At 36.3% G+C, this 113,729-nt stretch overlaps 6 protein-coding genes and 1 long non-coding RNA gene across 11 annotated transcripts; 5 read left to right on the top strand and 2 right to left on the bottom strand.

Moving 5' to 3' along the window:
- Positions 1-7,365: 7,365 nt before the first annotated feature.
- On the top strand, positions 7,366-10,287 carry LOC126823813 (uncharacterized). Its single transcript, XR_008788516.1, has 4 exons — positions 7,366-7,438; positions 7,916-8,075; positions 8,308-8,472; positions 10,012-10,287. It is a non-coding gene; the product is annotated as an uncharacterized LOC126823813 (long non-coding RNA).
- A 5,624-nt stretch (positions 10,288-15,911) lies between these two features.
- LOC126823803 (uncharacterized) lies at positions 15,912-21,575 on the top strand. Its single transcript, XM_050552823.2, has 2 exons — positions 15,912-16,345; positions 18,329-21,575. The coding sequence occupies exons 1-2, from the start codon at positions 16,308-16,310 to the stop codon at positions 19,206-19,208; spliced, it is 918 nt and encodes a 305-aa protein (XP_050408780.1). The 5' UTR covers positions 15,912-16,307; the 3' UTR covers positions 19,209-21,575.
- A 1,575-nt stretch (positions 21,576-23,150) lies between these two features.
- Positions 23,151-32,982, top strand: LOC126824412 (putative ankyrin repeat protein RF_0381). Its single transcript, XM_056101711.1, has 3 exons — positions 23,151-23,474; positions 24,584-24,722; positions 26,983-32,982. Exons 2-3 carry the CDS (start codon positions 24,652-24,654, stop codon positions 29,840-29,842), a joined length of 2,931 nt encoding a protein of 976 aa, XP_055957686.1. The 5' UTR covers positions 23,151-23,474; positions 24,584-24,651; the 3' UTR covers positions 29,843-32,982.
- Positions 32,983-36,077: 3,095 nt separating this feature from the next.
- Positions 36,078-40,278, top strand: LOC130010523 (transient receptor potential channel pyrexia-like). The gene is made up of 2 exons (XM_056101909.1): positions 36,078-36,268; positions 37,154-40,278. The coding sequence occupies exon 2, from the start codon at positions 38,230-38,232 to the stop codon at positions 40,015-40,017; it is 1,788 nt and encodes a 595-aa protein (XP_055957884.1). The 5' UTR covers positions 36,078-36,268; positions 37,154-38,229; the 3' UTR covers positions 40,018-40,278.
- A 4,263-nt stretch (positions 40,279-44,541) lies between these two features.
- Positions 44,542-51,910, top strand: LOC130013258 (uncharacterized). Of its 2 annotated transcripts, XR_008788643.1 has the most exons (3): positions 44,542-44,956; positions 46,665-50,901; positions 51,099-51,910. XR_008788643.1 is itself a non-coding variant. In XM_056102070.1 (2 exons), exons 1-2 carry the CDS (start codon positions 44,886-44,888, stop codon positions 49,573-49,575), a joined length of 2,982 nt encoding a protein of 993 aa, XP_055958045.1. In that variant the 5' UTR covers positions 44,542-44,885; the 3' UTR covers positions 49,576-51,910. The 2 variants fall into 2 exon arrangements, 1 of the variants encoding a protein (XP_055958045.1); XM_056102070.1 differs by having other exon boundaries at positions 46,665-51,910.
- Positions 51,911-54,656: 2,746 nt separating this feature from the next.
- Positions 54,657-86,419, bottom strand: LOC126823789 (harmonin). 4 transcript variants are annotated; one of them, XM_050552775.1, is made up of 18 exons: positions 86,317-86,419; positions 75,528-75,595; positions 74,321-74,404; positions 73,643-73,770; positions 71,939-72,012; positions 71,576-71,770; positions 70,597-70,694; positions 68,126-68,270; positions 67,525-67,581; positions 65,694-65,791; positions 61,874-61,962; positions 60,962-61,143; positions 60,445-60,591; positions 58,835-58,888; positions 58,128-58,230; positions 57,105-57,214; positions 56,674-56,729; positions 54,657-55,906 (listed from the first exon to the last, which is right to left on the bottom strand). In XM_050552775.1, the coding sequence occupies exons 1-18, from the start codon at positions 86,350-86,352 to the stop codon at positions 55,894-55,896; spliced, it is 1,737 nt and encodes a 578-aa protein (XP_050408732.1). In that variant the 5' UTR covers positions 86,353-86,419; the 3' UTR covers positions 54,657-55,893. The 4 variants fall into 4 exon arrangements, with proteins under 4 accessions (XP_050408732.1, XP_050408731.1, XP_050408733.1 ...); XM_050552774.2 differs by lacking the exon at positions 86,317-86,419 and adding an exon at positions 82,808-82,923; XM_050552776.2 differs by lacking the exons at positions 60,445-60,591; positions 86,317-86,419 and adding an exon at positions 82,808-82,919.
- Positions 86,420-87,068: 649 nt separating this feature from the next.
- LOC130013102 (vacuolar protein sorting-associated protein 18 homolog) lies at positions 87,069-102,939 on the bottom strand. The gene is made up of 15 exons (XM_056101623.1): positions 102,931-102,939; positions 102,565-102,700; positions 101,347-101,499; positions 100,232-100,325; positions 99,654-99,730; positions 98,800-98,955; positions 98,306-98,446; positions 97,955-98,086; positions 97,082-97,166; positions 94,904-95,031; positions 94,103-94,224; positions 92,322-92,439; positions 90,844-90,972; positions 90,502-90,560; positions 87,069-88,753 (listed from the first exon to the last, which is right to left on the bottom strand). The coding sequence occupies exons 2-15, from the start codon at positions 102,592-102,594 to the stop codon at positions 88,690-88,692; spliced, it is 1,488 nt and encodes a 495-aa protein (XP_055957598.1). The 5' UTR covers positions 102,595-102,700; positions 102,931-102,939; the 3' UTR covers positions 87,069-88,689.
- Between the last annotated feature and the right edge of the window lie 10,790 nt (positions 102,940-113,729).

The raw sequence follows: 113,729 nt of genomic DNA, 5'->3' as shown, positions 1-113,729 counted from the left end.
TAAAATGAACATTTTGACGTATTCTGACCTCCATAATATACAAGTGAAAACTGCTAGTGCAGTACGTAACAGAACCAGAGCACAAGGAAAGCATTATAAACAATATTGGACATCGTCAATATTATGGCAAGTTATTGGTACGGGAAATGTTGGAGTGTCACTAAACCAGATTGCGCGACATTCCTCGGCTGTTAGTCGATTATTGCGACAACATCAACATACCAATGACGTAAAAGACCGTCAACGTTCTTGTAGACCTCACAGTACGTCGTTCAGAAAAGATGCACCTCTTTTGAGACTCGCGCAACGTACGCCATCCTTTCATATGACTGGAAACCTGCAATTGTAACAGGTAATCTCAGTGGTACCAAAGAGAGACCCTGGACAGGGTTCTAGTGTCCCACTTTAACAATCAGCCTCTTCTCATACCGTTGTTGACTTTCTGTGTCAGGGGGGCGCTGCTAATTTTTACTCCTAGCCAGAAGCCTATATCTGAATCGACCAGTGCGGAATCTTGACGATTTGAATTAGGCACTACGCCAAGAATGGAACAGACTAACGCACTCACCTGTTACCATAATGAGTGTGAATTAATGAAATGGGGTTACTGCACCCACTGGGCTAATGAATAGTGTGTTATGAGGGAAATTTTGTACGGACAGCGGCGCTGTCTACTCTTATTTCTTTTACGTGCACCATGGTGTACATGGGGCCTCGTTGTTTTCCACCCGAACCACTAAACACTGTCCTTGTCAGGCCCTCCGCCCTGCACCCACTGACAAGGGAAACTACGCTGGAAAATTCAGGGGAACTTTCTTGCGGGATCGAACCAGCACCACGTGAGCCACCGCCTTACTCACTGAGTCACCGCCCCCCTCTCCTTCCAACGTGATTTAATATATAAAATATATCAATACTTGAAAAGTATTAATTGATATTTAATAAAATACAAATTTTAACAAAAATATCTCGCTCAGATTATATTTTTTGCCCGTGTAATTACATGCATATAAGGAAGAATATTACCAGTTAGGATTATGACGTGCAATCCGCTCCATATACCGCTAGATCACCAAGGTCTCAATAACCAAATTCGTATTTAAAGGTTCGATCTATTTCTCAAGGCCACCTGCAGATTCGTCATAGGTCACAGGATGTATCACGAACTAATTTTTCATCATCCTAGGTCAGTGCTTATGTGGAGACTTAACCTCTCCCCCAAACAGTGGCGGCGCCAGCCGTCGGTGATTGGAGGGGCAAAGTCCAAGGTTAAGGGGGCAAAGGCACGAGCTTCAACTAGGGGTAGGGGGCCTACCCCCAGAAAATTTTGAAAAACAGGTTGCCGGAAATGCAGCCTGGCAGTATATCAGGCACTGATCGATGAGGTAAAGTGTCAAACGAACGGACTTGCGAATCACGACGAAGCCCACTCACGAGCGTCAAAGTAGGGAGTCCTCCCCCAGAAAATTTTGAAAAATAGACTGCCGGAAATGCTGTCTTTCAGTATTCTGTCAGACACCGATCGTCGAGATAAATAGATCTGCCCACATACCGTTCGTCGCCTGATCACTAGTTTATCCGACTAGAGAACAAAATGTCAAACGAAGGGACTTGCGAACCTCAACGAATTCCCCTTGTGAGCGCCAAAGTAAAGAGTCCATTGGGGACCTCGGCAAGAAAATTTTGAAAAATAGACTGTCGGAAATGCTCTACAACATGTAAGTTTATGACTGAGTGGGGATGTGGGATTTATTCACCGTAGAAGGTATTGATTACCGAAACGTATCACAAATACTTTTTTTTATTTTCTAAAATTATTGGGGGGGCAAACAGAGGGCAGACCGCCACTGTCCCCAAATTCTTAAACCTAGCCCAAGACGTAGCCATTCGGCCATCCAACCCCCCTTAAATAGATAGCCTCCTTTTATTATGTCTTTGTTCTTGGTGATAATCGATCGTGAGAAGGCTGGTTCGGGGGAGATTCCCACTTTGGCAATTGGTGCGGATCAGAAAAATATTTCATTTTCCACAATTAGATGAATTGTGTCTATATTATTTACAATTATTTTCAAATCAGCTGATCCATTTCGTTTGATGTATGTGCCTCGAAAGTGTTGGATAGTTTGTAGGAAAACTAAAATGCACATGGCTGTCGAGATATATTTAATCAGAAACATCAAGGGTAAAAGAATTATTGTTGGGATTTGATTTATTGATAACTACAAATTAAAGCATCTGCTTGGAAATTTTTCGTCGGATCTCTGTGCTAGTCACATCATTCACTTAACGAGCAACCCCTTTGGGTGGGATTAGGTCAACCCAAACGAGAGAGAGAGAGAGAGGGGGAGGTCATTTCCGGACTAACATAGGGTATTAGTGGAATGAAACCTTGTCATTGACTCAATGAACCAGTATAAATCCGTCCTGCTTGGCGGGTGGGTGGGGGGGGGGATCAATCTATAGAAAATGATGGTGTGTGAAAGCCAAACTGATGGATAATCTAAAGAAAACTCCTGTTGTGGGGGCTAATCCAAATAAATTGCCGAGGGCAACATATATAAAATCATTGGGACCATAGAAACTTTAATATTATTATAAATATATAAATAGACGGGAACATGAAATCGTTACAAAATCGTGCTGTGACGGCTAATCTACAGAAAAATCCCGCTGGGGATTAATCTGAGCAAAATGTTTATTTATTTCGTCACTTTTCACTTTATGTGTGTGTGCGGGTAGATGGAGAGATATAATTTCTGTTTGTCAAGTACCGAGAACAAATTGCAAAAGAATTTCTTTCACCGGAATATGGTAAAGGGATGTCTAAAGGACTCCCAACTCAAAATTGTCCGCTGAAACCCTATAGCGTTTTTCATAATTAGCATAAATCCAAGATGGCCGCCAATTGGACTTTCTGGCCTCCATATCTTGGAAACGACTCGTTTTAGAGCAATAAATGTATTATCATTAAATACAAAAGTGATACCAACGAATCGGAAAAAGAGGTTATCACGACTCCTGCAGGTCATGGTGTGACATCATGACGACATTGTGACGTAATGACGTCACACTGACGTTATTTTGACATCAAAACACTTAGTCCGGCATAACTATGGCTGAACCTGGAAGTTGTGCACAAAGATTTTTTTATGATTGATTTTAGTAGCCTACGGTGCCCTCTTTAAAAATCTGCCGGTTGAATCTGGGTCACCTTTGAGCGTTTTGAGAAATTCAAGATGGCGTCCAAGACGGCCTCCATTTCAAATAATCCCCCATAACTCCCATAGTATTTATTCTAGGACGATAATTTTGGTGTCTAAACGTATGTTACTCGGGTCAAGGAATACACTGAAATTATTCATTATGTAGTGGAGGCCGTCTTGGACGCCATCTTGAATTTCGCAAAAACGCTCAAGGGTAACCGGAGTTCACCCGGCAGATTCTGAAAGAGGACACCATAGGCTACTAAATTCAATCCTAAGAAAAACTTTATAGACAATTTCCAGATTCACTCTAAATATTGAGCTTTGACCGGACTAACTGCTTTGATACCGAATAAGCTGGTTTGACGTGAGAACTGGTTTGTTTTTGTAACACTGACTGACAGGACGGAATCCAATCTGGTGAGTGAAATTCTATCACTGAATCAGGCCCCGAGTTCACAAAGCATTCTCAGACTTATGTTGAGAATCTGATACATTAAAACAACATGCGCATTAGGAGTGACCGAAATGTCCAACTGGTGAAGCTGAGCAGCCTAACTGATTACATTCGATCCCTTGGTGGTGAGCTTGACAACATCGCCACCATTATTTAGGTTATTGTCGCAAATTATGCATGTGTCCATGGCAAAATATGGCTCTTTTCATAAAATTAGCAAAAAAGTTTCAAATATCTGGGGAAAACCCAGACTGGATTGCAAGCCAATCACCAGAGCTTAACAACATCCCCACTATTATTTAGTTATTGCCGCCAATTATGCACGTATCCATGGCGAAATACAACCCTTTTCACATAATTAGCAAAAAAAAAATTCAAATATCTGGGGAAAACCCAGACTGGATTCCAAGCCAATCACAATAGCTTGACAACATCCCCACCATTATTTAGGTTATTGCCACAAATTATGCACGTATCCATGGCGAAATACGACTCTTTTCACAAAATGGCGAAATACGACTCTTTTCACAAACTTAGCAAAAGAAAGTTTCAAAATATGGGGAAAACCCAGATTGGATTCCAGTCAGTGTCACAAAAACAAACTAGGTCACAGCCCGCTTATTCTGAGTTCTCTAAGACATCAGAACTCAAAATCATACTCAAAATCGGCCAAGGCAAAATAACACGATTAACAGAATTAAATTTGGCGTTCTTCAGGAATTAAATTCTTTCAAAGGTGGAAGGATAAATAATTCTTTTTAAATTCCTCAAACACAGAGTGGTTATGCAAGCGAAATGTGTCGAAAAATCGAATTTGACAAATTTTATATCAATGAAAAAAATGTATTTGTCATTTGGTGGCGGGCATTTATTTCAAAATAACTGCCAAATTTGGTAATATAATACCATTTTAAAAAAAATGGAAAAAAAGAAAAAAAAGGAAACAACATTAATTTGGTAATAAAAGGGCAGCGATAATCTCAAAAATTTAATTTCTAGAATTCCTGATGATAGAAATTCAAAATGGCCGGAAAAATGAAATCCAAAATGGTGGAATTTTAATCAATTGTCATTTCTTTCCGTTGGGTATGACTTGTAATATGTGGTATAATATGTAACAGGCATTGCCTGAGTAGAGCGAAGCTGATTATTGTTAAATATAAAACCTTCATAATTAATTTTCTCAAGTGATACAAAAAATGTTAAATAATTTAGTTTTTATTGAGATCTAAATTTTATACATTAATTTTGTTTTTAAAATTAGAACAAAAAAAAGTGTGAGAATTATTTTCATTGACGTAAAAAATATGTGACGTCATTGATTAGACGGAAATAGTTCTATGAGGCGCGTAATCTCGCTTGGGCGAGATTTGGTGGATAGAATCATTGACGTCATATATAGAGACCGCTCACGCCATTGACGTCATTATATAGAAAGACCGCTCACGCCTTATGATTGGTCAGGGCCGCCATGACACACAGCGCGAGATTTCCCTTCAGGGCAGAAGCCGCGAAAACCAATAAACAATCGGCAAACTGATGGTGAACGTACATCAATTTTTGGAGGAATTAGGGTCCTATCGACAAGCCCAACATATTAATTTATTTAATTGAAACCGTAGCTTTATTTTTGTATAGTTTTTTGGGGAATTATAAAGCGTTAAGCATTTTTTCCATAGGGAAATACAGACCGATACAGTGATGATAGGTCTTGTAAAAAGTATTTTTAAAATAAACCAATAATTTAATATTGAAAAATAAAATTCATTGCTTTAAAAACTTGCGCTCTAAAAGGCTGTGTCCTGCGATTTACAAAAATGTTTAGTTTGGAATTTTAGAGTCGGTAGTTTTTGTTTAAATCGTATTTTGAAACTGCCACGCCCATATTTTTATGTTGAAAATTTGGTAGGCCTACCGATATTTTTTTTTTTGTAAACTAATTGAGATAGCTATTGGAACTTCTGCAACAACTTTCATAAGTATATGAAATAATTATAAACATGAAGATCGTATTTTTTACTTCATTATTTATATTTTTAAAAAGTATGTCAACACAGATGTTGTAGAAGAAAAAACTTGGAAGTTTTTGGGTCCAATTATGGAATTTTTTTTTTTTGTCAAAATTATACTTTAGATAGCTGCTGGAAATTGTGTCACAACTTTCCTAAGTATATGAAATAATTAAAAACACGAAGGTCGTATTTTTTACTTCACTTTATATATTTTAAAAATTACGCAAACTGGCAGGTATAGTGGGGGGGGGGTGAAATTTCCACGCCCATTTTTTTATGTTCGAAATTTTTGTACCAATATTTTATTCTATTCTATAGCTACATTCTTAAGCATATAAAATAATTATAAACATGTAGGTCATTTTATTTACTTCATTATTAAAAATTTTATACTTAAACCTGATAGTTCATTTAAAAATTTCTCATTTGCCCCTTGACTCAGTTATACTCAGACAAGAAATTTGGTATGATTTATCAAAATAGACAAAAAGTAATTAGTAGATGGCACACTTGACATTTTTTAATTGCTTATTTACCTTTTTATAAGGATCAACCATTTTCGCCATGTATCAAAGTTCTCACTTGATGAGAATAAAAGTTGTTGAACTCCAATAATCCAATTGCTCATCATCGAACTTAGTCAAGGTATTGGTGTGATGATAAACGCCAAGTTTCATCGGTCATTATTATAAGGTCCGCGTTTTACCAAACTAATAAGCGTTTAAGTCACTAAGTGGTTGTGTTGGTCTTTCGTATTTTGGGACGACCGCGGTTTTGAGGATCGAGAAGCTAAATGTCAGAGATTCGAATTTCGGCTCGAGTCAAGCACTATTCTCAGTTGTCGGGTTAGGCCTATTAAGGAAAGGGTGTAGCCTACAGTGTACAGCCATTCGCACTTAATGATTGTGCACACCAGAGGTCCATTGGCAGTTAGACGTAAGAAAAAAATATAATTCAGGGTAAATTCTCCCTACCCTCACGCAACCACGTTCTTTCTGGAACTCATCTCATATGAAGGGTACACGATGTTGTCCGGATAGTTTCACGTAGTAGGATTGCTCCGAATCCAAATCTTTCCAAAATTGTGTCTTTTTCGTGCCGATTTTCAAATCCGAAACCAGATAGGCCTATGGGAAGCGTGGAATCTGAGTGTTGGCAGGCATACATTCTGCTAATTCAAAATTCTGGTTAAAAATAGAACGTGGCGATCTAGGGTTTAATCACACCCGGATCCGTAAAACCGTTTGCTTGTGACTGAATCAGGAAAGAGATTCTGGGCGTGGAAACATGTCTTCAATGTATCTGTCTGTGCTGTTTTTATGCGCTGTTAAAGCATTTGAAGTTATTTTCAGTGAAATTAAAAATGTATTAGAAGTAACGATAAATGAACTGCCATTAACATCATAGCCCCAGGTGATATTTAAAATAATTTTAAAGGAACTTAATCTCCATTCTTTGGAACTTGAAGTGAAAGTGGACGAAAATGGGCTACAAATCACGTATAAATTTAAGATTTACATTCATTTTTAAAAAACTTATATTGAAATATATGGTCAGTTTTGTTCGTTGAAATATCCGGGCAGTCCAGATTGACTAGCAGACGCTCCCGTCTGGTTAGTCCAGTCTAAATCGGAGATTTGACTCACGTTTATCCTCCTTACAGCGCCGTATTGCAAATGGCACTCTAGGGTATAGTCCTCGTCGGTTCATTTTAAAATTGTTTATTGTGTCTTTAATATTGGATATTATCATCGCCTATTTTCACAGTAAGATAACAACATCAATATTGATTGGAATGGACCAATATATAGTGTTTGAAATGTCAGAGACTCTGGATAACATTGAGTTTACTGGCTTAGCATCCGATCTGCTGCTGGACGTTCATTCATGATTAAGTCAAAAAAATGGATAATGGAGACTATGTTTTTTTTTATTGTACCGACTTTAGTAATGATGATCTAGGCTAGGCCCAAAAATTCAATCGCTAAATTCTCATTTCAGAGTGGATCAATTTGACTGAAATTTTCAGCAAATTCCCTTTACATTATCTAGTTTTTAACCATTATAGTTAGAACTGCCATCTATTTATCTAATCTCCCATAATGTATCTTTAATAAGATATCTGAAAAGAAGTCATCTTCCTTATACAAAGTATTTTTTGAAGCAAACAGCTGAAAACGTGACAATGGGGTTTTGATCTTAAGAGTTATGCAGATATTCAAAAAATTTACTATTTATTACAGGAACTAAATGGTGCGGCACTGGTGATGTTGCCAAAGATGATAATGATTTAGGAACTAATGCGGTCACCGATGCTTGTTGCCGCACACACGATAAATGTAAACCTGATATTGGAGGGTTTGGAAGCAAGGGGATCTTCATAAATGTTCTACCTTGGACAAGGTTAAACTTGTATTTACTGGTTATTGTTGTTTATTACAAAATTAACGTACAATACATAATACATAGTGTTGTGGACAGGTTGATTAAATTATTTTACATATGAAGAGACTGGTTATCACAAACGTGTTTATTGTATAGGTTATTTTGTACTGTATAATGACTAATTATTACAATTGTTATTATTTTGTAAGGTATAATGACTGATTATGATAATATTGTGTTTATTTTGTAGACTGCACTGTGATTGTGATAATGCTTTTCATAGCTGTTTGAAAAGTGCAAGAAACACTAACGATGCCGAGAAAATTGTCGCAGACATATCAGGTTTCGCGTATTTTCACGTTACCAACACTCGATGCTTCAAAGAACATTCTTATAAAATATGTACAAGTCTGGGGTGAGTTATCAAATTTTATACAGTCATCATTGTAACAAAAATACCCTGTACGACACCATTTTCAAGGGCTTCTACTTTTAATCTGGTCGTTGTGTATGCATGTACTAATATTTCTTAAAGGCCCAATATGGGAGACTGGCTGTACGCAAATGTAAACTTTCAAATCATACACAATCAACCTATAGGCATACCAAAATGCATTTTGATCATCTAAAATTCACATTATTTTCTGCTGAATCTAAATCATTATCAAGGATTTAATGGCGGTTGCACTCGTTGGGGGATCTCTGTCTTTTTGGCAATAGATAGCTTAGTATAGGGTGGTATCGGCTTTTTTGACAATAAATAGCTCAGTAGGAGGGTCTCGGCCTTTTTACATGATCCTTTTAGTTTCGATCATTCCAGCTTATATTGGCTCTGCTTTGAGATAACAAATTTTAGTCTGGGGCTATTGCGTGGTTATTGCCAGTTCGCGTAGAGGTACCAATCAAATTAAAACATTTCGTTTCGTTGCGTTTTATATTGCTGAAATTTCCTTTATTTGTATATTATGCAAGGACAAAATGTTTGCACAAGAAATACATGAAATGAAATAAAATAGGGTTTAACATCCAACTTTTCTCAGTAGCGGATTATCAGTGAGGCTGATGAGGCTGCAGCCTCAGGCCCAAAGATTTTGTAAAAAAAGTTTTTTTTAGACTTGTCTGATACGATTAAAAACGCATAGACAATGAATGTTAGGGGGGTGGGTTTAGGCCCAACGGGAATCAATATAGGCCCTGACCCGAAATTAATTAGGCCCACGCCATTTTAAATAGGCCCTATTGTTTGGAGATATAAAGTTACATTACGTTTTTAATGTTAGCAACTACCTTGGCTCTAACTTTAAAAACTAAATAGGCCCTCCAGCAAATGTCGCCTCAGACCTTGGTGGAGCTTAATCCGCCACTGACTTTTCTGCTTGACCCGTTCTTCCATCTCAGGTTCTCAGTCCCCCAACATTGAAAATCCATAGGACCGCTCTCGGCTAACATCGATATCGAACCCCGGATATCCGTGTTAGCGAGCAAGCGACTTACCCATTGGGCCACTGAATCAGAAATGAAATGAAATCGGGTTTAGCGTCCTATTATTCTGCACCCACTAGGCCAGTGAAGACCGCCATACGTCATACAGTGTGTTATGATGGAAATGTTGCCTCGACAGCGGCGCTACGGCCTACTCTTGTATAAAATTCCAACTGCCAAGGGATCTTTTACGTGCACGCCAATGTGTACGAGGGAACTCGGGTTTTCGTCCTATCCCAACGAATAGACAGCTGTCCTTGCCAGGCCCCCCGTCCTGCACCACTGACAAGGGGAAACCACAACGGAAAATCCCGAAGAACTTTCTTGGCCAACACCGGGATCGAACCCTTGACCGCCAGTTGATTGAGCCAGCGACTTACCCACTGCGCCACAGAATCAGACTAACTCGGCTTAATTTCAACTTTTCACTTCTTTATGCAACATAACTAAATGATGGATTTTCTATTTTCAGATGGTTTAAGTGTAATGGATATACAACATTTAACACCTACAAGTGGCATAAAAATAAATCATATTAAAGAGGAGACCCCCCCCCCCCCTACCCAAACAAAAGAAACTAAATACTGAAATAGAAAACTCTTTATTATAGCCACGTACGACAAGCCATATCGTTTACATATATTTCAATATTCAAAAATGTGCAATGTTTTAATATAAAGCCCGTTAATTTTGTGTAATTGAGCACACATGAGTTTAAAGGGATCGTCATGAAGGTCATCCTGTACGAAAAATATCAGTCAATAAATAATGTAAACTTAAATCATTTTTTTCAATATGAAAGTATTTTTCATTGCATATGATCTTACACGTCTAATCATATTTTGGGGGGGTTTATAGGGACAAAATGAAATGAAATGAAATGGAATGGGGTTTAACATCCTACTGTTCTGCTCTTAATGGGCTAATGAAGACAGACATGCAGTGTGCTTTGAAGGCAATTTTGTCAGGATAGCGGTGTTATGGTCTACTCTTATTTCGAATTCCAACTGTCAAGGGTTCTTTTACGTGCACTCCAATGTGTACGCTTGGCCTCGACATTTCGTCCCATCCAAACAACTATACGTTGCCAGGCCCTACACAATAAAAAAAAGTGGGCTTACCGAAACGGTATTGCTCCAAAAATATTATGCAAAACCCCGACGTAAGTTATGGTCATCCTAGATCCAGGGTGCTGCCGAATATATTATGCTTTCAAGAGGAATTTATTACGTAAATAGATATAATATGCGTAAGTAAAATGAACATTTTGACGTATTCTGACCTCCATAATATACAAGTGAAAACTGCTAGTGCAGCACGTAACAGAACCATAGCGCAAGGAAAGCATTATAAACAATATTGGACATCGTCAATATCATGGCAAGTTATTGGTACGAGAAATGTTGGGGTGTCACTAAACCAGTTTGCACGACATTCCTCGGCTGTTAGTCGATTATTGCGACAGCATCAACATCAACCAATGACGTAAAGGACCGTCAACGTTCTTTTAGACCTCACAGTACGTCGTTCAGAAAAGATGCACCTCTTTTGAGACTCGCGCGACGTACGCCATCCTTTCATATGACTGGAAGCTTCCAATTGTAACAGGTATAATCTCAGTGGTACCAAAGAGAGATCCTCACAGGGTTCTAGTGCCCCACTTTTTTTCCTAGCCAGAAGCCGAGATCTGAATCGACCAGTGCGGGATCTTGACGATTTGAATTAGGCACTACGCCAAGAATGGAAAAGACTAACGCACTCACCTGTTACCATAATGAGTATGAATTAATGAAATGGGGTTTCTGCACCCCGACTGGGCTAATGAATAGTGTGTTATGAGGGAAATTTTGTACGGACAGTGGCGCTGTCTACTCTTATTTCTTTAACGTGCGGGATCGAACAAGCACCAAGTGAGCCACCGCCTTACTCACTGAGTCACCGCCCCTCCCCCTCCTTCCAACGAGAAATTATCTGTCGCAATTACCGCCTAACATTTGTGATTTAATATAAAAAATATAGCAATACATGAAAAGTATTAATTGACATTTAATAAAATACAAATTTTAACAAAGATATCTCGCACAGATTATATTTTTGGCCCGCGTAATTACATGCATAGAAGTAGGAATATTACCAGTTAGGATTATGACGTGCAATCCGCTCCATATACCGCTAGATCACCAAGGTCTCAATAACCAATTTTCTTCGTATTCACTTTTTTTTTAATTGTCTGTATTTTTGTGTTTTCCTGAGTATGATGTCCTGTACGTGTATTTGTTTTTTTGTAAATTTTGTGTGGTGCAGTCACCCTGCACTTACTATTAAGGGTTAGATCTATTTCTCAAGGCCACCTGCAGATTCGTCATAGCTCACAGGGCCCTTATTCACGAAAACTTAAACTAAGATACAATCGAAATTTTAAGAAATACTGCAATTCGATTGGCTGACCAATATGCAAATTGGATATATGCAAATTGATTTTACTGGTCAGCCAATCGAATTGCAGTATTTCTTAAAATTTCGATTGTATCTTAGTTTAAGTTTTCGTAAATAAGGGCCCTGGATGTATCACGAACTAATTTTTCATCATCCTAGGTCAGTGCCTATGTGGAGACTTAACCTCTCCCCCAAATTCTTAAACCTAACCCAAGACGTAGCCCTAACCCACAATCCTCGGCAACAATCACGCGCTCTAACCCTGTTTACATCACGTAATTATGCATTTGGACTTGTCAAATAGATCGAACCATGGCGTTATAATGTATTATTCAGAAGGAGCGCGTGGTCTAGTTATTTTATATACGAGTTATTTATAAATTGTGTGGAAAACCCATAGAGCTATATATAGAAACTAGAGTCCGCACTGATCACGTGACAGCGTGCCTATATGGGGCCTTGTCCGCCATGTTAGTTCCGGGGAGTTGACGCTGACGACCATTAGATTTTTTAAATCGTGTTTTAGAATCAATATGCCAGAAAGTTGCTGCTGTTTTGGCTGCTCAAACACCCGAAAAAAGGGTAGTGGAATAGCGTTTCATAGGTTAGATTGATTTATCAACAACTGTAGGCCTAACTATCAAAAATCGGTCCATTCTTCTACTCTTCTCTAGTTCTAGCACTCACTGCACTGGGTTAGGGTCAAGCAAGCTCAGTTGCCAATGTAAACGTCAATAACAATCGAGTCATTTTAAAATAAAAGAAACCCTTTAGACTAAATCTTTATAAGAAACTTAAGATATATAATAAATTTTCATGTCATAAATATTTTTGTAAACACAAACAAGTTCAGCTGAACAAGCGAAAACAAAAAATTTAATGAATTAATGAATGAAATGGGGTTTAACGTCCTACCACCGGGATAATGTAGACGGTCATACGCCATACAGTGTGCTATAAGTATAAGGGAAATTTTTCCCGGACGGCAATTGAATTCCAACTGGCAAGGGTTCTTTTACACGGGACCTCGGTTTTTCGTCCCATCCGAACGAGACGCTGTCTCTGCAAGGCTCCCCGAATCAACCTCACACAACTACTTTACTAGGCCCTGGGCGCCTACCCCCCCCCCCCACACACACACACACAATTTGACACGTTTATCACCTTTTTAAAAAATATATATTATTAAATTATACAGCCACCATATCTTCTAACTCTTATGAACCTACAGTAACAATTGTTGTTTTTTTCACCTAGGAGGTGTTTTGTTTTTTTTTCTAATCACTCTAGGCCTAAGTGAAGTAAACTTTATGACCGTCTCTCAAAGTCTGGATCGAAGTTCCAGTCCATCATTCACTGTCCCTCTACCTCTCCTCTGCAGTAAATAAATATCAATGCAAGCACCCACCAGGGCTTAAAATATTATTTTCTTAAATTACAGATTTCCACTAAAAAACAAGGAGCTTCTAAACTTCAAGTTCCAAGTACACACCATGTACAAAAGAAGACTACATGTGGGGTAGGTTTATTTTTATTTTGAGAAAAAAACACCTAATATTACCGTAGCATCCTATTTTTATCCTTGATACCAGTGGCGTGGTAGTGGCCGTGGAGGGGCGGGGGACTGATAAATATAATTTCGCCTGTTTTTTTCTTGTCAGTGGTGCAGGACGGAGGAAGGATCTGACAAGCAACAATGTCTAGTCATTCGCATGGGACAAAAACAAATTCCCGCACAGCACACTGCAGCATGGCGTATGCCCGTTTTCATTAGGCCGGTTGGTGCAGAACAGAAGGACGTTAAAACCCATTTTATTTCGCTCCATAAAGCATACTTCTACAGATAGCTAAGGATAGAACTGTAACCGCAAAACTGTAACAATGTTGATTTTATTTCGTTAAAAAGGAAAGCATACTTCTACAGATAGCTAAGGATAGAACTGTAACCGCAAAACTGTAACAATGTTGATGGAAACCAAAAGTAAACTTGAACACAAAAGAAAAGAATTGAAATCAGTTAAACAGAAAGTAAAGAGAAGAGAACAGAAGATCAGCCATCTTTTAAACGAAATTAAAAACAACCAATTAATAACTTCTACAGAATTTGATTTATTGAACTTAAACTTTGGTGAAAAGGCATTTCAGCTATTTGAACATGAACTTTATAGCAAAAGATGTCAGTAAACATGGTCTACGCTACTCAGAGGAATTGAAAAAATGTGCAGTAACTCTACATTTTTAAAGCCCCCAAGCATATGAGTTTGTTAGACAGTACCTTCACTTACCACATTCTGCTACAATTGGGAAATGGAGTTCCAGTTTAAATTGTGAGCCTGGATTCTTAACAGAAGTTGTACTGCACTTGAAACAGATGATAGAGAAGAGGCTAGAATTAAAGTATTGCACGGTCATGTTTGATGGTATGGCGCTGAAGAAAGAGACAGTCTATGACCCAAAGTCTGGAAAATATTCAGGATTTGTGGACTGTGGGAATTTTCAACCATCCAGTAGCGACAGTTTAGCAACAGAGGCACTTGTTTTTATGGTAGTTGGTTTGTCCGGACACTGGAAATTTCCTGTTGCTTACTTTTTGACTGACTATTTGACTGGGAACACACAGAAAGACATACTTAAACAGTTAATAATTATTTTAACAGAAAACGGTTTGGTTGTTAAATCTGTGGTCTGTGATGGTTCCTATGCCAATCAAATGACAGCCAGTCTAATAGGATGTTCACTTCAGACCGAAAACTTACAACACTACTTTCCACATCCATCTGATGCCACTGATAGAATCCATTATATTTTCGATGCCTGTCATTTAATCAAACTTGTGAGAAACAGCTTTGCTTCATCTCGGGAATTCTTTCATGAAAACGAAGAAATTTCCTGGAAATATTTAGAAAGACTTAATGAAATCCAACAGAGAGACAATTTGAACATTGCTAATAAGTTAATTAACAAATAAATAAATATAAATACAACATTTTCTGCAGGCTGTTTTTAGTTTCTCTTCCCTTTTCATTTCCATAAATTTCTAAAAATAATTAACAAATAAATAAATACCGTTAAATAGAAATACAACATTTTACGTATAGGCTATTAATTTTTCTTCACTTTTCATTCCCTAATTTCCTAAAATAAACTAATTAACAAATAAATAAAAATACCGGTACATATAATTTGCGGGCTATTGATTTCTGTTCACTTTTATTGTTAAAAAAAAACCCCATTCATTTCTCTACACTCTTTATTAATTAGTTCCATAAATTTCTAAAACAATTTAACAAATTTACTGTATAGCTATACATATTGTGGACAATGCACTAATTTAAAAGATCAATATTTTAATACAAATTAAAAGAAAAAGCGAAGGTAAAGTATTAGTAATAGTAGACGTAGAGACTCTGCGGTCGAGATGCCTGAGATGTCAAATTAAATTGTTCTATAACCTTTACGTGGAAAGAGGGGCCCGGAGATAAGTCGGTCCATGGATCTTTATTATTATTTTTATCAAAAAATAAATATTTGGGTGAGATAATTTAAAAAATTAATATTTGTGCACGTTTTAAAATAGTTTGACACAGATTGATTGATGCGATAACATAGTGAACATCCGGGTATTTACGTTCATACTCCCGGAACTAACATGGCGGCCGTCGCTCCATCCCGGCACAAACCTTTAACGTTGTGGTCCAATCTGTTTCACAGAGAATTACGAGTCTCGTATAATATCTCTGTCATAGATGACTGCCTTAACACGTGCTGTCACAGCACGCGGTGTGAATCATTGGCTGAATGGCGCGTGCATTGTTTACATACGACATAACTGCTTCGGAGAGAATGCTGCATTTTAGTCAATTTAATACCCATTTACACTAAATCGGAAATAATTTTTACCTACAAATACGTCAGATGCCTTTATTTATTTTTCCAATATATACAAAAAATGTTTTAGAATTTAATTTGTCGCAGGAAAAAAGTTAATATTTCTAGCTCATAAAGCCGCATCAATGTCATCCTTATCAGTGATTGTCGCGGCCAAGCAAATATTCACTGCGGATCAGTGCCAAGCAAATATTCACTGCGGATCAGTGTGGTTGTGGTCATGGGGGTCACGTGATCAGTGCGGACTCGAGTTTCTATATATAACTCTATGGGAAAACCCAATAGAACAAGCATGCGCCGTGGAGCATACTTTATCATTAAAAATCCCTCACAGATAAACGGTTGTAAAATACTACGAACTCTTTTTGACATTTTCTAGGAAAATGTTTTTTTTAGATTAGAAAGATATCTTGCATTACACAGACTGTACTTAAGAAACACACAATGGCCGATGTACCACTAAACCGCGTTGAAAGGAGACAGTAAGTACATATTATCATTGTAAACATGGACGGGAAATCTTCCGGTACTATTTCAGTAACGTACCTCTACCAGTTCCCATGATCATAGAGACTTGAAATTTTCAGGGGGTATTCATGGGGCCTAGCCATGACCTCACACCAAATTTCAGCCGAATCTGTCAATAACTTTTTATTTTACTGTAGTTTAGCTTATACGAGAGAAAGTTTATCCGATTTTGACGCCATTTTGTTTGTTGGCTATTTAGACTCGAATAACAAGACAGGGTTAGGGTTAGGGCTAGCCCTGTCTACATCTTGAGACTATGACGAAATCTACAGGTCCTAGCCCTTGCCCTAACCCTTATCCTAACCCACAATCCACATATGACGTCATTCGAGCCTAAATAGTCAACAAACAAAATGGCGTCGAAATCGGATAAACTTATCTCTTATAGAAGCTAAACTAAGGTAAAATAAAAAGTTATTCACCGATTCGGCTGAAATTTGGGGTGGGTTTTCAGTGCAATAACAACAAGCATGTTGAGCAGGTGTCAATGTTTCAAGTCATTTATAGCACGCTTCATTCGTTAACAGATGTTAACTCATGAAAGCTGTGCTGTAAATATAACTTAGATCAGACAGGTATAGAGTTCACACGTGTGTGGGAGCTTATGCGGCGGTGATGGTTATTCCGATTGATCGTTGATACGTCTGTTCAAATATATCATCGTTACACCCTAATGACGGGTGAGTTCGAATTTAGTGACAATCGGACCGAAACAGCCCGACAAAATGGCCGATCCTTGTACGCAAATAGAGTAAAAGTATGTAATACCAAGGTTGTCGACCCTCTTAGAGGTCACAATTTTTATTCGATTTTGATGAAACTATATGTTTATATCCCAAAGATCTCGGTTCCTGTCCATATTCGCGCGTAGTACATCCCCGAGGCAAAAAATTCCCAGCGGGACCTAGACATAAATGGTTTGTGATCGTGGTTTTGATCCCTGGAGATAGGTAGCGCCTTCCCAAACTCGTGGGTTTCCTCTGTTTATTCAGGTTTTACCCCACAGGAAAGGCCCTGCGCGTGCGCTAATCATATATATTCAAATAAGGCCACTTGTCTGCGATATCACCTTCGGTGGAAGCGGACGTTAACCACTGATAGATGGAGAATAATAAGAATAAGAAGAATTATTGGTAATCCTCAAACCTTATGTCAAACTTGAATCCAAGCTGGGTGGTTATCTACCGTTGATGTTTTGATTTCCTAATATAATGAAATGTTAAATAATCTTTTGAGTAAGCCTACAGTACATTTTTACTTGAATTTAGCCGAGATAGATATTGTTTTACATTAAGCCGTGATAGTTATGTTTATATTAAGCCGTGATAGATATTGCCTGAAAAATACTTAATGATGATCAGCGACATTAAATTCAGTGACGGAGATTACTAAAAGTAAGATCTTGGCAGAGGCGGATCCAGGAATTTTTGCAGGAGGGGGTTTACCAGGTTCATGAGAAAATGTATCCCCCCCCCACCCCCCCTTGGCTTGAAATGTTTTGAGAAATACATGGTCTCTATCGTCATTTTGGCGTATATACATACACATTGATCTTTTTAAACAGAGGAATCCAACATCCTGTTTGACGTCAATTTTTATTATGAATTAATACGATGACATTGTGATTCAGTTTTATTGATGCAAAGCATTAATTGTGATATCACATATGTCTATATCATGATCTCGCGCTTTGAGTGCCTATCCAGTCGCACCATCTGACGATACAGGATAAAGCAAAATTATGACACTTTTCTCATAAAAAATGTTGTTTTACAAAAAAATTTATGTGGCTGAGCAGGGGGGAGGGTTGGACCCTTGAAACATGAGTAGGGCAGTTGTAGGTTAAAGTATTAGTCTTAGACATTCCAGTCTCTCAATAAACTAGTTGACAGAGGGATTTCCAATATCGTAGTTTCTCTTTTAATTTATTTTAACAGGCTCATTGAAAGAATCAGACAACATGAGGCAGATTTTGTTTTGTTTGTTAATCAGCGACAGAACACCATCAGGTTATTACTGGAAGTGGCTGATGAGTTAGATACAAGCAAATGGAGGGTCAGGATCAGCAGACTTGCTGGGTCATCTGGTGGAATATTATCTGGTGTTTTAACTGTTGTTGGATTGGTAACCTTACCTGTAGGTGGGGTTGGTGCTGGCTTTTTGGCTGCAGGAGGGGTTGTGGGCGGTCTTGCCGCGGCCACAGGTGCCGGGGCTAACATAGGTGACGCTGTTGTAAGTGGAAAAAGAAAAAAGCAATGCAACCAAGTGCTTGAGGCAGATAATCAAGCTGTCTTGCATTATCAAAACTGTCTTGACGATATACGATTATTCATCAGAGGGGTGTTGCCTATCGGCACTGTTGTTGTGCAGTTAGTGCGATTGGTTGACGTGCTATTGGATGCTTCCGGTGCCACAGTTAGGGCAGTTGGGGCTGCTGTTGATGCCGTTCCTATTGTTGGGGCTGTTTTTAACCTGATCACACTCCCTCTGGACATTGGCACCTTAATTTCCAACTCAATAGATATCCATAGAGCAACTCCCCATCAGATATCAGTAAGGATAAGAGAAATAGCACAGCAATTGGATGCTCAGCTTAGAGATCTACAGCTAAGACATGACGATGAAAGGGAAGAACTTGAAAATGTTCTTCTTGAGAGACTTGCTCCACGCCCAAGAAGAATTTCAAGAAGGGAAATGTTATTTTACGTATGTGTAATTGTTGTGTTTAGTATTATAAATCTGGTTATATTCATGTGCCGAAGATCTGATGGTCCCCTGCTTTTGACCTATGATTTACCGATGCTCCCATTCGATTGAAATTGGAGGGGGGGGGGGCGTTTGAATTCTGATTTATTTCCGGTCTAACAAAATATCATAATAACACCTTGATAAACAAAATGTGGACAGACCAATAAAAGTGTATATTTGGAGATGCATAATGTAAGTATTAGATAAGGAGCTGGCAGATCTCGCTTAGCATTGGTACCGTTGTGGACACTCTACATGCTAAAGTTATTATCTAATTGACTTTAAATTTAGGATTTATGCTCAGTGTTTACGGCCATGAGGCGAAGAAGCCTGTTGATTTTCAAAGATTTCTGATAATTACTGCCATACTTATAGTCCTTGATTACTTTGAATTCTTTAGAGGCTAAAGTTGATATCCGATTTACTTGAAATTTATGCATAGTGTTTATTGTCATGCGACGAAGAGGCCTATTGATTTTCAACAGTTTCCGATAATTACTGTCAGATTTATGGCCCTTGGTCACTTTGAAAAATCTTGTGGCCACTCTAGAGGCTATAAATTTATACACAGTGTTTATGGTTATGAGGTGAAGAATCCTATTGCATTTCTACGATTTCCAACAATTATTGCCAGCGTTATGACCTTTGATCACTTGGGAAATCTTGTGGAGGTGCTAGAGGTTAAACTTAATATAAATTTATTCTCAGTGTTTAAAGTCATGGGGCAAACAACCAAAAGAAATTCTAATGATTTCTAATAATTACTTATTGGATTGTTACTCGTAATCAGATTTTACTTTATTAAAACGTCTTCATTACTGACATAAGAAAAAAATATGCTTGGCAACCTATCTTTAAATTAAATTATTAATTGACTATCTTGTTTCAATCCATTGAAAATCACAAACATCCGATAGTCTAGAGGGTTTATTATGGTCTTGTCTTGTTAATAAGTGTCTACTAATTAATTTATATAATATTTGAGGCCAAAAGAAAGATCTGCAATAGGTAGATTTAGCTCTTACATAATGCATCTTTAACTTGAGAGAACCAGATGGAAATCCCTTCAAAGTTCCTATATTAGTGGACACTACCACAATGTAGATATCCAACAATGAATGCAGCGGAAAGACAACAGGCCTCATTTGAAGACTTTTCATGGCTGACAAATCGATGTATTTAGTTTCTTTTAGTAACTACCCGGGTTAATGAAATTATGTACAGCGTATTTACAATGATTAATGGCGTAATATATTGTTGCTTCTATTCACATGAAATAAATGTTAGACAAGTATTGTTTTTATAGTATAAGGACTTTTGAATGTTTATATCTTTTAGGCTTGTTACTTCCTTAAAGTCCAGCGTTTTCTCGGATATTGTTGGCAATGTTTACATTTATCAATGATCAAAATCAATTAAACTGTTAGTTTATCTAATATAATAATCAAAATTTACTCAAATGTTAGTTTATCTAATATGTCTATAAAACACCAGCGGTTAATAGGGGATCAACATGTTATTGATCTTATGTCCACTACACCTCGAGACTGGTAGACGGTGTCTTGTTAGGTATTATGGTATGGTATACCCACAGAATACTACATGCAGAGGCGTAGCCGTGAAATATATATTGGGGGGGGGGGGGGGTCCGCAACCCTAACCCCTAACCCTATTTTAAAACCCCCCAGAAATATAAACAAACACCATGTGGCCATGCTGTCTACACAACTCGTTTGCTGATTGGCCCACCGCGTGCAAAGTATTATGGTTACGTGGCTGGCTGAGCGGGCGATAAATATTTGGTTTAGGCGATAATGTTTTTGGGTACCTACATGCGATTCACTCTGATAAGTGGCAGAAAAAAATTAACTAGACACAATTTTATGGAACACAGTTACTTTTCACTTCACACATGTTTCAAGGATGATTCTCTCTGTGTTTTATTTTAGCAATGTAAACCATATTGGGATATGTACCGGTTATATACAGATAGAATCTTAACTAACACTAATAATTGTTGTAAATAAATAGGAGTTAGGGTCTACTATGTAAATATTTGGGGGGGTCCAAGTATATTCAGACCCCCCCTCCCCAGAAAAAAAATGTGTGTGTGTGTGTGTGTGTATATATATATATATATATATATATATATATATATACGTGTTTAGGGATTTGGTGACCGTGTAAAAAGTGAAACTGGATTCGGGTCTTTAACAAATGCATTCAGTAATGTAGGCTTAGTACATGATAACCTTTTAATAATCAATTTTGTTTATATGGGTCTTCAATATATAATTTCACTTTATTAATTTATGTATTTACTTTATTATTATTAAAGATTAACTCAGTCCATTAATTAACTATACATAGTTTAATTTATATTATATATATTTACTTTATTATTATTAAAGATTACCTAAGTTAATCTTGTGATCTTTCTTTGTTTATCTTGGACATCCAAAACTATGCATATTAAGTACTCATACTGAATTGATAAGAATTTATAGCCCTTTTTTGTGGGGATGATCTCAGGGACGCGCGGACCAGTGATGGGTTAACATGAAATATACTGTTTAAATTAGTTGTTCTATATATCCCTGGGATGCACATAAATTCATGCGGTTCACAGATGACTAATTTTATACAAAAAGAGATATATTAGTCAGTGTTCTTTAAAATACATGTAAGCGAATATGTAGGTCGTATATATTTAAATAGATAGCCTCTTTTTATTATATTATTATGTCTTTGTTCTCGGTGATAATCGATCGTGAGAAGGCTGGTTCGAGGGAGATTCACACTTTGGCAATTGGTGCCGATCAGAAAAATATTTCTTTTTCCATGATTAGATGAATTGTGTCTATATTATTTACATTTATTTTCAAATCAACTGCGCCATTTCGGTGATGTATGTGCCTCGAAAGTGTTGGATAGTTTGCAGGAAAACTAAAGTGCACATGACTGTCGAGATATATTTAATCAGATACATCAAGGGAAAACGAATTCTTGTTAGGGTTCGATTTATTGATACCCAGAAGATAAAGCATCTGCTTGGAAATTTTTCGGAACTCTGTGCTAGTCACATCATTCACTTAAGAGAAATCCCTTTGGGTGGGATTAGGTCAACTCAAACGAGAGAGAGAGAGAGAGAGAGAGAGAGAGAGAGAGACTAGGTCATTTCCGGACTTATGAAACCTTGTCATTGACTCAATGAACCAGTATAAATCAGTCCTGCTTGGGAGGTGGGGTCAATCTATAGAAAATGATGGTGTGGGGACCAATCTTAAGAAAAATCTTGCTGTGAAAGTCAAGCTGAACAAAACTCCCGATGTGATGGATAATCTAAAGAAAACTCCTGTTTGCCGAGGGCAATCTGTATAAAATCATTGGGACCATAGAAACATTAATATTATTATAAATATATAAATAGACGGGGCCATGCAATCGTTACAAAATCGTGCTGTGAGGGCTAATCTACAGAAAAATCCCGCTGGGGATTAATCTGAGCAAAATCCCTGCCGTGAGACTTAACCCCAAGAAAATCCCCTTGGGCCAATCTGAATAAAAAAAAAGAAAAAAAAATCCTGCTGTGAGAGCAAATCTAAGATATTAATATGGTGCGTGTATTTGGGTATGTGTGGGTGTTTGTGGGGGGGGGGGGGCTGTATAGAAAAATTAAAACACTGAATGTTTATTTTTCACTTTAGGCATGTGTGTGTGTGTGTGTGTGTGTGTGTGTGGGGGGGGGGGGGGTGATGGCGTTATGGGTAAAAATCAGGATGTCAAAGGTAGCAGGAAAATGAGTTATACCTACATGTAAATGTAGTAGTCTATGTAGTCTGGATCCAGTTGTTCAAATTATTTCCCTTGATATTTCAAGGTGAAGGCTGACAGCTGTCACCCATTCTGCACTGGTGGCTAAAATCCATGTCAGATATTTGGGTCTGCTAAAGAGTGTTCACATTAACTGGCTAAATCTATTTGTTAAGGCCAGCTCAAATTTTGTCAAGGTCGCTGTGACGTAAATAAGATTATGGCACGTGATTGTTGGCGAGATTGTAGGTTAGGGTAAGGGTACGCATTGGGGCTAGGTCCAGGGTTAGGTTTAAGAATTTGGGGGAGAGGGTTAGGGTTGAGATTAGCGCTAGCGCTGTGTACATCTCGTGACCTATGACGAAAAATTGAGCTGACTTAGCACTAATCGCCTATTTTATTCTCAAATGTTGATAACGCATCGGACTATAATATTCGTAGAATATTTTTCTGGATGAAAAAGACTAATTCCCAGCTTGTTGTATAAGTGACAAGGAGGAGTGGGGTCGCCTATCCAACCTCGTGAGTTTTCTCCGGTTTTCCCAAACTGCCTACTAGTAATTTAATGGATTACATTTGTAATGTTTTCGTTTACCGACCGAATGCATGCAAATAGGGTATACATAACTTAAGGTCGGATTTATAAGGAGGCAAGTGCGCCAACCCCACCATGACCAGGGCCTGAAGGGCGCCACAAGCTTCTTTATTAAGTTTTTAATAATGAAATGAAATGAAATGGGGTTTAACGTCCTACTGTTTTGCTCCTAAACTGGGCTAATGAAGACGGGCATACGCCATACAGTGTGCTACGAGGGAAATTTTGCCCGAGCAGTGGCACTATCGCCTACTCTTATATCGAATTCCAACTGCCAAGGGATCTTTTACGTGCATTCCAATGTATTCACGGGACCTCGGTTTTTCGTCCCATCCGAACGACTAGACAGACGTTAAACCCCATTTCTCTCTAGCTCTCCTTGTCAGGCCCTTCCATCCTGCATCACTGACAAGGGGGAACCACGCCGGAAAATCTGGATGAACTTTCTCGGCCAATGCAGGGATCGAACACCCGACCTCCAGGCTAGCGAGCCAGCGTCTTACCCACTTAGCCACGTGATGAAATGATTTTAAAGTTCGTTTTATTATTAATTTTTATCAAACTCTATGAAGGGCGTCAGAAAATAGACATATATATTCAGTAATTTATATCACGTTTAGCTATATTACAAGCTGACAAATGTAAACAAAGTTAGCCTTACAGTTAATAAAATTGAGGAAAATAAAATCAAACCACTTTTCCGGAACATGGCTGATGTTCCTGGAACAAATGCGGTTTAATCATTCAATATAATTCCCTTTTTATTTGTCATGTAATTTAATTTCTATTCTGTTGGACCCCCGAACTTGATAACGACCCCTCCCCTCCGTTGCCGGTCTAAATTTGGTCCTTATATAATATGAGTCTATTGGAGTGAGTGTGTGTGTGTGTGGGGGGGTATATTGGGGATTGATATGTATTCTGTGTATAGTTTGGGATCTACTGAGTGTCATTGTGAACCGTCTGAATTGGGTGAATTACAACGTCCTCTCTACATGGCTGGATTTGTCTCATGATTTTCTCCATATTATTGTAGGTTGTTATATCACGGTACATATCACTGTTACGGTGAAATATAGAAATAAGTCTACACTTTGTGCAAAAATGGATGGTGTTGAGATGGTTGATGACGAAGAGGTCGGAGATTCTAGGGCTATTGAAGATAAATATAACAGGTAAAAAAATATCTAATCTTGATAATTGACTTTTTTAATTTTTGGAGTATCTTATCTCCCCCCCCCCCCTTGAAAGTGATCTAATTCCCCTCGGGACAACCACGGTTATAATGTATTGAATCGGTAATTGGATTTTAAATTTGATCATGATTATAATTAGTAGAAGTAAACTGGGGCTGCATTTTCAGTAGCTAAGTCTCTAACTCAGTATCATGCAAAGTCTTCGACATTGAAAACACGAATTATTTACCGATTTAAATCAACATTGATGTTGTGACCTTGGCGGAAAAGATGGGCTTCTGGTAACTAATAAACAAAATAAACATTTTACCATTAGTACACGTCTCGTGTACCATAATGTGTTTCAGCGCCATTTGTAACAGGTAACTCGAAGGACGAGGCTAGATATCTTATTCTTATCTGGAGAGAATGCGCAATAAATACTATCGGCGTAGACTGGAATAACCAGACGCTAGATGTTGCCATTCGATTGAGACCTCTGGCGTATTTTGCCGAACATACCCAATTTGAAATTAGAGTAAAAATGGGAACAATTGAATGTAAATAGTGTATATGGGCCTATACATTCATATTATTATATGCGTTGCCTCCCATTTGTGTCAATTTCTAGGTCCCAAATTGGCCAAATATTAGTGAGTTAGCTCCTTTAACACTGCTGTCCCGGGGATTGTATGGTTATATACAAAGCTTCCAATTACTTACAAGTGAACATTTGTGTTCATTTAAAGATACATTAGTTAAGAGTTTTATATAAAGAGATGGCCATTCTTGCTATAATAATTCAAAAATAGATGATAAAAAAAGAAAATGTTGAAAAAAATCAGTCAAATTACTTTGTTCTGAACGGAATTGTCACTGTTGGAAGTTTGGTCTAGAATTAGAAATATGCATTAATTGTCTCTGCACCGTCTATGAGAATTGGGGATCGTTTAATTGACAGACGATAACTCCACCTACATATTCTCGATAATCAAGTAATTTCGCTTGGCAGGCCTTTCATCACTAGTTTTTAGCATATGCTTGATGCCATCTCCAAAATTTATTGTCCCCCGCCTTTCGAAGAAAGCAGGGGACTATTAAAATGGGTTCGTCCGTCTGTCTGTCCGTCTGTCTGTCTGTCTGTCCGTCTGTCTGTCCGTCACACTTTTTGGGACACAATAACTCTCTTCCTAATTGAGCTAGAATGTTCAAACTTGGTGTATGTGTTTATTAGGTCAATGCCTTGATGGAGTTCGAAGATGAGCATTTTCCGCTTAGGGTAAGCAGAGATAAGCAATTTGATTGGTTGATGCTTTGGGACACGATAACTCTCTTCCTAATTGGGCTAGAATGTTCAAACTTGGTGTATGTGTTGATTAGGTCAATGCCTTGATGGAGTTCGAAGATGAGCATTTTCCGCTTAGGGTAAGCAGAGATAAGCAATTTGATTGGTTGATGCTTTGGGACACGATAACTTTTAATTGAGCTAGAATGTTCAAACTTGGTGTATGTGTTTATTAGGTCAATGCCTTGATGGAGTTCGAAGATGAGCATTTTCCGCTTAGGGTAAGCAGAGATAAGCAATTTGATTGGTTGATACTTTGGGGCACGATAACTCTCTTCCTAATTGAGCTAGAATGTTCAAACTTGGTGTATGTGTTGATTAGGTCAATGCCTTGATGGAGTTCGAAGATGAGCATTTTCCGCTTAGGGTAAGCAGAGATAAGCAATTTGATTGGTTGATGCTTTGGGACACGATAACTTTAGTTCTAATTAAGTGAGATTGATGAAACTTGGTGTATAGATTTATTATATGAATACCTTAACTAAGTTCGATAATGAACATTTTTTGCTGAGGGTAAGCAGAGTGATAAGCAATTTGATTGGTAGAAACTTTGGAACACAATAACTCTCCTTCTAATTGAGGTAGAATGTTCAAACTTGGCATAGGTGTCTATTAGGTGAATGTTTAAACTTGATGTATATGTAGATGTTCATTAGGTGAATGTCTTGACTGAGTTCAATAATTAACATTTCGAGCTGAAGCTAAGCAGAGCTAATCGATTTCATTTGTCGATGGTTTGGGACAAGATAATCTTGATTCTATCTGATAGAGAGTGATGAAACTTAGTGAAAAAAATAAATGTGCGATTAATTAATATGTGTCATCTATTTATTTTGCAATTTCGGCAGGGGACATCAGCCTCACTGTTGGCTTGTTTGGTATTATTTAATAGGTGTCCTTGTTAAAATATTTCAGGTTAGAAAAAATCTTATATAGCAGACAAGGAGCTGAAATTAGTAAGAAGATTTCTGAATTTTGTCTGGATGAAGTGAAGCAACTTTGTAAATTAGCTCTAAAAAGAAAATCATTGAAAAAATTGAAACTTGTCTTTTCAAGAAGATGTGTTCTCTCTTGTGACTATGAACTAGATTTAGCAGCTAACCGAGAATTAATATCAAGTGCTATAGAATCCGATTTCGTCGAGGGTCTCGTTTATTTATATGATCGTGGATTAGTTTTAGATTCAGACGGATGTAAAAAATACAGTCATAGATTAAAATCAGAACGATGGAGTGCCCTGGCTGAGGCTGTTCAGAATATCAAGTATAAAGCAACGGAATATATTTTATCTATTCCTACTGTAATTAGTACAGAAACATCCCGTGAAATATTGGCTACTGCAATCACCCGAAAGGACATCCGAATTGTAAAATTACTTGTAAGGAACTCTGAAGTACAAAGTCATATTACTACTGAAAGTATACCTCTCATACCTTTATGCTTTTGTGACAATGAGGAATACGGCACAGTTGTGGACGAAGAGACAAGACTTGAATTGATTAAAGTATTAGTAGATGCAGGGTCATCTTTAGATTTATGCAACAAACACGGTCAAACACCTTTAATGTTAGCTGTTGTGAATGGAATGTTCACAATATTTAATTATCTACTAGATAACCGAGCCGATGCCAATTGTGTTGATCGGAAAAGACAAAATGTTCTTCATTACTTGATATTATCAGATCCAGATACATCCTCCAATATAGAACGATTAATCAATATTGAATCCAATTTCAATTATGAACAATTTTATGAGTCCAATTATAAATATTTTCAAATATCATATATTCATTTCGCTGTAGAATACGGAAAGTTTAAACTGGCAACTCATTTAATGAAATCTCGTCACGTGGATGTCAGTTTGAAGGATGATAGGTATAATAACCTTCTACACCTTGTAGCACAGCATAACAGCGATCAAAGTGTTGAGTTTGCCCAATCACTTATTGAGAAAGGAATAGATGTAGACCATCGCGATAATGCGGGAAAGACACCGCTACACACAGCATGTGCATATAATAACATTAATATAACCAGGATGTTATTGGAAGCACGGTCCGATGTGAACGTAAAAGACTGTTATGGGACCAGTGTTTTAATGATTGCTGTTGGACACCAGAACATGGAGCTAGTGGAGCTTCTACTAACATATGGTGCTGATGTAAATGGAACTAATGTTTTACTGAAAGCTGCTCAATATCGCAATATGAAATTAGTAAAACTTCTTACTAAATACGGTGCTGATGTAAATTTTATAGATTCACGAGGCGAAAATGTATGTCTAAATTGTTTTTATAAACAAAACGAAGTAAGCCGAATATCAAGTTTTGTCTTCATCAAATTATTTATTGATCTGGGCTTTGATATTGATAGAGTGAACTATGAGAATGGAATCCTGTACGCAGCTGCCCGCACCAATGAATTACTCTCATTTCAGCTTTTATTAAACTCAATTACAAAACTGGATCGAGTTGATGACATGGGTGAAAATATATTTCATATTCTATCCAAGGTGAAGGGTTTCTCCTATTCTAAAGTAGTATCATTGTTTGAGAAGGAGAACCTTAAAAAACAGAAAAACAAAACTGGAAACACTCCTCTAATGCTAGCCTCTTTTCTATTAAACACGGGCTATTTGGACGTGTCCACAACAAATGGAAGAAGTGACGTTGTTATACAAAACAAATACGGTCATACTGCTCTTCATATGTGTATGTTAGGCTTCATTATGTCAACGGCTAAGCTGGGAAGCGGGGGTGAAAATCGTCTAAAGTTCAGAAAATGTGTTAAATCCCTTCTTAATGCCGGAACTAATGTTAATATTCAAGATAATAATGGTGTTACACCTTTAATGATGGCTGCAATGATAGAAGATAAAATTATTATAAAATACTGTATGAAGTTTGGGGCGGATATAACAATTTTAGATTATAAATATGAAATGTCTGCTTTGCAGTATCTTAGTTTCAAGTCGAGCTGTGTCTGTCTTCCGGAACTACTATCTAAAGATCGCAATGCTCTAGTAAATTTACCGGGAAAAGATGGTAACACTTTGATTCAAAGAGCTCTGCTGTTTCCATTATTTTGGGATCCTAAAGAATCAGTGGATATCATCTGTTATTTACTTGCTGTAAACTGTAACCTACAACACCTTCAGTCAGTTTCTACTGAACGTAATTATTTCACGGAAGATATCGACCTTGATGACTTCAACTTCAATGAAAGAGATCGATTAAGGAAGTTGCTATATCTGAGTGGGGCACCTGAAGAAGAGATCGTCTTGTCCTTGAATTTCGAAAAAGAAGATGAAGTTGATGACGATATCACAGATAACAGACTTCATTCTCGTCACCGGGAGCAGTTTAAATTATTTTGCAATAACATTTCACTTCAGTCGCGATGCCGGAGGGTCATCCGTCAGATTGTTGGTTCCAGACTTCACATCTTTATTGTTGCTTCCAACATACCACATTTACTTTACAAATTCCTGTTTCTTGAAGATGGTAGCGGAGGGGAGGTAGACATTACTTTGAACCACAAATATTTTGTTACTCGTGAAGATCAGATTGAAGATAGGGGTGGTGAATATGATGAGGAGGAGGGTAATGATGATGACAGTCCTAATGTTGTTGATTTCGATGATAGGGGTGGTGAATATGATGATGAGGACGATGGTAGTGATGATTATACCACTGTTAATTGCGATGACGCTTCTTTGAGTTCAATCAAATCAATGTACGGCCATGTAAAGTATATTAATGTTCAAAATAACTGACCTGTATGTGTTTAGGAATAGGATATATTAAACCATGTTCTACGATTTGTGAAGTTTATTAAGTGCTGGAGAATACCATGAAAATATACTGATCAGAATATAACAATGATTTTATTTTATACTGATTTGGGTTTTGCATATTGATTTTAAAAGAGTGCCTTCGTATATGTTGTTGTTATGTATGAGAATTTAGATTTGAGAGAGAGAAAGAGAGAGAGAGACTAACATATAGTTCAATTTTATTTCAATAATTCGCTAGCGCGTAGGGGTCTGTAGCAGTGACATTGTGTAATATTTTGGACAATAAATCAACATAAATATATATCTCAAATTAAATTTCCAACTTTCACTTCACAAATTGATGAAGATTATGATTTAAAAAAACAAGCCAACAGTGAGGCTGATGTCCTCCGGCGAAATCCCAAAATAGATTGATGACACATTTTAATTAATTGCAAATTTATTAATTAAAAAGTATCGAACAATCAAATTTAAGTATTTGGGGAGAGAGAGAGAGTTTAACGTCGACTCGACACAATCTAGGCCATTTCAGGACCAACATATGGTTCAATTTTATTTCAATAATTCGCTTCTACCCTGAAACCATTTTATTTATTTACCAATTAGTAAACACCACACACATACGGGACGTTAGAGAGCATCGTAGATTCAGTTTACCAGTCACAATGTGCTTAGAACGGTCTTGAGAATTCTTTAGAGACGGTATTTTATAAAGTTTCTTACGTAAGAAAAAGTGAAGCATAACTTTGTGCTTACTTTAAGAATTTTCTAGGAATCGGGCCTGGAGAAAACCCACGAGGTTGGACAGGCGAACTTACTCGAGTTTTTAGCTTGTGGTCCCTCTAGAGGTCACAATTATTATCTGATTTAAGAAACCGTTCGAATATATCACCGTTACACCGTATTGTTGGTTGGGTTCGAATTTCATAAAAATCGGACCGAAACCGCCAGATAAAATGCCCCCCCCCCCCCCCTACTCAAATAGTGTAAACATCTGGTATAGCAAGGTTGTGGACCCTCTAGAGGTCACCATTTTGATTCGATTTGATGAAGCTTGAAATACATGTTTATAACCCAATGATCTTGGTTGCTTTCGATATTCGCGCATATCAGATCGTAACTTCCTGAAGTATGTCCCCTCTTTGTACGAAAAATCGTGTTTTTAGCTTGTGGTCCCTCTAGTGGTCGCAATTATTTTCCGATTTAAAAAAAAAAATGTTCGAATATATCACCGTTACACCGTAATGTTGGTTGAGTTCGAATATTTTGAAAATAGGACAAAAAATGCCAGACAAAATGGCCGCTCCTCAATGCAAATAGTGAAAACATCTGGTATATCAAGGTTGTTAAACCCAAAGATCTTGGTTGCTGTCGATATTTGCGCATATCGGATCGTAACTTCCTGAATTATTGCCCCTGATTGTACGAAAAATCCTGTTTTAGCTTGTGGTCCCTCTAGAGGTCCCCATTATAATCTGATTTACAAAAACGTTCGAATATATAACCGTTATACCGTAATATTGGTTGAGTTCAAATTTCGTGAAAATCGGACCAAAACTGTCGGACAAAATGGCCGTCCCTCATACGCAAATAGTGTAAACATCTGGTATATCAAGGTTGTGGACCCTCTAGAGGTCACAATTTTGATCCGATTTTGCTGAAACTTGAAATACATGTTTATAAACTACCGATTTTGGTTCCTTTCGATATTTGCGCATATCGGATCCTAACTTTCTGAATTATGGTCCTTGATTGTACTAAATTTAGGTCACAATTTTTATCCGATTTAAAAAGAAAACGTGTGAATATATCACCGTTACACACTAAGATCTCGGTTCCTTTTGATTATCGAGCATATCCGGACCTCTAACTTCCTGGATTATAGTCCATGATTGTTTGAAAAATCGCATTTTTGGCTTGCAGATTCTGTAGAGGTCACAATTTTTTTTCCGATTTTAAAAACCATTTAAATATCACCATTCCATCATAATGAAGGTTCAGAGTGGAGCAATTTGACTGAAATTTTTAGCTTGTGAACACTGTAGAGGTCACAATTTTTATCCGATTTGGTTTAAACTTGAAATGTATGCTTATAACCCAAAGATCTCGGTTCCTTTTAATATTCGTGCATATCGGAACGTAACTTCCTGAATTATGGCCCCTGATTGTACGAAAAATTGCGTTTTTAGCTTGTTGACCCTATAGAGATCATAATTTTTATCCGATTTAAAAAACCGTATTATTATATCACCGTTACACCCTAAGGATGACTGAGTTCGAATTTCGTGAAAAAATCGCCCCAAAACTGACAGACAAAATGGCCGCCGTTCGTTCTCAAATAGCGTAAAAATATGGTATATCAAGGTTGTGGACCCTGTAGAGGTCACAATTTCTATCCGATTTTGTTGAAACTTGAAATGTAAGTTTATAACCCAAGATCGGACCGCAACTTCCTGAATTATGGCCACTGATTGTTCGAAAAATCACGTTTTTAGCTTGTGGACCCTATAGAGGTCATAATTTTTATCCGATTTAAAAAAAATTATATCACCGTTACACCCTAAGGACAGCTAAGTTCGAATTTCGTGAAAATCAGCCCACAATGGACAGACAAAATGGCCGCCTCTCGTTCTCAAATTGCGTAAAAATATGGTATATCAAGGTTGTTGACCCTATAGAGGTCACAATTTTTATCAGATTTTGTTGAAACTTGAAATGTAAGTTTGTAACCCAAACATCTCGGTTCCTTTTGATAATTGCGCATATCGAATTGTAATTTCCTGAATTATGGCCATTGATTGTAGGAAAAATCACTTTCGTTTTAGCTTGTTTTCTATCCATCTCTCGAAAATGTGGGCGTATCCTGCCTGGCAGCCGCTGGTTAACTATTATAGTGAGAACTGCCAGCTCTTTATCTAATCTCATGTATCTTTAAACAAAAATACATTTTAAAAATCTGATATGACAAATGTCTGATTTGTAAAACAAATATTGATATTAAGATACAAATGTTAATTTTAGTGTACAAATGTTGCAATACAACAAATGAAGAAATAGGAATTAAGAACTGTGAATTAAGAACTAAGAATACTGAATAAAGAGCTGTTTGATCTTCCATATCCCCACACGTGTTTGATTTTCACATTTGCTTCTCCGCTATGATCATTTTATGAACAATGGAGTTAACCACAACACACAACGCTCGGATATGGATTGATATGCAGGATGTTCAAGTAGAAATATTTATTAATTTAGTGTTTAACTATAGTGAGAACTGCCATAATCCCCCATAATGCCCCTTTAAACCATTGAGTCATACGTCATTTTAAGAACAATCGATTCTATGTACGGCCATGTAAAATATATTAATGGTTAAAATAATTGATTTGTATTCTCCAATTTTTGCCCTATTTTTAGCTATGTAAAACTGTCGTAATGAGTTATTTATAAATCATGTGAAAACCCAAATAGCACGTCTGCAGAGAACAAGCATGCGCCGTGGAGCATTTATCCACGGACAAACAATGGTTTGATCTAATTCACATGTGTACCTGCAGATTCGTCATAGGTCACGAGATGTAAATGGAGTTAGCACTATAGCCCTAAGTTTAACCCTACTCAAAATCCTCGGCAACGATCATGTGCCCTAACTTAACGTGCTATTGGATGCTGTTGGTGCCACAGTTATTTAAGTTGTGGCTGCTGTTGATGCCGTTCCTATTGTAGGATATCTGACAATTCAAAAAGATAATTGACTGTCACTATAAAGAGAAAAATAGAAAAAGTCCGTGCAATATCATGTTTTTATTAAGTATAGAATGAATAAAAACAAGGGCATGTACGGACTATTTCTATTTTTCTTGTTTTCCCTCATCTAGTGACTTTCAATTACTTTTTTGAATTATTAGATATCCTCTCACACCCTCAAATAGCAACTTCGAATCTGGTCTTCGAAGGAATTATTAGTGAGCAGAAATTCGCCAGTGTAGCCTATCTGTTATCCCTCATTACTTTAGAGGGGATCACGTGGCTAAGTGGGTAAGACGCTCGCTCGCTCGCTCGCTAGCCTGGAGGTCGGGTGTTCGATCCCTGCATTGGCCGAGAAAGTTCGTCCAGATTTTCCGGCGTGGTTCTCCCTTGTCAGTGATGCAGGACGGAGGGACTGACAAGGAAAGCTGTCTAGTCGTTCGGATGGGTCGAAAAACCGAGGTCCCGTGTACTCATTGGCGTGCACGTAAAACATCCCTTGGCAGTTGGAATTCGATATAAGAGTAGGCCGTAGTGCCGCTGTCCGGGCAAAATTTCCCTCATAGCACACTGTATGGCGTATGCCCGTCTTCATTAGCCCAGGTTAGGAGCAGAACACCGACCACGGTGAGTGCAACTTGATGTATAGCATTGTTTCATGTGTGGACAGTACAAAGTACAAGTTAAATAGTGAAGCGTCTAGGGAATAGATTAGTCTTTTTTCCCATCATAATGCCTCGCTCGCCTTGACAATTTTCGAGTCGCATGTTCAACTGGATTTTTTGCTCGATTTTAAGGCTCTTTTTCAACGATTTCCTAACGTTTACTTAGACGAAAAAATCAGCCAAATAGCTCTTGGAATGGCTACAGATGCAAGGAAATGACGGATAATTTTCTTGCCCCCCCCCCCCAAAAAAAAAAAAAAAAATTTAATAAAATCCCCTCTCAGCGGCGTGCCCCGTCTCCGCGGTCAGTGCCCTCATTTTGCGGAGCCCCCCCTTTTCAAAATTCCTAGATCCGCCCCTGGATATGGTGTGTCAAGCGCTACGAGCACATTTTTTGTGGGGTTTTGGCGCTATAATTGAAATTGACATTTATTAGGCCTACTCCCTTAAAGCCCCAAGTTCACTCTGATATTGTTAGCAACGTTTATATTTCATGAATTGTCAAAATTAATTAAAAGTTATATCTAATATGTCTATCAAACACAAGCGGTTAATAGGGGATCAACATAACTGTTTATTGGTCGCATGTGGCCTACACTTCGATCGGCTGTGATTTATGGGGGCGTGTCTTTCGGGAACCACGGTAGTTAGGTGGTTAAGACGCTGGCTCGCTGGCCTGGAGGTCGGGTGTTCGATCCCTGCATTGGCCGAGAAAGTTCATCGGGATTTTCCGACGTGGTTTCCCTTGTCAGTGGTGCAGAACGGAGGGCCTGACAAGGAGAGCGAGAGAGAAATGGGGTTTAACGTCCACTCGACACAAACTAGGTCATTTCGGGACTAACATATGGTTTAGTGTTATTTCTATAATTCGCTTGCGCTGTGGGAGGAAACCGGAGGACGAGAAAACCCACGAGGTTGGACAGGCGACCCCACTCCTTTTCACGTACAACCGGGGATTCGAAACCACGCCAGTCGACTCAATGACAGACTTTATGATACAGCGCGCGCACGCTAACCATTAAGCAATCCAAGGGCCTGACAAGGACAGCTGTCTAGTCCTTCGGATGAGACGAAAAACCGAGGTCCCGTGTATACATGGGAATGCACGTAAAAGATCACTTGGCAGTTGGAATTCGATATAAGAGTAGGCGATAGTGCCTTATGATATAAGTAAGACGTTGACTCTCTAACCTGGAGTTTCTGTGTAAGATCCCTGTGTTGACAGATAGTTCATTGGGACTTTTCGGCGTTGTCACCCTTGTCAGTGGTGCAGAAGGTCCGGAGGTGTCAAAAAATCGAAGTCCTGTGTACACATTATCGTGCTCATAAAACAAGAACGCGGTCATGGCAGTTGGGATTCGATATAAGAGTGACCGTAGCACCGCTTTCAGGGCAAAATATTCCTCATAGCACACTGTATGGTGTAAACCCGTCTTCATTAGCCCAGGCGGACTTCAAACCCCACTTCATTTCATTTTATCCAATTTCTTGATTGTTTTTGCACTTTACTATACAATTTGTTTGTAGGCTACTCTTGTATGTTAACCCTATTAGGTCGGTTTTATATCTCTGAGATGTGCATAAATTCACGGTGTTCACAGATGACTAATTTTATACAAAAAGAAATATATTAGTCAATGTCATTTTAAATAGTTGTAATCGAATATGCACATGTAAATATATAGCACATGTATATGTGTTTATTCTAGGTGATAATCGGAGGTATATAGCCTGTGTATATAGTTTGTGTTTGGGGATCTACTGTGAACTTTGTGAACCGTCTGAATTGGGTGAATTACAACGTTCCCTCTACATGGTTGGATTTGTCTCATGATTTTCTCCATATTATTGTAGGGTGTTATATCACTATACATATCACCGTTAAGGTGAAATATAGAAATAGGTCTACACTTTGTGCAAAAATGGATGGTGTTGAGATGGTTGATGACGAAGACGTCGGAGGTTTTAGGGCTATTGAAGATAAATATAAGAGGTAAAAAAATATCTTGATAATTGTAATAAAGATAGGTTGGTTGGCAAAATAAGGTTTGACTTATATTTGAGTGTTACACGGTTGGGTATGTAATATTGACATACATGCCAACATCGACTGGCTAAAATTTTGGAAATGCCCCATACCTTTTCTAATTCTTGGAGGATCTTATTCCTCCCTGAAAGTGATCAAATTCCCCGCTGGGAAAACCACGGTTATAAAGTAATGAATCGGTGATCGGATTTCAAATTTTATCATGAATATAAATAGCAGAAGTGAACCGTGGCTGCATGCTGCCTTCCTGGGATCATAGAATAGGTTTAACAAAGCTTCCAATTATTAACAAGTGGAAAATTTGTGTTCATGTTAAGGGCTCATGGCCCTTTGGAACCTTAAGATATGCGAAATGGGTCCAAAGACACATATTAATGTAATATGAATGTGTATAAGTGATTTATATTCAATTTTCTTTAAATTTTATTTTAATTTTAATCAAGTATGTTCGGTGAAATATGTTAAAACTCTAAATTGGACGGCAGTCGTTTACGCCTGCTTAGTTCATTCTACACCATTTGTTTTTAAAAATATTATTGTGAATCAGCCATTACTAACTACTTTCGCATTGTAGTGATTTTAAAATGTTCATTGTGTCTTAAATATTTTATCAATAGATCTTATATGTTCACGGCAAGATAACAACATCAAAATTGATTGAAATGGGCCACAATTCGTGTTTTTATTTTCGAATATTATGGAAAATATTAAGTTATAGATTTAGTTATAGATGAGGATGTCCCAAAGTTGTATATTTAGCATGTATGCTTGATGTCATCTAAACAATTCACAGGAAATTATTCAGTATGTGTCTTTATCAAAATATTTCAGGATAGAAAAAGACTTATATAGCAGGCGAGCTGAAACTTGTAAGAAGACCTCTGAATTCACTATGGATGAAACGAAACAACTTTGTAAATTAGCTCTAAAAAGAAAATCATTGGAAATATTGAAACTTGTCTTTTCAAGAAGACGTGTTCTCTCTTGTGACTATGAACTAGATTTAGCAGCTAACCGAGAATTAATATCAAGTGCTATAGAATCCGATTTCGTCGAGGGTCCCGTTTATTTATATGATCGTGGATTAGTTTTCGATTCAGACGCGTGTAAAAATTACAATCATAGATTAGAATCAGAACCAGAACCAGAACCAGAACGATGGAGTGCCCTGGCTGAGGCTGTCCAGAATATCAAGTATAAAGCAACGGCATATATATTTATTCTATTCCTACTGTAATTAGTCTAGAAACTTCCCGTGAAAAATTGGCTACTGCAATCACCCGAAAAGACATCCGAATTGTGAAATTACTTGTAAGGAACTCTGAAGTACAAAGTCATATTACTACTGAAAGTATACCTCTCATACCTTTATGCTTTTGTGATGATGAGGAATACGGCACAGTTGTGGACGAAGAGACAAGACTTGAATTGATTAAAGTATTAGTAGATGCAGGGTCATCTTTAGATTCACACGGTCAACACGGTCAACACGGTCAAACACCTTTAATGCTAGCTGTTGAGAAAGAAATGTTCACAATATTTGATTATCTACTAGGTAATGGAGCCAATATAAATTCCTTAGATTATAGAAATAGACATGTTCTTCATTACTTGGTATTATCGGAATCGGATATGTCCTCCCATATAGAACGATTATTAATCAATATTGAATCCAATTTACGAAAGAAGGATCTAATGATTTCATGTATTCTTTTCGCTGTAGGATACGGGAAGTTTAAACGGGCAACTCACTTAATGGAAACTTATCATGTGGATGTCAATATAAAGGGTGAATTTAATAATAACCTTCTACACTATGTAGCATTGCATAATAGCGATCAAAGTGTTGAGTTTGCCCGATCACTTATCGAACGGGGATAGACGTCGATCATCGCAGCTATTTTGACATGACACCGCTAATTACAGCATGTACAAATAATAACATTAACATAACCAGAATGTTATTGAAAGCTCGGTGCGATGTGAATGTATCGTATGCTGGGAGAAGTGCTTTAATGAATGCTATTAAACACCAGAACACGGAGCTGGTGGAGCTTCTACTAACGTATGGTGCTGATGTAAATGAAACTGATGTTTTACTGAAAGCTGCTCAATATCGCAATATGAAATTGGTAAAACTTCTTACTAAATACGGTGCTGATGTAAATTGTATAGATAATCAAGGCGAAAATGTATGTGTGCATTGTTTTTGTGAAGAAAACAAAGGTGACCGAAAATCAAGTTTTGTCTTCCTCAAATTTTATATTGATCTAGGTGTTAATACTGATAAAGTGAACTATGAGAATACATTGCTGTATGCAGCTGCCGCCACCAATGAATTAATGTCCTTTCAGCTTTTATTAAACTCAATTACAAAGCTGGACCGCTTTAATGCCAAGGATGACAATATATTTCATATTCTATCCAAGGTGAAGGGTTTCTCCTATACTAAAGTAGTATCATTGTTTGAGAAGGAGAACCTTAAAAAACAGAAGAACCAAACTGGAAACACTCCTCTAATGCTAGCCTCATTTCTGTTAAACACGGGCTATTTGGACGTATCCACAAAAGATGGAAGAATAAGCGACCTTGATATACAAAATAAATACGGTCATACTGCTCTTCATATGTGTATGTTAGGTTTCATAGTGTCAACCGCTAAAATGGGAAACAGGGGTGAAAATCGTCTAAAGTTCAGAAAATGTGTTAAATCCCTGCTTAATGCCGGAACTAATGTTAATATCCAAGATAATAATGGTGTTACACCTTTAATGATGGCTGCAATGATAGAAGATACAAGTATGATAAAATACTGTATGAAGTTTGGGGCGGATATAACAATTTTAGATTATAAATATGAAATGTCTGCTTTGCAGTATCTTAGTTTCAAGTCAAGCTGTGTCTGTCTTCCGGAACTATTATCTAAAAATCACAGTGCTCTGGTAAATTTACCAGGAAAAGATGGTAACACTTTGATTCAAAGAGCTCTGCTGTTTCCATTAATTTGGAATCCACAGGAATCAGTGGATATCATCTGTTATTTACTTGCTGTAAACTGTAACCTACAACACCCTCAGTCAGTTTCTACTGAACGTAATTATTTCACGGAAGATATCGACCTTGATGACTTCAACATCGATGAAAGAGATCGATTAAGGAAGTTGCTATATCTGAGTGGGGCACCTGAAGAAGAGATCTTCTTGTCCTTGAATTTCGAAAAAGAAGATGAAGTTGATGTCGATATCACTGATGACAGATTTCATTCTCGTCACCGGGAGCAGTTTAAATTATTTTGCAATAACATTTCACTTCAGTCGCGATGCCGGAGGGTCATCCGTCAGATTGTTGGTGCCAGACTTCACACCTTTATTGTTGCTTCCAACATACCACATTTACTTCACGAATTCCTGTTTCTTGAACAAGGTAGCGGAGGGGAGGCAGACATTACTTTGAACCACAAATATTTTGTTACTCGTGAAGATCAGATTGAAGATAGGGGTGGTGAATATGATGAGGAGGAGGGTAATGATGATAACAGTCCTAATGTTGTTGATTTCGATGATAGGGGTGGTGAATATGATGATGAGGACGATGGAGGTGATGATGATACCGTTAATAATTTCGATGACGCTTCTTTAAGTTCAATCGAGTCAATGTACGGCCATGTAAAGTATATTAATGGTCAAACTAACTGATTTGTATGTGTTTAGAAATAGGATATCAAACCATGTTCTACGATTTGTGAAGTTTATGAAGTTTATTAATACCATGAAAATATGCTGATCAGAATATAACAATGATTTTATTGTATACTGATTTGGGTTTTGCATATTGATTTTGAAACGGTGCCTTCGTATATGGTGTTGTCGCGTATGGGAAGGAAACCGGAGGACCTGGACCCGATTCCTAGAAAATTCTTAACCACGTTCTTAAGCACGTTCTTGTGCTTAGATTTTAAGTAGACTTTGCATTTAAATAAACTTATCTTATTTTGTGTTCCCAGAAAAGTCTTAAGAACGTTCTTGTGCTTAGATTTTAAGTAGACTTCAGTGTAAGCACAAGCACTTCGTTCTTAAACATTGTCAATCTAAGCATCAGTCCCAAGCAAGGTATGTGGCTTGCTTACCAACCTTAAGCCTGTCTGCTTCAAACAAGATGGCTGACCGTAGAGTTATTCAACGGCATTTCCTACATCTTTTGATACCAAAGAGACGATTGATTGACAGAGAAAGTCCTTTAGAAACATATTCTCGAGAAGAATGCTATAGAAAATTTCGCTCGCTTCTACCCTGAAACCATTTTATTTATTTACTAATTAGTAAACAACACAAACATACGGGCTACTTTAAGATCAAGCGCTCTCGCAATTATTCAGTCTGTTTGCATGTGCTTGCGGTTTTTTTTAAACTTGTGGCACCTTTTTTATGTGTATAGGGGTCATATGTCAAATACATCTAAATCGACCATTTGCCGGGAAGCAACCGACAAATTTATGACGTAATTCACATACCAAAATTGTTTTTATGACGCTAGAGAGCATCGTAGATTCAGTTTACCAGTCACAATGTGCTTAGACCCATACTTGACTTGTGCTTACGTTAGAACGGTCTTGAGAATTCTCTAGAGACGATATTTTATAAAGTTTCTTACGTAAGAAAAAGTGAAGCATAACTTTGTGCTTACTTTAAGAATTTTCTAGGAATCGGGCCTGGAGAAAACCCACGAGGTTGGACAGACGACCATACACGAGTTTTTAGCTTGTGGTCCCTCTAGAGGTCACAAGTATTATCCGATTTAAGAAACCGTTCGAATATATCACCGTTACACCGTATTCTTGGTTGGGTTCGAATTTCATGAAAATCGGACCAAAACTACCAGATAACCCCACCCCCCCCCCCCGTACGCAAATAGTTTTAAAATCTGGTATAGTAAGGTTTTGGAGCCTCTAGAGGTCACAATTTTGATTCGATTTGATGATGCTTGAAATACATGTTTATAACCCAATGATCTTGGTTGCTTTCGACATTTGCGCATATCAGATCGTAACTTCCTGAAGTATGTCGCCTGATTGTACGAAAAATCGTGTTTTTAGCTTGTGGTCCCTCTAGTGGTCACAATTATTTTCCGATTTAAAAAAAAACTGTTCGAATATATCACCGTTACACCGTAATGTTGGTTGAGTTCGAATTTTTTGAAAATCGGACGAAAACTGCCAGGCAAAATGGCCGCTCCTCAATGCAAATAGTGAAAACATCTGGTATATCAAGGATGTTGACCCTCGATACGTCACAATTTTGATCCGATTTTGATGAAACGTGAAATGTATGTTTATAACCCAAAGATCTTGGTTGCTGTCGATATTTGCGCATATCGGATCGTAACTTCCTGAATTATTGCCCCATATTGTACGAAAAATCCTGTTTTTAGCTTGTGGTCCCTCTAGAGGTCACCATTATAATCAGATTTACAAAAACGTTCGAATATATAACTGTTACACCGTAATGTTGGTTGAGTTCGAATTTCGTGAAAATCGGACCAAAACTGTCGGACAAAATGACCGTCCCTCATACGCAAATAGTGTAAACATCTGGTATATCAAGGTTGTGGACCCTCTAGAGGTCACAATTTTGATCCGATTTTGTTGAAACTTGAAATACATGTTTATAAACTACCGATCTTGGTTCCTTTCGATATTTGCGCATATCGGATCCTAACTTTCTGAATTATGGTCCTTGACTGTACAAAATTTAGAGGTCACAATTTTTATCCGATTTAAAAAGAAAACGTGTGAATATATCACCGTTAAACAAAAATACATTTTACAAATCTGATATGACAAATGTCTGATTTGTAAAACAAATATTGATATTAAGATACAAATGTTAATTTTAGTGTACAAATGTTGAAATACGACAACAAATGAAGAAATAGGAATTAAGAACTGTGAATTAAGAACTAAGAATACTGAATATAGAGCTGTTTGGTCTTCCATATCCCCACACCTGTTCGATTTTCGCATTTGCTTCTCCGCTATGATCTTTTTAGGAACAATGGAATTAACCACAACACACAACGCTCGGATATGGATTGATATGCAGGATGTTCAAGTAGAAATATTTATTAATTTAGTGTTTAACTATGATACTGAGAACTGCCATAATCTCCCATAATTGCCCCTTTAAACCATTTAGTCATATGTCATTTTAAGAACAATCGATTCAATGTACGGCCATGTAAAGTATATTAATGGTTAAAATAATTAATTTGTATTCTCCAATTTTTGCCGTATTTTTAGCTATGGAAAACTGTCGTAATGAGTTATTTATAAATTATGTGAAAACCCCAATAGCACGTCTGCAGAGAACAAGCATGCGCCGTGGAGCATTTATCCACGGACAAACAATGGTTTGATCTATTTCACATGTGTACCTGCAGATTCGTCATAGGTCACGAGAGTCTTACCTTACTCACAATCCTCGGCAACAATCATGTGCCTTAACTTAACGTGCTATTGGATGCTGCTGGTGCCACAGTTAGTGGAGTTGTGGCTGCTGGTTGATGCCGTTCCTACTGTAGGATATCTGACAATTCAAAAAGATAATTGACTGTCACCAGATAAGAGAAAACGAGAAAAATAGAAAAGGTCCGTGCATTACCATGTTTTTATTAAGTATAGAATGAATAAAAACAAGGGAATGTAGGGACTATTTCTATTTTTCTTGTTTTCCCTTATCTATACATTCAATTACTTCTTTGAATTATCAGATATCCTCTCACAGCCTCAAATAGCAACTTCTGGTCTTCGAAGGAATTATTAGTGAGCAGAAATTCGCCGTTATCCCTGATTACTTTAGTGAGTTATATTGAAGGATAACTCGTGTTTTCCTTTTGCGTTGGTCACTTCCTTTCTTGAAATCTATCGCAGCAATGATCTTTGTGTTAAAATTATATTTGGAACGTGTTTAACCAGTTCTATCACATATAGGTGATAATGACTGACACCAATATTTTACTTTAAATGTGCAATCGATGTATGTTTTAGTAATTGTCCGGGTTAATGAAATTATTTGGATAATGTCTTTCATTTTTTAAGAACAACATGTACAACGTATTACATTTATTAATGCCATAAGATATTGAAGTTCGTGGAACGACGTTTGTTGCTTCTATTCACATTTGTCAATGCAGTGAGGGTGAAATAAATGTCAGACAAGTGCTGTTTTATAGCATAAGGAATTTTGGGTGTGTATTTGTCTTTTATTCTGGCTTTGGTTATTGTTCGTTTGAAGTAGCTACTGCTAGACGATTGAACCTATTACGTCAATGCACCTCGTTATCGTCACTCAAGAAACTTTTAAAAACTCATCTGTTTTAAACAAGTTATAGAGCTAAAGACTTTATGTAGATATGGTGTGTCAAGCGCTACGAGCACATATTCACTCTGATATTGTTAGCAACGTTTATATTTCATCAATTGTCAAAATTAATTAAAAGTTATATCTAATATGTCTATCAAACACAAGCGGTTAATAGGGGATCAACATAACTGTTTATTGGTCGCATGTAGCCTACACTTCGATCGGCTGTGATTTATGGGGGCGTGTCTATTATGAGAGACTGGTAGACGGTGTCTTATGAGGTCTGACGGTAAGTACACCCCAGAAAATACCATATTACACGTTTTGGGGGGATATGGTGATCCTGTAAAAGTGAAACTGGACGCGGGGCTTTACAAATGCTTTTCCTAATGTAGGCTTAATATGTGATAATCTTTTACTATAATATTTTGTTTATATGAGTCCTTATGATATAAGTAAGACGTTGACTCTCTAACCTGGAGTTCCTGTGTTAGATCCCTGTGTTGACCTAGATAGTTCATCGGGATTTGTCACCCTTGTCAGTGGTGCAGGAGGTCCGGATGTGGCAAAAAATCCAAGTCCTGTGTACTCATTATCGTGCTCGTAAAACAAGAAATAGGTCATTGCAGTTGGGCCGGATTCGATATAAGAGTATGCCGTAGCACCGCTTTCAGGGCAAAAGTTTCTTCATGGCACATTATGGTGTAAACCCGTCTTCATTAGCCCAGGTGGACTTCAAACCCCACTTCATTTCATTTCATCCAATTTCTTGTATGCTTTTGTACTACAATTTATACAATTTGTTTGTAGGCTACTCTTGTATGTTAACCCCATTAGGTCGGTTTTATATCTCTGGGATGCGCATAAGTTCACGGGGTTCACAGATGACTAATTTTATGCAAAACGAAATATATTAGTCAATGTCATTTTAAATAGTTGTAATCGAATATGCACATGTAAATATATAGCACATGTAAATGTGTTTATTCTAGGTGATAATCGGAGGTATATAGCCTGTGTATATAGTTTGTGTTTGGGGATCTACTGTGAACTTTGTGAACCGTCTGAATTGGGTGAATTACAACGTCCTCTCTACATGGCTGGATTTGTCTCATGATTTTCTCCATATTATTGTAGGTTGTTATATCACGATACATATCACTGGTAAGGTGAAATATAGAAATAGGTCTACACTTTGTGCAAAAATGGATGGTGTTGAGATGGTTGATGACGAAGAGGTCGTAGGTTCTAGGGCTATTGAAGATAAATATAACAGGTAAAAAAATATCTTGATAATTGCTAGGCAATAGGTTGCTAGGCAAAATGATATTCACTTATATTTGAGTGTTACACGGTTGGGTATGTAATATTGACATACATGCCGACATCGACTGGCTAAAATTTTCTAATTCTTGGAGGATCTGATTCCTCCCTGAAAGTGATCAAATTCCCCGCTGGGAAAACCACGGTTATAAAGTAATGAATCGGTGATTGGATTTCAAATTTTATCATGAATATAAATAGCAAAAGTGAACCGGGACTTAACGCTTCCTCCCTGAGGTCATAGAATAGGTTATACAAAGCTTCCAATTATTAACAAGTGGAAAAGTTGTGTTCATGTAAAGGGCTCATGGCTCTTTGGAACCTTAAGATATGCGAAATGGGTCCAAAGACACATATTAATGTAATATGAATGTGTATAAGTGATTTATATTCAATTTTCTTTAAATTTTATTTTAAATTTAATCAAGTATGTTCGGTGAAATATGTTAAAACTGTAAATTGGACGGCAGTCGTTTACGCCTGCTTAGTTCATTTTACACCATTTGTTTTTAAAAATATTATTGTGAATCGGCCATTACCATCTACTTTCGCATTGTAGTGATTTTAAAATGTTCATTGTGTCTTAAATATATTCTTTGATTGGCATTTAGTAATTGAACATATTAACAAAAGGTACAATTTTATGGATATACAATTACTGAGTTTGATACTATATAAGCGACGTTTCGACGAGGATACTCTCGTCTTTATCAAGCAAATGATACAAATATGTGAATTGTGGGCACATATATATACGGAATATGCAACAAAGATAATAATCAATTGCAATTAAAGCTTAAAGGGCCAATCCCGATAATATTTTGGAGAATAAAACTGCTTAATTTTGTGTTAAAATCCCGTACCCAAGGGCCGAGCAACTAATTCAACATTTGTGATATGTTTTCAAACAACTTACACCTGTCAGTCTTCATCTGGAAATGGAGACCGGTGTCCCAAGCTGTATTATGCGGTGTCTGGATAGAACCAGACTTTTATTTTATAAAAACAATGTGTAGGTGAAATTTACCTTTCGTTAACAAGTCCGGCACATGGGTCATTCACTGTATGAATCTTAAAAGGGTTACGTGGCCGGATAAGCATTTTTGACGTTCACGTCAAAACAACTCAATATTTTGAGCTGAAATTTTGAGACAAGGTAAATACACCATTCCTCTATATTTTTGCGCTTAATTTCATACGAACTCGGACTTTTATTTTTGAGACTCTGTTCAAATCGGGATAGTCCCTTTAACACCTTTGATTAGGGAGCCATTAGGAACTAAACCTACACAACAGAAATCTCTTACAGGGATTAAAAGGGGGTGAATGCTATATTTATAAAGATCAGTGAGTTAACACTGTTAATGGAAAACCAATTAACCTTAGCTTATAGATAAACAATAATATAAAGAGAAGTGTGTATGTATAAGTGTGTCTTAAATATTTTGTCAATGAATCTTATATTTTCACGACAAGATAACAACATCAATATTGATTGAAATGGGCCACAATTCGTGTTTTTATTTTCGAATATTATGGAAAATATTCAGTTATAGGTTTAGTTCCTTTAAGTAGAATAGTGGTATATTTAGATATGCTTGATGTCATCTAAACAATTCACAAGAAATTATTCAGTATTTTTTTTTATCAAAATATTTCAGGGTAGAAAAAGACTTAAATAGCAGGCAGCGAGCTGAAATTGGTCAGAAGATTTCTGAATTCAGTCTGGATGACGTGAAGCAACTTTGTAAATTAGCTCTGAAAAGAAAATCATTGGAAATATTGAAACTTGTCTTTTCAAGAAGATGTGTTCTCTCTTGTGACTATGAACTAGATTTAGCAGCTAACCGAGAATTAATATCAAGTGCTATAGAATCCGATTTCGTCGAGGGTCTCGTTTATTTATATGATCATGGATTAGTTTTAGATTCAGACGGGTGTAAAAATTACAATCATAGATTAGAATCAGAACGATGGAGTGCCCTGGCTGAGGCTGTTCAGAATATCAAGTATAAAGTAACGGAATATATTTTATCTGTTTCTACTGTAATTAGTCTAGAAACTTCCCGTGAAATATTGGCTACTGCAATCACCCGAAAAGACATCCGAATTGTGAAATTACTTGTAAGGAACTCTGAAGTAAAAAGTCATATTACTACTGGAAATATACCTCTCATACCTTTATGCTTTTGTGACGATGAGGAATACGGCACAGTTGTGGACGAAGAGACAAGACTTGCATTGATTAAAGTATTAGTAGATGCAGGGTCATCTTTAGATTTATACAATCAACACGGTCAAACACCTTTAATGCTAGCTGTTGAGAAAGGAATGTTCACAATATTTGATTATCTACTAGGTAATGGAGCCAATATAAATTTCTTTGATGATAAAAAAAAAACTGTTCTTCATTACTTGGTATTATTGGAATCGGATATGTCCACCCATATAGAACGAGTAATCAATATTGAATCCAATTTACGAAAGAATGATCTAATAATTTCATGTATTCTTTTCGCTGTAGAACACGGGAAGTTTAAACGGGCAACTCACTTAATGGAAACTTATCATGTGGATGTCAATATGAAGGGTGATAACAATAATAACCTTCTACACTATGTAGCATTGCATAATAGCGATCAAAGTGTTGAGTTTGCCCGATCACTTATTGAACGGGGGATAGACGTCGATCATCGCGCGTATTTTGACATAACACCGCTAATTACAGCATGTGTAAATGATAACATTAACATAACCAGGGTGTTATTGAAAGCTCGATGCGATGTAAATGTAAAAGACTGTCATGGGACCAGTGCTTTAATGATTGCCGTTGAACACCAGAACATGGAGCTAGTGGAGCTTCTACTAACATATGGTGCTGATGTAAATGGAACTAATGTTTTACTGAAAGCTGCTCAATATCGCAATATGAAATTGGTAAAACTTCTTACTAAATACGGTGCTGATGTAAATTTTATAGATTCACGAGGCGAAAATGTATGTCTGAGTTGTTTTTATGAACAAAACGAAGTAAGTCGAAAATCAAGTTTTGTCTTCATCAAATTATTTATTGATCTGGGCTTTGATATTGATAGAGTGAACTATGAGAATAGAATCCTGTACGCAGCTGTCCGCACAAATGAATTGCTCTCCTTTCAGCTTTTATTAAACTCAATTACAAAACTGGATCGCTTTGATGACATGGGTGAAAATATATTTCATATTCTATCCAAGGTGAAGGGTTTCTCCTATACTAAAGTAGTATCATTGTTTGAGAAGGAAAACCTTAAAAAACAGAAGAACAAAACTGGAAACACTCCTCTAATGCTAGCCTCATTTCTATTAAACACGGGCTATTTGGACGTGTCCACAACAAATGGAAGAAGTGACGTTGTTATACAAAATAAATACGGTCATACTGCTCTTCATATGTGTATGTTAGGTTTCATTATGTCAACGGCTAAGCTGGGAAGCGGGGGTGAAAATCGTTTTAAGTTCAGAAAATGTGTTAAATCCCTTCTTAATCCTGGAACTAATGTTAATATTCAAGATAATAATGGTGTTACACCTTTAATGATGGCTGCAATGATAGAAGATAAAATTATGATAAAATACTGTATGAATCGTGTGGCGGATATAACAATTTTAGATTATAAATATCAAATGTCTGCTTTGCAGTATCTTAGTTTCAAGTCGAGCTGTGCCTGTCTTCCGGAACTACTATCTAAAGATCGCAGTGCTCTGGTAAATTTACCAGGAAAAGATGGTAACACTTTGATTCAAAGAGCTCTGCTGTTTCCATTATTTTGGGATCCACAGGAATCAGTGGATATCATCTGCTATTTACTTGCTGTAAACTGTAACCTACAACACCTTCAGTCAGTTTCTACTGAACGTAATTATTTCACGGAAGATATCGACCTTGATGACTTCAACATCGACGAAAGAGATCGATTAAGGAAGTTGCTATATCTGAGTGGGGCACCTGAAGAAGAAATCATCTTGTCCTTGAATTTCGAAAAAGAAGATGAAGTTGATGACGATATCACTGATGACAGACTTCATTCTCGTCACCGGGAGCAGTTTAATTTATTTTGCAATAACATTTCACTTCAGTCGCGATGCCGGAGGGCCATCCGCCAAATTGTTGGTTCCAGACTTCACACCTTTAATTTTATTGTTGCTTCCAACATACCACATGTACTTTACAAATTCCTGTTTCTTGAAAATGGTAGCGGAGGGGAGGCAGACATTACTTTGAACCACAAATATTTTGTTACTCGTGAAGATCAGATTGAAGATAGGGGTGGTGAATATGATGATGAGGATGGTAATGATGATGACAGTCCTAATGTTGTTGATTTCGATGATAGGGGTGGTGAATATGATGAGGAGGAGGGTAATGATGATAACAGTCCTAATGTTGTTGATTTCGATGATAGGGGTGGTGAATATGATGACGAGGACGATGGTAGTGATGATTATACCGTTATTAATTTCGATGACGCGTCTTTAAGTTCAATCGAGTCAATGTACGGTCATGTAAAGTATATTAATGATCAAAATAATTGATTTGTATGTGTTTCGGATGGGAAACAATGTTATCCGATTTGTGAAGTTTATTCGGTGCATGGGAATGCCATGGAAAATATACTAAAGATAACAATGATTTCATTGTATCTTAATTTGGGGTTAGGCTTATTGAATTTGAAACGCAGACCATTTTTTTTTATTTCAACGTGATCGTTGATTCAATAAATCATACTTGTTTTTAATATCATTATCAGGGCCGTAACTAGCTCAGAGCAACGGGGGACGGGAAGTGTTCTCAGGGGTGCTGTAAAATTGACGGACAATGTATATCTATTGTTTTTCTGGTCGGCAATTTTTTCAGTTACGGGCCTGGTCATTATGTAAGGATAAAAGAAATTCATTATTGGTTTTAAATGTAGGGTCACTAATTATGACTGGTCATACTTTTTGCCGAAATTTGTTTCCGCTTAGTTGGACCAAGACACATGAGTTTAACAACTTCGGAAATATTTTCGCATGAAACCCAAATCTAAGGCCTTTAAAATCCCGGGGTTCTCGCACTCAACGAGCCAAGTGATGCCACACCTGAACGAAAACCAAAAACCAACGCAACAACGCTATCGGTCGGTTACAAGCAGGTGAATCCCAGACAGATGTAGCCAGGCTACTGAATGTTTCCCTTTGGGATAGGTACCGACAGCTCAGTTCAACATGTGATCGCCTAAGCTCAGGTCAAATAAGAGTGACCCCACCTGTCCTGGATCGTCACCAACGCAATTGGTCGGTTACAAGCAGGTGAATCCCAGACAGATATATCCAGGCTGCTGAATGTTTCCCTAGAGTACCATCTCTAGCATTTGGGATAGGTACCGACAGCAAAGTTCAACACGTGACCGCCCAAGTTCAAGCCAATCATCAGCTGCCCTTGATCGTCACACCCGGTTACGTCATTTGCGGAAACAGTTTTTACAACAGTATCGGCGACTTCTACTGCAACAGCAATTCCTGGACTGCGAAGGATCTCAGACCAGACAGTCCATAAACGCCTACGTGAAACCGAATTACCAGTTAGAGCTGTTGTTTTGAAATACATCGACTTCAATGGGTTCAGAGACATAGGGTATAGTCACAGCAACGCTGGATACAACGGAGGTTCAGCACGTGGCGGGGGGCCCTTCAAATGGGCACAAAACCAGACCCAAATTTTCTAGAGTAAAATTTTGCGTAGAATACGATGCCGAATGGTAATCAGTCCGCCGTCGGGGCGTTTTCGAGATATTCCGGGTCAAAGGTCAAATGAGTTCATTTGCACTGAAAGGGAATGCGCAGTCATTCTTGTATTATGAAAAGAAGGTGAAAATGATCGTAAGTAATCACACTTTCAATAAAAATGTAAACTTGCTAAATTCACCTTTAGTCTTAGTGGCCCTGGAGGTCAAAAGGTGAAATTTACCGTTTTTGCACTAGGAAACTTTAAAGCAATGAATTGTCAACGTAAAATATGAAAACTAAAGCGAAACCTGTTCTAATTAATAATAGAAACATTTAAAAAAAATTTTTAGGGGGCCTAGCACCGAACTTTTACTTTGCAACGTCGAAAATGATCTTGCATAACAGACCGAACAAACTTTGAAACCTGTCTCAAAAATACGTAAAAACTGTCAAATCGAAATCTCTCCGAATGACTTTCAACATGATATCCGTTCATTAAAATGTGTTGGTCAGTGTTAGGATTAATAAAGAATTTGTTATAGCATTTGTCTCAACGACATTATGTAATATTTTGGACATTACATGGACATATTTCCACCTTCTACTGAAGACATTGATGAAGATTGTGATTCAAAAAATTATTAACACTTGTGGGTCACTGCCTGTAAAGGTTACTTCAAAATGAGATGTTAAAAAAGAAAGATTCATTAACATTTCAAACAACAAATTATAGCGAGACTAAGGGCAGTTCTCACAGTCTAGAGTAATCTAAACAATAGAAACCGGGAAAAAGTGTTGAACATACATGTATAACCAGGCCCGTTGCCAGCTTGCTAGCTTCGGAGGGGCAGTGAGGTTTTTAGGGGTGGCACACCCGGCTCAGTCTACAGTAGGTATTTTAGAGCTATGGTCGGGAAATTTTTTTTCGGGGGGGGGGGGGGGGCATTGCCCTCCCCTGGCTACGGGCCTGTGTATAACGATTAACCTTACAATGGGTAGGCTATGGTTATTTCAATGAACCTTGCTTCTTACTTGCATATGATAAATTGACTATTTTATATGAATTATTTTTTAAATATTGCAGTTGGAATTAGTTTTTTGTTCTATTTCCATTATTACTTTCATACTTTGTTTATATTAAAGCAATTTGTAGTTTCGTAAACATTTTGGGTTTTTTATCTGCTGTTAATTAATGACCGTCACCATAAAACATCCATGTTATTGAAGATGTATTATGTGTAAGAGCTAAATCACCCTATCCCAGGTTTTATTTCTGGCTTTTATAATGTTAAATAAACATTTATTCCCATGAGCAAACCCACAATCAACTCTTAGACCATGGGGTGGATGATATATTTAACTGATAGGGCAATTCTTGTGATATTAAAATTAGTTAACGTTAAAATGGATCTTACTCAATAAAAGGACTGTGTCGAGACTTATTACCATGACAATGGTGGGCCTACTTGTCAAACTTTAAACACCCATAAATTTTCTTAGAAAAAGTAATTATCAAAATAATCATTTGTCATTATCTATTTCTGAACTATTAAAGCAAAAACGGTCAGCACTTCATCTGAATCTTACATAATGCATCTGTAATGGAGAGCCCAAATAATAGATCTAAGATACACACATGAAAGAGTTGTCAAATCTTGTTTTGTCCAAACTATATAATTTTATGCTAAATATGTAACCCTTAACTGCCAAGATAAAAAAAAAAGTGATCTGCTCTTGGCATTGCCATAAGAGCCCATAAAGAACAAATGGAATAATGGTAAAACACCAAAATATACTGAGCGCCATGGAAAACGCATCACTTAGTTTTTCGTATAACAAAATGATCCTGTAAACATATCTTATTTATTTTGCTTCTTATTGTGAACAATATTCAAATAGGAACACACCAATAACAACACATTTGTACGCTTATGGATGTTTAATCTGTAATCAACGGTACAAAGTCAGAGGGGTCAAAACCAAAAGTACGACACATGTCAGTAGCGCGTGTGTCCTCCACGGGCTCTTACACACGCTGTGCAGCGACGTCGCATGGAATTTGCCAATGTTTGAAAGAAGGCCTGAGGCAAATTGTTCCATTCTAAAGCAGCAATGGTGTGCATCTGTGGTCTCCGATACAGACGGCGTCCAATCTCATCCCAGACACGTTCTATCGGTGCCATGTCCGGAGACATGGCTGGCCAGTCCAAGACATTGATGTTGTTAGCAGCCAGGTAGTCCATACTAACACGGGCGGTATGCGGACGTGCATTATCCTGTTGGAAGTGCTGAAGTTGTGGGTGCGCTTGAAACATCGGAACAACTATTGGTTGCAAGACATCATCGCGGTAGGCTACAGCATTAATGCGACCCCTGCAAATGTGTAGGGGCGGTCCGGTGATGAAATGTGAAGCCTCCCCACACCATTACACTTCCCCCACCCCATCGATTCGTTTCGAAGACGCAGCAGTCTACAAGACGTTCCCCAAGACGTCTCCACACACGTTGACGGCCATCAGCGTGATAAAGATGAAAGCGACTCTCATCACTGAAGAGCACACTTTGCCAGTCTACTCTTCTCCATGTCTGGTGTCCTTGAGCCCATATCAAACACCGCTGACGGTGATGATCTCTGAGGATAGCTCCAACATAAGGTCGTCGTACAAGGAGTCCTACTTCTCTTAGACGACGTCTTACGGTGTTGGCACTTACTGGTCATTGTCTTCCGACGACTGCTGCACCTGTTCGAGTCGCTGAGCGGAATCTGTCACGCAGATGAGTGACCCGGATGTAGCGGTCTTGAGCCTGGGTTGTAACGCGTTGTGGACCAGGACGTTGACGGTCACGTGTTGATCCAGTAACTCGAACACGTTCCACAAACCTTACAATAGTGGACTGATGACAATTGAAGTGTCTGGCAATAGCACGTGTAGACATGCCAGCCCTGAACATTCCCATAGCTTCATTCCGTTGATTTTCAGTAAGTCTCGGCATCTCTAGCTCGATTCCTTCACACGTCCAACAACAAATTACGACAGATTGACGTTTCACAGTTCATGTACTGCACATTAAGTTGAAAACATGCTTTTAAAGGGCTCACACACAATGCTGCACGTGAATATTGGGTTTTTCATGTGCATCTCGTGCAATTTTTTTTTGTGCACACGGGCCGATATTTTTTGCGTTTGGGAGCATTGTGTGAAACAATAGTTCATAGTATTGCATAATATTATACATACAAAACCACCTAGTAATAAAATATTTGGGAAAAAAAGGGATGCGTTTTCCATGGCGCTCAGTATAATTGCCATAAAAAACTTCACTGAACACAAAAAGAAATCTAAAAAAACCCAATATATCCTGCTGTTGAAAACGTTGATGATATGTGCACTAAGAGTGGCTCCTTCAAGGGTATTGAAGGGGGGTTTGAAAGCAGTTTTGAAATGGGTGGCAGGTTTTCCACTTATCCTAGTATAGTAAACTTTATTTTTTTTTTTTTAAATATTTTGCAATTTACCATTCAAGTTCATTAATTTTTCTTATTTCACAATTTGAGTAATATTCGTCAAGTGTCCTCTGCTATTTGTGTGACAGCCAAATTGATCTTTACCTTGTTAACTGGGAATAAATGTGTTTAAAAACACTGAAGATGAAAGAAAAGTAAAGATATGGTTGATTTGGCCATTAAGGTATCTAGAATACAACTAAAGTATAGTTCCTGCTTGTGCTCTCCGATTCAGATATTGTTGATTCTTTTTTTTTAATAATGAACAGTAAAATGTCCTGAACACAAATAAAGCATATGCTGCTACTTGAACTCCCTGTTTCAGGAAAAAATCATTATTTTCCACTGCTAAATTCAATAGATAACTGGCAGGTCATTACAACTAAATATCTATAAAGCAGTATAAAGTTTTTAGAATAATTTATCACAAAAATTACAACTTTTTTTATTCAAATCAACTCTGATTACTTCAGGTATATATACTTTGAATTATATAAGTAAAATTACTAAATATCATAATCAGACTTCAACATTTTCGGCTGTAGAAGCAGATGAAATAAATGAGAAATGGTATGAGGTGTTCTCTAGAGTACCAACAGAAGCTAACATTTAATTCACATTATTTTAGGCTTAGAAATTAACTCTTATTTTAGGAATTAACTTAGTAAACATACTTCTGTTGTATTTTTGTGACTCTGGTGGAGGTTATCTTTTACAGAATAGTCTTCCTTTGTCTTAAAGTTCCAAAATACAGTTCCAAGCTATCGTTCCACTGAGCTCTTCATACCGATAGTTACACATAAAACAAGGTTTATATAATCTTTCTCAGAAACCTGACACCACTTCTCATTCTAATTAGTGAAGAAATTTATAATAGTTAATATTTCTTTAACAAAGAATACACTTTTAGTTTATAATAGTTAATATTTCTTTAACACAGAATACACTTTTAGTTTATAATAGTTAATATTTCTTTAACACAGAATACACTTTTAGTTTATAATAGTTAATATTTCTTTAACACAGAATACACTTTTAGTTTATAATAGTTAATATTTCTTTAACACAGAATACACTTTTAGTTTATAATAGTTAATATTTCTTTAACACAGAATACACTTTTAGTTTATAATAGTTAATATTTCTTTAACACAGAATACACTTTTAGTTTATAATTGTTAATATTTCAGTATAATTATTATAATTTTACCAGTAATTATGAAATCATATTTAATATTGATTCAAGATTTCAACACTGAAGCTTGATCCATGAAAGGTGTAGTCTCAATCATTCCAGTCTATGTTCTTAGTTGACTATAATGTACAAAGTCTTAAGACAAAATAACAACAATTGAGTATATAGTAACAATTAGTTGACTGGACGTTCAAGTATACACTTTGCATGTTTACTTATGGGTTTTGTTGTCTCAATCCATCAGTAAAAAATACATCTGTATATTTCGAACCCAAAGATCAGTTTTCCTCTCAACCATTTGTAAGATATATATGAGAATCTCAGTATGACCTTTTGACACTGTATACAAATTTAGGGCTTTTTTGTCAAGATTTTATTTGTTGTTGTTATAGCGTGAATGATCGAGACTATAAATTTTGTAAAAGTGTGGTTGTCACAGACACTTCTAAAAGAAAGTTCTGAAAAAGGAAAAAAAAAATCAAGATACATTAAATGGTATATAATTCTTTGGAATGAGAGAGATATGACAAGATCTTTTCCGGCATGGTTCCGCCTTGTCAGTGATGCGGAACGGAGGGCTTAACCACAACAGCTGTCTAGTTGTTCGGATGGGAGTATAAACCGAGGTCCCTTGATAGTTGGAATTCGATATAAGAGTCGGCTGTAGTGCCGCTGTCCGGGCAAAATTTTAGGAACTGACTGTGATTATGCCATCGGTTGGGGTATATAATTGTGTTGCACAGCGACACAATTTTTTTTTTTTTAATCACCCTAGGTTCTGTGTACACATTGGTATGCACGTAAAAGAACCCTTAACGGTTGGAATTCAAAAAAAGAGCAGACCCTAGCACTGCTGTATGGGCAAAATTTCCCTCATAGCACACTGCATATATGGTGTATGCCGATCTTAACTAGCCCATTAAGAGCAGAACAAAGGACGTTAATACGTATTTCATTTCATTTTTTGTGTATTATGTATGCAAAAAAACTATGGTACCAATCTGGTTACTGAGTCAATTCCGACACCGACCCTCGATTTCACACTTCTTTTATGGCTTACACTGTCTGTGGTTTTTGTCTTTTCCCTGTGTTTAATTGTTCCATGAGTTTTTAATTACTTGGAGTGCGATTTCCTTAGATAACTAATACTAATGTATTGCAATATTATGTCAGCTTCTACATTAGAACTTGGTTTTTATAGGGTTAAATATTACATTAAACTTACACTGCATCTTCATCATTGATCATCGAACCTTTAGCAATAACAATCTTCAATATATCCTAGAAATAAATAAATAAATAAGCTAAAACTACAAAGCAGTAATTATTTGTTTTGGTAAAATTTGTCAATATGAACGTTGTAAAAATAGAGATGGATTAGGGCAAACGTTTTTATGATCTGCTATAGTGTAAAGATAGGTTGCCAGGCAATGAAACATCGCCCACAGCAGCTAAATCGTTCACGTTGAGGTCATGTCAACAATCAACATACACCATGCCATATATAGTACACGTTATTCTTCGGTGGATTAGGCGTACTTTTTTTTATCAAACATTTTATTTTCTAAAAGGGGTGCACCTAAAGGGTAATGTTAAAGCAAATCCTGGCACTACTGAAAGTTGAACTTTAATGAACTACAAAGTGTGAACATATACCTGTGATTTATTGTCCGCCTCTGTTAGAATATTCCTTGCTTGGGCCACAGACATGTTTAATAAACTCTTGCCATCAATCATCATTAATTGATCTCCCACCTGTATATCACCTATAAAAAAACATCAAAAAAAAAAAAAAAAAAAAAAAAAAAAAAAAAAAAAAAAAAAATGAATAGCAATTAGAATCGGAAGTGAATTTTTACCTTGGTGGAAGAAGAGGCTGGTTTCTTGCAACCAACAGAAAGTTGAGAACTTTAAATAAACCTTTTGTTGGTCAACTTTCAAGTAGTTAAAAGATGGATAACTACTTACTCCAACTAGTCAACATGATTCGATGAAATAGAATACAACATAAAATTGTATAAGTCTCAGACACAGGCAAGATCCACATTAATGCATGCCAAATTTAAGACATTTTTCTACTTCTTCATCAGATCCCATGAAAAATGCCCTGATTGTGTATATTGATATTTTACAATTCAAATATCCGACATTCCATTTTTATCTAAAATCTATATTTTGTTAATTTACTTCTCTACATTTTTTACTGTACTTTAAATAATTAAAAGAGAGGTTTCCAGGCAACAAAACATATGCCTACAGCAGTTAAGTTGACAAAACACTTGATAAAGGTTTTCATCAACTGATTGTTTTATAGGTACAAGATCATTTACTACAAGACACTAAAAATGGATCGCGGGCATCAACTATAAACTAATTATCAGAGAGGTTTAAAAATGGATCAAGGGCAACAACCATTAACTAATCATCAGAACAATAGCTGCTATAGCTATGTAATTGTTGAAAAGCAACAGATTTCCTTGTCCTATAAAACATATACAATGCAAATAAATTCATGTCAGTTGAATATTAAATTGATCATCCACAAATATTGTCATCAAAATGACATTTAATCAATGGTTTTTTTTGTTTTAATTCGCTTAGGAATTCTTATTTTGCTAAATTTAAATAAAGAAAATATGTGTGTTAAGTGCAAATCAAGTAAGACCGGTGTGTACATACCACTTTCAAATATACAACCATCCGTGTAGATCTCTGCTACTTGTATACGGTCAGCTAATGGTGTACCTATACCCCCTTCTATCTCTATACCTAATGGTTTATTCTATAAAATATAAACATAAATATCATTCTACCTATACCCCCTATCTCCAATGGTTTATTCTTTAAGACAAACCAGTTCTATAAGATATAAACATCACATATTTTCTATATCCTAATAGATTATTCTATAAGATATAAACATCACATATTTTCTATATCCTAATAGATTATTCTATAAGATATAAACATCACATATTTTCTATATCCTAATAGATTATTCTATAAGATATAAACATCACATATTTTTCTACCCATGCAGAAAATGTTCATCACTGAACTTGATTCACGGAATTAACATCAAAACAAAGCTCAAACCTTTTAGCTAAATTAGAAGGTGTGGATGTATTGTAGGAGGACACACACCTGACTGGGAAAATTTATTTCAAAGAACACTACATGTTGTATGTCTTCATTAGCCAAGTGTGCAGAAAAGTAGGATGTTAAACCCATTTCATATCATTTTCTAAAGATGCGACAGACAGATGGATAAACAGTGTAATGATCCCCATATTATTAATAAAGATACAATGAAAGTATATAATATTTGATACAAGCTATAAGATGTATTGACTATTTATAACTGGTATTAAGTATATTATGTCTACCTTTGTTAATTTAACCAACTCCAAATCTTTCCCTCTAATATCTTCTTCTTTAAACTATACAAAATGTAAAAATAATACCCAGAAATTTTAAAAGGTATCACCACAAAAATATCTGGGAAACTCATTGCCCATTTGGGATGACTCGGATACAGCAACATCGGATTAATGTGTTTCAAGCTAAAAACCTTCAATAACATATATTAAGCTGCAGACTATATAAACTATATATATAACAGTTCTTAAATATGGTGTTGCTACTTTAAAGGAGAAATCGCAGTTATGTTTTAGCAAGTAAAACTGACTAAATCCAGTGCAATTATTTGAAGCTCTGTGATAACTAACCAAAGAATTACAAACTTTCAGTTTCCATGTGGCTTGTCCATGAATCCCCAAATCGCATGTGCAAGTGCCTGGATAACCATATATTTGATGAATTTATGATGGTAACTGATTGTCGTGATTATCAGGTAACTAATGCAATCAAAGAATGAAATTCTTTATATGAACTACGTCATCCTATTTATCAAATCCGAATGGATCAATTTTTTCCTAATTTCAGGCTAAACTGGCTATATCGTCCTTTGGTGTTCAATTTACGAACATAGATATACTTTTATTTACAGGGTTTTATAAAATTGAAGACCCTCCCTTTAATTATCTTTATCTATGTACACAAGTACCATTTATGATTCATTATCCTGATGACAACATAAGAAAATATACAAATACAGAAGTATGTTATCAATAAGAATTGTTATAAAACTGTTAATACTTCTAAAAATACCAGCTTTATACACTGATATGGCTGAATATATGTTAGTCAGAAATTCATTTAAATTAACATTTACAAAAAATTAAGTACTTTGTTCTTGAAATGAGTTACAGAAATTGTTATCGGCAACTATTTATATCTTTACTTTATTCCAATTTTACTTTACTGTCTGAAGTGTAAGCCAATAGAAACAATATAAAATATGAACTGTTCTCATTATTTTCAGTAATATATTACAATAGATTAAGGCAAATTAGCGATGTATAAGTTTTGTATACATCATGCTTAAAATGGAGGTCTCGGTGTATAGATGCTGATCTAATTAATATCATAAGATAAAATATAATAATAGCGAGAGAGAGAGAAAAATGGGGTTTAATGTTCACTCAACACAAACTAGGTCATTTCGGGACTAACACATGATTCAATTTTATTTCAATAATTTGCTTGCGTGTAGGGGTCTTTAGCAGTGGGAGGAAACTAGAGGACCTGGAGAAAACCTATGAGGTTGGACAGACGACCCTACTCCTTGTCACGTACAACCGGGGATTAAAAAACCATGCCAGTTGACTCAATGACAGGCTTTATGATACAGCATGCATGTGCTAACCATTCGGCCATCCAACCCCCCCAAATATAATAGTAACGGTACTAGATATATAATATAAGAGGTTGAAAGAATGATAAATACATGTATAGCGAACAGAAGCCAAGAAAGGCAGCTTTATTACGACAAGCCGTCAAGCACTAGATGGATTCAAGTTATTTCAGATATTAAATAGGATATCTATATATACTGAGCAAAAGAAGAGGGAATTTTGGAAGGTTTTATTTTTACCAAATCTCGTGGATTATCTATTTTATCGAAATCTTGTGGTGACAACTGTCTGTGTCTATCATTAGCCGCGCCTAGTAGACTTGGTTTATTGGCAGCGTTTGAAGAACGTGCAGCGAGTATAGCAGCCTTTCCACCTAGCACTTCCCTCTAGCAAATATAGTACAGTAAAAATAAGATAAAAGTGATATTTGGATTGTATTAATACTTCCCTCTAGCAAAAATAGTACATATCTGGATTGTGCTATTATTATAATCATTAACAAACCATATGTTCCGGATGACACATATCTCAATCATTTTACACAGGCATACAAAAAATAAAACCTGAGACTGCCTGGCATTGAAAAAATTAACATTTTTGAAATCAATAAATTTCATAAAATCCAATGTGAAATGTACGTTAACCAGACATGTCTATGTAAGCCACCGGTATAAGGTGAATTACACATTTCTTGAATACTTTTCATAAGATTTGTCTTTTCTAGTAGATTTTAATTAGCAAAAAATATAAAATTACCCGTTGTTTAAGAGTGTCTAATTCTTCTCGTAGTGTACTAATATCTGATTTCTGTTGATCAGGGGAGATAACTGTACTAGAGAAATGTGTATTCTGATCATCATGATTATCCAGTTTTATTTGATCACTGCCAGTATTATAACCTGTTGTGTATGTGCTGGTCTCAGAACTCGGTGTTATTCCTAGAAATGTTGAAAAAATATATAATTACGAACTCGTCTGTCACTAGAACTAGAATCAGAGATTGTCATGACTTTAGAAATGAAAGGTAAGCTGTGGCATTTTTAACATAGGCCTACTGGTAGTAGCCTAATCTTTTAATTTGGAGACCAACACATTTTCTGTTTGCAAAGGAATGAAAGAGGGTCTGAATCTTTTAAATTCCAACTACCAAGGAATCTTTCACATGCAGTTCCAAAGGATTGTCCCATCAGAAGGACTAGACACAAATTCTCTTTCAGTAGCACTACTGACATTATTAATTCCTTGATATAACAATTAAGAGCTTAAACGATTTTGCAACTAAAGACATGTTTGCACATCTCAACCTTTCAGTTTTATTCCAGACTTTATTTATGAAATCCTGTAGGTTCTCTGGTTACAGGCAAGCATAACATTCAAAATGTCAAAAATTAAGAATACTAGTGCATCATAAGAACAACATTTTTTAAAGATTGATACATCAGAATTAGAACAGCACCCAAAAATGATCCTTAATATAGATTCATTATGTTATTGCATGTCATTAAAATGAAGGCTGCCTTAGATGGGTTGCACATAGTTGGCTTTGCCCAGGGTGCAAAATTGACCTGGCCATGAGTACAAAATTGTCCAACACTGCCTCTATATGTCCCACTAACACCACTTTGCTTTTTATATTTTCAAAGAAATCATTCCATTAATAGATCTTACCATATGAACGTTGTGTGTGTCTCGATTCATCAGAAAATGTTATTTCATCATCCCTATAATTTCTGTCTGGAAGTGTTGGTGAACTATACCTACAAATATTAATATAAAATTATGTTGATGAAGGATTTAAATTAAAGAGTCAGCATGTTTTTATGTTAGGATTTCAACATGTGGAAAATGATACATATTGAATTAATTAAGGGCTATACATTGGTACAGTATCCGATCGCCCTGTTTATTTCATTGCTGACCGTAGGGATTGGCTGGTCTAATGCAAGTGGTGTGGTTTTGAGGCCAAGCATGTACTGACAAGAAGGGTAGCCTGCCCATCTTTCTGTCTCACTGCTGACCAAACAATATAATCATGTTTTTTTTTAACTCTTACCAAGGTTAGGTCTACAAATTTCTACACAAAAGAAGATAGACTTCTTTGTCTTATAGCCTTCTTTGTCTCATGACCTTAAACACTGTGTATAAATTTTAAAAAGGCAATCAGATATTAACTCTAGCCTTCAGAGCATCCACAAGAAATTGTGGACGCCGGACCAACGGACGAGAAAACAGACATATCAATAACAATATACAACCACATTTCAGTGTGGGTGTATAAAAATACTAGTGTTTTAAAATAGTCTATCTACCTTTGAACAAACATAATGGTGCCGTCGTATCGCAATTACGGGAAGGTGGTTATGAGGGTGCCCGCGTCATGTTACCAAGTGTCTACCATTCTGTGTTAATTGACAGCTTCGGAAACGGATGAAAAGTAACACTGATCATATAATCTTTACGTTTGTATCTGCTATCGCTATTGCAAGTTCCTCCACGAACATCATTTAGTCGACATAGTTACTAACTGATTTTAGTCGTGACCCTAGTATAATAACAATGGCAAACTTCGTGTTTGTTCTCCGTCAAGTGACTTTCCTTTTGAAAAAATACATTTGACGTCATTCTGGATTATGTGTATTGTTATTCCTCACAATAATCAGAACAATAAACATAAATATAAGTAAAACATATGATGACATTTGGTGCTACAGAATTGAGCATGGGCCTTAACTCGTTAGTATTCAAACGATTCACCAAAGTTAAACCAGAGCCATATTGTTTCACCATTTGGAATAATGCCTATAACTTTCAAATAGATCTGATGATAACTATTATTGTTAGGGTATTAACAAGACTCTACAAAGTGATCAAGGAAAATAACTCTGGAAGCGATTATCCGAAATCGCTGAAATTCCAAAGTGTTCTTCGTCTCAATAATGTAAAAAACAAGATCAGTTGATAAATGTAGTTTGTAGACTGTAGAGTGTTCACAAGAAACAGTTGACAGTGGATAGATGCACAGATGCAGTAAATGAAAGGGATGACTGCAATATAAGACCACATTTCCATGTGGGTATACAAAAATCAATTTTTCTAATTTATTTCCAAAACAAAATAATTTCGCAGTCTGAAACAAAAGTATGTATGCAATATAATGCATGTACAGAAAGAAAATGGAAATTCTATGGTCAGTTGTGCGATGGTGGGGGGTAGGGAGGCAACGGAAGGGTTGTTTTACACATATTCTAATGTGTACATGAGTGGATCTTGGTTTGCCATCCCATCGAAATGGCCTCGCAACATTTACGTATCACACTTTAAACTGTGGAGATACGATAATTTTGAATCCAATGCTCCTTTTCATTGGTTTTCAAATTTAAATGAATTATATTTTGTGCTCTTCCACCTCCATTTGAAATTTAAACAAAACAATGTTGATAACTTTTACTTGCTGGAGTAAAATATTGGATGGTCAAATATTACTAAGATAAAAATATTTTATTCATTCTGTTAACAGTTTTTAAAAGAAAGATTTATTTTCTAGCTGAATTTTTAATCTTTTTTTTTTCAATTAATAATCAACAACTCTTGACATTTAGATATGGGCACACGCATGGCATACCAAACATTTGGTATAGTAGTCTTTGTCAATTAATGACTCTAAAACCAACATTACCAGACCATATTTTCATAGAGAGTGTGTCGATGATACAGTGCTGGATACAATCTTTTTAAACAGATTGAAGAAAAACTAAAGGGAAGGGTAAGAAAGATACATAAAGAAAAACAAAAACAAATTGTAAGGAGATTTATTTATCACAGAAAGATTAATAAATAAATAAATAAAACAATAAAGACACCAGGTGACTGAAAGTGATAAAACCAAATTTAAGTAAATTGTAAAGTGACACAATAGAATTTTAGTAAAGTGATCAAACAGAATTTTAGTAAAGTGACAAAACAGAATCTTAGTAAAGTGATCAAACAGAATTTTAGTAAAGTGTAAAGTGACAAAACAGAATTTTAGTAAAGTGATCAAACAGAATTTTATTAAAGTGTAAAGTGACAAAACAGAATTTTAGTAAAGTGATCAAACAGAATTTTAGTAAAGCAATAAAACAGAATTTTAGTGAAAAAATAAAAAAGCTGTGATTTATTAGTAAAATACTGTTTAAACCTGGGAACTTATTTCTTTAAGCAGGAAATTGTTTGTCAAGATTTAACATTATAAATCATTCATTAAAGATGCCTTCCCACGTACAAACCATATGATTTGATGTTTTAGGTGGTCTAAAACCACATTCAAACTAATTCATCTTTAAAACAATTTTATCAGCATAAAACAACCCCATGCTTTAAATATCTATTTTAAGTAGCCCGGTTTGTCACATGAACTGATTACGGGGAGGGTCCACTTTTAATTCTTCGATTATTCTCTGCCAAGTTTTGACAGTCTGTAATTAAGACCGGCAATTATGATCAAAACAAGTTCACAGGATTAAACAGCACTATTTGTTAGAACAGTGTTGTCTAAAAGCCATATTTACAAATAGCAGTAGATAAATAACACAAAAGTAGATCTGAATTTAATTAATTAAAATCTAAAATCAATCATTTCCATAAATTGGTGTCTTTCACTAAGAATTGAACTGAATTTTCAGACCAAGAAATTAAGAAATCTATTAAAATTCTTTCACCTAAAAATCATGCAATTGTTCAATCAAAAGCTTTTTAACAGTTTCCATGTGTAATTGTCATCACTATGTTGAAAATAATCTATATGAGAAGAGAATTTTTTTGTAGAAAACATGTCTTTTACATCCAATAACTATTTATAAGGCAGGACAATGCGTTACTCACTGACCTACCGGGGCTCCTAGTAGTAAACAAGTAACGAATCCTAAACCATAATATTCACTAGAATAGCAATCCTGTCAGTGTGAAATTCCAATCATTTCACTGATTGATACCACCTAAGGATTCTTTTGGCTATTTATTTCTATAACAATTAGACATGGTGCCTCTAAAGATGGTTAGATCTATTTGATAAGGCCAACTTCAACCTAACCCTGGACCTAGCCCTAACCTACAATCTCGCCAACAACCATGTTATTTACATCTCAGCGACCTTGACAAAAATTGAGTTGGCCTTAACAAATAGATCTAGCCCTCTAAAGATATAGTGCTAGATACAGAGCTCTCAATTCATACTTAACAGCTGGTCAAATTTCATTTATCTTCTAGATTAGCAAGATCATTTTATGCATTAAGTATCCAATTTATACACATAAATACTATAAGTTTAAGTATATTAATTGCATCTAAAAGTTAAATTATTTGAAACGCACAATTTTATGGACTGACAGGTAGATTCTCCAACCAATGAAATGAGAGCCCTAGTGACAACATTCAGTGAAAAACTTGTGATCTAATCTAATAGGTGCCAATATCGTGTGCTATAACCAGACCCTCCTCAAAACAAGTATACCTTTCTACAGCCTCATTATTATCAGGGGCAGTCGATTCTGCAATTTTTAACGGTTGTTGTTGAGTCTGTCTGCAAGATTTTTCAAACAATACTGTGCCCTGAAAATAAACAATTAATACAATCTAAGAGAACCAGGAACCTACATATCCAAAAACATTTCTTTACCAACTAGGCTAATGAAGATGGGGATAGCAGCAGGGGATGCCAGATGCCAAAGTCGCCGATAAAAAAATGAAAGTGGCAATTAAAATTTGATTTTAGTAACAATTTTTGTGATAACATTTTTGAGTACTTGTTATTTTTTTTGAGAAGTGGATGGAAAAAAATCTTAAAATTCTAAACGTATTTATTCCACATAGACCATTACATTGAGTGTCAATCACAACCACATAGCGGCATACTATAAATTAACCAACTAGCTGATATCCAGATCTTGCCAATGAGTAATACTAATCAATTATCAGTCGATTGATAATGGACAATGATATATAAAGCCTATTTAAGTCATTATTTATCCTATTAATTAATCTAAGGGTTGATTATGTAAAATATACAAGCATTCCTAAGAACTGGATATTATTATTATTTCAAATTATATTATTAGCATGGGTAGGAAACGTAGAAACGAGTCATATAGCAAAGATTATCAAGAGAAAAAAAACAGTGGGAGGAAACCGGAGGACCCGGAAAAAACCCACGAGGTTGGACAGGCGAACCTACTCCTTGCTACGTACAACCGGGGATTCGAAACCACACCAGTCGACTCAATGACAGACTGTATGATACAGCGCACGCACGCTAACCATTCAGCCATCCACCCCCCACCCCCCTGGACAACTGTGTTTTCACCTACTCTTCATCAAATTACAAGTGTCACAGGTCTTTTTATTTGTCTCCCAACATGAACCCGCTTTAGGCTTTTCAGGCCCTCAATCCTGTACCAATGACAAGAAGTAACCTGGCTGGGAAATCCAGAGGAACTTTCTCGGCCAACACCAAGATCGAATCTGGGATTTCCTGGTTAGTGAGCGCAACAATCTAATTAAAATATAGATCTATATTTCGTTTTGTTTTTTATACTTTCGATGGCCTACACTACATGTAGATCTAACAAGTTATAGTGGGAGTTCACGTTCTATGACGTCAGGTACCAAGCAAGCGACATTTGACCCGATAACGTCAGTCATTCGATTAACCAATTAGCGACCGCCATGTTTTTTTAAATCCACTTTTGCTTTGTTTTGATTTCTATTGCTGGCAATGTCTACCCACAGTTCCGCGCAAAGAAGGTCAAACGCTCGATTCGACAGACCATTTGATTGGCTGACCCCTCATTTCAAGCAGAACACAAGTTAAATAACAAGTCTTCCAGATCCAAATGTAGTAAAGACAAGTAAAACGAAATTTTGAACTATAAAAAACGAAACGAAATTGGATCTGTGTTTTAATCAGATTGTGAGCGCAATGATGTCGGATAACAATTAGTATTCCCAAGCTTATATAAACTTCCATAAAAGTGGCATAATATAACTCAAAGAGCTTCATCGGCCATTGCTGGCTTGGATTTGGCTGGTAATAATTTCTCACTGTACAAATGTGTGGTTGTGGGGTCCAGCAACTTTAAAAGATTAAGAAGAAATGAAATGAAATGGGGTTTAACATCCTAATGTAATTTTTTACACTGACTGGACACTGTTCTTGTCAGGCCCTCTATCCTGCACCACTGACAAGCAGAAACCATGTCAGAATTTTTAATTGGACTTCCCAATAACAAAACAGCTATTAAGTATAGTGAAATATAACCAACTTACAACACATCAAATCTACTTACAATGTTTTTCCTGATAACCATATCTAACTGATGACTTCCTTTCAATGTTACAACAGCCTGTAATAATATATTAAAACATGTCAAAAGAGTCTGAAATCATATATTACCCCATTCAATGTTACAACAGGCTGGAATACTATATTAAAACATGTTACAACAGTGATGTTACAACAGCCAGGAATAATATATTAACCCTTTCAATGTTACGACAGTCTGAAATAATATAGTAACCCTTTCAATGTTACAACAGCTTGAAATTGTTAAAAACACAATATTAGTGTTAATTATAACCATTTTTTTCCTTCTGACATTACATCAAATCTCTGCAATCAACCGCATATTCAACCACACCCTCCGGTCACTCACTTCCAGTCCATGGCACATGCTCACCCAAATAACTCACATTACAGCATAGACATAATTGACATGAATGATTCACATTACATAAACACAGATAAATATCAACAGAAATATTATACTAAAAGATAGAGAAAGACAAATGGTGTTGATTCCAGCTGTCTAGTGTAGTAACCACTGTTACACCCTGTCCAAGTTCACCAAAATCAAAGATATCATGTAATTTAAATGAAAATAATATTACCTCTTTATGGCTAATTCCTTGAAAGGGTGTTCCATTGACCTCTACAATTTGATCTCCTACTTCTAGACCAGCTTCCTCTGCTAAACTATCTGGCTTCACTTTCTCAATGAATATACCAGGAAAATGATTTGGTCCACTTAAAATACTAAAATAAATCATAAATTAGGCTCCAATATTTCATTTTATTGCTACTGTACTTGATCACTCAATTAACTGGGATACTATCATAATTTTTGTTCACTTTCACTTTTTTCTGATATCATCTAATCTAATCATTTACATGGCTTAAACATGCTTAATGCAAAAGCTAAATCTGTCTATTGCAGGTCTTACTTTAGGCCTGAAATGTTATCCAAATTATTAATTAGACATTAATTAACTTATCCAGACCATAATCAAATTGAGATGTCATCGCTAGCCTGCGATATTTAATGGATTAGGATCCAATTTGCTGCTCAACTTTCATTCATGATTTAATCATGAAATGGATAATTGAGACTAGGTTTTTTATCATACCGACTTTGGTAATGATGATTGAGGCTAGGCTAAAAATTCAATCGCTAAATTCTCTGTTCAGAGTTGATCAATTTGACTGAAATTTTCAGCAAATTCCCTTTACATTATCAAGTTTTTAACTGTTATAGTGAGAACTGCCAACTCTTTTTATAATCTTCCATAATGTATCTTTAAGAAAAAAAAAACCACGACTGGCAAATATACTGAGCGCCATAGAAAACGCATCACTTAGTTTTTCGTATAACAAAATGATCCTGTGAACATATCTTATATATTTTGCTTCTTATTGTGAACAATATTCAAATGGGAACATATCAATAACAACACATTTGTACACTTATGGATGTTTAATCTGTAATCAACGGTACAAAGTCAGAGGAGTCAAAACCAAAAGTACGACACAGATGTCAGTAGCGCATGTGTCCTCCACGGGCTCTTACGCACGCTGTGCAGCAAAGTCGCATGGTATTTACCATTGTTTGAAAGAAGGCCTGGGGCAAATTGTTCCATTCTTGGACAAAAGCAGCTTCTAAAGCAGCAATGGTGTGCATCTGTGGTCTCCGATACAGACGGCGTCCAATCTCATCCCAGACATGTTCTATCGGTGCCATGTCCGGAGACATGGCTGGCCAGTCCAAGACGTTGATGTTGTTAGCAGCCAGGTAGTCCATACTAAAAGGAGCGGTATGCGGACATGCATTATCCTGTTGGAAGTGCTGAAGTTGTGGGTGCGCTCGAAACATCGGAACAACAATTGGTTGCAAGACATCATCACGGTAGGCTACAGCATTAACACGACCCCTGCAAATGTGTAGGGTGGTCCGATGATGAAATGTGAAGCCTCCCCACACCATTACACTTCCCCCACCCCATCGATTCGTTTTGAATACGCAGCAGTCTGCAAGACGTTCCCCAAGACGTCTCCACTCACGTTGACGGCCATCAGCATGATAAAGATGAAAGCGACTCTCATCACTGAAGAGCACACTTTGTCAGTCTACTCTTCTCCATGTCTGGTGTCCTTGAGCCCATATCAAACGCCTTTGACGGTGACAATCCCTGAGGATAGCTCCAACATAAGGTCGTCCTACTTCTCTTAGACGACGTCTTACGGTGTTGGCACTTACTGGTCCTTGTCTTCCGACGACTGCTGCACCTGTTCGAGTAGCTGGGCAGAATCTGTCACGCAGATGAGTGACCCGGATGTAGCGGTCTTGAGCCTGGGTTGTAACGCGTTGTGGACCAGGACGTTGACGGTCATGTGTTGATCCAGTAACTCGAACACGTTCCACCAACCTTACAATAGTGGACTGATGACAAATGAAGTGCCTGGCAATAGCACGTGTAGACATGCCAGCCCTGGACATTCCCATGGCTTCAGTCCGTTGATTTTCAGTAAGTCTCGGCATCTCTAGCTCGATTCCTTTACACGTCCAACAACAAATTACGACAGATTGACGTTTCACAGTTCATGTACTGCACATTAAGTTGAAAACATGCTTTTAAAGGGCTCACACACAATGCTGCACGTGAATATTGGGTTTTTCATGTGCATCTCGCGCAATTTTTTTTTTGTGCACACGGGCCGATATTTTTTGCGTTTGGGAGCATTGTGTGAAACAATAGTTCATAGTATTGCATCATATTATACAAACAAAACCACCTAGTAATAAAATATTTGGGAAAAAAAGTGATGCGTTTTCCATGGCGCTCAGTATATGACTAAACCCTGTTTTTCGCGGTCTTGCTTCTTTATAATCAATAGAATCAAGATTTTCAAAGCATTGTTTCTATGATTTTGGTTTGACTGGTTTTTTTTGGGAAACAACATATGTTTTTGAATATTGTTTGTGAATGAATCATGTTTTTAAGTAATATTTTTATTTTAAATAAATATTTTCTTAAAATCAACCCTGAAGATTATCTGATAACAAGAGAAGGGTAAAGATTCTTACCCACATCCAATACTGCTGGCTCCAGATGTGTTGATGAATATCTTCAACTCATTACCTTGGTTACGGTTTTTATTTCCAGCACCATCCAATACCTCTTGCTGTAAAAATCATAATCGTAGGAAATGAAATGAAATGAAATGCGGTTTAACGTGCTACTGTTCTGCTCCTATATTGGGCTAATAAAGATGGGTATATGGCATACCATGGAAAATTTAGCCCGGGCAGCGGCACAATGGCCTACTCTTATACTGAATTCCAACTGCCAAGGGATCTTTTACGTGAATGCCAATGTATACACAGACTTCGGTTTTCGTCTCATTCGAATGTCTAGACAGCTGTCCTTGTCAGGCCCCCTGTCCAGCACCATTGACAAGGGGAAATCATGTTGGAAAATCACGATGAACTTTGCTAGCGCGCCAGCTTCTTACCATCTTAGACATCGTGGCTCCCATAATCATAGGGAAATATGACAAAAGCAACTAAAAATATACTACCTACATTGAGTAAAAATTTTAATTACATATTCCAAATGTAATATCAAAAAATACAATGAACGGTAGCTAAAATTTGTTAAAATAATAATAATAAAAATATCGTCATTTATAATTTGTGTTAATACTGAAGAACAGTTTCTAATGCGCTGTTGGTTGTTATATTCACTGATTAGTTACATATCAGGGTTTTGAAACAAGAATGTTTTGAAATTTAAAATGGCTCACTGTTGTGAATTGCAACTTGAACTTCATTCTTTTATGAATTGGGAGCCTGTGTACAGATTGTGTATGGATTGCAAATGACATTATAACTAGTGACATTTCAACTAAGGTGAAAAACCAAACCCTCGAGACTTGACACTTGGTTAGTGGGTATTTATTTGTCTGAAGTTCCACATCTGAAGTTCCAGAATGAACAACTAAGAATCCAAAATTTTGTGGGAACCCAAATGCGCGGAATAAAGAGGTTTGACTGTCCTACATACCAGTGCCTTGGACGAATCCATTTTCTCCACATAAGACCATGTTACGTTTTCATTAGGTGTCTCCTTATTAGGTAACATGCCAATGTGTGTGACCTTGAGAACGATCTCTTCACGAGATTTAATAAGGTTTAGTACATCTTCATGTATGGCTTCCGAGATGGTGAACCCATTTACGCGGACTATTTCATCACCAATCTAAAATTAAAGACATTTATATTAGATATAAACAACAGATTCTTTGTAAAAGATTATAATTCAAACTGGCAGATTGGAATTATTAACACAGAATAGAAACTTTGGAGAGTCATAGCTTCATCCATGCACAAGATCTGAAATGATTGTCACAGAAATTTTTTTTCTAACCTTTAGTCCACGTTTTTGAGCTTGAGAATTTGGTTGGACATCTGATACGAACACACCCACACCGTGTTCAAAACCTGAAATATAACATGATCGACTTCATTATTTTCAACGACAAGGCTGAAAATTTTGTTTAGTCTTTCGAGATTTATTTTTCACGTTTTTATCTACAGTGAATCAATGTTTCATTTCATAACAGATAAAGAGGCCTCCCTGGTCTAAATCCTTTCGGGGGTTACAGTGGCTAAGTGGGTAGGATGCTGGCTCGCTAGCCTGGAGGTCGGGTGTTCGATCCCAGCATTGGCCGAGAAAGTTCATCCAGATTTTCCGGCGTGGTTCCCACTTGTCAGTGATGCAGGACGGAGGGCCTGACAAGAACAGCTGTCTAGTCTTTTGTAGGGGACAGAAAACCAAGGTCTCGTGTACACATTGGCGTGCACGTAAAAGATAAAAAAATATCTGTTGTTCATTCTGTGTTTTATCATCAAATTTGTTTGTGTGGTCATCCTGCACTTACTATTAAGTAATAAAATTAGAACCATTATCCTAAAAGAATTGAATTAAGGGCGTTACTATGTATAACTTATGGTAACTTCGCAATTAATTTTATATTATTAATCAAACTCTGCTCCACATAAATTTGGTATGATCTTTAAATAGACATCTAAAGCTGTGATTCACGCCATAGTTTGGGCACATATCTCTTGTGGTTTTAAAGATATTAAATTTTGAAATCAGCTTAAAAATGATCAATTTTCGTCATAAATCTACAAACTTCTCAGTCTTGCCTGATCCAAATTAAATAATTTTTGCCATGTAAATAGCTAAGCTAGTGCTTAATAAAATTAAAGGAGTATTTTTCCATGGTGCCAATAATAATGCCAAAATTCCAGAGAATCAAATAATTTCATAGGTCGTTATGTAAACATTGAATAAAATTTATTTCATATAAACGTTGAATAAAATCTATTTCATATAATCACAATTCGTCCCATAGAAATATGTTCTTTCGAGTGTAAGCTTCAATTTGACGCCACATTTTTAAAAATCAGTTTAGTAGAACTTGTACTCTTTCATCGTTTTCCTTGGTTTACAAAAAGGGTCCTTACGAATCGTGACGTATTCGTGTAATAAGTAATGCGATTTATAAAATAAAAAATGGACAAAATATCATGAATTAGCAATGAGTAGACTGTCAGTGTAGTTTATGAAAAATAATATGAGATCTTCATCTCACAAAACAAAGAAAACGAATTGAGCCATTTTTCGTTATTGGCAGCTGTCAAAAAAGACTGGTTATTCGAGATCGAAGGAGTTCCACCTAGTCTAGTTTCTATTTACCAGAAATGACCAAAACAGGGCAGCAGAAGCATATTTCTATGCAGAAACAAAAAAAGACGAGCTAATATACTTACTGTAACGTTCAAAACAAATTCAGATACTATTTTTAAAGTAACCAAGGTCAGGGATTCCCTCCCTTTGACCGACAATCCTGACCTATCCGACAAAGTGAACGTTTCTTTCTGTTGACGATTTATGTTTTTAGGGGAAAAGGAGACAGGTACTAAAGTATCACCGAGAAATAATTTGAAAAGTTAGTGCGAATATTAGACATGGCAACACTTCTGCCACACAAAACAAAATTGTAAAAATCTATCATTCATTGATCTAAAAAAAGACAGAATGCAGATATCAAACTGGACTTACCTCCCCTCACAGCGAATCCTAGACTTTCTCCTGGTTGCCGTTGTAATCGTACAACTCGTAATTTAACACCTGGCATGTTGGGAGTCGTACGACTGTATTCTATTTGATGTTTTAACAATATCAGTGGTCTGAAAGTTAAAATCATTATATTGAACCAGGGTCATGGATCATTCTTAAAGGTCATTTGAGGAAAGTTGAATCCCTTAAAAACTACAATATTGTGTATGTTGAATCTTTACAACAAATCGGTCATAAAATGGTTTGGTTCTGCCCAGTATTTACAAAGATATGACAAGTTAAAAATTTGTCAACATTCAGCATACAATGCAGACGACATAAACATGGGATAAGGTGAAAACAGATTCAAACTAAAATTTCAAAATTTCACTTTAGTCAAAACCGTCAAAAATTTGGCCATATTACTGGATTGATATGACAAATTTTGGGTGTATTTGGTATAAGGTTATTTTGTTCGGAAATAATCCAAGCTCCGGGATTATACACTGTTGAATTTAAATGTTAAAAATAATCCACTCGACTATAATTTAGAATGGATTCAGCTGTGAAAAAGGAGATTTTGTCTGAAAAGTGAAAATGACGATCAGTAGAGTGTTAAATTTGAAAAGTAAATCATGTTGTTTTTTTAAGGATATGTATAATGAACTGATTATCTCTTACCTGATATGTTCGTAAAGTTCTAACTTTGTTGGATCATTAAATAGTCTGCGTAAATCAGCCAACAGTGTCTCCAATACCAGCTCTCTAATATAGAAATATAAAACTATGACTATATGAAGACAATATTAGATGAGAGTAGTCGTTTACCATCAAGTTTATTCATAACTTCTGACACCATGCTTTTACGATATCTATAAGACTGCAGCTGATCAATCAGGTGTTTATTACAGAATGGTCAGATAAGCTTCATACAGGAGGATGATGAGATGAGTTTCATGCTGGACAATGGTGATATGAGCTTCATATAGGAGGATGATGAGTTGAGTTTCATGCTGGACAATGGTGATATGAGCTTCATATAGGAGGATGATGAGATGAGTTTCATGCTGGAGAATGGTGAGATGAGCTTCATATAGGAGGAGTTTCATGCTGGAGAATAGTAGGATGAGCTTCATATAAGAGGATGATGAGATGAGTTTCATGCTGGAGAATGGTGAGATGAGCTTCATACAGGAGGAGGATTAGTATGATATGTATTAAAGTGAAGGGTGAACATGGTACGTCTGTTCTTATCTCCCTTGTACAGGTCTTGCATTTAAATTGCTCTTAAAACAATGAAATGAAATGGGGTTTAACATCCTACGGCATACAGTGTGCTATGAGGGAAAATTTGCCCAGACAGCGGCACTACATGTACGTCCAACTCTTATATCAAATTCCAACTGCCAAGGGATCTTTTACGTGCACACCAATGTGTACACGCGACCTCAGGTTTCCGTACTATCCAAACGACTATACAGCTGTCCTTGTCATCCTGCACCACTGACAAGGGGTAAAAAAGCTGGAAAATCCCAATGAACTTTCTTGACCAACATCAGGATTGAACCCGCAAGCTGGTGTCACTTAGCCACCGCGGCTCTGCTTTTAAAACAATTACATGATATGCCCATAAATAATAAATGTTCTACATATTGCTTTCTATTAATATATTATGAGGAAACAGCTGTCCCTTTTCATTAGGAGACCCACTTGATTTGATACATCGTGTTGTTTATTGTTTGCAATGTATGTATATATATTGTGTGTCTTATCTGCATGTTTGTATTTTGAATTTTGATTGTGCGTGGTGCGGTCCTCCTGCACTTACTATTAATAAATTGTTGTTTTAGTTTGAAGAAATAAGATGATCAGATATGATTGAACTTACGACTGGTAACTGCGCAATGATGCAAACAATAATTCTCTGTCATTTTCTTCTTCAATCAATTCTTTTACCTGAAAATATGATAAATTACGAATCAGCTCAATGAAATGTACAAAAATAAACGAATAGAGAAAGAGCTATGGCTTCACAATGTCAATGGCCTGTCAACAGAAAAAGTTGAAAAGAAAAAGTAAAATTTGTTTACGAATTCGATTATACTTGCTGTATTGAAATAAGCAGCAGTCATGTGTTAGATTTAAAATCAGTGTCAACAAATGCCACACAGCAAGTTTTAAAAGAAAAAACTATGATCTCTGTAGTAAACTTTGACAGTCAAAACGTGAATGTGAAGACATATAAAATGTCAAAGGATGCAGACCACAATTCATTTCCCCATTGACTCAATGTTAATTCTGGTTTCTTTGCGCGGCTCCAACTTTTCCCCAAATTTAGCCAGAGCAACAAATGGCCATGCCTTTGCTCCAAATTTTGTATGAGATACAAAAACTTGAAGTAGAATAATAAAACTGTGTAACAAATGTGGGATATTTAATTGTGGACTACCTCTGAATTTAATGCCACATCTTTTAGAAACATTGCTTGTCTGGTGTATTTCTAATTTTCCACCTGTTAAATTTATAAGAAATGAAATGAAATGGGGTTTAACGTCCTACTGTTGTGCTCCGAACTGGACTAATGAAAACGGACATACGCCATACAGTGTGCTATGAGGGAAATTTTGCCCGGACAGTGACACTACGGCCTACTCTTATATCAATTCCAACTTCAAGGGATCTTTTACGTGTACGCAAATGTGTACACGGGACCTCGGTTTTTCGTTCCCTTTGAATGACTAGACAGCTGTCCTTGTCATATATACAAATTATATATACGTGTAAGTCCATAATATGTTAACTTGTTATCAAGCAAAAACTATTGGATTTACATAACCTAATCAAAAGCATAAACACCTGTCACAGATATTATCAGGCACAAATTCAGGCTTTGTCTAGCACAATTCTTTTGGCGTCGGTCATTTTGTCTGACACAGATTTATTTCTCATCACTGTCATTGCTTTCTTTGTATAGTGATAATACATGTCCTGCATAACGTTCAACATGTGATCATGTCCTCGAGTGTATGATATTTTGTCAGAAGCAACTACAATCTTGTCAGACAATCATTATTTCCTGGTCTGCCTAATAGTAAAACAAATCTTTATTGTAATTACTGGCAAGGGACAATGAATAGTCGTTTGGATGGGACCAAAATTGAGGTTATGTATCCACATTGTCGTAAACAAAGAATCTTTGACAGTTGAATTTTGAAGTAAGAGTAGGCCACAGCACTGCTTTCCAGGCCAAATTTCCATTATAGCACACTATAGCATTAGCCTAGTAGCCGGAGAGATATAATTTCTGTTTGTCAAGTACCGAGAACAAATTGCAAAAGAATTTCTTTCACTGGAATATGGTAAAGAGATGTCTATAGGACTCCCAACTCAAAATTGTCCGCTGAAACCCTGTAGCGTTTTTCATAATTAGCATAAATCCAAGATGGCCGCCAATTGGACTTTCTGTCCTCCATATCTTGCAAACGGCTTGTTTTAGAGCATATAAATGTGTATCATTAGATACAAAAGTGATACCAATGAATCGGAAAAAAAAGTTATCACGACGCCAGCAGGTCATGGTGTGACGTCATGATGGCATTGTGACGTAATGACGTCACACTGACGTTATTTTGACATCAAAACACTTAGTCCAGCATAACTATGGCTGAACCTGGAAGTTGTGCACAAAGATTTTTTTATGATTGATTTTAGTAGCCTACGGTGTCCTCTTTAAAAATCTGCCGGTTGAACCAGGGTCACCCTTGAGCGTTTTGAGAAATTCAAGATGGCGTCCAAGACGGCCATCATTTCAAATAATCACCTATAACCCCCATACTATGGTTTTGGGGCCAAGGAATACACCGAAATCATTCATTATGTTGTGGGGTGATTAGATGATAGTAAAATGCAAAATGCCAGACAATATGGCCCTTTAACTCGATAGCGGCGGTTTGGACAATATTTAGTTCACCAAACCAAACTATATATTTATGGACATAGGAGCATATGATTGATACGATAACACTACATACATGCCTAACACGGGGTCCAGGGCCACATGGGATGGCCCTGAAAAGAAGGGCACAATCTGTGTTTTGATCATTTAAAAAAACAAATTCTACTCGCAAAATACGAAAATACCCTCACAAAACTAGGTAATATTCAGTTTAATCCTTTAGTCGTGTGTCTGGTTGCAACCTGCGACAGCACAGGTGCAAAATACTATACATTCTAATCCACCCCTAGTGCAGCTACAAGCAAGCGTACTATTTGGGGCGTCACTCGTGCATCCGCATTTGATGAGCCACAGGAGCAATTTGACCGATTGTAATGTTCTCAATTTAGTCTCCTTAACCCAGCAATACAGTTCTGGATCAAGTTCCGGTGGATTGCGATCTTCCAGTGAATGCAACGCAGTAGCATGGTGGTGACATTGTTTTACTTTCCATACGAATGCATCATTCGTTGGAGCAAGACTACATGGTTTAAGTGTGGATGATGACGATATTTGTCCAGTTTCGGATGCCTATACCCTTCAGCGTGTTTCAGACGTCGATTTGCAAGAGCTCTGTCCATAACAAGCAGACAAGAATCACGTCACAGTGGAATCACCAATCAAAGAAGAAACAACCGTTGCCATTGGAATCACCAATCAAAGAAGAAACAACCGTTTGCATGTCAATTATCATTGGAATCTTGTCAGCCCTTACTCTTACTCGATATGACACGGTTACATGCTACTACAGCTTTGGAAGTGATGAGAGCTTGATTGAATTCTCTCTCTCAGTCCTCGGAGTAGTAGAATCGGTGTTTACAAAGGCCACTGTATTTATGTCAGCTTGTTATGGACAGAGTTCTAGCAAATCGATGCCTGAAACACGCTGGTGGGTATGGGCATCTAAAAAGTCGTCATCCCCACTCAAACATGGTAGTCTTACTCAATGACTGATGCATTTACAGGGAACGTAAAAAGAGCTCATCAACAAGCCATTGCTGGGTAAAGGATACTAAATTAATTAAACAACAACTGGCCAACTTGCTCCGGGGTCTGTCGTGTGTCTCATCAGATGCGGATACAAGAATGACACTTCATGCAGTGCGCTTGCTTGTAGATGCACTACGGATGGCTTAGAATGTACAGTATTTTGTGCTTGTATTGTCTTAGGTTGGAGCCAGAAATACGACCAAAGGATTAAACTGAATATTGCCTAGTTTTGTGGGGGTTATTTTCGTGTTTTGTTCGTAGAATTTGTTTGTTTAAATGTTCACAAAACAGCTTGTGCCCCCTTTTCAGAGCCGGCCCATGTGGCCCTGGAGCCCAAAATAGACATGTATGTGATGTTATCACATCACTCATATGATCCTTTATCCTGAAATATGTCGTTTGTCTCTAGATATAGTTTGGTTTGGTGAAATAATGGCCCTCAGCCGCCGCCAACGAGTTAAAGGGCCATATTGTCTGGCATTTTAGATTTTACTATCATCCAATCACCCCACTACATAATGAATGATTTCAGTGTATTCCTTGACCCGAGTAACATACGTTTAGACACCAAAATTATCGTCCTAGAATAAATACTATGGGAGTTATGGGGGATTTTTTTAAATGGCGTCCCTCTTGGACGCCATCTTGAATTTCGCAAAACGCTCAAAGGTGACCGGAGTTCACCCGGCAGATTCTGAAAGAGGACACCATAGGATATTAAAATCAATCCTAAAAAAAACTTTATAGACAATTTCCAGATTCACTCGAAATATTGAGGTTTGACGACCGGACTAACTGCTTTGATACCGAATAAGCGGGTTTGACATGAGTTCTGGTGTCTTAGAGAACCAAGACTGACTGGACTGGAATCCATTCTGGTGAGTGAAGTTCTATCAGGCCCCGAGTTCACAAAGCATTCTCAGACTTACGTTGAGAATTTGCTCAACTTTCAATCACTGTTTATGAGAAATATCTTTGATGCAGAAACACAAAACTTTGCACCGTTTCTTATTGATGTATCTGATACATTAAAACAACAAAAGTTTTATAAGGGGCTATATATTAGTAAAAATAAGGTGAACAAGTTTGAGTAAATTCTCAACTTAAAGCTAAGTCCGTAACTCAATATCATCCATAATCTTCAACATTAAAAACACGATTTTTTTTTGCAATTTAACTCAGCATTGGTGCTGTGGTCTTACCTGGAAAAGATGGGCTTCTGATATCCAATATTTAAGACAAAATAAACATTTTACCATTGGTACACGAATCGTGTACCATAATGTGTTTCAGCGCCATTTGTAACAAGGTGCTCAAAGAATGAGGCTAGACATATTCCACAAGTCATGTCAAACGGTGATGCCATATTCTTATTTGGAGAGCATGCGCAATATATACTATCGGTGTTGACTGGAATAACCAGACGCTAGAAACTGTCTTTCGGTTGAGACTTCTGGCGTATTTCGCCGAACATAACTGATGACAATTCACAGTAAAATGGAAACGATTGAATGTAAAACAGTTTATATAAATTCATATTACATTATTATATGTGTTGCGACCCATTTGTGCCAATTTCTAGGCCCAAAATATTAGCGATTTAGCTCCTTTAAGTCTGAGAATGCTTTGTGAACTCGGGTCATGCACTGTACATACACATGAGCATTAGGAGTGGCCGAAATGTACAACTGGTGAAGCTGAGCAGCTTGATTGATTACATTCCATCCTTTGGTGGTGAGCTTGACAACACCCCCACCATTATTTAGGTTATTGTCGCAAATTATGCACGTGTCCAAATATCTGGGGAAAACCCAGACTGGATTGCAAGCCAATCACCAGAGCTTAACAACATCCCCACTATTATTTAGGTTATTGCTGCCAATTATGCACGTACCCATGGCGAAATAAAACTCTTTTCATAAAATTAGCAAAATATCTGGGGAAAACCCAGACTGGATTCCAAGCCAATGACAAGAGCATGACAACATCCCCACCATTATTTAGGTTATTGCCACAAACTATGCACGTATCCATGGCGAAATACGACTCTTTTCACAAAATTAGCAAAAGAAAGTTTCAAATATATGGCAGAAAACCCAGACTGGATTCCAAGCCAATCACCAGATTGGATTCCAGTCCAGTCAGTCACTGTCACAAAAACAAACTAGGTCACAGCCCGCTTATTCTGAGTTCTCTTAGACATCAGAACTCACGTCAAACCCACTTATTCAGTATCAAAGCAGTGTTTTGACGTCAAAATAACGATAGTGTGGCGGCCATCTTGGATTTATGCTAATTATGAAAAACGCTATAGGGTTTCAGCGGACAATTTTGAGTTGGGAGTCCTTTAGACATCCCTTTACCATATTCCAGTGAAAGAAATTCTTTTGCAATTTGTTCTCGGTAGTTTTTTTATTTCTCTCCGTCTATAGTTGGAGTAGAAAAGTAGGATGTTAAGCCCTATTTCATTTCCTTTCTTTACTGTAATTAGCGGGATGAAAATTACTTCTTGTTCATCTTCTATATAAATAAATTCAAAGATGGCTGTGTGAATGTTCACCCATCACACTAATTCGTCGCAGTGATCCACCTCCACATATGTGGTATAAAATGAATCAGCATGCTGCATGACCACGTGAATGTTTTAGGCCATCGAATTTGGGCCGCGTTTCATATGTTTGAATTAAATTAACATGGAGAAGAAATCATTGTCTTCCATAGAAAAGACCTCAAGCAAAAAGATCCTAACATTTTATTAGGCTTCAATCATGCATACCATTTATAGAACAAGTTCTATATGTTTACTCCTAAAAAAATTAGTCTCAATTTGATTTCTCTCAAAACTAGTTTAATTGTCAAGTATAAATATAACAGTCATTCTTTCTTTTTTATTTCATAATGAAAGGCATCCTCGGTATCCCCAATGTTCTCATTCCGTTCTACTCCACTATACCCTGGGTTAATCCATAGGGTTTCCACGATTTCAGATTATCTGCCCTGGCCTTGATTGTAACTAAAGTCTACGAACCAATCCAAACCAGTCATTTCGCCTTCGTTTTTATAAGGGTAGATAACCATATTCACGTCTATTTACTGAATGGTTCATTTATATTTAATTGTATTATCAAAATCTGTAGTATGTTTTGTTGATTTCGAATATGTATAACATCTATATGTTTGACTTTGGTTATTATGATTACTATGCGTTCTTTGTCTGAAATGTTATCATTCTGTTATGTTTAGTATTATTGAACATACTTGGCAATTTGATTCACAATATCACATGGACGTAAAATTCTGGGAACAAACAAACGGTTCTCAATAAAACTCTTGAACCTACATGTATATAAACGTCCGGTCTTCATTAATATAATATTATATAATTTGTTGTTAATAAATACGCATTTAAAATAATTTGGACTTCTCTCGTTTGGGCTAACTCCTAACCTTGTCTGATGAGAGTTACTTCCCTTCGCAATTAATGATTTATGGGATTTGTCGATATAAATAGCACAATCATCAAGGGCGGATAACTTGAACATGTGTCCCCCCTATAGATTAACCCAGGGGTTGGTGGAGTAGAACGGAATGTAACCACTGGGGATACCAAGGATGAATAAAAGGACACCATGATTCAGCTTACATTCCAGTCTTGTTATTCCTTTCCATTATTTGTTGTCAAGTATTTGAATTAATATAACAGCAACTTGCTCTTCATAACAAAATGACTCAAAAGATTCAGCCGAGAATAAACCCCAATGCCCTAATTCCTTCTTATAATTTTAAAACAAATGCAGGAAAATGAAGTAAGCAACATGCTGTATTTTTCCTTTTAAAATCTAATTATGTTGTCAAATATAACAATGCCTCAATTATTGACCCCAGAATAGACCCCAATTCCTTATCATTATTTCAAACAAAAGTAGAAAAACATGTATGATCATTTTTACAATGAAAATATGAATGCGCCAAATTCTATATCATATTTCAAATCACTTATTTATCAGAATATACAAATGTCCTCTTGAACTTTATTTAACCAAATTGTACTTGAAACTGTTACTGAGCCACCCATTTCCATTTGTCAGATAACCAAACAAACCCACATCAAAGAACAACGACCAGAGAACCAGAAATACTCTTTTATAAAAAAACACTAACGATCATTGGCTATAAAACATTACCTTGTTGTTGAATTTAGATCCAAATTCGGAAACTTCAGACATTTTATAAGGACACAGATATCGACAACTCAAGATAAAAAATTCTCAAGGCGTTATTTTTACTGTGCTATCTATAAATGTCGATGTAACTTTGTGATTTTGTATTTGATTAGACCAACTGTTCGTTTATCAACCAATATTTACACACAGATTAAAGACTGTTTCAATCTTCAGTGTCACGTGATTGTAGATAAAACTATTAAGATGGTTAGAGAAGTGCTATAAGATAAACGGTATTGATTTTTTCAAGGTAAAAGTATTTTTATTTTAAGCATAAATCTTTATTGGCAATAATTGGCATTCTTGAAATTGTTTAAGTTCATCAGTAAAACATTAACCAATTAACAATTTTTTGTTTCTGTTGAAAAGATATCTCCAGAGACTAATACTAGGTGTCTAGCTCTTTTCCCTAGTCTATTCAAATGTTACTGTACTGTAATGGTTGACTGACAGCCATGGGAGAGTCGGGAAGATGGGGCCATGTTTTTTGTCAGGTTTTTCAGACTTTACTCCTGGATTCCATCCTTTAATTCATTATACATTAATTCATTATGGAATATCTGTAAATAATGATGGTCCAGGAATTACTCTTTCAGTCTAGCCTAATAATAAAAATCTTGGCGCAATCACAGAATATATCTACCAATGTTATACCTAACCTGACTGTCATAGCTTGGGTGTTTCCTGTCCACATTGTAATGCCAGGGCTCTGGATTTAGTTATTTATATTTCCAAATCTTGGACTAGCTGGCAGTAGAATTGATTGACTGGAGGGGAGGGGGGAGGGGGGAGGGGGCTGTACATCAGTCAATTAACATGCCATAAAATTAGAATTTGAAAGATTTTGACCTTAAAACACAATAAATACAAAAATTGACTGCATGGCAAAATTTGAAAGTGAAAGACTTGTGAGTGGTAGACAGTTCCTAAAGCCAACCAAAAATCTTTGGATTTTAATCAATGAAGCTTTTAAAAGAAACAGATTCTAGATATGGTAAAGGTTTAAAAGTATCAAATGTAGACTGAAGTGCTTGTTGTACAAGTATTTATCGAATGTTTCAATATAAAATAATACTCTGATTTAAGTAATAAATTATTCATTACAACGAGTATCAAACAATATACCTTGAAGGTCATTCACATCAGATCAAATTAACTGAAATCAATATCAACAATTTGATTTTTTAAAAATTTTTGTAACAAAATTTAATAAAAATAATAAATACCTTTTTGATCTACAGATATATCTAAATTTAAGTCATGATCTTGATAGATTGTCAAAAAAAGCTTCACCTTGAAGTTTCGCAATGTAAGATTTTAGTTACGTATTTACGATCACAACTAAAAGGAAATTTACCTTAGTTACAAATTAACAGTAGGCCTACAATATATTAAATCTTCATTAATTTTGGTATCGGGTAGTTAAATTAATTAGATATCAAACTAGACCAAGACATGGATCTAGGTGTACTAATTGGATTAAAGCATGACCAATTTAATTAATATTTAATAAGGTAACTGTTAGCGGATTTTCTTGAATAATTGACATGTACTGTAACCATTCAGCATCCAACCCTCAATTTGGGTAGGATCCATGTGCATGTTTCTGAGTAAAACCATATTAGTTATGTACTTACCGGTATCTAATTGGTTTCCTATTTTCCTAATGATTCATCATGATAGCTTATTACAAGCAAGTCAATTGTTTATCATTTGTATAAATCATTGACTCTGTCTGTGTTGTATTTCTTTATTTACATTTATTCTGTCAACTTCTACTGTATAATGTATTTATTGCCAGATTTAGGCATAAGGTCAACAAGCTACAAATCTGAACCTCAAATTCTTCTAATAGATTCTTTGAATGGCATTTAGTAATTGGAACATAATCAAAAATATTTAATGTTTAAAATGGTTTGTTCTGCCAAGTTTTATGAATAATGTTTCTAAGAGGTTTTATGTTTGCCACTGGTATAACTTTTTAGCAAAAGACCTCTACATGATTTATATTCACCAGGTCTAAATCCTATATTACCTGTAAATGTATTGATATGTCTATAATCGTAATGCTTTAGTAAAGGTCGCTTTTTATCGAACTAAATAACATGGTAATTCAACATAACATACCAGTATCGACAATGTTGAGTTAAAAATCAAATCTCCAAATATCAGATTATAAATTGAAGTTCCTCAATGGGGACCGACCTGTGTAAATTTTTTTTACAATAATGAGAGTGAAAGCAAGATGTGTCATCGATACTAACAATCCTCACCTCAGCTCAAGAGTAAACAAACATACAGAAATACAGCCTGTATTTACCAAGACAACATATCAAATTTCATCTTGAACATAAGTAGGCCTATGGTGTCTGCAAGTAGGCTACAATTAGCTTGGCTTTTTGTTTTATATCAAGCCGTCAATCCTGGCTTCATGGATCACTGAGTGACTTGCCCTTTTCCATGAGCACATGGCTTGATTAAAGGGGAGCAGGGTGACTGGGCTGCAGCCAAGGGCCCCAATTTTAAAGGGACTCCCAAATTAGTTCTTGGTTTAAACATGTGTGAAGATTAGGCCCTATATATCTGGTGCACACGGCAGTAATTGTTTTCAGAGATCGGTGCATGTGTATTTTCTTTAGATTTGTAGCACAACAATTTTGTCTTGCACGCTGTGACTTTAATCTATAATAATTGTCATGTCTTCCAAAATCTGTTGTCAATTCGCAAAAATGAACTATAACGGAAGTACCGGTAGTGCAGACTCTGTGAGCGACTCAAATTCACCCCATCAAGTAGTCTTGATCTTGTACATGTATGGCTAATGTATGTGAACAATTTTGAGTTTCAGTGGTAGGCTACTTCTTTGAAATTACACGCCAGGCAAACATAGCCTATTTTATCACGCATGGATTTTTTTTCATTCACACTTAAGTTTAGGTTGCACTTCTGAATCTAGTATTAGTAAGCATTTTCATTGGACACACAAGATTCGTGGAAATCAGACGTACTCTGCAGACTGGATGATACGGGCGCTTAGGAATAGGGACCAGAGTGGAAATTGGACAGTTTACATAGACTTTTGAGTATATGTTATAGGCTATCTGTGCACTTTTATATAAAGCATATTTATGTTGTATATATGTTTGTTTGAAATAATTGTATCTATCTTCCATAAATATTGCATCTGTATATATGAGTGTGGTGGACAAGGACAATGACTAGAATATGCCCCCCCCCCCACACACTCCCTGTTCACGGTTGATACAATTGTTAAAGGGCTGCATAAGTAGTGCATGCCTCTCGACTCTGACTCTAGTGACACTTTTACCCACCAGTGGCACCACGGGCCCCATGCAGTCATGCACGCTTAATCCGGCCCAGATGAGCACCGGTTTTAGGGTTGTAAATGTGCTGTTATGTGTAATCAGATAATAAGATAAGGTAAATCAATTAGCTATCAATATTTTTACCTGTGAGTGAAAGAATCTGGCAAATTTTCTCTCCATTCTACTGGAACAAAATGCTTCTCGGGTGGGCTACAAATTTTGACAGCAAGCCAAGATAATGAAGAGCAAGGCAAGGGAGATTACTGCTTTGTTTACATTGGTTTCCAATAGTCTTGATTTTCCCAATTAAATAACTAACAAATCAAAGCGGAGAGAGAGAGAGAGGGAGATCTAAAATTAAAGGAAAAAACTTTACTTTTTGAATTATTTTTTTAAAAATAAACATGAATATGCAAATTGATGAAATTGATTGTATCTATAACTATTATAAAAATAAAGAGATGCAGGTCCTGTATTACCAAGGTCAAAATTACTCATGGGTCCTATTTAACCGTTATCGCTAAATTCTTGTAGATAATTTGTGTTTTGACCATAAGTGTCAACAACAATGTTCTGGAATAACACCATGCATGACAATGGTAGACGAACGGTTAGGTCACAGAGGGTAAATAGGTACTAAATAGAACTAGGGGTAGAGTTAAAAACCTCTATGACAGCAGTCCATTCAAAAAGTATTATAATTATAATACAGAATAAGGTTGGACATCAGGGTTTTTTTCACACTATCCGAACGACAAGATATACTGTTCGTGTTAGCCCTGCAGCAAGAAATTTATGGCTTATGACTAATACAGACCCTCCACAAACAGACAAGAGAAATTATACTAAAGATTTTATTTTTTACAAATATTTTTACATTTTTATATAATAAATATATTTATAACATATGAATCATGTACATCATTTTCAACAAAAACAAAAAAAATATTCTATAGTATAACAAGCAATTTCACAATGACGTGCAATAGACCAATTCATAGGGGATACTCGATTGAACGTTCAGGAATTGTATTCACTCAATGCCCAAAATAGCAAAAAGGGTGATTTCGGGCTATAATGCATGCATCAACTGCATTAGAAAATATCTCAACCAACAGCTGAAACATATTCGTTGTGTTTAATTACGTCACAGTTCTACTCACAGCATGTCAGGAAAGATAGAACTTTGATACGACTGCATTCTGTGTCATATCTGACTGAAATTCTTTCAATTTGGACGTTCAGGATTGACAATCGAGCATCCCCCATTGTTATAGATAAAGGGAGGCAAGTATAATTAGTTGCTTGTCACATGATTTAAAGTTAAACTTTAAAAATTACTAATTTGAATACCATTCATGCAACTTGATCAAATCATAGCAAATTTAACATGAAAATTATTTATTAATGACCAGTCAAGATATCTAATGCAAGGCATCTTTAAACTCGACGTAGAACTGCTACTGAACGAAATGGCAGAAAATAAGATAATTTTTATAAAATTTCAAAAAAACACATAATATTGACCCATAGAATGGATCATTTCACTTTTACAACTTACAACTGCATTACACTCAATTATGACAGACTCTTCACAATGCTTAGTGCTAGGTATCATTCCACCAATACATGAAATTTGATTGGTTATTGTTTTGATTGAAAGTGAGCAACAACTTGTAGCTTCAGATGAAGCTGACAAAAATCAGCCGATTAAGATCCCGGGCTCATAGTGTTTTATTAACTAACCAAGATCAGTCTTTGTGCAGGTATTTTCAATTGCTGATATAGTAGGGGGTCGACCCACAATAAGAGAACACGGAATGGGGTTTAATGTTTCATCTACACAGTATTTCGGTAGTCATTAAATAACAGAGAGAGAGAAATGGGGATTAACGTCCACTCGACACAAACTAGGTCATTTCGGGACTAACATATGGTTTAATTTCATTTAAATAATCCACTTGCGCATAGGGTTTTTTAGCAGTGGGAGAAAACCGGAGGACCCAAACAAAACCCATGAGGTTGGACAGGCAATCCTACTCTTTGTCACGTACAACCGAGGAATTGAAACCGCGCCAGTTGACTCAATGACAGGCTGTGTGATACAACGCACATGCGCTAACCATTCAGCCATCCAACCCCCCCATTAAATAATAGTTGAAGCAGATGACAACTATAGTACATTGTATTTACAGTCATCATTAAAATGAAGTAAGATATAACAGTCTATCATATAATAGTTTTGGGTGTTGGTTCATTATTTGTGACGTATATTTATTTTGTAGGCCCAACTTCTACACATGATTGACTTTACATTTTTTCTTTGTATTTGAATGAATACAATCATTATAGCAATCCTCCTTATATTTCATGCTGTCTCCATATTTATATTTCGAGGGCCGTCTTCCTATATTATCAAGTCAATAGTAAGAATGATATATTGCTGTTGAATATATCTGAATTCTATTTCTCCTGATAGATATAGTCTATTAAGATTCAATATAAACAAATGAATATTTATTCCCATTCTTGTTCTGCTGTTATCCATTCATCATCTTCTATAAATGATTTATCTATACATCTGTAAGACAAGATACAGGTGAAATAACACAATATAGACCATTTTGGGATTGATGTTGGGATTAACACCTTTAATTCACATGCTCACATGGCTCTTTTATCAGTGGAAGGAAAATGAAAAACTCAGGAAAGTATCAACATAAAGCATGCAAACCCACCCCTTCTAAGATATAGTTGATATAATTCACAGAGCGGGGGGGGGGGGTGGGGGGGGTGTCACAGGGGTAAGACGCTGGCTTGCTAGCCTGGGGGTCGGGTGTTTGCTCCCTGCATTGGCCGAGAAAGTTCATCCAGATTTTCCGGCGTGGTTCCCCCTTGTCTGTGATGCAGAACGGAGGGCCTGACAAGAACAGCTGTCTAGTCATTCGGATGGGACGGAACGATATTAGAGTAGGCCGTAGTGCCTCTGTTCGGCCAAAATTTCCCTCATAGCACACTGTATGACGTATGCCCGTCTTCATTAGCCCAGTTCAGAGCAGAACAGTAGGATGTTAAACCCCATTTCATTTCATTTCACAAATTCACAGCTTGCATCATTATAGGGGTTTCAGGTCAAGTTTCAACTGACAGAATATTTTTTGAATGGATATACATAAAATACTACCTAATAATTTTTATTTCATCAAAATATTCTAATTAGATCCAAAGTTATGGAATTTTAAAATCCAAAATCGACATCAATAATGTAATTAAAATATGAGTTAATGTGTGGCATGGCACCAAAATATCTGCTTTTCAGTGATATCTGAGTAACGTCGTCATAAGCGGTATTTTCCCTTCAGAATCGCTAGTACCAATTTAAAAACTGAAATCCACACGTTACAGTCAGGTAAGATTTATTAAAATCGTAATCATTTGAACAATGATATGTCAAACATTTATAATCTGGATGATACCCCCAAAAAAAGTAGGCTATATTTAGTCGGAATTTAGCAAATTTCAGTCAGCAAAACAGATAAATCCTGTTTTCTACGGTTGTAATTGTTAGATCTCGGGGTATCACGCATCATAATAATCACAAAAATGCTATCTATTGTTTAATTGGTTCTATATTAAAATCCCCCGGAAACTAAGGTGCGGATTCACCAATGAAGTGAGCCGTAGCAATGGAAAATCCCCTGCCGCGTGACGTCAGAGCGTTTTTTCCCCGCAAGCGTCTCCCGTGCATAAACGGTAATTTCACTTACATTTCGATAATTTTTGAGCCTGAATCTTTGCAGATATTGAGATTGATATTAAACTATTACAATACAATTGCTAGTAATACATTTACATAAAATAGTAATTCAGAATCATAGACTGAAGTGGGCTATATTTCAGCCGCTGGCTTTCCGATTTCATGCTAAAGTCACGTGACCTGAAACCCCTAATCAATAACAGACATGCTATAACATCCTGTACTATATGTAGATGACAAGAACAGATGATCCTTTATAAAAATGAAAACCCTCTTCTCAATATCAGGGATTGAAGAGGAAGAGAATGAGAGACAGAAAATTTTGGGGCTGGAACCTGGAGATAGAAGAGAAAACCCATGGGGTTAAGCAGATCCCAGTTTGCATCGATGGCACATCTTATGATATACAGCACACATCCAACCTCTGAGGAATTCATACACAAGGCACATAAACAGTTTATGTATACTATATAGCTATACATTTCTATTGAACTTGTGTATGTAATATGAATCTTACAGGGTTCAGATACTGTTCCTTCCTCAATAAATATTGTATAAAACAATTTAATTACCTGATCATAAAATCACCACAGAAAATACATTCTGATGCTACAAGATTATCCAGTTGTGTCTGTTCGAAATAAAAATAATAACATTATTGACAAGATTATCCAGTTGTGTCTGTGTGAAATAAAAAATAACATATTGCAAGGTTTATTGTTACACTACATGTACTTGTAATGTTTTGAGATTTTTCAAATGACAGAGCAGTGAATTCCAAATTGTAGCTTAAAATACTGAGTAGTAAAGTTTTCTATATTTTTTTTTTAAAGAGCTACATGAAAGTAAATTTATGAATTTACCACAAACAGTGCCATTTGTTATATTTCATCAAGTTATAGTATTATCCTCACCTTGACCTCCAGGTCTGATGTTTTTGACATTGAGCTTGGCTTTCTCAACCTATTATCATCACGTTCAGCTAGTTTGCGCTGTAAACCTTCAACTTGAGTCTTCTTAGAACTGGGTAAACTTGGTAAAACCTGTAAAACATTAAACACTAAATAAAAACATTATAGCTGTAAGAGGTGTTCATGCTGTGTCAAGATATATATAATTGACTGGAGAAAAAGGTGCTAAAAATTAAACAGTGAGGTAGGTGGAAGTAATCTGTGTAAAAACTGCCTTCTCAAAAATCTAAAGATGCTTGGTGGATCAGTGAGTAATCTTGAACAAATAAGTAAAGGACCCCCTAACACTATAAAGTTGATATCGTTGACAAAGCAACAAATAACTTTTATAAATGAATATATACGACACTAGCAGATCAAAGACGTCATTTTATATACATAGTGTTTATTAGTTCATTAAAATTGCAGGCAGAATCCATTAACTAGGTGTTATGTCACTAAGGTATTAAAATTGTCATTATTGAATAATACACATAGTGTTTATTATATACATAGTGTTTATTAGTTCATTAAAATTGCAGGCAGAACCCATTAACTAGGTGTTATGTCACTAAGGTATTAAAATTGTCATTATTGAATAATACACACTATTGTCCAGGCGAATCAGTGAGCAATCTTGAACAAATAAGTAAAGGATCCCCTAATGATTAAAGGGCCTAATCCAAGAAGATATATAAGTCTAGTGTTTAAATTGTTTTGCTCTGTTCTGTAACAGGGATCTTGTTTCAATGATATTTGTCAGTCTTTACTGACTAGCAATCAGCTTAACTGACAGTCAACTTACATGTATAAAACAATAATTTAAAAAAAATCTATCCTTAAAACACAATAAATATGATTAAATTATAGTTTTAAAGTGTACAACGTTTTCAACATATATATAAAAATTGTCAATTACTTTGGTAAAGATATTTTGCCAATATGAAAAATTTTAAAATGTGTCAGTCCTGAAAGCCATGGTCAAGAGTAATTCCTAGCTTTTTCATTCCATCAGGTTGCAGGTTGCAGTTTCAAAATCATTTTTTTTTAGATCATTTGAACAAGATTTTTCAAAGTGATCAAGGGCCATAACTCTGGCAGTAATTATCGTAAATCATTAGGCTTCTTTATTTCATGGCATTAAACACTGTATATAAATTTAAAGTCAATCAGATAATAACCTTTGCCTCTAAAGCATCAACAAGATTTATTAAAGTGATCAAGGGTCATATCATAACTCTGGCAGTAATTATTGGAAATCAATAGGACTTTTCGTCTCATGACCATAGACACTGTGTATAAAGTTAATGTCAATCGGATAATAACTTTCGCATCTGGAGCGACGACAATATAAAATCACATTTCAATGTGGCCATATAAAAACAAGGACAACTGAGATTCCAACCAAATGAAGTTACCCCTGATTTCTAATTCTGTCTTACCTCTGCTATTAAACAATCCATGTGGAATTTGTGTTGGCATGGAAACAGATAAAATGCTCGCACCATTAGAGGATAATTACATGCTGAACATTTATCTTCTGCTTTAACAAAACCATATCTAACAATATCAAATAAAACATTTTACAAATTATATTTATAAATATGTGTGTGTGTTATGGATATAAGGAAATGAAAAGAAATGGGGTTTAACGTCCTACTGTTCTGCTCCTATGCTGGGCTAATGAAGACGGGCATACGCCATACAGTGTGCTATGAGGGAAATTTTGCCCGGGCAGTGGCACTATCGCCTACTCTTATATCGAATTCCAACTGCCAAGGGATCTTTTACGTGCATTCCAATGTATACACGGGACCTCGTTTTTCGAATCATCCGAATGACTAGACAGCTGTCCTTGTCCAGTCCTGCATCACTGACAAGGGGGAACAACGCAGGAAAATCTGGATGAACTTTCTCGGCCAATGCAGGGATTGAAACCTGACCTCCAGGCTAGCGAGCCAGCATCTTACCCACTTAGCCACGTGATCCCCATGGATATAAGGCCTGATAACGATATAAGGCCTGATAACGACAAGAGGATACTTGTTGAAACCTCTTGCTTTCAGAATAAAACCAGTGATTGTTTTCCCATAGAAATTGTGTTCTGTTCACATAAAAAAAAAAAAAAATTGTTACCAATGAGAGAGAGAGAGAAATGGGGTTTAATGTCCACTCAACACAAACAAGGCCATTTCGGGACTAACATATGGTTTAATTTTATTTCAATAATTCGCTTGCGTGTAGGGGTCTTTAGCAGTGGGAGGAAATCGGAGGACCCGGGGAAAACCCACGAGGCTGGACAGGCGACCCTACTCCTTGTCACGTACAACCAGGGATTCGAAACCACGCCAGTCGACTCAATGACAGACTTTATGATACAGCGCACGCACGTGTTACCAATGAACTGCCACCCCTGCTTTGCATGTTGGGTTTGGGTTTTGATGACTTTTTAGTCTACAATCCAAGTAAAGGAGCTGAATTTAAATTTTCTACCAAGCTTTGGTGTATATTCCTGATTTTGAGGAGGAAGGGTAACAGAGAGAGAGAGAGACAAATGGGGTTTAACGTCCACTCAACACAAACTAGGTCATTTCGGGATTAACATATGGTTTTTTAATTTTATTTACACAATTCGCTTGCGCGTAGGGGTCTTTAGCAGTGGGAGGAAACCAGAGGACCCGGAGAAAACCCACGAGGTTGGACAAACGACCCTACTCCACGTACAACCGGGGATTCGAAACCACGCCAGTCGACTCAATGACAGACTTTATGATACAGCGCGTGCACGCTAACCATTCAGCCATCAAACCCCCCGAAGGATAACAGAGTTAAGAGGTTTGGTACTTTGAAATGTATGGTGGACATAGTTACTAGTATGCTACTTTCAATTTCTGTATCTCAACATTTCCATGACGAAAATCATATCATATAAGTTTTTGAGCAAGACATTGCTCCATCTGTGGTAGGTGTTCAACTCAATGAAAATTGATGAAAAATTTAAAACCAGGCAAAGAGACGAAAAATTAATGGGAAAAACTCTGACTAATTGCATTCTACCTCGATCTCATCTGATATCGTGCATATAAATTCACACATCAAGTTTTCCATTAGGATGAAAAATGTAAACAGCATTACATTGAGAAGCATGTGGAGGACCGACAGGGGTGATAACAATTAATACGGTGTTTATAAACAAAACTGAATCTTTTGTCATTTCGCTTACTTATTTCTAAAACTCTGTATTTCTTTTCGGATTTCCTCGGCACTTTGTGTAGCTTCTTCCATTTCATCTTTTAGGGAATCTATATGTTGGTTATATTCTTGTAGTGATGTAATAATTGCTTCCTAAAAACATAAATCACAGTCTTAAAATTAAAACAAATAATGTTAAAGCCACTGATCATTATTTGAAGGTAAATGTAAGTGTTTGACGTCCTACTGTTCTGCTCCAACTGGGCTATTGAAGACGAGAGCATACACCATTGAGTGTGCTATGAGGGAAATTTTGCCCGGACAGCGGCGCTACGGCCTACTCTTATATCGATTTCCAACTGCCAAGGGATCTTTTACGTGCATGGCAATGTGTACACGGGACCTCGGTTTTTCGTCTGATTTGAATGACAGCTGTCCTTGTTAGACCCTTCATCCTGCACCACTGACAAGGGTAAACCACACCGGAAAAATCCTTCAGTCTCAGCCAAGTTAACAGCTCGAACCACAAAACGTATCTAAACCTACTTAATATCGCAGCTATATGATGGCATCAAGAGTTGATTATGGTCTTAGTAAGTTAATTAATGTCTAATTAATAATTTATAAAGAAAGATTTAGCTCTTGCATAATGCATGTTTAAGCCATGCATAATTAGATATTGTTGGGGACAGCAACTTTAAGGCCATTTTTATGTAATAAGACCTTAAGTGTTTTGCTACATCCAAACAAATGGGAAGAAACAAATTTCGTAGGTTCTTCTTGGCCACCACAAATGTAAGGCCCAAAGTCAAAATAATAAAAATTGTTTTACCTTAAAATGATCAATAGTAACAAAATCTGGGAAAAATGGTAAAATATCTTCTATTTTTAAAAGTTCACAATCATGTAAAAACTCCATTGCTCGTTTAACATCTTTTTCTTCTTCTACAACATGTCTCGCTGAAATATAAAACGAAACTACATAAAGTTTAATTCTTATTCAATACAATAATTTGAGACTGGGTAATTTACTTCCTATGGCCAATGCAATGAGAATTTTAATATTAGAAATGTAGAGAGTCAAATGGGGTTTAACGTCTACTTGACACAAACTAGGTCATTTCGGGACTAACATACGGTTTAATTTGATTTCAATAATTCACTTGCACTTAGGGGTCTTTATCAGTGGGAGGAAACTGGAGGACCCAAAGAAAACCCATGGGGTTGGACAAGCGATCGCATTTCTTGTCAAGTATAAGTGGGCAATCGAAATCACGCCACTTGACTCAATGACAGACCTGATGTTTTCTGGCACACGTGTTAAACCACTAGACCACCCTACCCCGCCCTATTAGAAATGAAGGAACAAAATAATGTGGTTTAATATTCCATTAACCCTTTCAATGCTAGACGTAAATCCACTGCCTGTGCTAGACCCTTTTTTGAGGAAAAAAGGGAGGTTGGAACTGAATGCCAAGCAGTACTTATGGAAGCTTTTATGAAAAATCTTTTTGTCTGTTGGGATGGGCATGAGGTTGGGCTAAGAGGAAAAAATAGAATTTTGGAAATTTGCATAATAATGTAGTCATGTGACGTCATGGCGGCCATTTTGGATTTCTCATTTCTCACTAAAGCTAACACGAAAACAAATTTTTCTCCATGAAATACTTAAAAGATATTGTTTTTTTCACTGGATTTTGATAAAGATATATAAAATGAACAAAAATATCAATAGCAGCCATGAGCAATGCCGCCACGAACACGCGCATCACATCTCCCGCTGCCATGACCACGTGCGGATTGCAATACCTTATTGCAATACCTTGTTTTTACTTTCACTTTCATCCCCAAGTCCCATATCATTATCAATATAGTCAGTCAATAGATCTACACGTTCGGGACTCAGGAATTGCCTACGTCTTTTACGATCCAGCAGGCCAGCATTATTATCAACATCAGAATTATTGTCAGAATCTACTGCAGACACAGGGCTATCGTGTTCACATTGGGCTTGTTCATCATGCACGGGAGACATAGCTAGCCATGGGCGGAACGTCGCGCAACAAATCACACACTTCATAATACCAATCACTGTCCTGACTACTATCATTATCAAGTAACTGGAAACGAATTATGTGTATCACCCGCCTCGAAATTGTCCACGTGTTGGTCAGCAAGACGTCATTCACGACTTCGTCGAGAGTGCATCGTCTACTTTGTCACTATGCACTCCGCCATTTTACGGTTTGCCGCTTTGAAACACATGGAAATATGTTCTAGTGTATAGAAAATACAATAGATGGCACTTGGAGTTACGGTACTAATTTTAGCGAGGGCTTTACTGAGTACACGGTAATACCGGGTACGCGCATTTTACCGACATTTTATAATACCCGGTACTACCGGGTATACGCAGTGAAAGGGTTAACACAATAGTTTGGTTAATTTGAGATCAGATGAATTATTTCCTATATATGGAGCAATACAAGGAGAATTTGAATATTAGAAAGGTAAGAAATAATGGAGTTTAACATCAGTACAATGTTTTGGCATTTTGAGACTAACACTGTGATTTTTATTTTCTTTATAGTTGTGTGCATGGTGAGGCAATATGATTTTACTATGGTAGTTATGTTTCCATCTATTCATCTTCAAAGTCTATTACGCAGGACGGAGGGACTGACAAGGAAAGCTGTCTAGTCGTTCTGATGGGATGGAAAACCGAGGTCCTGTGTACGCATTAGCGTGCACGTAAAAAATCCCTTGACATAATTCGATATAAGAGTAGGCCAGGCGAAATTTCCCTCATAGCACACTGTATGGCATATGCCCGTCTTCATTAGCCCAGTTCAGACCAGAACAGTAGGACGTTACACCCCATTTCATTTCATTTCATTTCATTTCAATGTTTGTTTTACATTCATCACCAATATGTATGTACATTTAACATTAGGCATTATCCAACAGCTAGGAACCAGTCTTATTGAGAGATGTATGTTTTTTTTATTACCTATTCTTAGCCAGAGTTTTTTTCTGATATCGACATCATCCTCATCAGGTTTAGACGCCATCTGTTTAGCTAACTCAACATCCACCTGGATAACAAAAACAAACATTTAATTAATACTATACAGAATTATATGGTGGCATTTAAAAGTTCTTGGGCTGGATATTTATGAGCTTATGATCAACTTTTGGAGAGGAATTTATGACCATATAATCAAATTTTGCAGAGATATCCCTTAAAACTGATCTGAAATGAATGTCACATCATCACTATGGAACAATAAACATTAACAACCAGGTGTGTAAGCTGTTTTACTTTTATCTCATCCATGTGCACATTGGCATGCACGTGAAAAAGAGAGAGAAGGAGAAATAGGGTTTAACATCCACTCAACACAAACTAGGTCATATTGGGAATAACATATGGTTTAATTTTATTTCAATAATTCGCTTGTGCGTAGGGGTCTTTAGCAGTGGGAGGAAACCAGAGGGCCCGGAGAAAACCCACGAGGTTGGACAGGCGACCCTACTCCTTGTCACGTACAACAGGGGATTTGAAACCACGCCAGTTGACTCAATGACAGTCCTTATGATACAGCGTGCACGTGCTAACCATTCGGCCATCCAACCCCCCCCCCCCCCCCGGCTTGCAAGTGAAAGAACCAATGTACATTGTGTAATTCTTTGCAGGTTTTAATGGGATATCCTTAAGAAACAGATCATTCAAGATTTACCCCTCCCCCCCCCCATTGTCTAAATGTATCTGTTTCTTAGATTAATAAGTAAATAAAATTTAAAAAAAAATAATGCAAAAGAGTTCTTCCCTAACACTCCACACGTGCCCATAGAGATAAGTAACTACAGTAGTTATACTTACAGAGAGAGCCATATCAACAGCTTCTTCATATAAACCCATTATACAGTAAACATGTACACAAGCTTTAGTATGTTTATATTCTGTACATAATCTTAGAGCATATTTTACATCATAACATATGTTATCACTGTTCTGAAACATAGAATAAAAATACAGATTAACAATACAGTAGAGTTTCCATATACAAATATGGATGAACAGAGACGACAACATAATACGTCCACATGAAAATGTGGCATAAAAAAAAAAATGAAAATAGTATCAGAAATAAAAGGAATATACAAAAAAATAAAATACAATTTTAAATACAGCTATCTAAAATTACATAATGTACATTATATATGTTCTTACCTCCCCTTGCATTTCTAAATATATCATTAGATTTGCTGGTTGTATCTTAGCATATAAAGATACTAGATAATTGTGTATAGCAGTGTCTTTGTTATCCAGTTGCTGAACACAGAATTCTAAATAACGTATTGCCTCATTACCCTGTAACAGACATAACAAACATCAATTAATTTTCTCTCAAAACTCTTACATTTTATTAGAGTTCCATTAAATAAATTAATTTTGCACAAAAAGGGAGAAGCATTGTGAGAGATAGATATTTAAAGTTCACTCGATATTAACCAGATCATTTCATGACTAACATCTATTATATCTTTATAAAGTCTTCAGCAGTAACCAAAGATTAGGTTAGTAACTCAATACCTAAAAAGTTTCTGAACCCTGTAGAAATATTAAGAAAGAACATACAATATACATGCAATCTCATTCTAAAATTCTAACCAAATTTTACACAACCCTCTTAATTAACCATTATACTTCTAATTACAATGTACCTGCTGTTTATATTTTTCTTGGTCATACTGTACTAGAGCTGGTATCAACTTTTTAGGGTCAAGTTGTCTCCCCTGTTTAATCCAGGCGTCAACTGTTTCCTTTGGTGTATATTGCATCAATATTGGTGAAAACTTATAATATAGTTCTACATCATTCTATAGAAAATAGAGATTAACAAATTACAATGATTAGACTACTTTCGTTTTGATCAAAAATAAAATTTTGTGATTTTTTTTGAGAGATGACAATTTGCCTTCATAGAAAATTTTATGACTGTAGTGTTGATATATAATGATAGAAACATTCACATGGTCATGTTTTAAACCAATAATAGTACATCATTATGGTTTGCTCCTATGAAATGAAATTAACTAACCCAAATGAAGAATAGTTTTGAAAAATAACTGGGAATAGAAATCAATTCTTGATAAAAAGATAGATATCAGCCTTGATAGTGAAGCCCTTGTGTACTCAGAGGTGGACAGAATTTTTGGGTAGAAGGGTTGGGGGATACGAAAAAATCAGGGGTTATTGGTGGCACATATCTGGACACAAATATAACATTCAATTTTCATAAGCTACATCAGCAAAACCATCAAAAAACTAAAATTTACACGTTTAATAGAAACAGACTAATAAATGTATATTTTATACTTAGGGGGAGTCTGGGTCCCTAGGGCACCCACCTGGATCCACAACTGTGTGTACAATATATTAGTGTTATATAAAAAAATAATTTCTAAGCAAACAAAGATTGATCAGGATGACCTGACTATTATGATGGCACACAAACATTGCCAAACTGGCTTTTTACAACTTCACAACTGTGTCAAAACAGAAATCTATCACATACCTGTTTATTTTGTAGAACTTCTAAAGCTCGTTTGTAATTCTCGTGTTGGAGATGATGGGAGATAACTCTCTCGTAGTCTAAAATACAACCAAAAATAACATGTCAGCTGGGCAGAAATTATAATGAAATGGGATTTAACATCCTACTTTTCTGCTCCGTCTGGGCTAATGAAGATGGCATATGCCATGCGGTGTGCTATGGGGTAAATTTTACTGGGACAGCAATTGAAATCCATCTGGGAAAGGTTCTTTTATGTGCATGTCAAAGTGTACATGGGGCCTTGCTTTTTATCGTCCCATCTGTCAATTTTCCTGTCAGTCAGTCAAGACTGGTAAATATTAATGAAACAAGAGCCCTGGTTCTAACCTGTCTTGAGAGATTACATCTCTGTAACAAACTGCTACAAACATTTTATCTACAGTAAATTTTAACTGGCCTTAGATATATTCTACACGTACTAATTATATGGGTTGACAGGGATACATATCTTAATAAAAAAACACAAAGATTTAATACCCAGTTAGGAGGAGGATAGAAAAAATACAACCATGTGTTCATAGATTCCGTTTGATACATACCTTTCATTAAAACAGCAAAGAATACCATATCTTCTACATCCCCATGGCTAGCTATTAAATCATACACCACACCACGATTATTACTTAAACAATCCTAGAAATAAATACAAACACACTTTAAAAACACACACAGTGATTGGGATATGAGAGTATGAGATCCAATGATCCATATTAATTCATTTTATCATTTAAATTTTATGTGTCTTGTAAGATTTAGATAAAGAGATGACCGTTCTTGCTATAATAGATTAAAAATGGATATTGAAAGATTAATATAATGAAAATTTCAGGCAAGTTACTTTATTCTGAGCGATGTTCTGAATGTTTTAAGTTTTGACAAGAAATAGCATAAATAGTGTAGATTCTCATGTGCCATTGCTATGATAATAAAAATTCGAAAAAGTCTTGATTATACATTTTAACGTTTAACGAAGAAATGCCAGACATTGTCTAATCCACTTAATATCCCAGTCATAGGCAGATTTTGCTATTACATAAGGCATCTATTTCAACAATCAGACTTGATGAATTGGGGGTTGGGTGGACAAATGGTCTAATGTGTGCCATTTAGATCATAAGGTCTGCCATTAAGTCAAGTGTCATGGTTTTGATTCCCAGCTTAAACAAGGTGTAGGGTTACCTACCCAACCCTTTGGGTTTTCTCAAAGTCCTCTGGTTTCCCACCATTGCTAAAGAAATTATTGAAATAAAATTGACCCATGTTAATCCCAAAATGACTTTCTCAATAATTTTGTCAAGTGGATATAAAACCTTGTTTCTCCATCTCTTTCTTGAAGAGTCAATGGGGATGCTCGATTCACAGTCCAGAACGTTCCGAATTGACAGAATTGCAATCGAGTAATGCGGAATTCAGTTCTGTCACAGTTCTGTCAGTCCCGACAATGGAGGTGGTGTGAGTAGAATCGTGACGTAATTAAACACAACGAATATGTTTCAACTGCATGGTTGGTTGAGATATTTACTTATTCAGTCGACGCATGCGTTGTAGCCCGAAATCCACCTTTTCACTCGATTGTCACTATTTTTGGGATTGAGAGAATTCAATTCCGGAACGTTCAATCGAGTATCCCCCTTATGTACAGTGCACTACTTACCTTGACCTTTGGTTGTCCTAAAAATGTCCTAAAATATTCTTGTATAGCTACATATTCTTGTGATTCATCTTGATTTTGTTCTTTAAGTTCCCCAAGTTGATTTAAATATAATTCTATCAACCATGTTACTAGCATCGTAATCTGAGTTTTATCCTATAAAGAGAGAAAATATATAAATTCACACTTAAATATATAATACTATGATGAAAAAGAGAAATAATTCTATTAACTATTACCAGCATCATAATCTGGGTTTTATCCTATAAACAGAAGAAAATATATAAATTCACACTTGTCACTTTTGAAATCCTTTTTTTGAGGAGTGGGTGTTGGAAATTTGAATTCTGCTGCTAGTGGCAGATATAAGGAAACCTCCAACTACAAAAATATAAAGTTAACTTCCTGATGTAATAAATTAATTCTGCAATGTTTACTCTTGACATGAGGAGACAGGGATTGAGGAGAGTGAATAATAATTCCAATTATTGTGTTTTCTGAATCCTATTTACAGATGAGTTGTCAAATATATATCTGGTCTAAAAATGCATTTATATATTATTTATATGGGGTAGTCAGAAATGGTTTGTAATATTAACAAGATGCTTTATTTTTATTCCCTGCATTGGCCGAGAAATTTCATCCAGATTTTCCGGCGTGGTTCCCCCTTGTCAGTGATGCAGAACAGTGGGTCTGACAAGGACAGCTGTCTAGTCATTCGGAGGGGACGGAAAACCGAGGTCCCGTGTACTCATTGGCAGGCACGTAAAAGATCCATTGACAGTTGGAATTCGATATAAGAGTAGGCCGTAGTGCCGCTGTCCGACAAAATTACCCTCATAGCACACTGTATGGTGTATGCCCGTCTTCATTAGCCCAGTTCGGAGCAGAACAGTAGGACGTTAAACCCCATATCATTTCATTTTTATTTTTATTGGAGACAAGTGAGGCAAGGGAAAAAACAAAGCCTGAAGGTAACTGTCAGACATGATGGAGAACTATGAAGTCCTTATTCAATTATTTTTCCATCAAGTTTTCATTTTTCTGAAGTAAAAGTATTTGTTGGTATGGCAATTATACACTCAGTGCATGTTGATAAATGTAGCACTAATCAATCAGCAAATAGTAGTACTCAATTGAATACCTAAACCAAATCTTATTAAAAAAAAAACTTCCTGCCTTTACAGACTTGTTACAAAAATTCATTTTATTGGACCTTACCTGAGGCCTTAAAGATGATAATTTCTTCATTACAAATGTTTTTAAAGCTTCTTTCTGAGGCAGGCGTATAAACTTCAATGCTATTTCTTCAAAGGAATTCTGAGTGATTGCATATAAGGCAGCACTTTCTTCATATCTGGAAATATAAATAAAATAGTATAACCAGGGAGAAATCACCACCATTTATGAATTTTGATAGGGTTCTTCCTGATCATCTAATAAACAATCCCTTCAAATTTGAGCAATTTGTAGAGTGTTCACAAAAAATGGTGGACAGACAATGGATGCAGTTGACGACGATATACGTCCACTGTAAAAATGTTTGTGAATATTATCTATATCATCTGATGTTAAATTATTTATTACTTATTTTTGTTGAAGCGAAACTGAGCTTGCAGTTGACGACGATATATGTCCACCGTAAAAAGACATTTGTAAATTATCTATTTCATCCTATGTTAAATCATTTACTTACTTATTTTTGTTGAAGAGAAACTGAGCTTGCAGTTGACAATGATATATGTCCAACGTAAAAAGACTTTTGTTAAATTATTAACTTACTTATTTTTGTTGAATAGAAACTGAGCTTGTTTGGTTAAAACTTTATCTAACTGGGATGGATTGTCCTGAAATCATACATCAATATATTCATGTTCTAATTTATATCTTGTAAAATACACACTCCTATACTTAATGCCACTGAACAGAAATTTCAACAGAGTCGGTTAGCACCTTTGTTTATGAAACAATAATGTCTCCAACTAATTAAGAACTACCAGAATTCAGTACTTTCTGTAAGCGAGGGTCTGAATAATCATGTTTAATATACAGATATATTTATTGTTCCCTGTCATTTTGTTTGGGCAGGGATGAAAGGAGGGAGAAAATATTACGCAGAAATTTAGGAGGGCATTACAATCATGAAGTGCCCCGTATGTCTATTAGTAGAACTGCACTACACACAAAACAATACCGATAAGACAAACCTGCAGATAAATGAAATGAAATGAAATGGGACTTAACTTCCTACTGTTCTGCTCCGCGACTGGGCTAATGGAGATGGGCAGATGCCATGCAGTGTACTATGAGGGAAATTTTGCCTGGACAGCGGCACTACGATGAATTCCAAATGCCAAGGGATCTTTTACATGCATGTCAATGTGTACTCGGTACCTCGTTTTTTTTTTGTGTAAGACAAACGACTAGACAACTGTCCTTGTCAGGCCCTCCTGCACTACTGACAAGGGGAAACCATGCCGGAAAATCCTGATGAATTTTCTCAGCCAACACCGGGAGCGAACCTGTGACCTCCACACTAACGAACCAGTGTCTTACTCACTGAGCCAAGACAAAGACAAACTACACAGACATTGCAAGAAATAAACAACTAATATCAGCAGTAGCAGTCGGTGGTTTAACGTCTGCTTCCATATCTATGGTTGTTGTTTGATTAATTAATAGAGGACAATGCGACCTTGACATTTCATATGAGTGGAGGTCTTTGAAAATTAATTTACCCTACAATAATCTTTTGCTGTTTCAAAATCTTCCATATCTAAATACATCTGCCAAACATCTCTACATCATGAAATTAAATGTAAATACATAATCACTGGATTAGATATGTAGACACATAATGTTATATGTATTTATCATAATATTAATCAACAGAAAACCCTATGTATAATATAAAAGTTTTGTGCTATATAGCGTAGTCATATGTATAACATAAAAGTTTATCGCTATATAGTGTAGTCAATATCATAAAGTATTACTCTTGTTTTTATTGTTTGTTATTACATTTAGATATAATGAACCTATATCCATACCTGTCTTCATGAACTATTCTATATTTAAATACTGAATTAGTTGTATATGTCCAAACAGTTCCACGTATTGGATCTTTACATATACCCAGTAATTTACCAAATCTCTAAAATATACAATATCATGGCATTAAATCACACATCTCAAACAGACCAAATGGTTCATAACTATTTTAAACATCCAAAATGTAAACTACTTTACTTAAAAGATTTCAATATTTTTCTCATTTTCAGGAATTCAGATGTAAAAGAATGGTATTATGAAATTAGGGAATCAATTTGAGCGATCAGTTTCTAGAGTCTAGACTATCAAATTTGCTAAAAATCGGATAATCGCTATTGATAAAATTGGATATAGACAATATATTTTTTTTCTAGTATTTTAAAGGGTATAATGCCAAAGAGTTATTATGATGAGTTTTTTATGTTTATTAATTTGACAATATTGATAACAATATTAACGGTCTTTATTTAAATATGGAAATTCATTTCAATCTGAGTTTGATTCGTTTTTTATTACTTATAGGAAATATCAAATGATATTTATTTAATACAAATATTCAATAACAGATAAATGAAAACATATTGATTTGAAAGATTTACAATACTGGTTTCCAGAAATAATAAAATACACCAAACAGTCCCCAAATTGAACAACTGAATTGATTTAAATATTCAAACAGCATTAAAGTAGCTAAGTCTCTAACTCAATATCATCAAAAATCTTCGACATTGAAACACGAATTTATTTGTCGGTTTAAATCAACATTGATATTGTGATCTTACCGGGAAAATATGGCCTTCTAATATCCAATATTTAAGACAAAATAAACATTTTACAATTGGTACACGAATCGTGTACCATAACATAATACGTTTCAGCGCTATTTTTAAAAAGGGACTCGAAAAACGAGGCTAGGCATATTCCACAAGTCATGTCAAATGGTGACGCTATATTCTTAGCTGGAGAGCATGCCCAATAAATAATATCGGCATAGACTGGAATAACCAGACGCTAGAGATTGAAATATGTCGCCGAACCTAACTGATTAGAAATTACAGTAAAAAAGAAACCTTGAATGTAAATCAATTTATATACATTCATATTACATTATTGTATGTGTTGCGACCCATTTGTGTCAATTTCTAGGTCCCAAATATTAGCGACTTAGCTCCTTTAACATAATGACTTGGAATATTCAAACAGCATTAACATAATGACTTGGAATATTAAAATAGTAAAATTAGAATCAATGTGACCACTACAGGTATTTACATCCTTTAACATATAGAAATTATACACACCTCATTAGGATAAACATCATCATAAATTGTTTGTTCATTTAACGTACAGACTGCTTTCAATCTACAAAATACAATATATAGAATCAGAAGGAACAGTACCCTATTCTAGGTGCCCTATATGTTCATTACATGATCAACCCACCCCCATAGAATCTATAAAATTACTGGTATGTTTTTTAAAAAAAATTAAGCCACTCTCAATTATATCATTACGAGCCTGAAAGATCAGCGATTTATACACAAAACGTTGTGCTGCAGCGGGAGCTAATTAAAGTTGTTCATTAAACATGCATTATGTAAATAAGATTTAGATAATGAGCTGACAGTTCTCGCTATAATAGTTAAAAAATAGATAATGAAAAGGGAATATGTTGAAAACTTCAGTCAAATTACTTCATTCTGAGCAGAGTTATTGCTGTTAGAAGAACAGTGTAGTCACGGTTGTCATTGCTAATGCTATTACGATAAGAAACAAAGTCTCCATTATCCAGCAATGTAGAGCATCCGATGGCATTGATAGTTAATTATGGTCTTGGTAAGTTAATAAATGTCTAATTAATAATTTATATAACATTTAAGGCATAAAGAAAGAAATGCAATAGTCAGATTTAACTTTTGAATAATAAGCTAAATTCTAGATTTGAAATGCGATATATCATTTCAATTACAGGTCTCCATCACAACAATATAACTTCTTTTTCAAGATTACTTTGGAAAATTTAGATCCAGGGCTCTATCAGTGATAGGTGGTGCTAGAAATGTAATATAGGCACTGTGTTCATACTGTACCTGTCACTGAACAGTATTAAAACATGGAATTCTGTCATCACCATGGAGACTGGTTTATCACTTTTATCTTTAGGATATCTTTATTATGTTAAAGACTTTTATTTACAGTATTTTACTACTCAGAAAAAATAAATCAATTTTTATCGTTCGCATATACTACTTGTATATATGAAATAGTTTTTATTTCTGTAGCCCAAAGTTTAAATAATATATTTGAGAAAAGGATACGGAATCAGTTTAGCGTTAGATAGAACAGAATTAGCTCCAGCACCTCCTGTTGTGTCTATGGTACCATGATAAACTCCTGGACCTACAAAATATAAAACATTATAACCTTTCACAAAAATCTAGGTCTGTGGTAAACAGAAAATAAAATCTTTTATTAATTAATTTTATTTGCACACAATTTTTAAAGAATTTTTAAATTTAGTGGTGTTAAACATCAGTTTTAAGCAATTGATTGTCATTTACATTTGTCGAATAATGTATATTGAATATATATATACTCATATTGAGTATTTAACATTTAAACATGCATTATGCAAGAGCTAAATCTGCCTATTGCAGGTCTTTCTTTAGGCCTGAAATGTTTTCTAAAGTATTAATTAGACATTAATTAACTGATCCAGGCCTTAATCAACTCTCGATGGCATCAGATTTCTCCGATATTAAATAGATTAGAATGGTTCAGCGATACTTTGATTTAATCAAATATGGAGGACCGAGACTTAGCTTCGATCAACCAGTACGGTGGTTGAAATTACTGCACACGTCTGTCAAACCTTCAAAGGCTAATATCTTCGCTTGCAATAGAGTAATTTGAATGAAATTTTCAAATTATTTATTTTACATCATCTACTTTCGAACTATTATAGCAAGAATGGCTAGTTCTTTATCTAAATCTTACATAATGTATCTTTAATTAAAGATACATTATGGGAGATTCGATAACGAGTTGGCAGTTCTCACTATAATAGTTAAAAACTAGATAATGTAAAGGCAATTTGCTGAAAATTTAAATCAAATTGATCCACTATGAACGGATAACTAAGCGATTGAAATTTCTGCCTAGCCTCGATCATCATTTCTAAAGTCAGTACAATAAACAGCATAGTCTCGATTATCCATTTAATCGTTAAATCGTGACGGAAAGTTATGCAGTAAATCGGTTCACAATCCACTAAAGATTGCAGGCTAGCGATGCCATATAGAGTTGATTATGGTCTGGATATGTTCATTAATATCTAATTAATAATTTAGATAACATTTCAGGCCTAAAGAAAGACCTGCAATAGACAGATTTAGCTCTTGCATAATGTATGATTAAGAAAACTAAACCCAAATATCAATGGTAGATAACCAATCCAGTAGACGTGGTACAAGGGTTAATCAGCGAACTGGATGTATGAGATGTGTTGTTGACGTTTGGGAAAGTAGGACGAGGGGAAATGTGTAGGGAGTGAAGTGCTGTAAAGGGATAGTTAGATGTATTATGAATGGTTAGAGTGGCTGTGGTGTTACGGTGAAATACTATGCCGCCACCGTAACACCACAGCTTTATGATTTGTTAGACAGGAGTGATGTAATGGGTGTCAACAACTGGGTATGCTGGTACCGTCGCAACGTAGCCGTGAAATATATATTGTGGGGGGGAAGGGCGGAAACGGAAAAATATACAATGTTGACAGTATGTGCCAGGCATGAGGCTGCGCAGACCGAGCGGCAGCTCGATAGGGAGTGTGTGGGAGGGTCACCCTCATAAAAAATTTTTTTTTTAAATTTCAGTTTTCTGTAAGCAGTGAAAACACTATTTTGGCATTGTTTGCGGGGTTAAACCTAAAAATCACATTAATACACCTATTGCACGATATTGTGAAACTAGCTGCCGAAGACAGCTCGGGCGGCGATTGTTCGACTCGGGGCTGCTCTGTCAGTATCTAACAAACGCATTTAGTTGGCGTACAACTTTTAAAAACCGAATGTCAGTATGGTATTTCTCACATAATTGGTTATCGCAAAAACAGAGTAAACTGAAAGCGAGTAATCTCGACTCAAACCTATAGTCTATAGCCTACTTACTACACTCGTCACTATAAGGCTTCCTATATTATTGTTTGTGGACGGTTTACTACTCAGTGATAAGCCTGCGGCGCAAAAAGAGGTCTCGCCTTTTATTATTAGTATAATGACTTCCTCATGTGCGGCAGGTTAGTTTGCTTCTAAAAACACTGTTTTCCGTTCCAAAAAATACAAAAGTAATTTTCTACCAGATGACCATGGTTCTTTTCACCGAGACTAGATAATTTCTCTCGGTGTAAGGATATAGCTATGGATAAGTTCATACAAGGTCAATAAATCCGCGGTCACTTCGGGTCACACTGTTGAGAAAATAAACCGATGGGTTTGTTTAGTAGCAAATCGAGCGTGAATCAACTGAGTTTGTACTGAAAAATTTTTGAGTGATATGTATGAACTGTCTTCACACATTCGGTTTATAATTAGCGATACACAGTTACAGTGGCAAGTGTTGTACTTCACAGACTGTTTACCTCCGAACTACCTCCGCACGAAATCCCCGATTTGGGTACTTGTTAAAAGAAAAAGAAATAGTACCTGTGCGCATGCCAGTAAAAAAAAACTAAGAGTTCGCGCATAAAAATGCCCGAACGTACCAGGCGCCAGGTCATCTAGGATTCAATTGGATTAAAAAGAGGCATATCAAAACATTCTACTTATAGGTGGCACTTGTTTGTTTATATCATCTGCAGAGACTGACAAATGACAACATTTTTAATTCTTTGTAAATACTGAATGCACTTGAACCATTTTCTGGGCTGATATTCCTTACAGAGATTCAACTTTTATAATATTGAAGTTTCAAAACAAGGGATTCAAAATCTCTGAAACAATGATCAGTGTCTTTAATATCTTTGTTGATATGCAGGTTGTCCATCCAGATCTGGAAGCATACCACCACTCTTGTAAACCTTAAAACTTGTCAAAATGATGAAAAAATTTGCACAAATTAAGGAAGTATATAAGAAATGAAATGAAAAGGGGTTTAACGTCCTACTGTTCTGCTCCTACTGGGCTAATGAAGATGGAGGAAGTATATATCCAATATTACTATACGTACCAGTCATCCAGGAGAAACTGTGAGCTGGTTGACGGAATTTAGGAAAATAAAGATGTAATTCACTATGGCCAAAATCACCAGGTAGTTCAATAAACTGAATATGTTCTGTAAAAAAAAAGATTTAATATTACTTACTTACTGGTATGATAAAATCTTATTATAATATAAATATATGTGATCCAGTTTTTGTAATGATGCAAGCGTTTGTTGAGCTTTATTACCCAACAAGTAGAATTTCCACCACATTATCTTAATTAGTTCATTAGTGGGGGGTAGACACCGTACACGGTGGCTCGGCAAGTGTGGTGCTGGCTTAATAACCAGGAGGCTCCGGATTGGATCTTGGTGTTGGTTGAGATGGTTCCTCATGTATACCAGTTTGGTTTCCCCTTGGTTCAGTGTATACCAATGGCAGGATGTTAAAGTTGGAAATCGGATAAGAGTAGGCCATAGCCATGACAGTTCAGAGAAGATGTTAAGTCCCATCTGATTTCATTTCGAAAGTAATGATAACCAAGATTTTAAAGAGATATTTATTGGAATGGGGAAAGCTACACTTTCTAGAACATCTGATCGTACTTATAATATATAACTTACCAGAACCATTTTCATATTGTTGAAATAAGGAATGAAACATTGGAGGTTCAGCTGATGTAGAAACATTACCAATAAACTGATACAATCTCCTGTAAAATTCACAACAACAAAATTAGCCTTAGTGTATCACAAATAAGCCCTAGTGTATCACAAATTAGCCCTAATGTATCACAAATTAGCCCTAGTGTATCACAAATTAGCCCTAGTGTATCACAAATTAGCCCTAGTGTATCACAAATTAGCCCTAGTGTATCACAAATTCTCATAAGAGAGAAAGAGACATAGAGAGAAAGAGAGAGAGAAAATGGGGTTTAACGTCCACTCGACACAAACTAACATTATTTCAGTAATTTTGCTTGCGCGTAGGGGTCTTTAGTAGTGGGAGGAAACCGGAGGACCTGGAGTAAACTCACAAGGTACAACCAGGGAATCAAAACCATGCCAGTTGACTCAATGACAGACCTTATGATAAATCGCGCACATGCTAACCATTCAGCCATTCTACCCCCCACAAATTCTCATAAGAGTCAGAATAAAATTACTTGTCTTGCAAAAAGGAAAGGAAATATTTGGGGATTAATATTTAGAGAATACAATATTTTGGTTGTTCAGGGGGACAACCTGATTAAAAAACATTTTCATTTTTTAGCAGCCAGATGGGATGGACAGAAGTGATGATGTAAACCCGATGCGCTAAAAAAAAAAAAATCAACAACCCCAAAATTATAAATAAGATACCATATCAGACTGATGAACCAGTGCACTGCCTGTATTATTGAAATGAGAGAGAGAGAAATGGGGTTTAAAGTCCACTCAACACAAACTAAGTCATTTCGGGACTAACACATGGTTTAATTTTATTTCAATAATTTGCTTGCACATAGGGGGTCATTAGCAGTGGGAGAAAACCGGGAGGACCCGGAGAAAACCCACGAGGTTGGACAGGCGACCCTACTCCTTGTCACGTACAACCGGGGAATCGAAACCACGCCAGTTGACTCAATGACAGAGCTTATGATACAGCGCACACATGCTAACCATTCGGCTATCCAATCCCCCTATTATTGAAATGCTGAATCAGGAGCCTATAATACTAATTGTAATGAAGATTAACCTTACCCTGGTGTAGTGGCTAGTATATAATATCTATATTCTGTCATGGTATTACCAGGTATTCTATCAAACTGTAAACTAGTAATAGATACTGATCCATCTCTTCCTAGATTATATAACTACAATAAAATATATAAAATCTATAAATAAATATGAGAATTAGAACCTGGGGTTTTAAAAAGTGCACGAACCTACATGGTGTCACAATGATATACTAATGTATACTAAAACAAGGCCATAACATTTTAAAATTTTGTGTAATACCTTTTACATTCCTATAACTGTAGCTTATGCAAAATATCTTTAGGTAATCATTAGCTTACAACCATTGTTTACATAAAATGGAAATTAAGATGGAATAAAATAACCTTGTTCTCTAGTTCGATAAATGGAGCTTGTAAAAATAATATACATATTCATATGGGTATAATCCTTTAGTGGCCCACTTTTCTGCATTGACTGGGCTAATGAAGACAGGCATACAGTGTGTTATGAGGGAAATTCTGCCCGGTTTTCGGCACTACAGCCTACTGTTCTTTGGAATTCCAAGCGTCAAGGTGTTTTTACATGCACGCCAAACACAGGAGCTGGGTTTTTCATCCCATTCGAACGACTATACATTGTCACTTGCCAGGCCCTCTGTCCTACACCACTGACCAGGGAGAAAGACACAGGACAATCCTGATGAACTTTGTTAGCAAATACCAGGATCGAACCTAGGACCTCCAGGCTAGCAAGCCCACATCTTACTCTCTGATACACTGTGGCTCCCTGATATTCATGCGGGTGAAGAAATTCATTGACTGATTGGTAGAAACACAGGTATAAATAATTGTTTCTAACTTTGTGCGATCATTGTGTAATCTAAACAAGCGTTCGTGTTCATATTTTGTAGCCTACTGGCTACAAGGTAACTTTTTATGAAAGCTGACTAGTGACTGTGTGATATCTAAGTCGTTTACTTGTGGAAATGTAATAACAACCATGCATATCAAGCCAGAAGATATTCATTGGTTAAAATTTAGGAAGGATTATAGGCAGTATTGGCCTGTTTTGACTATATCCAGTTTTTATCGCTGAAGAGGTATTTGAATGTTGACATACTGATACTCAGTGTAAAGATTCAATTTTCATATTATTACAAATCTCTCAAATTTTATGATGATCAGAGATGACAGAATCTTTATTACATTAATTAAAGTACATAAATATTGTTAATGTTAGATATTAAAATTCTGAATTATTACACCACTAATTTCAGGATCTATATTTCACTAAAAAAAAATATGTCTCCTAACAAAATATCATTCAGCAGGTCTTTAAAGATTATCAATCAAAGAATTAACTATAATTGGGGAGAGAATAGTCTTAAAAATTACCAATGACAAACAGTCACACTGATTTTGCGAAAACCATTCAGAATGAATAGCCTCCAAGATGACCAATGACAAAAGCAAAAATGATAATTTTATGTTGTAAAAAAAACCCAGGCTATCATTTTGATACAATGTGATAAATAAAATGTCAGTTTTTGTCCACAGAGCAAATTGCATACATAACCATGCTTGAAATACCTGGCAAACAATATTTTTAAAACTAGGCATAAAAGATATGTTCCTTTTGACAATAATTAGGTAATCTATTCAACACAATATATATTTTCATCTGAAAATTTGATAATGACCAGGAAAAATAAAATCATAGACACAAATTGCATATAATAAGCCAACAGTGAATTAAAGATACATTATGGGAGATTCGATAACGAGTTGTCAGTTTTCACTATAATAGTTAAAAACTAGATAATGTCAAGGCAATTTGCTGAAAATTTCATTCAAATTGATCCACAATGAATCGAGAACTAAGCGGTTGAAATTTCCGGCTAGCCTTGATCATCATTACTAAAGTCAGTACGACTAACAGCATGGTCTCGATTATTCATTAATCGTTAAATCTTGAAGAAAAGTTATGCAGTAAATCGGCTCATAATCCCCTAAAGATCGCAGGCCAGCGATGCCATCTAGAGTTGATTATGGTCTGGACAGGTTAATAAATTTCTAATTAATATTTAGATAACATTTCAGGCCTAAAGAAAGACCTTGAGCGAATTTCAGTGTTACGGTCTACTCTTATTTCAAATTCCAACTGTTGAGGGTTCTGGTACATGCATGCCAATGTGTACACGGGACCGCAGTTTTCCATCCTATCCAAATGACTAGACACTGTCCTTGCCAGGCCCTCCATCCTGCACCACCACTGACAAGGGGAAACAGTGCTGGAAAATCCTGAAGAAACTTTCTTGACCAACACCAGGAGAGAACCCAAGACCTCCTGGTTAGCGAGCCAACATCTTACTCACTGAGCCACCATGGCTCCAATAGATTTTCCAGTGAATGTTC

The sequence above is a fragment of the Patella vulgata genome, chromosome 6 (assembly GCF_932274485.2).
Source record: "Patella vulgata chromosome 6, xgPatVulg1.2, whole genome shotgun sequence".
In the NCBI taxonomy this organism is placed as follows: Eukaryota; Metazoa; Mollusca; class Gastropoda; family Patellidae; genus Patella; species Patella vulgata.
This window is presented reverse-complemented; position numbering and strand designations above follow the sequence as displayed.

Excerpts from the sequence above, each read along its gene's own strand:
- LOC130013258 (XM_056102070.1), top strand. The coding sequence starts at position 44,886 with ATGGATGGTGTTGAGATGGTTGATGACGAAGAGGTCGTAGGTTCTAGG. Across the intron at positions 44,957-46,664 it reads ATTGAAGATAAATATAACAG|GGTAGAAAAAGACTTAAATA; the intron begins GTAAAAAAATAT and ends AAAATATTTCAG.
- LOC126823803 (XM_050552823.2), top strand. The coding sequence starts at position 16,308 with ATGGCCGATGTACCACTAAACCGCGTTGAAAGGAGACA. Across the intron at positions 16,346-18,328 it reads AACCGCGTTGAAAGGAGACA|GCTCATTGAAAGAATCAGAC; the intron begins GTAAGTACATAT and ends TTATTTTAACAG.
- LOC126824412 (XM_056101711.1), top strand. The coding sequence starts at position 24,652 with ATGGATGGTGTTGAGATGGTTGATGACGAAGAGGTCGGAGATTCTAGG. Across the intron at positions 24,723-26,982 it reads ATTGAAGATAAATATAACAG|GTTAGAAAAAATCTTATATA; the intron begins GTAAAAAAATAT and ends AAAATATTTCAG.
- LOC126823789 (XM_050552774.2), bottom strand. The coding sequence starts at position 82,849 with ATGTCTGAAGTTTCCGAATTTGGATCTAAATTCAACAACAAG. Across the intron at positions 65,792-67,524 it reads TGGTTATCAGGAAAAACATT|GGCACAGTATTGTTTGAAAA; the intron begins GTAAGTAGATTT and ends GTTTATTTTCAG. Across the intron at positions 58,231-58,834 it reads AGTTGGTTAAATTAACAAAG|AATAAACCATTAGGTATAGA; the intron begins GTAGACATAATA and ends TATATTTTATAG.
- LOC130013102 (XM_056101623.1), bottom strand. The coding sequence starts at position 102,594 with ATGAAGAAATTATCATCTTTAAGGCCTCAG. Across the intron at positions 101,500-102,564 it reads TATCATCTTTAAGGCCTCAG|GATAAAACTCAGATTACGAT; the intron begins GTAAGGTCCAAT and ends CTCTCTTTATAG. Across the intron at positions 97,167-97,954 it reads CTGTTGATATGGCTCTCTCT|GTGGATGTTGAGTTAGCTAA; the intron begins GTAAGTATAACT and ends TTTGTTATCCAG.
- LOC130010523 (XM_056101909.1), top strand. The coding sequence starts at position 38,230 with ATGACACCGCTAATTACAGCATGTACAAATAATAACATTAACATAACC.